The following is a 108,016-nucleotide window of genomic DNA, read 5'->3' on the forward strand; positions in this document are numbered from 1 at the left end:
TCCATGCTCTGACTCAGCAGAAACACAGGTCTGGAGCCCCGAGCCTGGTGTGCCAGGGGCTGCCCAGCTGGCCTGGGCCCAGCCAGGCCACATGCCTGGCCAAGCTGGTGCTGAACATCTGCACAGAGTTCCCTGTGCCCCCCAACCCCACCCCCCCCAACTGGCCCTGGCCATTCTGGCTGTCTGGTCAGCAGGTGGTGGGACTTTCTGTCCCTCCCCTGGAGCCCTTGACTGAGCACTCGCTGGGTCTCCCTCAGCCCTTCCACTTGCTTAGGCCTCTGCTTCTTGGGAGAACCTTTCAGAGCCTGGCTGGGGGAACCTCAGTTTTTCTATCCAAAAAATGGAGCTCTCACACTGGATGCCTCATGCATCCCAGACTCCCTCCTCGGGAGTGCCCGAGACTAGGCCCCTCTGGAGGCAGAAATTGTCAGTCCGAGGCCGGACCTCCCCTGTGACCCCAGGCTAGCGACCTCTCTGTCTGGACACCCCAACACGCGATCCGAGCTCTGGACCGGGGAAAGCGGCCTCCCTGCTCGCTGCTTCTGGGCCCAGGCAGCAGTCAGCAGGCAGCTGGGCCGGCCTGGCCGGGCTCCAGAGGCGCGGAGCGGGTTAAAGTGTGCGCCAGGCCGGCCGGCGCGGGCGGGGGACCAGCCTGGTGGGAAGTGTGAGTTCCTCCCTGTCTGCCTGACAGCTATAAAGGCGGCCGCGCCACACAGCCCTGGGAACCCCCTCTCGTGGGTGCTCTTTGAAGTGGAGGAGGGCGGCAGCAAGGGGAGGAGGAGAAAGGGGAGAGGCAGAGCCCGCAGCTCTCCGCACGCCCAGCCGCCCCCTGCACCAAGCACCTGGCACCGCCTGCCCACAGCCGCTCAGCCCTTTCTCCAGGAGGACAACCTGCTGACCCGGGCCAGGTAGGTCGTCTCCACTCCGTCCGCCCCTTCCCTCCGCAGCCCTCCCCTGGCACAGTATGCAGCCCAGAGTCCCGGAGCATCCCCCAGCCCCCTCGGAGCCGTTATGTAACAGGAGGAGGGCCCGTGGGGAGGGGTGCAGACCCTCAGCACCGTGAGGGTGGCCCCTCAGCTCCCAGCCACGGGTGCCTGAAGCTCTCCTTTGCAGAGCAAACCTCTCCCGCTGGCCAGTGGCTGTTTTTGGACCCCAGGGAGAGCTGGATCCCGCGTGAGCTGGGCCTGGCCTGTAGCCAGCGGTGTCTGGAGCCTTAATGAAAACCAAGTGTGGGGCCGGCTCAGCACCTGTCTTCAGCCCGCAGGCAGGAGCTGGGGCACCAATTAGCCAATGGAACTGTGGAGGGGGCTCTGTGTTGGCCTGAGGCTGGTGGGGGGGTGCAGATGGAGACCTGCGGGGGAGGGGCGGCTGCTGGGGTATGGAGGGGTGGGCAGGCAGCTGGTGAGGTGGGGGTCTCAGGGACTCTGGCTCCAAACTCTAGGGTGCACTGCTCACTCGACCAGGGCAGAGCCATTCTTGGGGTGCGAGGATGTTGTTGGCATAGGCCCCAAGACTGCAGGTGCTTGAGCTGCAAGGAAGTGAAGGTTCAGAGGAAGAGAGATGGACTTCAGCGCTCCCGGCAGGGGTTGGGGGCCTTTCACACCTTCTTTCCCAGGAATTAGCCCGTTGTAGGGGATGAGTCCCTGAGTTTGCTCTGGAGCCTGGGGTCTAGATGACCACATTGCTGTGTGGCTTAGGGGAAGTTGGCTTCCCTCTCTGGGTTCCCGGCTATAGGCTTGGAGGTTTCTGAAACCCCTTCTCCAACTTGCTGGCAAGTGATATTTAGGACCTGAGACAAACCCTGGACAGAGGCCACTACAGGACTCTGTTCCTCCCTTTGGGGGCAGGGGTCCCTGCCGAAGAAGCAGATGGGAAGGCTGAGGGCCAGCAAGCTGCCCTTGATTTGGCCCCTGGCAGGGAGGTTGAGGAGCATTTTGGGCTAGGGTGCTGACTTGTTGAGGAGATAGCCCTGTGGCCCTGGGCCACCCACACTCCACACACCAGGGTCACAGATGCCTAGGCTCTGCCCAGCCTGAGGTCCCCAAGGGCCCCAGGCCCAGCCTCCCCAGGGGCAGGGGCAAGCTGTGGCCAGGGAAGGGAAGGGCCTGGTAGAGCCTGGGACATTCATGGACCCACCCCTCCAGCCGCCCCACACGGCCAGTGGGGAAGGTCATTCTCCCATGCAGCCAGCAAGCACTGAGCACGTGAAAATCCCAAGGTGCTCTTGCTTGGGCTGGGTCTACAGTCCAAGGCAATGGAGCAAGTCCAGGTCCTCAGGTCCTTCATCCAATGATGCAGCCTGGGCCCACAGCTCCCTCGGCTGCCCCTGGTTTTCTCCACGGGCGTTCTCCAGGGAGCTTGGGTATTCAGAGGCAATGCACAGCACCTGTCCCTGAGTGCCCTCAGATTGGGGTAGTGCAGGCATAGCACGCACACCACCACTATTGTGTCTCAAGCCCATGGCAGGCATCGCTAATCACTCACTGAGCCCTCCCAACAGGGCCACTGGGCAGCCACTACCAACTGATCCCAGATAACCTCATGGCCCTGGTCCTGGGTGGGCCCTGAGGGCTTTTCCCCAAAGCAGACCCTGGTTACCTGACAAAGAAGCTGGGCCTGGCCTGGGAGTGACAGTGGCCTTGCTTCCTAGGATGGACTGCAGACGGCAGCCTTCATGCTGGGCCTGGTCCCTGCTGGCTATGGCACTTATGGCTGGGGGTGTGGCGTCCACCGGGGCCACGGTGAGTGGGGAGCGTGGTTTCTGATCCAGATGGGCTGATGTTGGAGGGGCTGTGTGGCAGCTGTGGGGAACATACATATGGGTTCTGGAGAGCTTTCCCAAAGCCCCCCTCAGTTGCCAGGAACATGTGTTACAAGCTTGTCAGACCAGCCCCCGAGCCGCGGCCTCTGGTCACTCTGGAGCCCTGACCATTTGGCAGGACGGGGCCTGAGAGGCTGACTGTCTCCCTTCAGAGTGAAGTCCTGGGGTGAGACACATAGGGCTTATGTCCTGCAGAACCCATGCCAGGTCCTGGGCTGCTCAGGAAAAAGGAATCAGGACGGTTAGGTGTGTCCTCAGGACCTTGCCAAACTCTCAGGATGGTCCAGATCTCGAGATCTGGGGGGACCTGAGGCCCATACTCCCTGGGAATCCCCTCCGACACACCCCTATCCCCCGCCCCAAAATCTGAGCCCAGGCTGCCAAGTGACCCAGCCGGTGGCCATCCTGTCCAGGGCCCGGGGAAGGCGGCCGTCCTGCCTGGTGCTCCAGCCTTCTAACATCAGTGGGGCCTCTCACCCAGGATAACAGCCCTACATCCAACAGCCTGGAAGGGGGTGTGGACGCCACTGCCTACTGGTGGGGGGAGTGGACCAAGTGGACGGCCTGCTCGCGCAGCTGTGGAGCCGGGGTGACATCCCAGGAGCGGCACTGCCTGCAGCAGAGGTGCGGGGTTGAGCACAGGGCCCTGAGGGGCTGGCCGGAGGGGGGGGGCAGCCTGGACAGGACAGGGAGGCCCAGGAGGTGGGCAGCCGAGCCTTCAGCCAGGGGCAGCGGGTGATGGGTGGGCATCTCAGGCTGGGGTGGGGGGGAGTCTTCAGCACAGGCCAGGTGAGCAACTGTCAGGGACGTGGGTCCTGATAGGTTCCAGGCAACACGCGTCCTGGGGTTTATCCTGCACCAGGGCACTGGGGACAGGCCTTTCCTGTGAAACCAGGATCCATTTCTAAGGCTCTATCAGTGAGGGGTGAGGCCTAACCTGGCCCCCTCTCTTGAAGACCTGAATTGAATAAATACGGGGGAAAGCCTATGGTGTAGTAGCTGCTATCAGATAGACCTGGGTTCAAATCTTGCCTCTTGCTGGCTGTGTGACCTTGGGCAAGTCACTTAACCTCTCTGAGCATCCGTTTCCTTATCTGTGGGGTGGAGATCATGCTTGAGCCCACCTGACATTTCTGAGAGTACTGAGACAATGTGTGTATACACGTTAGCACAGGGCTGGTACATGGTAAATGTTATTATTAATTCTGTGTACTAAGACCCTGCGCTATGTGGTGGGATATAGAGGTGAATCAGACACCGTCCTTCCCCCGGGAAGGCACTGAGAAACACTCTCAAATTGCTTGAACCCTTGTGAGATGAGAAGGGCTCTGGAGAATGTGGGTTGAGTGGGGAGGAAGGACCCCACAGTCAGAGGAATTGGGGGAGGCTTGGGAGTCTACCCCAAAGGCCCTCCCAGAGCAGGAGCGGGGTCGGGGCCTACAGCTGGTGGCTCCGGGCACTAGCTCAGAGCCTATGTTTTCCCTTCTTCCAGGAGGACGTCTGTCACGGGCACCGGGAACAGGACCTGCACAGGCATGTCCAAGCGGTACCAGCTGTGTAGAGTGCAGGTGAGGCCCTGCCCAGCTGCGACCACGACCCTGCCCTTCCCGCCCCTACCCCCACCCCAGGCAGGTCTCAGGGTGTCTTCTTGGTGGCCTCTGGGCCCTCTGGACACTCTATCCCGGGCCTGCCCCCTGCGTCCTGTTGAACAGAAGGGTGGTGAGGGGTCCTGACCAGAGCGCACTTGCTGCATCAAATGAGATCTGTGGAGCCCACTGAGGGTTCCTGGCACGTGCAGGGACCAGAGACTCGCTTCTGCTGGGGGAGTTTGATGCTCGGCCCCAAGGTTTGGGTCTCTGGCCAAAGCCCCCTTTGCTCACAAGTCCTGCACCAGGAGCTCGCTGGGATAATGCCTGTCATCAGGTGTCTTGTCCCCACCTGTGAAACCCTGCAGCACAGCTGCAGTCACCCCTGCACTAGCTTCTGTGCTCAGGAGCCCTCAACCTCCAGCTTCTCTCTTAACCATTTGCTGGCACCAGGGTGGCTGGGGCTGGGCAGGAGGAGCCGACTCTGGCTTGGCCTCTGGGCAGCTCTCAGGGGGGCCAAATCCAGCGTGAACCTGAATTCTCGGGCATGGAGCAGACAGGCAGAGCTTGTTAGGGTCCCCGTGTGTGTCCTGGCATCTGTGTGTCTGTGTGAACACATGCAGGGAGTTAGGGGGCTGAAGGGAGCCAAGCGGCCACAGCTTCTGTGTTGGCTCCACGGGTCAGCTGCCCTCCTGGACCCTCTGAGCTCTGGAGGGCGACCCATTCAAGTTTGCGTTCCAGCCCCAGCATGACCAGCTGTCCCCCTCCCCCAGACCTCTCCCCTCGCCCCTGGACTCTTCCTCTATGAAGTCAAGCCCACCTTCAGTCAATGCTCTGAGTGCCACGTGCTGTGGCTACAGCTGGAGGATACAGGGCGATGGAGCCAGCGTGAGCGTAGCTAGAGGCTGAGAGGCTGGGAGAAGCCTGGGGTGGCGGCGAGATGAAAGGGCCCCGCCCAGAGCACCAGGACAGCCAGCACATTTGGGCGTCTGAGGGGTGGTAGCTGCCCTTCCGCTTGTCCTTGTCCTCGCTCCTTCCCCAGAGAGTGAGACTGGGAGACAGAACGGAGAGGCCACCCCTCCGGCTGTGGCCACTTCCTGCTCAGCCTGGACAAAAATGTCTTTGTCGGGCCGAGTTCCTCCTGGAGTCTCCCTCCCCGTCTTCTCACTTCCCAGGAGTGTCCGCCGGACGGGAGGAGCTTCCGTGAGGAGCAATGCATCTCCTTCAATTCCCATGTGTACAACGGGCGGACGCACCAGTGGAAGCCCCTGTACCCCGGTACCATGGCCCTGGGCCACCGAGGGGGGAACAGTGTGGGGGTGGCCCTTCCACATCCTGGAAAGACCCACATCTGATGGGTCACCTCCTGGGGACAATGGGAGGGAATATCCTCGTCCAGTGGGTGGGCAGGTGGGCAACTGAGGCCCAGACGGAGGGGTCTTGTTGAAGGTCACACATAGTTCAGGCAACAGTTTAAGTGAGCTGGCCTTTCCCATTCATGGGGTAAGTGCAGGGTGCCCAGGGCCACCAATGGGCTTAGACCTCCTGCAGAGCGGGAACTGCCCCACTCACAAGGAGGCAAAGGCTGGAACTCACAGGGCCGGGGCTGGGTCAGACAACCAGCAACTCAATTTCTGCCACCAGACCCTGGACAAGTCCCTTCTGCTCTCCAGGCCTCAGTTTTCCCATCTGTGCAATGGGGGAGTGCTGTCTCAATAAGAGGGAGAAGTCCCCGAATCTGGCCCCCCCCCGAGACCCTCTGTCTCCCCCCAGATGACTACGTCCACATCTCCAGCAAGCCATGTGACCTGCACTGCACCACGGTGGATGGCCAGCGGCAGCTCATGGTCCCCGCCCGCGATGGCACGTCCTGCAAGCTCACCGACCTTCGAGGGGTTTGCGTGTCTGGAAAATGTGAGGTTGTTAAACATTGTAGCACGAGTACCACTGGTCTCATTGCACTGACTGCCCACCTGTCCACCTGTGGCGGTGGCAGCCTCGGCGCCCTCCCAGCAGCCCTCTCCACCTCCCTTCCTGCAGCCCATCGGCTGTGACGGGGTGCTCTTCTCCACCCACACGCTGGACAAGTGCGGCGTCTGCCAGGGGGACGGTAGCAGCTGCACCCACGTGACAGGCAACTACCGCAAGGGGAACACCCACCTCGGTAAGAGCGCTGAACTCCCACAACCGGGGCCTGGGGGTGATCCTGTCTCCAAGCTGCTGAGTGCCACCGTGCAAGTTCCCGCCCCTCGTGGGCCAAGGTGGGCTGGCCAGGTGCTCTGTAAGGCCCCCTTTGGCTAGGAATAATGAACAGTTCTTTGCTGAGCTCCTACTGGACACCAGGTCCGAGTATGCACTTGGTTTAAATGTGGGACCTTTGCAACAATGCAGGGAGATATTAATGCCACACTTAACGAGGGGAAACTGAGGCACGAGTCTCAACCTCACTGCTGACAAGAGGTCTGAGCCTGGGCATGCGGATTCTGGGGCCCTCTGTTCTGCAGTCTGTGTTTTGGAGGGTGGAAGGGGTGCAGAGGCTCCTGCCAGCTCCAGGCTGCCTCTAGCCCAGAGCCGGCCCCTTCTTTCCCTGGGTAGCAACAGGTCCATTTTCACAGCTGCACCCATTTGGCCTCATGCTTACGTCGCTCCAGCTCTGGCCCAGCCCTGTGGGTGCTGGGCGGGGCAGGGGTCTGTGTATGTGACAGGACTTGGTTCTTTCAGAAGGTGTCACAACACTCACCATCGAACTGAACACATTTCTGGGTCTCAGTAAACACTTGTGGAGTTAAATGAGGTCATCACAGCCTGCAGATTAGGAGAGGCAGGGCAGCTTGGAAACCACTTAGCACTTGGGGAAAGTGAGGCCCAGAATGGGACTTGTTGGCCCAAGGTCCTCCAGTGAAGCCAGGTGAGTTTGGACTAGAACCAGCCCCATTAGGGCCACAGTGGACCTAGCTGTCGGGACTCTGGCCGTGTCCTGGATGTGGAGGGCACTGCCTCTATCCCCACAAGAAGGCTAATTTCAGGGTTAGTATCATGGATGTGGGACCCAGGGATGGGCATGAAGGACTGGAGAGGGACAGGGTGTCTTAATGGAGAGCCCAGGGCAGAGCAGCCAGACGGGGGTCTGAGTAATGCACGGTGGGCAGAGGCCGCTTTCTGTGGAGGCGTCACTATGGGAGGGGTGTGAGGAAAGGCACCTTGCATTTCCTCCCTTCCCTTCACAAACCTGCTTGCAGGACCTTCTGCCTGGGGCATGGAGGCAGCAGAGGCAGCCTTCAGGAAGTGCATCTCTTTCTGAACACCTACTGTGTGCCAGGCACCGTGGGCTGCAGGAAGCCTTATATAGACAAGGTTCATGCCCTCACAGAACTCTGTGTCGGGGGCTGGGGGCTGACACTTAATCCTGACTAACCGTACCAGGTGTTTACTCTGCACGGAGCCAAGTCTGGCATGAGTCTTCTCTCATGCACACCTCACACTATTTCTGCAAGGCAGGTGCTACCACTGTTGTCATTTTGCAGATGTGAAAACAGAGAGGGAAAGAAACTAGTCTAAGGACACACAGACAGAAGTGGCAGAGCTGGGTCTGAACCCAGACGGTCTGGCTCCCGGGTCTGTGGTCCTAACCACTGGCTCACACTCTTCCCTAATAAATGTGTGTGTTCTAAGCATGGTGAGGGCGCTGCAGGGTGCGAGAGCCAATGCTCAGGAATCTCGTGAGCTGGTTGCTAATTTAAAAATTAACACATATAAACCTACATTTAAATAAATGATACTAAGAGTCATCGCTTCCTAATCGAGTTACCTTTGTAACAATTGTACCTCTGCGTTGGGAATATGGAGCAGGGGAGCTAAGGTGCACCTCTTCCCGACTCTGTACCCAGTGACATTGCGTTGGGAGTGTTAACACCATAGAAATTGCCCAGCACTACAGATAAGATCTCCTGCCCTCCCACCTAAAGCACCAGTTGTTAACCATTGAGCTGTTGTTAACCATAACACTGCTGTCCGGGAGGGACAGCTCAGAGCCTTCAGTGACCTGGAAAGGTGGCAGGGCAGGCAGAGGAAGGGTGCATGCTGCTGGCCTGTCGGAGCAGCTCACCTGGATAGGCAGGTGTGCATGGGCTTTACCACTTCTCACGTGGGAACCTGTGACATGAGCATCAACCCAGCAAACCAGATTTCTGAGGGCCCCTCCCCCCATCTTCTTCTGGAAGACTTTTCTATTTCAGGGCTTAAAAAAAATCTGTCTTCCTTCTCCCCAGACCACCCTCTACCACCTGCTGGCAGCACTTCCCCCTTCCTCAGACTTCCCCCCCCCCCCCCCCCCCCCCCCCGCAGCCTCTCCACCTGGTTGGGGGCTTTGGTGACAAGCCCTGAGCTGACCTCGGCCTTTTTCATCCATATCTTTGAATGTAGAAAGCTTTAAAGTCAACATGACGTTGTGACAACATGGGTTTTTAAAATATAAATAATGACAATGCCCTTGGTGCCAGGCTATGTGCTATGCAGAATCTCCCAACAGGCCATTAACCCTGTGTACAGATGAGAAAACTGAGGCCTGAGGGCTCCAGCACCCTGCTCAGGGTCACCTCGCTGATACGTGGTAGAGCAGGACCAAATCTGTTTGAATGCAGCAGATGTAAGGCTTCTGTGGCCTGCAGTGTCCCTCGGAAGGGGCTGGGGCAGCTACCGACGAGCATCACCCACGGCTTGGTAGGAAGGGGTCAGGGAACCCAGCTAAGCCTGGGCCCCTGCCTGGGCAGTGGTCAACCCTCTGATGGCACAGGGAGTTTCAGCAGGGCCTTGGACTCACCTCTGGGGCCTGGGTGCAGCTAGACAGCCCCCCTAGCCCCCCAGGAGTGGAGGAGAGTAATGACCACCATACAGGATTCCCTTTCCAGTTGAGAGGCGATGGCCACAGCTGGACCTGCTTCTCACCACCATCCAATCTCCCCCAGGTTACTCTCTGGTGACCCACATCCCGGCAGGTGCCCGAGACATCCAGATTGTAGAGCGGAAGAAGTCTGCCGACGTCCTGGGTACGTATGTGGGGCCTGGGCGGCCGCCTCCCGTGAGCTCATGGTTTTGCATGGGGCAAAATGTGTGGGTGGAGAAGGGGTACTTCTCCACCCTGGATCCCTTCCTGCAGGAGAGGGATGGGCCCCGGAAGCCAGAACTCAACCTGGGTGTACGTGTGCGTGGGGTGGTCGTAGGGAAGCTGACACCTCCATGTGTGGAAGGACCTTGCACTCAGAGCTGCTTGACCACAGAGGGTGGGGTGACGTCAGATAGGGAGTTCCCTGTCCCTGGAGAGCCTGGCAAAAGCTGGAGGTACTGGAGGTGAGGTCCCTGCCTCTGGGGTAGAGAAGTGAGACTCAGGAGGCAAGAAGGTCAAGGCAGAGAGAGTGGAGGTACGTGGCCAGTCTGAGGCCATGGGCGGAAGTAGGATGTAAACTCAGGTCTGGGGTCCTTTGCGTTCTTGCCACTGGATGGTCTCTGGTTCCCACCTTGGTAAGGGTTCCCCAACTTGAGGATTGTGGAGTTATTTGCATAGCGGCCGAGGTGGCAAGGCCCCATTTGGTGACAATTCTAGTAAGGCGTTGGAGTGTTGGCCTGGCCATGTGCTTTGTCTGTATCCCTAGGAGGCCGCCTGAGGCCCTTCTGGCTGAGGCGGGCAGGTGCTGACACCTGTGAGCAGCTCTGTTCTTGGCTCTGTCCTGTACAAGATGGGCCGAGTACCCAGGAAGGGAAGCTGTCCCCAAAGCCTGGCTGGTCTCCCTGCATCTCTGGGCGGCCCTGTGGGAGCTCGGGCTGGCAGGTGAAGCCCACCCTTTTAAGTGGACATGGTGGAGGGGTTTGCTAAAGGTCTTCAAGGTAGACCCTGGCTGGGCTCTCAGCTCTTCAGGCTTGGTGCTCCTGCCTTCCTCCCTGGCAGGTCTGCCCCCTTAGTCCCCAGGCCCCAGCACCTGAGTGTGGTAGCCAGGTCTCTGCCAGGCCTGTTGCTCTGTCGCCCACTGGGAGAGTGGCGAGGCCAGGAAACGCCATGTTCCCAGAGTTGGCTGTAAAGCAATCGTTCTTGAAACAAACGCGTGGAACTATCAAGGGCAGCCTCCGATGGAGCCCTGGGAAAGCCGCAGGAAGGAAGGTCATTGCTGTCAGGAAACAGGTTTTGGACGCAGGCCGGGGGTTTAACCCTACGCACAGACCTGGGAGCCGGGCGAGACAGCCTGCCCCGCACGTGCCCCGCCGCGCACAGCTGGGACTCATTCACGTTATTTTATGACGTTGCTACGTTGAAGGTATTTTTCCAGCAGACGCGTCCGGCTTGTGCGTCCTGCCTGATAATCAGTTAACCGCCCGGCTCCCCTGCTTGTGCTGCAGCAGGCGCTTTGGAAGATGAGCTCTTCCCCTCCCTTGGGCCGGTTCCTGGAACTGGCTCTTAGAACACCCTGTGGAAGACACACTGTCCTAGCGTGCAGCCTGCCTCTTCACTCCGTCGTGTCCCCCAGCCCAAGGCTCCCCGAGCCTCTGCTCACGCTCCACAGCCCCAGAGAGGGCCGGCTGCCCCGAGCTATCCCACCAGTGCTGGGCAGTGGCTCCAGTCTCCCGGCCGGCAGGAGAAAGGCTGCTGGAGGTCCTTCTGTCTGGGCGTCATCAGGCTCGAGTCAGGCCCTGAGAGTGGCCGTCCTGAGGTTCTCCATTCCAAATGTCCACCTGCACCATGCCTCAGAGAGAGCGCCACTGAGAATGTGCCCGGGCCACCCTCGGCCACATCTGGGCAGTGGGGTGGCCAAACGGTCAGCCAGGTTGCACCAGCAGAGGCAGCTGAATGTCATGGCTGCCAGTGAGGGAATGGTGCTGATCAGCTCACGGTGGTCCAGAAGGGCCTGCGGGGGCCGCTGGGACAGTGCTCTGGGCCAGCCAGGCCAGGGCTGCAGCGTTGCTCAGTGTGGGCCCTGGAGGGGCATGGAGGTCCCCTCCCCATGTCCGGGTGGGACGCCGGGGGTGGCGAGTCGCCCAGGGTCACACGGTGAGTCTACAGCAGAGCCAGGCTGGGTGGCTCAGCCCCGCCCACCTGGCCGGCACCTGTTATCCCGCGCGAGCCCTCCCAGGCGCTGACCCTCCTGCTGCAGACCTGGGCGCTGAGGCCTGATGCCACTCGTCACCTGGCAGTCCCCACCCCCCTCAGAGGTGGCCAGAATGACAGGACCAAGGACCCCAGCCAGCTCTCTTCAGTTGTCTAGACAGTCCTTGTTTGGTTTAGGCTGATAGGAAAGTGTATTTGCATGTCCTTGGCAATCACCGCCCAGGGCCACAAGCTGGCCACAGGCAGAGCACCCCACTCCCCACGGCATGCAGTTTCCTGTCTTTGCAATATTTGGGGAGGGTCACAGGGTAGGTGGCCCTGGTCCCCTGAGCGTGTGCTGCTGCTGCTCCCTGCCCCCAGTCCGACCCATGTGACCGGGCGGCTCTGCCCTGTCAGCCCTCGCAGACGAAGCCGGCGCCTACTTCTTCAATGGCGACTTCAAGGTGGACAGCCCCAAGGACTTCAACATCGCAGGCACCGTGGTCAAGTACCGGCGGCCCATGGACGTCTACGAGACCGGTATCGAGTACATTGTGGCTCAGGGGCCCACCAACCAGGGCCTCAACGTCATGGTGCGTGCGCCTCGGCCAGCGACCCCATGCAGTGGCCCCCGTGTCCTCACACAAGGGAGCGTCCCCACTCAGCTGGGCGTGGGCCGCATTCTTTCACTCGCTTGTTCCCCCCCTGCTTTGCTCTCTCATACATTCACTCACTCAGATTTTGATGCCTTTACTCTGTCTCCCACTTACTCCTTAATTCACTTACCCATTCACTCGCTCACCCAACCATCCCCTCCCTCACCGTCTCACTTGTGTATTCATTCATCCATCCATCCATCCATCCATCCATCCATCCATCCACCCACCCATTCCTTTATTCATTCCTGCTGTCAGCCCCCTCGCCCCCACCCCGTGGATGGGCATCCAGGAGGTTCTGTGCAGATCGTTGGAACCTGCATGGGGAGATGAGCGCGGAAGGCTGGACGGGGGTACAGGGATGAAGGACCCACTCCCCACTCCACAGTTGGGGGCTTTACGCCTTCCATGTAGTTTCCTACCCCCACTGCATGGACTCTGGAGGGACCATGCAGTGCTGGCGGCCCATGGCCCTCCCCCTGACACTGTCCCCTAGGATGCTCACGGCTTCTGGGGTCGGGGCACAGGGTGTGAGAGAGGGCAGGAGAGAGTCTGGGCCTATTATGCCCAGCTTGTCGGGACTTTCCCAAGGCTCATGTCTGGAAATAGACACCATTGAGCTTGGTGTTCCAGCACCAAGAAAGTGTGGAGACTTGTCATGGAAAACAGGTGACGTCAAGATGGGCAGTTCTGATGTGCTTTGAGGCCTGTGGAGCTGAGGGATGTGGTGGGCACAGAGCCCACCCACCTGTGCTGTGTAGCTCTCCAAACCCCACCATGGCAGGTATTCATGTCCTCACTTTATGGATGAAGAAACCTGGGCCCAGAGACTAGGGACTTGCCCAGTCACAGAATCGTAAGTGACACGACTGGGCTTTGATCTCAGGTCAGCCAGGTGCCACAGCCAGTGGTTTGTTTAACGGTTAGGCTGGAGGGGTCTCCAGTTGGGGGTGCCACCCCCACTTTTCCACACTGCTTCTTGGTTGAAGAGTTTCCCCGGGTGACCCCAGAATCTAATGGGGGCCATGTATTTCTACGTCTTCCCTTGCAGCTGCCCCTGAGGCAGACTGGCCTCCAGGCTTCATTCACCCCCTGGCTGGAAGAGCTGTGTTGCAGGTCAGGGTCCCCAGGAAACGGACTCTGAAATGGAGGCCTGTGCGCAGGAGGGCTTTGGGGCGTGGTCTCAGGAGCAGCACAAGACGGGTGAGGGGTACAGGACTGAACAGAGGGAGCTGAGCGGTGAGGCAGGTGTGACAGCCTCAGCCTCAATGTTTCCCACCTGGATTTCTGGGGTTGCAGCGGCCCCTCAGAGTCATCTCAAATTGAGTTGAGGCAGGGGGTCATGGCTTAGTTACTGGAAGCCTTAGGGAAGGGTCAAGCCCTTGGGAGAGGCAGGTCCCTTTGACTGAGGAAAATTCCTGGGGAGGGACTCAGCTATGAATTGTCAGTGGCACCACCCGAGCCAGCTCACTGAAGGTGGGGTCTGGGGTGCCCTGTGGCCCCTGCTATGTCCACTCTGTGTACCACTTGTGCCCATTTGTTTTGTATCACGAGTTGACTTCGGCAGGAAGAGCTCCCCTAGAAGTCAGGTTGGTTTCTTTCCCGGGAGCCTTACAAGGGAAGGCTGGTGGGTTGAATGGCAGCTAGATGGGGGAGGGGGGGGATGCAGCTGAATCACGTCATTTCCTTCCTATTTTAGATTCCCCTTTCCCTTAGCTGGCACCTCTGCTAGTCCAGGCGGCCTACCTAGCCAGGTGTCCCAGTCCCCCTAACCTGAGGGGGCTGGGCTCCAGGCCCTTTTCAATTTAAGGCAGTTGCATTTATCCAGTTACTATCAAAATTGGGCAGAGGCTACCAAGAAATGTCGCAGTAGAACAGCAGGGAACCAAACATGTATCTGTCCCCAGGACCAAAGTGTCCCTTGGTGATCAGGATTGATTACCTGCCAAGATGGCGACCCACTTCCTGCTGTGCTCCTCTGGCACAAGGTGCCCAAATAGACCAGGTGGCAGTTGTGTTTCCCGTTGAATAAAACCCTTGCTGTGTCTCCTGGTGGAAGTGTTCTTGCTCTGGGAATCAGGACCTCTGGATCCACACACCCCTGACCCATCTGCAGGTTTGGGTCATGACTGCCCTGGCAGGTTCGTCTTTTGGTTCCTAGACCCATGCAGTCTACCCACTGGGGATGTAGCACCGTGTCACGGTGATTGAGTTAGAGTGTATTGTGTCATGGAGGATGCCGAGGCCCCATCCTCACGGGGGATTTGCTATCTGTGAGCTGCACCTTGGCTGCACCAGCCATCCATCTATCAGGCTGGTGGTTACCGGGTGGTACAGCCAATGATGGGACCAGCGGGTCTCACTGTCATGTGCCTGCCGTGGTACCTGCTTTGCTGTAAAGTGGGTCCCTTTGTCCAATGCCGTGTCATACAGTGTCCTGTGTCAGTGGGTCAAATGCTCTGTGAGCCCTTGGGAATTGGGGCTGGCTGAGGCCCTGTGGGCAGGGAAGACAAGCTCATATGAGAATAAGACAAATCACTTCCCCTTTAGGACAGAAGGGCTCTAATGTAATCAGCTTGCCTCAGATAGCTGACGGTCCCCTTGAGGGGCGGTGCTGTATCACAGGCTTAGTGTTGGTGCTGGAAGGCTGGGCTCTCGGTTGTGGAAGTAGCCAGGACAGACCTGGAGAGTGAGAACCCGTGCTCTTGGGCCCATGCCTAGTTTCCATCCATGCCACCATGGCTATCCCATTCGTCGACCCACTGTGCCATCAGTGAGGTGTCCACTGGCAAAGCCATCATAGCTGTTACTTGGTTGTTTCAAGCCCCTCCCTCCCCTGGTGGGTGCTCCCCAGTGCATATTGCAGCTGACACAAAGATCTTTGTGTTCTCGGCCTACCTCCTAGAGCCCTTCACACGTGCCTTCTCCAGACCCGCTCCCTCCCCACTGACAGTCTTTTCTATCCAGGCTCCTGACCAACCAGCCAAGCCATGTGCATTGCCCATGAGCCAGTATCTCCGTTCCTTAGGCCACCCCGCTTTCCGTACACATTGGATGGTCTATCACATGCATGGCCCGAAGGCATTGGGAAGATTTTCCTTCACTGCCGTTTTTCGAGGCCACCCCTGAATGGGGCTCTAGTGAAGCAGATTCCATTTTTGGCTTGCACCCCGCACCCCCATACCACGCTGACCCGTCTCTGAATCAAGTTTGGCCATGTTTTTTTCTCTCTGACATCATCATAGGATACCTTATGCAGCCACATCTGGGAGCTAAGAGAGAGATGCCTGCATAAGGGTCTTAGATGATGGGAATTTGGGTCACCTACTGCTGCAGCATTCTGTGTCCTCTGGCCCTGACTGTACCTAATCCTGGATGTGACACTTCTGTCCTATGGTGGGTTGCCGCTGGGCCCTCCGGACCATGTAACTCAGTGGAGTTGACAGGCCTCGTGTTCTAACGTTCAGCTCTGGATGCACAGGTGTCCTGCTGTCTTGTGGGCAAAGGCTTCCAGCTCTAGGAGGGCCTGGTAGCCTCCCAGAGAAGGGCGTGTTTTCAAATGCTGTATATTTATTTGTCGCAGGTGGTATGACCTTACTCCAGAACACCAGGGGTCTATGTTATCCTTTTCCTACTGGAGCTTGCCAGAAACTCCACATGACGTCTTTCCCCACCATAGATGTCTCTATCGCCGTAGGGTCAGCCAGGTACTAGGGCCCAAGTGGCAGGCTGCCCGCACCACACCTGGGCCTGCTGCACAGCCTTTTCCACTCAGGGCCCCACTCAAAGCTGGCAGCTTTTTATGTGACCCAGTCTCTGGATTGGACCAATATTCCTGGATGCAGAATATGCTGTGTCCAAAATTCTTCTTCATGATGGAGGGTATGACATGCAATAATTTGCCTGTTACTTTCAATGGGAGGTCCTGGCGTGCCCTAGACTACTGGACTCTGGAATTTTCACTGATGTGGGGGCCCTGATTCTTCACAGGGGTTAATCTCTGGTCCTCTGGAATACATGTGCTTACCAAAGCCTCCTGTGCCACTTCCTGCTCAGCCGGTCCACTAAACATGGTGTCATCAATGTAGAGGACTGATGTTCCGTTCTGTAGGACAGTCCGGACCCCTACTGTGAGACGACAGGGCCAAAGCTGTGAATGGAGGCTGCTGTCCAGCCATGTGAAAGAAGAGGGCTTCTGTGTAGAGAAGGGCGTGTTTGCCAGGTCAGGGGCCACATATGACCAACCTGAGGTCATGTAAATCTGCTCTAGAAAAGCTGCCACTGGGCGACTGCTCGGTTGAGTCTGTGGTAGTTCCCTCTCTTCTGCTCGGATCTGTCTTGTTTTAATCGGGGCCTCCTGCTGAATTAAATGAAGGGTGCGATGGGGTCGCCACCCTGCGTCCCTTAGGTCTTTAGGAGCGGCCTTCGTCTCTGTGTTTTCTCCCAGGATGCACTATTGTTTTTGATATACCCTCTTGGAGGGGGTTCTAGGTCAGGTTCACAGGCTTCCACTAGGTTCCCCACTATGGTAGCTCTTACCCCCCAGGTCAAGAAGCCAACAGGAGGGCTCCCAACTGCCAATTATGCACCTGGGGACGGAGTGAACCTTGGATCCAGTGGACGTGCTGTGAGCCAGACCTGAGCCACTGCTCGTCACCCACATGCTCTCACAGCGGCATGACGGGTCCCCGGTTAACAGTGACAACTCACACCCTCGTTCCAGAACATGTATCATTTATCTGCTGAGCAGTTAACCAAGTCAATGGCTATAGGGTCTTTGGGGAGGAACTGGAGGAATCATTACCATGTCAACTTGCTGTGAATCCTTGTTTCTGGGGACCCGGCTGTCCCATTATTTAGTGGAATCTGAGTCTGAAAACTGGCCCAGGAAATTGGGCGGAGATGGTGACTTTGATGGGGCAGCTGCTGTCCACTTTCTGAGTATCTCCCCTCGGTATTGTTTGATCTACAGATGAAGAAGCACCTTTTCTGGGCCTGTTGGTTTGTTCCTCAGGGGTCCTTTGGTTTATCAGCCGTGTCTAAAGTTTTCTGTGGGTCAGGTTCCCTGGGTACCATGTCAGCCTTGCTGCTTATTACAATACTTGAGTCCCTTTTCTGATTACTGTGGGGAATCTGATTCTAGAATAGCATCTCCCCCCATCAGCCCTGGCTTATGGGGACAACAAATCCTGCCCTCGGTGTGTCCCTCCAAGTGATGTGGACGCGTCCTCACTGTCACATTTCCTTTCACTCTGGTGAACAGAATGTCCTCCAGGCCTTCCCACAGAAAACAGTCCCCTGCTGGATTTTCCAGGCTTTTCCTCACTCTTCCATCACCTGCCATGGCAGTGCCAGCAGGTATCTTCCACTCAGTGTTGGCCTTGCTTTCTCCAGGCTTCCTAGAACCATCCTAGTGGCGTGTTGGCACTTCTCCCAGAGTCCTCACCTGTGTGCTGAGAGGCGCTGCTCTGCACAGAAACTGCCCTCGTTCCGGTTCATCTTGTGCTGTCTTTGAGCCAGCCCCTGACCCTCGGCTCCAGGCCCACAGCACCCTCCTACACCTCCGTCATGATTTGTCCCTTCTCTCCTGAGCAGCGTCAGTGCTCTCCTGACTGGTAGGGATGGGACTTAACCCAAGCCATCGGCCTGGAAGCCCAGGGAGAAGGCAGGGCAATGTCCTGAGAGAGGCCCATAGGGTTTGGAAGGCTGAGGTCTCTGTACCATCCTCAGGTAAGGGGCAGGTACTGGCTTTAACAGGGAGGAATGGCCCCTTTCCAGGCCTGGTAGATTCAGGGAAATCTGAGGTTTCAAATTTTATGTGTATGGACTTGGACCCCCACACTCCAAGTTTTAGGCCCCATTCCGCCAGGTCAAGTTTGGCAGGGTGGAGAAGCCAATCTTCTCTGGTTCTCTGGGACTTCTCCACCCGCCCCTGGCTGGAGGACATGTGAGTGTCCTTGTGTAACACCAGGAGGCCCTCTGGCTTGGCCTTTAGTTAGAGATTAGGTGTGATGTCACCTTCAGCTGTGTTTCTCCCCATCACGTTCCAGTCCCTTATTTCTTACTGGCCGCTCAATCCCCAGCCAACTCCCCAACACTTGAGACACGGCGCCCACTAGTGCATTGCCTTCCACTGTGTCCATCCCAGTTTACCGTCCGGGAGCCTCAGTGCTCCCTGCACGACCAGGATGGGCTGTCGTCACCCCTCCTGGCAGCTGATCCTGCTGCAAACTCCCGTTTGAGAGTCTACTTTCTAGGACTCCTGACCCTAAGTGACTTAGGTAGGAGTCCGTGGAGGAGACCCTGAGAATCCCCGTCGGGAGGGGAAGCAGGGCTGGCAGAGGGAGAGACTGGGCTGTGACACAGTCTCAACAGGGGCCTCAGCCTTCCCACACCCAGCTCGGCAGCTGGGACGGCCTCAGGGGCCTGGGCCACTCACCCCCATTTTGGATGCAGTGAGGTGTCCGGGGGAAGAGGGGTAGGAGCGGAATACCATCATTACTTAGGGTTTCTGGCGTGCGGTGGTAATATAACATGGTCAGGTTTTGGTGGCTTTGTGACTTCTAGAATGTTCTGTACACACAGTGTACCCCCTTACAGCCTGTACCCGGGCTGGGCAGCTCCCTCTGCCCCCTCCCTGCTGTGCCCCTGTTCTCCAGTTTTGGGATATGGGCTGGCCCTGGGAGAGCAGAGTTCTTGTGAAGGGCGTGTCCCTGGGAGGACTCAGCTATGGGCCACAGCGGGGACCACTCCTGGCATCCTGGGACAGGAGTGCTTCTGTCCTAAAGGGGCGTGGGCGATGGACTTGGTGGCCACTCTAGGCTTGTGCAGTGAGGAAGGGCCAGGTCCCACTTCTTCTCCTTCCCAGGTGTGGAACCAGAATGGCAAAAGCCCCTCCATCACTTTTGAGTACACGCTGCTGCAGCCACCGCACACCCACCGCATTCAGCCCGTCTACTACAGCTTCTCCGAGCCTGCCTCCGAGAGTGCAGAGAGCCAGGAGCTGGACGGGCCTGGGCTGCTGGGCTTCCTTCAGCACAACGGCTCCCTCTACGGCCAGGCCTCCTCAGAGCGGCTGGGCCTGGACAACCGGCTGTTTGGCCCTCTGAGCCCGGGGATAGAACACGGTCTGAGCAAGGGCCAGGAGACCAATGAGGTGTGCGAACAGGCCAGCGGAGGGGCCTGCGAGGGACCCCTGAGAGGCAAGGGCTTCCGAGGTAACCACCAGGAGGGCGGGGGTGGGGTGGGGCCTTCTAGGGGGCGGGGTTTTGGGCCAGGGCCCCGCAGTCCCCTGCAGCCTGCAGAAGAGGTTGACAAGAGATGCCGCTTATTGCAGGCCTACTGGGCAGGCGCAGTGCCAGGCCTTTATATACATCCTCTGACATGTGTTCTTTGGGTAGATAGTTGCCTCCACTTGACAGATGGAGAGACTGAGGGTTAGAGAGGGAGGACGTACCCACGGCACATAGTCGACCTTGGAGGAGCTGGGAGTCAAACCCAGGGGTGTCTGACCCCATAGTCCCTGCCCTCGCTCATTCAGTGGAGACAGACAGACAGACAGACCGACAGACAGAGAGTATACAAGGTGTTGCAAAAGCTCTGGAAGGGAATAACAGGCAGTCGAGGGGACACAGGGAGAACCTTGAGTTCTCAAGAGGGGAACCCCTGATCCAAGAGCTCAGCAACAGGTAAGGTCTAGCTGGTGAGGGCACTGAGGGGGTGGAGACGAGAGAGGCCCAGGGGGTTCAGCCTGGTGGGGCAGGGTCCAGAGGAAGCGGCAGGAGGTGCGGTTGGAGACGTGGCAGTGAGTCCAGAGTCAGGGTCCCGGGACCCACGCTGGCAGTTGGGCCCTGCTCCTGGGGGCCGTGGCTCATCATGGGTGGTCTGGACCACCACTCCTTCTAGGGGCAGAAGGTTGGCCAGACTTGGGAAGCCTCCCTTCACTACCTTGGTGGGGAGAATTTCCATGACCTTAGAGTCTTTAAATAGCAGACACTTTAGAGGTTGTATTTAGTGTCCTGGGGCTGCTGTAACAAATGGCCAGAGACTGTGACCACAGAAATGGATTCTCTCCCAGTTCTGGAGGCCAGAAGTTCAAAATCAAGTTTACAGCCAGTCGCGTTCCCTCTAGGGCTCTAGGAGAGGGCCCTTCCGGCCTCTCCCAGCTCCTGCTGGCCCCAGGTGGTCCTTGGCCTGTGCCTGCACCACTCCAGTCTCTGCCTCCGTCCTCACACACCTGCTCCTCTGTGCCCTCACCTCTTCTTACAAGGACAGCAGTCATTGGGTGGAGGGCCCACCCTACAGCCAGGATAACCTCACCGGAGATCCTTAACGGCATCTACAGAGACCCTCTTTCCAAATACACTTACATTCTGAGATTCTGGGTACACATGAGTGTAGGGAGACCCTCTTTAATCCACTGCAGAGGTCAAGCCGACTCCCCCACAAGAGATTGTCCAGGCCGGCTTGCAGGCCTCCACTTGGCCATCTGCATCCTCTCATAGGGAAGGGACGTACCTCTGGGAGCTTCCTGGTTCAGCTCTTCGCCTCCTGCCTCACTGAACCCCTCCCCCACCCCCAGGGCGGCCCTTGCCCCCCACGAGAGGGAGCGTTTGAAGTTGAGCCACCTGTCTCCCTTGTAGACGGCAACGCCACTGGGATGGCTCTCGCGGGGAACAAGGATGACCAGGAGGCCGGTGCCCACCTCACCTCCCAGGAACTGCTCTCCGCCAATGCCATCTCCGGCCAGCTCCTGGATGCAGGCTCGGACTCCAGGGAGCTCGCCCTCAACGAGACGGTCAACAGCATCTTTGCACAGGGCGCCCCACGGAGCTCCCTGGCCGAGAGCCTCCATGTCGACTACGAGGAGAACGAGAGGGCCGGTGCTGAGCTGCTCAATGGGTCCTACCTGGAGCTCAGCAGTGACAGGGTGACCAACACCTCCTCCGAGGCCCCGTTCCCCAACGCCAGTGCCAGCCTCCCCACCTCGGCCGGGAACAGGACACACAAGGCCAGGTAGGAGGCACTCCTCTGCCCTGTCCAGATGCCTCTGGGGCGGGGGCCGTGTAAGCAAGACCTCACTACGGGGTCACAGCCACTGCTGTCTGGCACCTCCCTCCTGCCTTGTGGAGCAGAACAGGAGGTCACAGGACTGGGTTTAAGTGTCTTCCCGACAAGGTAGTCCCACTGCTGAGCGTTCATGAGTGGATCCGATGTCGGCAGGGAGGAGGACGGGGGTGGGAGGGAGTTGGCCAGCAGTTCAGAGCGCTCGTCGTGACCAAGCTCGGAGCTCCGCATGCCACATGCATGGACACATACACTGGTCACGCCACATGCATGGACACATACACTGGTCACGCCACCTGTAGCGTTAGGGGCAGGTACTGGGACTCAGAGAAGGCGATTCGCAAACTTAGGATCACAGTCTGTGAGGGTCTGGGGTCTCTGGGTTCTCAGTCTCCACAGTCTTTGCCTGCATGGCTGCTGGGCGTGAGGTGGACGCTCCAGGCTGTCCCCCGAATGTGGGTGACTCAGCACAAACTTCACTGCAGGCCAGAGAGGAGATTGGCGAAGGGTCCAGTAGGTTCTGCAGCCAGCGACCACACCCCAGAATCAGGTATTAGGAACAAGGGCTTCTGTGGCGGGGGCTGGAGCTGCCTCTGGGATGGGCCGTGTGACAAGCCAACTGGGGTCAGGCTCCAGAGCCAAGGACACTCATGAGGACACTGGGGCAGTCACAGCTGGTTACAACTGGACAGTCACATCTAGGGACAGCTGGGGACATCTGGACAATGACAACTGGCAATGCTTAGACAGTCATAGCTGGAGACCAGGAGCCTCCCTGTCTAGTTGGGGAAGCTGGGAGCAGGGTACCCCCAGGCCTGCCACCATCCCTCCTAGAGGACAGTCTCTAATGACAAACCCCTTGGGCTCATGGCCACCCTGAAGTGTCCCTCCACCTTGAAGTTTCCCAAGAAACTCACAGGGCAGTGAGGCGGGCAGAAATGGCAGAGCCAGGCTCAGCAGCCTCTGGAGGGGTGGGAGGGGCGGGGCGGGCTGTGGAGGCAGGGATGGGCCACTGGGTTTTGTTTTGTCTTGTTCTCTGAGGACCCACCCAAACCCCTTGACTTTAAACAACAAACATGACGTGAACCCTAGCCAGGGCTGAGGATGTGGAGGTGGGTGTCCTTGGGAGCTCAGGGGACAGCCGCTCCCCGCCATGCACCCACGGGACGGGGCCTGTCCCTGACCTCCAGCTGTTTTCTGAGGCCCAGGCTCACATGAGGTACCCGGGGTTGGACGGTTTGAGGGCACATCTGGGCTCGGGGCAGGATTCTTTGCAAACATGGACATAGGGGAGCTCTGGAGCCTCCTGTGGCCGCCCTTCTTCCCACAGGGGCACACCCGCTCCCCGGCCTGGGGTCCAAAACCTTGCAGAGAGTGGGGGGGCCTCACAGGTATAAGGGACCCAGTGGCTGGAAGGGGGTGACAGGCTTTGCTTTTGGGGTCAGGGTCTGAATCTGAAAGGGGGGGCTTGTGGACAAAGGACTGGGGTTCAGAATCAGCCAGCTCTAGGCCGTGACCCGGCCAGTTACTTACAGCCTGAGCCTGGTTTCTGAAGTCCTGGCGGTGGGCTCGACTCGCCCCAGGGCTGCCCTCCCTGTGTGAGGCACCTAGCCTGCCGGGGGAGGACTCAGTAACAGCACAGTCAGTAACACAGCCAACCTCCAGGGTGAGGGAGGGACCCCCCCCCCCCCCACGGCTCATGACCTCGGTGCAGGAGAAGACCAGCTGTCTGAGGTCAGGGTCCCTCTCTGAATAGGTGATCAGGGTGGCCCCACTATTTAATGTGGCTCAAGGCGTGGAATATGTCTGTGGCGGTGGTGGCACGGTGAAAATCACAGAAAATAGTGTCTGGAGAACTGAGTCGCCATCTCAGCTCTGCCCCCATGAGCCTCAGACGCGGCTCCAACCCTCTCTGGGCCTCAGTTTCCCGATCACTAAGGGAAGAACTTATCAGAAGATGCCTCAGGGCCTATCAGCTCAGGTAGTCAAGGATTCCTAGGCCAGATCAGGCACAAGCTTTTGGGTCTTAAGTCACATTTTAGAGTCTTTCTTGCCCCATCCCAGTTGAATCTTACCCCACCCCCCTCAGCCCCACGGAGACACATGGGGTTTCCAGTGGGGACCCAGGAATCAATTCAATCAATCGTCAACCCTCAGACAGGCCCAGACGTGATGAGATGGGGTGGCTCCCCTCTGGCTGCCATCAAAGGACGCTGCCAGGCAGGGACCAAAGATGGTCTTTTGAGATAAAGAAGGGCTGAGGGAGGCGTGGGGAAACCACCAGGCCAAAATAGCCCCGTCTCTGCAAGTTGTCCAAACACAGGAAGTCGCGTCTGCTCCCCAGAGAGGCTGAAATCAAAGGGGCAGCCCAGAAAGGAAAGGTTATTTTCATCTTCTCAGGCTGGCCTCAAACAATCAAGGAAGGCCCCGTCACCAGATGCAGAGGTTGGGAACAAGCGTCCAAGACACAGAGATGCAGGGTCCCTCTCCCCGTCTGGAGGGGAAGAAAAGCAAGGGGTGCATGGTGGTTCCCTTATAAACAGGCACCGTCACTGCAAAGCCGCTGCTGCCTGCGGTTGTACGAACCTGTGCTGGAGGCCGCTGGGCAGAGGGCCCGGAGCCGCGTGATCTGCAGCCTGCCATGCCTGGGCGGCCGTCACCAGGTGGAGTCTAGCAGTTTTGACTCTCAAGGCTGCGGGGGGTACCATCTCCCTTGCAGCTGGAGGCGGTGAAGGGCTGGGGGTACAGAGATTTCCTGGGTGTTTTTCTCCTGGCGTTACTTCTAAGAACAGAACCTGGTAGGGTTGCCTTGCTGTGCAAATTCGTGCAGGGTTTTTCAAGGGTTGTATATGCTGTGTGTGACACGAGCTGGAGCTAGTAAGAGCCATGTGTAGGCAGCTCCTCCAGAAATACCTTTTGTGCTTAAAATCTGAAGGGTTATTTTGAACTGGGCCACTCTTCCTGGAGTCAGGAATGAGTCACCCTGCCTGCTGGCGGGAGAGTGTGTAATTAGATAAAGGTGGTGGCTTCGCCATGGGTGGGGTGGGGGGTCATGAGCTGGATCTCTTCATCTCTTTGGTTCTGGGGGAGAATTTAAAGCTGTTGAAAGGAGGGGCGAGGGACCCAATCAGTGGTTTGGTATTTTCCAAATCAACGGTTATGGGGTGATATTCTGGGTTCTTCCCTCCCCAGAGGCCTTGCTTACGGGACCTGGGTGCTCTCCTAGGTTTCCACGGGTCCTTTGCTGTCAGATGACAGGGTGTTGGGAAAGGGCCTTTTAAAATTTTGTCTCATTTTGAAGGAGTAGGGCGAGTTGAGGGTACTTTCCCTTTCTCTCAGAAACCATGAAAAGCCTGGGGCGGGCTCCTGGTTGTGAAGCCACCAGGTGAGGGGCCCAGCAGGCTTGAGTAGCTGTGACATCAGCCACCAGCTCATACCTGCCCTGCCCGACCACCCTCTGCATGCTTCTCCTTCCCCATCCCCTCCGGCCCCCGTCCCTGGGTTCATGCAGCCGCACCAGTACATTTATGAGTTCAGGTCTCCGGGAGGTGGTTTCCTGGTTCTCAGAGCACGATGTGCCTTTCAGGGAGATGTGCCTGCAAAAGTAAGTTGTAAGAGAGTTCTCGTCCACTTGTGAAGTTCCAGAAGTTGGAATCCAGAGCAGTGTCTGCATCACAGAATTAACTAGAAGGCCTTTTAGAATGTATGCCCTGCAACCCTCACCTCAGCCTGACAGCAGGTCCCAAGGAAGGGACGTGTGGACGTGCCCATAGCTGAGCCCTGTGAAATGAATGTAGCTCCTGTCCTCTTTAGCCAGCCCTCTGGGCCGGAAGGGAGGTGGAGCTGGGGACGGGGCCTGCTGCCGTGCCCAGCGGAAGAGGGAGGTCGAGGCCTGGGTGACGAGCCAGCAGCCAGGCCAGGGCACCATGTCCCCTTCTCTGGCTCTGTGGGCCCTGGAGCTGGGAGCCCAGAGACTGCCACTGCTGCAGCCACTTCCCTCGTCCCCTGCTGAGTCCCAACCAGGCCTGCAGGATGATATTGAGGTTGGGCCCAGCACACCAACTGGTTCAAAGACGCAAACAGTCCTAACAATAGTTGGCTCAGGCCGCCTGAGTTCCGGCCAAGAATCCTGGCTGGTCGCTGGCGGGGAAGCTGCGTGCCTTTCTCCTTGCACAGCAGCCATCGCAGGCAGACCTGGGCAGAGACGTCTGGAGGGGACGTAGCCACTCCCCCTGTCTGTGCTGAACTTTTCTATTTTGATAATTGGAGGCGAATGGATAATGTCCCCATTCAATCAGAATCCTGGCTGAAGGAGGCCGCAGGAGAGAATTCTGACACATTCTCAGTGCATGTGGTGCTTTCTGACACCCCTTCCCAGGGAAGGGCCGGGGGAGAAGAAATCCAGTCTCAGATGTTAGAAGGTGAGAAACCCACCTGTGTGGAGGGATCACGATGTTGGTGAGCCCCCAGTGCTTACCCGTCCCCCCTGCCCCTGAAGGAGCGTCAGCAGCAGTGTGCTCGGACTAAATAATTGAGACGGGAGACCACAGACATCCCTTGCACCCTAAACTGTGGCACCCTGTGGGTGCTCCATCCCTCTGCTCTGTCCTAGACGTGGCTGTTTGGACCCTAACAGGTGGGTTCAGCCTGGGGCGCAGGACAGGTGTGCTGTCACAGAAAAGCACAACCGCCCCCGTGGATGAGAACACATCCTCCGACGAAAATCCATGCCCGTCAGTGAGCGTTGTGGCTTCTCACCCCCTTCTCTGCTTGTCCTTGTTTTCAGGACCAGGCCCAAGGCACGCAAGCAAGGCGTGAGCCCGGCGGACATGTACCGGTGGAAGCTGTCATCCCACGAACCCTGCAGTGCCACCTGCACCACAGGTACTGGTCACAGCTGCAGGGCTGCAGGACCCACTTACCTGCTTGTAGCCCCAAGCTGCCTGCAGGGAGCCTGTCTGCTGATTCCTTTCCTGATCTGGGAGGTAGTGTGCCGGATGTAACAGGGGCTGGGGTGTCCTCCTGCTCCCGGCATGCTGGACCCCTGTCCTGGGCATTACGCGGGCCCCCAAACACTCTTCGTCCGTTGTCGTTCATATCATGTCTTGTTAGAGCAAACGTCCTTTCGGTTCAAAGTAAGAAATCTCAGGTGGTGAGGAGTTTACTTTTGTTTACACAAACATAGCAAGGGGGCAATAGACCCATGCAGTCTGGGGCCGATGGAATGGGTCAGGTTCTAGGACCTCATCAGGAGAGGAGGTAGGAGGGGGCGGAGACCCCTTGGTGGCGCCTGACAGGCAGACACGAGTGGTTAGTAAGTGTTGAGCTGGGACTTGGACCCATGTCTGTCTGCACACATGGCTGGCCACCACTGCACTGAGATGCTAGCTGCAGCCATCAGGGACTGGACTCCGTCTGCTGCCAGCCAGCTCTGGTTCCCTTCCCGGGGGCTGCTGCAAGGTCAGATGGCAGAGCCAGCACCAGCACCCTGGCAAATGTGGCATGGAGACCTGAGAGCCACCTTATCTATACTTCAGGCTTAATGGTTGGGTTTGGACAAACCTGGGGCTGCCACTCAAAATGTACAATGTCCCTGTCCCAGCCAGCACCTCCCCCCTGCCCCCATGGCCTGAACTTTGGATGCTTCTGCAGTCCCTGGACAATGAGGAGGATGAGGCAAGACACTGACCAGGCCCTGGGCAGCCGTGGTCTGGGCTTAGTCACGCCTCCCGCAGCCCTGCTTGGCATTTCAGGATATGGGCCCGAGAAAGCAGCTGGAGAGGTGACTCTGCAGGGCTCTGAACGGACCACAGGGCCTTATGTTCTGCTCACATTGCTCTCCCTCTCGGGCTGGGACCCAGGACCCTACCTTCCTGAGCAGGGCATAGGACCCACGGAGTTTGCCCCTGGCATTCTGGAGGGCCCAAGGCCAGCTTTGTGGGGCGTCGGTGGGCACTTGAGATGCACTATCTGCTCGACCACACCAAGTGCCCTTGGAAAAGTGCTTGATCTCTGCAAGCCTCAGTTTTCTACCTGTAAAGCAGACACGCACCTGTGCAAAGGTGGTTGGTTGTGGGGACAGAGGTGAAACGAGAAGTCGGGACCCTTGCCGCCACCTCCCACACACTGTGCCACATGTGATGTTCACATCAGTGGCTGCCTCCTCTCAAAACCCCATTTTGCAGGGCGCCGAGGCCAGGCTGGGGTGGTGGTCGGGATTACAAACCTTCTGTGTCACGTGCTATCTGTGAATGTTGAGCGGTGTCATGGGCACAGAGCTGGGGCCCCTCCCTGACCTGTGCTTTGCCAAGATCTCGTGTGAAGCGCTGTTAGGTCAGTGCGGCAGACCTGTGCCAAGCTCAGCAATAATAGGGTGTCTTCCTTCTTTTCCTTAAAGACGCGCTTGGGGGCGGTAGAAATGCAGGTGAATTGGTTTGGATTCTTCTTACCTTGAGTCTCAGGCAATGATTTCAAACTGTTCCTTGGTTCCCCCAGGGCACAGGGACGAGGGGAGTGGAGGCAGTGGACCCTGAGCCTTGCCCCTCCAGAGGCCCAGGTGCAGCGAGCCCCCCCCCCCCGTCGGTTTCATGGGTTGGGGCTCCCTGGTCACTCTTATAAAAGCAAGGGCTCCCTGTCTAAGAAGGTTTGCAAAACGCGGTGTTCAAGACTGAGTTAATGAAGAGGGGTCCAGAAAACTGGTGCTTTCATTCTCCTGGCGTCTCTGGTGGGTTCCCATGTGTGCGGATAGGCAAGCTGAGGCCTGGAGAGCCGGGCAGTACTCACGTCACCGCACCAGGGAGAGATGGAGCTGGGACTCGAATTCTAGTCTCTCCTGCCGGGCCTCTGGTTCATGAGGAGGAGTGAATGAACAAGCAGGCCCGTGGCGAGGGTCTGCAAGCGCCCAACCCCGGATGTCCCTGGGCCCCATGGCTGGTGTCTGAGGCCGGGCACATCCCCAGCAGACCTGGCCAGGAAGCCGGCCTCCTCCTGAGAGAGGGCTAAAGGCTGCACAGCCCAGTGCTGGCAAAGAGGGACCAGAGACTGCAGCCTGGCTCGTCCTTGACGGAAAAAAGAAAGAATCCCCATGTGGGCTGCTTCCCAGGCTGTTTCATTCCATCCAGGGCTGGGGCTTGGAGAGGCAGGAGCTGCTGGGAAGGGAGCGTGCGGGGGCTGGGGCTCTCCATGTAGGGGACGTTGAGGGCCGGCCACCCAGCGATGAGGGTGCCATGCTCTCCATCCTTCAGGAAGGTGGATCTCTCTCTCTCTCTCTCTCTCTCTCTCCCTCTCTCCCCCCCCCCCCGGTTCTCTCCACCCCCCGCTCCTCCCATATACACACACTATGGTAGCAGCAAAAACAAAACTTGCCCCCACCTAGGCCGTCACCAGGGGCCTAACAACCCTGAGTCATCCTGACCCCTTGGCAGGGACCCACCACCACTTAGTGAGTTGGCCTGTGTGCCAGCTGGGTGTCAGGCACAGGGGTGCCGGGGGGGAGGACAGAGGAAAACAGGGTGGAGATGGGTCAAGGAATTAAGAGAGTTGGCCCTTTACATCCCATCCTCTGATGGGATTTATAAAGTCCTGGGAGCCCATAAAAGGAAACACACAGAATATTGGAAAAAGAAGGTTCAAGAGGGAGTTTGCTGAAGACTGGGGCGTGCCACAGGAGGGCAGGGAGGGTCTAAAGACCTGATATAACACCTGGCAGGCTGGAAAGGGTTGGAATGGTTAGATTTTCAATATCCTTCCATCCATCCATCCATCCATCCATCCACCCACCCACCCACCCACCCACCAACCCACAGAGGTGGGTAGTTGTTTGTTGAATGAATGAAAATTAGTGACACCTGGCTGTATGGCCTCTGTAAGGGCCAACTTGCGTTTATTCAAAGATCAGGGGCTGTGACATATGAACTGGGTGTCCAGCCTGGGCTGGCTGGGGTGGGGGTGAGGTTACAAAGAGAAGAGGTCAGACACTGGGACGCGGGGGGAGAGAGAGTTCAGTCCTCACTGGGTTCTCCCCAGTTCTGTAAGCTGGTGATTGTCATTATCCCCAATTTAAACCAGGAAGCTGGGCTCTGAGCGGTCAGGTCACAGGGCCCGTCGGCTGGTCTCCAAGGTGCTCACGTGTGGCTCACAGGCCCTTCCCTTGTCCTGAACCCAGGGGTAATGTCAACCTACGCCATGTGTGTTCGCTATGACGGCATCGAGGTGGACGACAGCTACTGCGATGCCCTGACCCGTCCTGAGCCGGTTCAAGAGTTCTGTGCTGGGAGGGAGTGCCAGCCCAGGTACCTGCCACCCAGTGTCCCAGGCAGAGTTGGGGGAGGCAGCTGGGCTCTGCTTTGCCTCTGCCCAGAGGAGTTTGCATCCTGCTCCTCCAAGGGGCTTTGTGGGCGGGGCCAGTGGGAGGGGCCATACTGACCTGTCTGTCAGTCCTTCTGTGTCTTCCCATGCTTTGCAGTATAACCTGACGCTGTGCCTCGCACGCAGTAGGTGGCCAATTAATTCCTCCCACGGCAGATTGAGAAACCATTCTGAACATTACTCTGTCCTATGATGACACATTTGCCCCTAGGCCTACTTGGCGCCTAGGATGTTTATGAATTAAACGGATTATTCCAACAGTTCCAAGAGAACTGGCCGTACCTGGGAGGTGGGAGAAGGTCCTGTCTTTGTAGCCCGCAGGTCACAGATGGTCAGACATGGAGCCCTAACCATGTCCTCTTCCTCTTCACCGTCGTGGTGGGAGCTGGTGCAGCGGCCCCAGATGAGCCCGAGGGTGCCAGCCTCCCATCATTTGTCATTTGGGAGCAAACTTGCCTTGGAGGCCTCTCCCTGACACTGCTACGTGCCCCTTTTCTCCTGCCTTGCTCCCTCTGGGCCTCTGCTCCCTGCCCATTTGCTCCTTTCTTAGAAGCTGGGTGTGCGGCCCTGGGTCCCGCTGCTCCGCTCAAAATCCCCACAGCAGGGCTCAGGGATTTGGGGGGGGGGGTGATTCCAGTGTGAGCAAAGGAACAGGGCCAGGACCTGGCACCCCAGTGTCTGGAAGGCCAGGTGGGTGGGTGGGTGCTGAGGTGAGAGCAGGTGGAGGCGGCGTGGGCTCCTGGGCAGGGTGGCCAAGTGCACACTCGGGACAGCAGTTAAGGCATCTGTGCCCACCCACACCTAGGTGTTTCCTAGAGAACTCGGGGTCCCCACGGCAGCAGCCTCCACCGTGGGGGCCTCAGCAGCTCAGCCCTGGTGATTTTGGGCCACACAGGTGGGGGAGGGAGGAGTGGGCACATATTGTTGGGGGGGGTGGGGTTGCAGGGGGTCCTGGCGGCAGGAAGGGAGGTGGGGGTCGCTGAAGTCCGCCCCCCTCCCGAGGCAGGTGGGAGACGAGCAGCTGGAGCGAATGCTCACGCACCTGTGGTGAGGGCTACCAGTTCCGCATTGTGCGCTGCTGGAAGATGCTGTCGCCCGGCTTTGACAGCTCCGTGTACAGCGACCTGTGTGAGGCGGCTGAGGCCGTGAGGCCTGAGGAGCGCAAGACGTGCCGGAACCCGGCCTGCGGGCCGCAGTGGGAGATGTCAGAGTGGTCTGAGGTGAGCATGTACGCTGGCGAGCACGGAGGGGGCCTGGCGTGCATGAGGGCCGTCCTGACACTGGCCCTCGCCTGGCTCCTCACAGTGCACAGCCAAATGTGGGGAGCGCAGTGTGGTGACCAGGGACATTCGCTGCTCCGAGGATGAGAAGCTATGTGACCCCAACACCAGGCCCGTCGGGGAGAAAGACTGCACAGGCCCCCCCTGTGACCGCCAGTGGACTGTCTCCGACTGGGGGCCGGTGAGGAAGGGGCCCCTGGGGGCGTGCTTCAAAGGGTGGCCAGGGCACGAGGCCAGTGCTTCGTCCAGCTGTGCCTCAGTCTCCCCATTTTCCCAGAGTGAGGACGTGGGGGAAGAGCTGGGCCTTCTCCTTGTTATGATGAAGAATTGAGGCCTTTATCCCAAAACAGGTGGCTCGTATGGTGGTCCCCTTTTAAACTAACCCCTTTGCCCATCTCCCTGTGTCTCTGTCTCTGTCTCTCTTCTGGAAGAGAGACGCTCAGGTGCTCCCCGGGAACCCCTCTTGGTGCTGTGTGTACACATGACCTTTTAGGTGTGCTTTTTTCTGTGTGTTTTTCATCAAACATGCAATATTTCTGTAATTAGCACAGAAAATGTTATTTAAAAATGTGGTTACCATGGCAACAGCTCCCCACATTGCCCAGGGAGCTGTTCCTCTCTCTTGGGAATGACCTCAGGGGGACCTGGGAGAAGGCTCTGCTCTAACCTGGGTGTCCCCCTGCAGTGCAGTGGGAGCTGTGGCCAGGGCCGCATGATCAGACATGTGTACTGCAAGACCAGCGACGGACGGGTGGTGCCCGAGTCTCAGTGCCAGACGGAGACCAAGCCCCTGGCCATCCACCCCTGTGGGGACAAGAACTGCCCTGCCCACTGGCTGGCCCAGGACTGGGAGCGGGTGAGTGCTGCGAGCCCAGCGGCAGGGCCCTCTCTGACTGGGATAGCATTTGGCTGAGAGCCATGCGGCTGGAATGACAGATTGCTCAAAATGAGGGCTTAACTGCAAATTATGAGGGCACAATTCACTAAAAATTAATTTGAAATAGAAGAAGCCAAAAGAGTAGGAAAACCCCTTAAAACTTTCCAAATCTATTTAGGCAAACGCTCAAGGATGCATGCAGAATTAGTATTGCTCCCTCCCACGGTGCCCTCACCCCTACTCCCCATATACGGAAAACCAGAGCTGAGGACTTTGGGCTGTACTTGCTTTTGGCCCCCACCGGGTCCTCTGCAACTGTCTGTTCTCATGACCAAGATCATAGTCACCAACTTGCCTTGTCAGACGAATTGTTCTCAACCCAACTGCTTTCAACCACTTGTTTCAGGCAGATGGCTAGTGGCCAAATCATCCTGGGCCAAACTGTCATTAACCGTTTTGTTTCAGAACAGATGGTTTTCTGCTAAATGGCTCTTGATCAAATCTGTTTTGGGTCAAATGGTTATTGACCAAAGAGTTCTCCGCCAAGTTGCCATCCCTCTAATCGTTTCACCCAATTGCTACTGACCAAGCCATGGTCGCTGGCGTCGCCCTGGGCCCTGTGCTCCGGTCCTCCCGGCCTCTGGCCTCTGATCTTTGTCTGTCCCCTGGCCTCAGTGCAACACCACCTGTGGCCGAGGTGTAAAGAAGAGGCTGATCCTGTGCATGGAGTTGGCCAATGGGAAGCCGCAGACGCGCAGCGGCCCCGAGTGTGGGCTGGCCAAGAAGCCCCCGGAGGAGAGCACCTGCTTCGAAAGGCCGTGCTTCAAGTGGTACACCAGCCCGTGGTCTGAGGTGAGTGCCCGCTGGCCCCCTGTGAGGCGGCCTGAGGCCAGGCCTGTGGTCTGGTCCTGCCTCGGTACCTCCCTTCCTGCCCCAAATGCCCCTCATGTTTCCCTCCTTGGCCTCCATCAGGGCCTTCTGTCGCCGGAAAGCTTCTCAACTCTACCAAATCAGCTGGTGTGAGAGCCAGCTCCTCCAGGAAGCCTTCTCAGATCTCACCTCTGGGATCCCTGCAGGGCTCATCTTGGGTGTTTTTAGCCTGGGTCACTTTTGGCCTTTCATTGTAGCCTTTCCATTGTATGTTTGACAGGGCATGTGCCTGACGCGCATCATAGGGCTGCCTGAGCCCAGGTGGGCACTGGGGGCGTGCGGGGCTAAGTCAGACAGCCACCTAGCCCCAGAAGTCAGAGTCAAGGCAGGACGCAGGCTGAGGGATGCAGAGGCATGGAGGGACGTGTGCATCGGGGGCACAGGGAAGCCAGAAGGCAGGGCAACAAGTCCTGGGCAGCCTGGCCCGTGTACAGTGCTGAGGGCGCCTCAGCGTCACACTGTTGGGGGGAAGGGAGCCGAGCAGTCTCCTCCCCCTGCAGCCAGGAACAAAGCCCTCACCTCCTGGGCAGTGAGGGGTCCCCTTTCCTCCTACCAACAGCCCCATGGGGAGGGGGCTCTCCTTCCCATTTCGGAGAGGAAGAAACTGAAATTCAGAGAGATGTCTGACCCATTTGGGTCCTGCAGCTACTTGGGAGTGTGGCAGATACCCCCTGTCCCAGGCGGGTGAGGAATCTGCAAAATGAAGGGGAACTCCAGGGCGTGGAGCAAGGTGCGTGGGCTGCCTGCAGAGATGCAGCAGCCGCGTTTCACAGATAGGACAGCAGACACCCCCGTTCTCTGGCTGAGAGAAAAGGTTGGTTTAACTTCTGCTTTCTCTTCTGACCCCTTCCCATGGGACTGCCTGGTGTGAATCCAGGCTCCGGGGGCTTGTTGGGCCCCAGCCTCACAGCTCGGGAGTCCTGTCTAGACAGTACTTTGAGTGAATCACACCATCTCCTCGCCTCCGTCTCCGCTGTCTCCTTAGCAACACTCTGGCTCGTTGCCCCGTCCCCTCCCCACCTAGTGGTGCCATAAACTTTCAAGAGGGGCAAGTGGGGACGTCCAGGTTAGTCTCTGAGCATCACTGGGGGGTGGAGATCAGGGGCCTAGGTGACAAGGCTGGCCATGGCCAGGCAGTATGACCAGTGTCGTGCCTCCGGCCAAGGGATGACATAGATGTCCCATGGGACTGGAAGCATAGGACATTCACTGTCACATTCCACAGTGTGTCTCAAACCCACACTTGAGGCTTCCATGTGGCCACCTGACGGGTGGTGCCACCTCCCAAAACTTAAGAGTTCAAGGTAAAGATTCTAAGTGTGAGATGGGGGTGAGTCAGGGGATTCAATGAATGCTTCCCTCACTCAGAGTGGGAGGGGCCAGGGCCTCCATCCCCACCCAGGCCCAGGGTTCTCACTGGAGGGACAGAGTGGCATCTGGGCTCAAACCCTGCCCCAGATGGGCCCTCTGCTCTCCCTACAGCACATGTGCTCATTCAAGAGGGCGGACACTCACACTGATTCATTCTGTGTTGCCAGAAAAGTACGGTCCCTGGGAGAAGGAGAAGGGCTGAGGGGGTGGGGGCTGTCCCAGGAGGCATGAGCCAGGAGGACCAGGACGGCCTAGTGGCTGTGGAGACCCAGGCAGGTCAGAGGGCCAGGGTGCCCCCGGGGTTGGCTGAGCACAGCTGGGAGGTGAAGGCGGGCAGGGTGGCAGGTGAGGCCTGATTGGGGCTCGGGGTCCCCAGGAGCCATGCTAAGATGTGCACATTGCAAAGAGCATCGGCCTCAGGGGATGGGGGCGCAGCTGTGGGGCAGGGACCAGGACCTACGTGGTACAGGCGCTGTGCTGGCTGCTTAGCCATGGAAGGGAGGAGAGCATGAAGGGGGCCCCAGAAGGACAGCCTGGGAGTGTTGGGGGAGGGGCACCCCATATAGCCCTGATGACGTTGGGAGGCTGAGGGGTGACTGGCATGACAGATGGTGTGTGTGGGGACCTCCGTCACTGCCCCTGTTTGAGGCTGCCCCTCCTGGAGATGGGGGCTCAGTAAGAGTTCATTCCTCCCAGCTGCCCCATCCATTCCCCAGGGACAGAGGAGCGGGTGCCAGGGCACATCCAGAGGCTCCTTGGGGCATCCACCCAAGGCTGACTGTCCTCTGCTCTCGTGGCTCCCAGACTGGGCCAACCCCCAGGCTGGGGGGCCACTGAGTGGGCGGCCCTGCCTGCGGAGACTAATCCTCCCTGAGCCTCTGCAAACAGAACCAGAGGTGGCCCTGGGGACCGAGGGCTCAGGTCCCAGATGGGCCTGGGTGATGTGGGGTCACCCACTGGGGGGGGGAGCGAGAGGGAGCCACCACCCGCAGGATGCTAGCAGGAGGATGGTGGGGTAACGGGTCAGCAGCTGTCTGTGGTGCTCTGGGTAGCTCAGCGGGGTTTTCCAAGGGGAACATCTGGACAGGGAGCCTCGGGGTGGGGGGAGTGGCTTTGGAGGATCCGTTTAACCGGTCCACAACAAACACAGCTTTTTACTGGAGTAGAACACCAGAGCTCTGCTTCAGCCCTGCCTGTGTGTCCTGAGAATTGCAGGACCCAGGAAAGCTTGGGGGGATAGTTGAAAGAGAAGAGGTTCAGTCCCTCACTGTGCAGACAGGGAAACTGAGGCAGCACTGGGTGGGGCTGAGTATCAGTCCCCTGACTGCCAGCCAGTGCCCCTTTCTCCCCTCGTCACCTCAAGCTCTCATGTGTCCTGTGTCAGTTGAGACTCAGCAGCTTGGTGAGACGGTGGGGTTCCCCTCCTGCCCCACCGGGTAGGGCTTTGCCACGTCCTCTCTCCCTCATCAGTGCACCAAGACCTGCGGGGTGGGTGTGAGGATGCGGGACGTGAAGTGCTACCAGGGGACGGACATTGTCCGCGGCTGTGACCCACTGGTGAAGCCCGTCGGCAGACAGGCCTGTGACCTGCAGCCCTGTCCCACGGAGCCCCCAGGTGAGCAGGGGTAGGCTGAGGGCTGGGCAGGAGCTTCCCAAGGAGGTGTGGGTGGGGCCAGGCCCTGAAGGCTGAGCAGACATCAGCCAGAGGACCAGGCGGGTTAGTGGTTATGGAGACTGGGGTAGACGGGAGAGCGAGGGACCCCCCTGGATTGGCCGGAGTTGAGGGTGGAAGTTGAGGGTGGAAAGGGTGGCAAGTGAGGCCTGACTGGGGCTTGGGGTCCCCTGGAGCCATACCAAGACCTGCATGTTGCAAAGAGCATCCTGCCTCAGAAGACAGGAGGGCAGCTGTGGGGCGAGGACTCAGCCAGGGCAGCCCAGTGCTGGGCACACAGGAGGCAGGGAGGCTGGGGGCTGGAGCAGGTCTCTGGCTCGGGCACCTGGGAGACGGACGAGGTGATGGGCTCTGCAGGGGGTACGGGGGCAGGTGATGAGCTCTGCTTTGGACGTACTGAGTAGAGGGGTCACCTGTGGGCCTCTCAGGGATACTCTGGGGGTGAGATCAGTGGCTCCTCCAAATCCAGGCCCCTGTCATCACCTTTCCCTGAGCACAGATCAAACCACTTGATGGGATCAGTGGACTCCCTGGGGAGGGATGGGGGCAGGAACCTGAGTGCCTGCAGTTGGGTGGGAGGCCCATTGCCCCTGACCCTGGGAAGGGGCACGTATGAGCCACCTGTGCACAGGCGCTCTGCCACCCAGGGCCACCATTGCGCAGACCTCGTTCCCTCAGTTGAGGAAAAGAGAGGTGGGTTGGGGTGGGGTGGAGGTCCTATCCTGATGCCCGTGCCTCACCCCCCCACCATGTTCCTTCCACAGACGACAGCTGCCAGGACCAGCCAGGTACCAACTGCGCCTTGGCCATCAAGGTGAACCTCTGTGGCCACTGGTACTACAGCAAGGCATGCTGTCGTTCCTGCAGGCCCCCCCACTCCTAGGCCTGGCCACCGGGGCCCTCAGAGACCTGAGCACCCTGCCCCCAGGGCCACCGCAGCTCCTGGGGCCCCTCCTCGGACACCCTTCCTGCAGGGCACCCCGGGCTGTGAAGACGGACACTGAGCCTCTGCTCTCCCCGGGAAGGAGAGGCCCTGGGTGCCAGTCGGCCTCTCCGGACAGAAACGCCCCTGCCGTGGGCAGTTGTTCTTAGAGCCTGAGGATGGTGTGTTTGTGGTTCCCACCCCCCCAGCACCCAGCCGCCCAAGGGGGTCCAGAGGCCAGAGCCCAGAGGTGGAGGTGACCGCCTCCCCTCCGTCCCCACAGCTGCCTCCATTCTCTGGGGGTGCTGAACCTTCTGCTTGGCCGTGGGAAGGTCCTCTCTGCCTCCAGGACCTGACGCTGGTGGAGGGGGGTGGGGCAGACAGGGAGATGCTGGTGCCGCCTCAGACAAGATCCTATTTCGCTGCGCTCCTCCCAGAGGAACGTTCATCTCCCAACTTAGCATCCGTTGCCTCCCTTATACGAAGCTGGCGTGCACGGAGGGACCACCGCACTTTACGCCTGGGAAGAGGCACTCTTTTTCACGGTATACCTGTAATGTCGTCTCCGTCAGTACTCCTCTGTATGGTAATAAAGTGGTCGTATTTATGGCGGCGTTGTGGGCTCTCAGTGGCTCTGGCAGGAGCGACAGGGCAGCTGGGCGGCTTTGAGAGCCAGCATGCAGCTGTCCAGCTTACCTACTCGGAAAGATGTGCTGAGGCTTCAGGTCTGGGGACAGGCCTGGGGCTGGGGCTGAGGGCCAGGCTGCAGCGGCTCCCTGAGGAAAGGACAGCAGGGTGGAGAAAGCAGACAGAGATGGAAGAGTGGGGAGCCTGCAGGGAAGGGTGTTCAGGGGGCGTCCAGATGCAGGTGCTGGAGTCAGAATTGAGTTCTTGAGCTTATCAACAGTGGGGACCTGGGGGTCGGGAGATCTGGAGACATGTGGGGGGACCTGGGGAATGCGTGGAGGGCCCTGGTGAAGCATAGGGAGCCTGGCAGGACCTGGGGGGAGCTTGGAGTGTCCTGGCAGGACATGGAGGGGGTCCTGGTGGGAACTCCATAACCTGAGCCTTGGGAGAAAAGCTCCCGCTTCAGGATGTGTTGGGCAGAGCAGAAGCGATGAGGCAGTTGGGTTGGGGACCCACAATGAATGCCCAGGAAATATCCTTCATTATTGTTTTAGGATAGGATAAAGGACTACTTAATCTGGACTTTGGGTGCAGGGACACAGGAGGGCTTCCTGGAGGAGGTGCTGTTTAGGCTGGTCCAGCATCAGGAATGGTTCTGCCAGATGAAAGGATGGGGAGGAGTGTGGGGAGGAGGAGACAGTCTGCACAGAGCCTCGAGAGAGAGACTGGGTGTGTCCAGGATGCTGAAAGCAACTTGGATGCTGCAGCAAAGGGAGGACCAGGTGTCCCCCTGAGGCAGGAATGCAAGACTGTGCAGTCGAGGGTTAGGGATAGGTAGCAGGATGGCAAGTGGCTGCTTCCTCAGGATGCAGGGCCAGCCTGTTCCCAAACGAGGACCAGAGCAGGGCCCTCCAGTGTTAGGACGGCATGACTGACATTGAAGCTGCATTGAGGACCGTGGGGTGGGCTCGTTCAAGGTCACCAGCTTGCTTCCAGTAGAGGCGAGTCCCCCAGCCTTGTGCCCTGGCATTGCCCCTGCTCTTCTCTCGCCCACTCCTCCCACCCCCGTCTCCTTCTCTCCTATGTCCGTCCGCCCCACCCTCCTTTCTGCCAACACTTATTGTGAGCTGACTGTATGCCAGGCTCTGTGCCCAGTGCTTTGTGAACACTGCCTCGCTTACACTTCCCAAAAGCTGTATTAGTATCATAACCACCCCTCTGTGTTGATGCTGAGACGGAGGCCCAGAGACCTCAGTCACTTGCCCCAGGTGACCCAGTCTGTCACCCACAACTGCTCTCCAAGAGCTCAGAGTTTAGGTCAGTGGTTCCCAGTCTTGGGAGATGGACACAGCCACCCTGGGAAACTCGAAAATGAATGTGGCTTGATGTGGCCGCCCCGTTGGGCAGAGCCCTGACCCCCTGGGCTGGACTGGAGAGGGAAGGCTGGCTCCACCTGGTACTGGGCTGGACACAGCCCTTCCCAGAAAGTTCCGGGGAGGAGTGTAGACTGGTCTGGAGTCCCAGGTGGACTGCGGATAGCAGCACGGTGGGCTGGAGGGGAGTTTTATTGGCTTCTGCTGTTCCCAGGGAGCAGGCAGCTTCCCGCAGGCCCCACGGTGGAGCTGAGTGAACTCACACGGACGGTGCGTCATTTCAATTTGATCTATGAATCTATACAGAGGATAGAGACCAGCGAAGGAAATAGGAAAATGGAACAGAACAGCCACAGGAAGTGCCAGCTCCTGACGCTCACCTCCCCGCCCGCCCCCACCCCCCACCCCTCACCCCTAAGCTAATGCATCAGAAACAAACTCAAGTTCACAAAAGAAGGGGAGGTGTGAGTGGAGCTTTGGGAAGCTTTGGGATGAATTCCATTAGCATGTCCAAACTGAGGCAGGAGGAGAAAGGAGGAAGAGGGAAAAACTGGAGACTGCTAAAAATAGTAAGCCTTCACTAACTCCACTCACGTCCAGTCCAGCCATCTCAGCTCCCTGGCACTTTCAAGTAAAAGCAACTCAGGCGGCTCATGGCTCACGGGGCTCACGGAGGGCCACTTGCCCTCAGAGCTTTGTCTTTTAGGAAGCCAGGTGGCTGGGGAGCTTGGTCCGTCTTCCTGGGCAGACAACGGCTAGCTTACCCTACCCTGGAGTGCCACGGCTGGGCCCAGAGGCAGAGAGAGCCCTGGAGAGGGCAGGGGGCTCTGGGGACCATGCTCTGGAGAGCGCATACTGCCTCTACCTGGGTCGGGAGCTGCATTCCCCACAGTGGGCACCCCTGGGTCTGGGGCATTTCTCCAGGGTGGCCATTGGGCATCATTTCCCCAGCCGGGTCGAGGGAGCCGAGAGTGGGCTCCCGGGGAGACCCCAGCCCCGCTGGGAGCTTGGTGGAGCATGGGCTCAGTTGAGGTCTTCACACAGAGCAGGAGCAGGGTAGGGGTGGCCAGGACCTTGCTCCCAGATCCTCCTGAGAAGCAGGTGGCGGGGGAGAGCCCGGGTCTGTCTCCCGTGGGGACCAGAGTTTGAAGGGCTCCCAGAGGCTGAGGCCTAGGATGGGAGGGCCTGTCTCAGGTCTCAGGGGAGTTAGTGGTCTTTTAGTCCCTGGTCCACGGCTCCGTCTACCTACCATGTCAGGGCTGAGGAACAGGCTGTGTATTTTAGTGTGGACACTCCCGAAGCAAGTGGCCTCTTCCTCCCTCATAGCAAAAAGCCAGTTGGGGCTGTACATCCCCAAGGCCCACCCACCCCTGAAACTGTCCCTTCTAGGGGGGTCTGCAGAGAGGCCAGTTCAACCTGTGTCTCAGCCGCCTGGCACTGAAGCCAGAGGTGTGTGTGTATGTGGGGGGCAGACAGAGCCCCCCCGTTCTGGTTGGCGGGACAGAATAATTGGTCCGAAATTGCCAGGGAAGCCTGGCTGCAGGGCCCCGAGCCTCGCTGTGGCCACCCTTCCTTGAACAGGTAGGTAGACTGAGGCCCACACGTGTAGGCCATGCAGCCACCATGTAGCTGGGGCTGAGATGGGAGCTACTTTCCATCACACCTGTAGTCACGGCAGGGTGGCGTCAGGAGCCCTGCCTTGCTCCGCAGTCCTCGCCTGTGCTGCATCACATCACGCCGCCTCCCCTCCAGCCCTGGCGACCCCCACCCCGGCCACACCTGCATTCATTGCTCCTTATCCCGACAGTGAGCCCTGGAGCTCCTGGAGGGCGGGGCCCAAGGCCCCCCAAGCCTGGGGCCCCCGTGATGACAGGGATTTGAAGAAGGCTGGGCGGAGCTCGGGTCCAGGCCTGGGGCCAGGCTGGCGTGCTGTGGGGACCCCCCCATGGTGGCTCAGACGTCGGTGCTGATGCTGCGGCTCCGTGAGAAGGCCTCCCGCATGGCCGAGAGGCGGTTAGGGTTCAGTGCCTGCAGGCCCCCAAAGGTCGCGGGCGGAAGCTCAGCGTCCTCCTGGCTGAAGCTCGTGTAGGTCACTCGCTGCCCGCCATTGGGCACGCCCTCGTCCTCGGGCCCCTGCAGGAGGAAGGCAGGCGGCTCGTAGTAGGAGCAGCTGCGGCAGAGGGCCCGGGCCTGCGGCGACTTCTGGCTGAAGGACGTGGAGGCAGCCGGGTAGAGGGCAGGCCCGTTGGTCAGTACGAGGTTGCGGTTGGCGTGCAGGGGGGGCAGGCTGGAGTGCACGGCGAAGTCGGGCTCCTCCTCGTCGTCGTCCTCGTCCTTCTTGCAGCAGTAGTACTGTGAGCAGAGGGCAGGTGACCCCGGGCTCCCACCTGCCGCCCACGACACCACCCACCCCGGGATGGGCCAGGCTCAGACCTGGTCCCGGTAACTGGCCCCTATGGGCAGCTCCCTCAGGGAGCTGACCGCTCTGCAGTGAGGGAGTCTCACAGCAACGGGAGGCAGGTGCAATTACCATCTCCATTTTGCAGGTGGGGAAACTGAGGCACAGAGGGGTCAGGCAGCCTGAAAGTGGCAGGGCTGGGGTTCAAGCCCAGGCAGTCTGGCCTCAGCCTAGTTCATGGGCACTGGGTTCTGCCTTGGCCTGCACGTGAGGCCTTCCCTCCTCTCAGGTAGACACGGGGCCTCAGCTGGCCCTAGTTTGTGGGAGGGGGGAAGGGAGAGCACAGGCGATGAGTAGCACAGCCCAAGTGCTCACCCCTGCTCTCCCCTTGACAGGTGTGTGCCGTTGACTGAGTCCCTTACCCTCTCTGAGCCTCCGTGTTTGGGAAGCCCTGGGCTAGGTAAGCCAGGCAGCTGTGGTGAGCCCGCACAGGTCAGTGAGCCCCCACAGGGCGGTTTGCTTTGCACCTTCTTCAAAGCCTGACTCTTCCCCCTGTGCCCCTCTTCCTGGGCCCCAGCTGTCATGAGGGGCTCCCGCCGCTGCCCCCGTACCTGCAGTCGGCAGTAGCACAGAACCGCGATGATGCAGAGCAGAATCACAGTCGCCAAGATGCCCCCGGTTATGACCACCGTCCCGGCTGTCATCCGCCCCCTTCTCCATCAACAGCCTGCAACACACAGCAGCAGTCTCACCGCATCATAGCTTCCTCACTGTAAAAGTCCCCCGTTCTAGTTTAGAAAGCTGAGGAAACACGTGGAAAGGGGAAAGGAACATCCCACAGGGCACACGCAGGAGGCAGGAGGGGTCTGGCCGCGCTGCCTCGCCCTCTCCCAGCTCCGGTTTCCATTCCACATCTGTGGAAGGTGATGCTGACAGCCCCCACCCTGGCTCCTGGGGGTTTGTGACAATTTCGTGAGCGTGTATTTCAGTGCTCAGCTTAGCACTTTCAGTGAATGGCGCCCTTCCAGCCTGGCTGTACAAGCGCGTGCATTTTAAACTTACCCAAATGCAGCCCAGCTGAACACATGGTTCTGTAACCTGCTTTTTCACCTAACAAAACCATCCTTATTTTTCCGTATCATTAAATTTTCTCATGCAACATAATTTCTAAGCCTATGCCATTGTATAACATAACTGATCCCTTCTCTTTAAAAATTTTAATTGGGGTAAAATGCACGTCACATAAAATTTGCCATCGTGACCATTTTTAAGTGTAAAGTTCAGTGGCATAAAGTACATTCACACTGTCGTGCGACCCATTTCCAGAACTTTTTCACCTTTCAAAACAAAACCAACTCCTTTTTGATATGTAGGCTGCTTACATTTAAAAATATCTTTGAAGCCAATGTTTTACTAAACATCTTCATAGCTAAGTAACTGGAGCCACTTGAATTACAGAATCCAGTCCAGTGACTTTTTCAGGGTAAATTCTTAGAAGTGGGATTGGTAGGTCTAAGGATGCACCCTTTGCAAGCTCTTTATTGTAGAAAATGTCACAGAAACGAAAGTCAAGAGAAGGAACAATGCTGTCGCCAGCTGCGCTCTTGTTAGCTTTTCCAGCCAGGTGCTGATAAACCAGTTCTCAGAAGGAAAGCATCCTGACTTGTACTATTTGCTGATGTGTGAGGTGTCACGATTCTCACCACGGCTGGTTCAAGTTACCAAGGTTAACAACTGACAGGCTTGCAGAATTCCTGGATGGTTAACACATTACCTGTCATAAACCAGTAGAAGCTGGCTTCTACACACACTGCCTCGGTTTCCCACCACTCATTTTTCTTTCTTTCTTTTTTTTTGCAGAGGGATGGTGTGGGGGTGGGGTAGGGGGCAGTTGAAATATTTTAAAGGAAAACCCAGAGCATATCATAAATACTTCAGTGCAAAATCTGACAGGTGAGGACTTTAAAAAAAAATACCCAGTCTGTGTTTAGCGTTCTCCAGTCCTCTCCAAAATGACTTTCTACAGTTGGTTTGTTTAAATCAGGGTCCCGCTGTGGTTGGCTCTTTTGACTGTAGAACAGTTCAGTTCCCACTCACTGTCCACCCCCTCCCCGCCCCGTGGTGTTTATAGAAGAAACTGGGTCATTCATCTTATAGAATTTTCCATGTACTAGAGCTGGCTGGGTTTCCTCCTGTGGCACTGAGCATGTTCTCCTATCACCGTTGCGTCCTCTGAATTGGCTTCCAGTCACATCACTCTCAGGGCCCCGGGACTGCTGTCACAGAGGCTGAGATTAAGCAGTGGGTGCAGCTGCTGTCAGCCCAATTCTTTTGTTGTAAAGCCCATCGACCTTCCACCTAAAGTTTTTAGCAGCCACTGGGGATCATTACCTGAGTCCATTGTTGCATGAGGGGTTGCGAATACTGCCTTTTCAAGTGCTATCATTTCTTCTGCATTTATTAGCTCCGGTTTTCTCGGAGGAGTTTTCCCGGCCCCCAGAGGTCATCTGGAGGCACAGTCCGCAGAGGGGACACCTGGACGCTCACTCCCTAACTTACCAATTTGCAGAATAAGTGAGTGCCCCGCGAGATCTGTGGTTTTCTAGCGTCACTGGGATCTCCTGGTTTTTCTGTATTTGATGTGTTTCAATCCACTGCAGCCATTACTCTTTTTGACGTTCAAAGGACCCCATTGGGACCGTGGGTTTTCAGTCCCCTCCAAGTTGGCACTTGTGTCATTCTGATGCGACCCCCTCACAAATCCTTGAGGACATTTTGCTTTTAGGCACAAGATGTCCCGCTCATCGTACCCCAGACCTGGGACCTATTGTTTCTCAGCGACACCCTGGATTGCTTAGTGGGAAGTGGTTTGCAGAGAACACAGTCTGAGCAGTAGACATGCTCCCTGCTCCTGGGCTGCCATTGGTTCTAGGGTTTTTCAGTGACCAGAGCTGCGGATACTTTTTTTTTTTTTTTTGCCAAAGGAAAATGAAACATGAGTTCATACTGATGTTTCCACTTAAAATGAGAGATTTCAGAGTTTTTATTTGTTAACAGTTGATGTCTATATGACTTTTACAGTACCAACCTTATTTTCTAATAACATACACTTCATTACTTATTTGCATGTCCCCATTATGTATCATAATTGAAAAATAACATTACCAGTGTTTTTACTAACAAGTCTACTGAATAGAAGTTGATTTTTGTTGTTGTCTTTATCCCCTTAGGGATGTATAGTAAAATTATTATTTCAAGGCCGGTTGAAATAATTCTTCATATGATTTTTTTCCCACCAACTCAATTACTTCTGTTCATTTAATCCAGTTAGTGTTCATTTTTTTAAAAAAAATTGGTTAAATTTTGATTGGTAGTTGTAGAAAATACTTGGTTCCAAAGTCAAGAGCATAAAACCAGGTGCATTCCGAGAGGGCTTGCGTACATCCCCGCCCCTCCCCCACTCTACCCAGAGGGAAGAGTTTTCTTTGATTCTGGGTTTATCCTTCCATTGCTTCATTCTACAAATATAAGCAAATACACATTTCCTTCCCCCTCTTAAGCGGAAGTGGCCTTCTATATATGTACTTTCTGCATTCCTTTGCTTCACCTCAAAGTCTGTCCCCACATGTAGCATATCTTCCCGGGTACACGGATACCCCAGGGGTCCCTGCAGAGCCTCACACGGAGCCTGCCCACTCTGTCCCCCAGCTGTATTGTGCGCAGGAGCCCGGCTCACTCGGCCAGGTCCCACTGGTGGGCATCTGCGCAGCTTTCCACTTTTTGTGGTTACGGGAATATGCAGTGAAGACCTTTTGGTGGGCATGTTTCTAAAGTTTTTGCTAAACCTGCCAAAGACTTGCTGGAATCTGGGCCAATTTTTCTTCTTCCAGGAATGTGTGAGAATAACTGACAGACGGGGTTTTCGTTCAGAGACTCCAGGTCTGGCAGTTGGTAGGTCCGGAGTGAAAGGCTGAGCCCCTGCGCTGGGGTGGGGGTGCTGGGAGAGGTCTGGGGCGTAGCGGTTCCCTGAAGACGTGTCTGCCAGGGCCAAGTGGCCTGGGAGGCAGCATGGCCAGTCAGGACGAGCGGGACCTCTGTATACAGATGGAGGGGACGTGGGCATGTACTGACATGGAGGGTCTTGCCCAGGCAAAGCTGGGTCCCGTAGCTCAGACCCCTGACAGACAGACGGACAGAAAGGCAGATCCAGATAGACCCAAAGCAATTAGACAAGGAGACACAGACTCACAGACAGCTCCAAATTCAGACAGGCGCAGACAGGCAGATCCAGACAGCCTGACCGACAGGCCGGAGTCAGGAAGACACAGTGCAGGCCACACAGACAGAGCAGGAGCCCGGGACCCCTGCATTCCTGGGCGGCCTGCCGGGCAGCTCTGACCTGCCCTGGCCCCTAGGGCGGCTGAGGCCAGCTGGCCCGCCAGCCATGCCGAGGGTGCAGGCCGACCGGGGCCTGATCCAGGGAGCTGGCTGTGCAGATGAGGCGGCCGGCGGGGGGACGCTGGGGCGGGCGGGGCCAAGCCTGCTGTCCAGATGCATTTCACGCTCTTCACTGAGGTGAGGCAAAGCAGAGGGGCAGCTGCCTGCAGAGCACCGGACCGGACTGCCTCACCCCCTACCTTCCAGCAGCGCTCAGGGGGCACCACACCCACCTCAGCCTGGCTCTGGAGTGGCCGGAAAGCTGGCAGCCCTCCCCAGTCTTCAGAGCGGCCGTGGGAGGGTACGATAGGCTTTGGGAGCCCAACTTTGCAGACGAGGGAACTGAGGCTCAGAGAAGGGCAGGGCCACTTCCAGTGATCCAGCCAAAGCCAGCAACCCATCAGGTCCCCACGCATCATCCCGGCAAGTGGGCCCCATCCCAGCTGAAAGTCACACGAGCCCACTACCTGCCATGGGGAATCCAGGGCCTCCCAGGGCCAGGGGCGTCACATTCCCATCGTCAGGTCCAGCGCTTGTCAGGCAGGCCCCCTCTCTGAGGCCTCACACCAACCTCACAGGGTGTGGGCCCCTCCTTTGAAGATGAGCAAACTGAGGCCAGGAGAGGGGACGTGCCCAGATCCCAGCACCAGTACACGGCAGGGGCAGGGGCAGGGCCGGTCTGCTATACATCACGGCTCTGGGCAGGCGTGTGTCCCACGCCCCCAACCGCCGAGCCCCACGTCTCTGCTGTGTCTCTCATGCCCTGCACTCCACGGTACCTTTGTAGGAGCACACTACTGCAGCTGACAGGTCTCGGGGTGCCAGCCCAGCACCCCCTCCTCTGTGTGTCCTGTCCCTGAGCCACACGCCTGGCAGCTGCATTTGTACCTTCTACTGCTACCGCTCTGACCACAGCTTGCTGAGGGGGGTGGTGACCGTGTGGCCCAGGCTGGGCCATCAGCTCTGTCTCCTGGGAAATGGAACTGGGACCTGGACACTGGCCAGTCCCTGCTGATCACTTGACCTTGGGGAGACACATGGGTGCTGAGCCCGCAGTCAGGGTGGCACTGCCAGCCCCGTTGTGGAGTGTCAGAGGAGCCGGTCCAGGAGGGAGAAAGGAAGGACACAGGTGCCCCGAGAAAGCAGGCAGTGGTCCTGACTCACGAGCTTCCGGTTCCCTCCCCAAATCTGCAGAGTGACTGTGTGAATACATCACCTTGAGTGCGTTTTTGCTATTTACACCCAAAAAGATGATCATGGTTCCACTTCATCGATGAGGGAACTCACTGAGCGTGGGAGAAATCTGAGGTCGTACAGGGATTCAAGTCTGTGCAGGGAATTTCAGCGCCTCCCCTGACACCCCAGCGGGACCCTGAGAATCTGCCTGGATCTGCCTCCAGGTAATGTAAGAACAGGGCTTCTCTGTGCCTCAGTCCCCTCCTCTGTAAAATGGAGGGAACGTCAAGGATTCACCAGACGGCAGGGGTGCTGTGCTCAGACTGCCCCTGTGAATATCTGTGTTCCTCTCTGGGTCTAAACCCTCAAGTCCCTGAGAGCGCTGGGAGAGGCCACACGGGACACACAGCCTCCTCCCAGGTCTGAGATACAGACGGCCCCTCGCTCCTGGCTCTGGGCTGGGGGGGCCTCCAGCGGCAGGCAGCCTGGCGGCGTGACGGGGAGGGTGCCGGCGCAGGCCAGGCGCCCAGGGCTGTCAGCAGCCACGGCTCCGACACCCGGGCCCCGTCCAGCTGGAGCATGTCAGCCTCGCTCTGCAGATACATGCACGCCCAGGGGCAACAACGTCCGCAACAGGCGCCGGTCCCGGGCAAGGCCTGGCCAGCAGACACTCGCACCACGGCCTGACATCAGTCCTCAGTTAACTCTGAACGGCCCCTGAGAGCAACATGGCCTCCCTGGGCCCCCCCTCCTGCCACCTCTCCGCCCTTGCTGTATCCCACCTCCAGGGTGCCCTTCCCTCTGCTTCTCCAGGGCCCACCCCACCATCAGGGCCCAGAGCATGCCCCCTCCTCCAGGAAGACTTCCTGGATTTCTTTAACACATACACAGGACCTCAAAGTGCCAGTGCTGGGAAAGACCATGTCTCACATCTCCAAGTGGGGTCGGGGGGCAGGGGGGAAGGCTGAGGCCAGTATAGGGGACAGGGAGGGGTGGCTCATTCGTGACCTCATACAGCAAGTTAGTGGACAAGCCGCGACCAGAGGCCCCTTTCCCCAACTCCCACACTTTGCTGCCCTCGCTGAGCCTTTCAGACCTCCTTCTTGTGCCTGTAGACTCTGCCCAGCTGGACACTGAGATGACAAGGGGTCTGTGTCCTGCTTAAGAGGGCGGGCAGGTGGGAGAACCTCCTGCCATACACTCACTGGTAACCCTGGGTCACAGGCCTCTCTCTGGGCCTCAGTTTCCTCATCTGTAATATGGGTATGGCAGGGTTTAGACAACCAATTCCTGCCAGGTCAGGACTTGAAGGACGTAAGTTTGTATCTTTCACCAGCCCTGCCTGTGAAGGGTCCGGGTGGTCAAGATACATGACAATATGAGGATCACGAATGTAAAACAATGCCAGTTGCTGGTCCAAGCAATAAATCAAGACAGCATCCCACAGGGTGGGCCGAGAAGGGAAGGGCTGCAAATGCTTGGATGCGTGCTTGCGTGGGAGCTTAGAGGGAAGCCAGGCTGAGAGTGGCTATGCTGAGTGACCGAGAGACCAAGGAAGCGAGCACTTTGAGGCTCAGGGATAGACAGGGTGGTATGGCTTTGCGGAGGCCAACGGGCTGCTTCCTGGAGGAGGAGGCTTCGGCGCTGTCCTGCAGGGACGGCCGTCTAACTGGCTGGGCTGAGAGAGGAAGGAGAGGGCTGTGGGTGGAGGGACAGCACAGGTAAAGGCTGGCCGGTAGAGAGATGCCGGGAGGCCCAGTGACAGCATGGTGGAGCCCGCCTGCGCACTGCCAGCCAAGACAATTTGGCAAGTATCTCGCTGAATTGCTAACGTGCCCCCTGGGACCATAAAGAGTTTTAAAGCTTTATAAACAGCTTTGCTTCCCTGTCCCCACCCCTGGTTTTTACAGGGACAGGCTGTGAGATTGGGCCTCTCTGTACACCCCACCCCACCGCTACGGTCTGTGAAGGAGTCCCCTTCTGATAGCCCTGCGTCTCCTGGGAGGGTGGGGGAGCCAGCCTCTTTATGAGCTCCAGGTGTCTCCTGTGGCATGAGGACCAAATGGCATGGTGCTGGGGGCGGGGAGCAGGAAACACCTGGCAGCAGAGCCAGACGCCAGCCCTCCACCTGCCTCCCCCCGCAGAGCCCCCTGCCCTGGCAGAAGACCCCTGCATGGCTCCATCTGGACCACGTATCCTACACGTAGTTTCAGACTCTTCCATTTTCCTCTGTTCCTCTTGCTCTATCCACTCCTCCCTGCCCTGAAGACCTTGAGGACCGAGTCTCCATGGTCCATTGTCCCCACCCCGTCAGTATCTTGCACAGTGCAGGGCACACAGCGATGCTTAATGAAAGCTGTTTACTGGAGATGCCCAAGGAGAAGCCAACCTCTGCACTGGCCGGGCCTCTGGCTCATCTACTGCCCCAGCAACTTCCAAACCCATGGTGCCCTCAATGCGGGTTTGGCTGCCCCATAAAACGCAGATGCCCAGACCTCAGTGGGTCTGAGTGGGCCCCTGAAATCTGTTTGCTTAACAAGCAGCCCTTCCAACCAAAGGATGGTGGTGCAGCTCACTTGCGGATGGGGAAACCAAGGCTGGGGAGCAGAGTGGTTAATATCCGTTTTCCAGGTTTGCTGCCTCCCATCAGCCCTTCCCCACCCCATGTCTAGTTGAGGGCTTACAGAGAGCCAGCATGCCTTTTCCTCCACAAACACATCTGTCTGGTTCTGAGCGCTCCTGCTACCTGGAAGCCCAAGGCCCCGCCGTGCGCAGGAGCGAGAGCCACGCAGAGTTCCTGTCTAGACCTGCTCCACATTTGTTCCTCATTTCACGCTCCACGGGCTCCCAGATTCCTGCACTTGGTCATAAATAGACGGGTAAGTGCTCAGCAGCGCTGCGGCTGGTCTCGATATTATCCAGAGCCTGGCTGGGGGTGGGGCGGCGGGAGCCGAGCCTGGGGACCGAGAGGCAGTTTCCACCGGCACCCGGAGCAGAGCGTCTGCCTCCAGGCTCCAGGCTCCAGGCTCAACCCAGCTTGGCTCAGCCCCGAGAGCACAGGGCTCCTCAGACCGTGGCCGACCAGGTGCCTGGGGGTGGGGCTGCGAGCCAGGCCTGTGGCTCCCTCAGGTCCCAGGCCAGAGAATGCCTAAACATGGGGATCAGTGCTGCCAGGTAGGCTGAGCGAGGCTGGGGCGCTCTTGTTCAGGAAACACCACAGATGCCCTGGGCCAGCCCCCTCTGTGACTTGGAGTCCTTGAGGGACCCCCAGAAAGCACACAGGGGCCGTGTCACTTTTTCCCGGCATTTCAGGGTTCCCGGACTTCTGGCAGCTCTCCCCAGGCCCCCGCTGAAGAGCCCCTGGGGTCAGCGCTGTGAGAGCAGGGCTTGCCTGTGGTTCACTGCTCTGTTCCCACTGCTCAGCCCAGCGCGGCACACAGTGGGTGAGTGGGGGTCTCTAAGCTCTTACAGAATGAACGGAGTTTCTTAGCTGGACCAGGGGACCGGGGGGAGGGGGAGGCGGCAGGCTGGGTGTGATGGGGAGCGGCAGGCCCTTCTCTCTCCAGGCCTCAGTTCAACGTCAGGGTTAATAAGAATAGTGGCAGCCACGGCACAGTGCTGGGGGCATCTACGTTCATCTCATCTTACCCCATGACACCCCAAGGGTGGCCTGACTTCCCCAGGGAAGGGCAGGGAGCTCCCCACCTGGACACACCCACACTCCCCAGGCCATGTGGGGAGTAGGGCTCAGATGCAACCTCTTTGCAAGATTATTCCACCCCCACACTCTAGGGGTAAACTGAGGCTGGAAGAGTGAAACAACCCACCCAGCAAGCTGAAACTCGATCGGATGGCGCCGTGTCTTTGGGCCCCTGCCCAACGCACCATGGATGTGGCTGGAGTTAATCAGCCCACAGCTCTGTGGGCTGGGAGGAGAGGATTCGGGGCAGACTCCAGGGCCTGGGTGGCCAGAAGGCCCTAGGCCATGGCCAGGAAACTGGAGGAAGTAGGGGTTTAGCCCACCTGGGCCGGCTGGGAGGCTCAGCTTCCCCGCTGCCTGGGGACAGCGGGCACCCCCAGCTGGGTGGCCTTCCTGGCCCCCTGACACAGTCCCAGGCAGCCACTCTCCCCAACCTCAGGAACTTCAGAGCGTGGCGGGAGGAGCCCCTCCTGGCCTCTGTCAAGGAGCTGTGCCAAAGCCACCTGGGGTCGCCCTGGTCCTCTGGGGCAGCAGGCAGTGCCTGAGAGGCCCCCAACCCCGGTTATGCCAGTGGGCAGCTCAGCCCATAGGGCTCTTTTGTGAGGCAAGCTGCCAGGCCGTTCATGCCCATCAGAACCTGCTCCAAAGTTAAAGCCCAAGTTGTCATTGCTGCTGTCAGGCCTGGAACCCCTGGCTCTGCTCACTGCCCTGCCTGCCCAGAGGAGTGGATGCTTGGGGTGTAGCTAGGTGTGTGGTCAAACGAGGCTGGATTCCCCAGCTCTGTGGAGGCCAGACAGCTGTGCCCCTCAGAGAGGGAGCCTGGCCCGGGCGACACCAGAAGTCTGCCAGAGTGAGTCTCAACTGCCCCTATGGGCCCCAAGGTGGTGGTGTGAGGGGGGGATGGGAGGAGGGCAAGGCACCCAGTTTCTGGCCACTGAGATCACAGTGTCTGGTCCTGGGGCCCCAGCAGACCCAGACCTCTCCTGTCTGACCTCCTTGTGGTCTGAAATAAATGTACACGTCTGTGCAAAAGTTCACAGTTCAGGGCAGACGGGTGGCTCAGTTGGTTAGAGGGCGAGCTCTGGGCAACGGGGCTCCCGGTTCGATTCCCACATGGGCCAGCGAGCTGCGCCCCCTGCAACTAGAATGAAGTCAATGAGCTGTGGCTCAGCTGGCCAGATGGCTCAGTTGGTTGGAGCACGGGCTCTCAACCACAAGGTTGCCGGTTCGACTCTTCGACTCCCGCAAGGGATGGTGGGCTGTGCTCCCTACAGCTAACAACGGCAACTGGACCTGGAGCTGAGTTGCGCCTTCCATAACTAAGATTGAAAAGACAATCACTTGACTTGGAAAAGTCCCGGAAGTACACACTGTTCCCCAATAAAGTCCTGTTCCCCTTCCCGAATAAAACTTAAAAAAAAAAAAGAAGCTCACAGTTCACACCCATCTCTCTGGCAGCCCCCCCCTCCCCCAACTACTGAGGTTGGTGACTCCAACACAGTCGAGAAATCCACTCTTCACACAGACCTTCACACAGAGGTTACTTGGGCAACGCCAAGACCGGGGGTTCCTCCCCTGCGCTCCTGCCCACGCTGCTCCACGGGGTGTCTGGACAGGCTGCTGCCTCCTTCAAACACCTGGGTGGCTCCCCAGTACCTCACAACAGTAGTAAGTGCATCATCCTGTCTGGAGCACCACCTGTGCCAGGCGGAGTGTGAACCCTCGCAATCTTTAATCCCTAGGAGAGACTGAGCGAGGGGGTATCATCACTTCATTTTACAGACAAGGAAGCAGAGCCAGAAGGCTGCACCTAGGGTCACACGGTCAGGGGTGGGGAGCAGGGGTGAACTTGGGCGTGCCACCCCAAAGCTGGCGGTGTCTGGTCTTTTCCTGCCCCCGCTGGCCTGCAGGTGGGAGGGACAGGGGGCCCCCATCAGACTATAAGCCCTGTGAAGGCAAGAACCTGGTTTGCCACGTTTCTGTGGTCCTCCCACCAGCAGGGGTCAGTACAGTGCAGGGACACAGGGGGCTGTGAAATAGGGGTGGAGTGAATTGAGTTGGAGTCTCTTTGGCAAGCCAGCACTGTGCAGGCCCTGAGAAGGAAGGGAAGGGTGGGCACCTTGCCCCCTGGCCCCCACCTCCCATACCTGCCTGCCCCTCAATGTCTCTTGGGCTGGTGGGGGCCAGGCCCAGTGCTGAAGGCCAGGCCAGCGTGGGGTCCCTGTCAGAAGGCAGGCAGAAGAGGTGTACCATTCAAGAACTTTCTGGGGCTGCAGTCTACAGGCCGCATGTCAGGAAACGGGTGGGAAGCTGGAGCTTGAGACCCCTGGGCGAGGCCCAGCTCAGCGACACACAGGGCTGGCTTTTTCTGTCCCCTAAAAAGAACAATGTGCAGAAATTGGGTTTTCAAAACCTTTCTGTTGCTTGACTTACATTTTTTTTTCTTTTTTTCTTTTCAACTTCCTTTTCCAAGAACTGAGCGCAGCTCCCAGTCCAGGCTCAGGGCCCGGAAAGCACACAGGAGGGAGTGCTGGGTCCAGATTCGTTTATTCAACACATACTGCGTCCCGAGCTAAGGGCGCTGCCCTCAGTATTTCACTTAATGCTCATAGGCATTCTCTGCATGGGCACCTGGAGTGTCCTCATGCAAAGACAGGAAACTGAGGCACTGAGAGGGGTGGCGCGAGGAGAAACACAGCCGGGATCCGATTCCAGGCCTTTGCCCATCACCATGACTCCGCATCTCGAGTTCACCGAAACCCTAAAGACATTCAGCAAAACCCCCGTGGCCCCTGAGCCTGGCAGAGAGGAGTACACGGAGGCTCAGGGCGACGGCGGAACGTGCTGTCCCAGGTGAGTCAAGGCCCGGCAGCCAGTGCAGGGCTGGGCCCCGGACCCCCTGGAGGGGGAGACAGAGGGTTTTCGGGGTGAGACATGACAATGGGGCCACGGTGGGTGGGTGTCTCTGCTGGACGTGTGACCCCTGAGTGCCGGCTGCTGCCCTGGCCTGAGGGACTAAGTGGCACGCGGGGTCCAGTGAAGGCCCCACAGCCATTCTGCATCTTCACCGTCTGAGGTGGTCCCACATGGGCGTCCAGGTGGCTCAGCCACTGCCACTTACACAGCAGCTCCCCACCGGCTCCCACGGCTGAGCTCTTCCCCGCCCATTGCCTGTCCCAGCATTCCCTGCTCGCTCCTTTGGCACTTGTTCATTACGTCCTAATGCTGGCAGATAATAGCAAAATAGTCCAGGGGCAGAAGGTGGAGAACAGGGCCTGACAACCAGAGGGTGGCTGCCAGCTGGAGGAAGGGCCCAGAGCTCCGTCCCTGTGGTCTGGGACTGTCCCCTCATGAGCCCCCTCCTGATAGCTGGAGATCTGTTGGAGTCACGCCTGGGCTAGGGACCCCCACCCCAACCCGAGATGAGGAGTGGGAGAGAGAAGGACTAATACAGAGGGGCGGTCCAATCCCATGCCCAGAAGCACCCCAGGAACAGCAGTGGGGGTCCAGAGAGCCCTGCGGAAACATGGGAGACACACGACCCCCACAGGCAGTGTGGCCGGGAACTCTGACCCCAAGGTATCGGGGGCCCCTGGGTGTCCCGGGGCTTACAGAGCAGCACCCTGAACACATGACCTGCGGGGCCAGGTGGAAAGAGGACTCTGGTCACCTTTCAGAAAGTAAATCTCCCAGCATCCTGAGTGAGGCACCAGTTCTGATGGCCTCACTCTGCCTTGCAGGCCTGGGTCTGCAGCAGGCAGGGCTCCCAGAAGGATGGGGCCCCGTTCTCAGGGCATCCTAGTCTGCCCCTGTCGTGCAGGGAGGCCTGCGGGGTCTCTGCTCCCGCTCCCCATACAAGAACGCAGGATATGGTGAGGCCAAAAAGGAACACCCACGGAGCCATAGGTAGGGGAGTCATACCACTACGGTCTCACTGGAGGCTGGGTTCACTGGACGTGCGACCTGCTGTCCGTTTTGTCTGCAACCCACCGACGATTCTCTTTCACTCTCCTCCACTCTCCTCGGCTCTCCTTCGTAGCCGCAGCAGTTATATTAGTGGCTAATGGCTCAATGGCTATAGCTGACGGCCAACCAGCCCCAGCTGATGGCCATCTACTACCCGAGCCAGCACCCCTCCACGTGAGGCCGAGAGCCTGTAAACTACTTTCTGGGGCTCTGCCCCCACAGCCCCCAAGGCCCTTCAAGTGCCCTTACCAGCCTGGCCACCTGGGTCTCCCTGCGGTGCCGTGCCTGTGTCTGCCCCCTCCCACACCTCTGCTAAGGAGCTCCGATGCCTCCTCCTCCAGGCAGCCCATGCTCATGCCAGCCCTGGTCTGCCTGGGAGTCAGACCGACTCAGGTATGAATCCAGGCTGCTCCCCTTCATGTCAGGGCCACCATGGGCGTTGGTCCCTTCATCTTTAAAACAGGATGTTCATACCAGTCTCCAGCCGTCCTTTCCACTCCCCCATTCCCCTTTCCAGAAGCATCTACTGATGCCAGCAGGGTGCCAAGCTCTGTGCTGCACTGAGGACATAGCAATGAATGGGCCCCCCTGGCCCTCAGGGAGCATGACTGCTGGCAGGCCAGATGCACACTGCTGGCCGAAAGCCGTAAACGCCGCACACATCTGGAGATGACGGAGCCTCACTGACCTCTCTCCTTGGTATTTCCATCTGGAAGTCCGTGATGTCCCTTCTCTCAGGCTGTGAGCTCTGCAGCAGGGCCCATTTGGCCATGCCCGCCCGCTGCCACCAGCCCAAGGCGCTCAGTACGAGTCTCTAAAGAGATGAGTGGTGAACCGTTCTGGGTGGGATGGGGGCTGGAGAGCTGGGGGCTGTTTCTATGAGTGTGGTAACAGGTGTTATTGCAATTATTTTTTAACAAAACACGATCATTCCGTGCAGACTGTGCTGCAGTGTATTTTCCTTTTCATGTCAGCACATGCAGAGGCATGGTTCTCCCCATCGCCGCCCAGCGGTCCACCCAAGCGTCCCTCCACCCAAGCATCCCTCCGGAACGCAGCTCTGAGCATGACTCCTGGTCGAGGCCTGGGACTCGCTGGTGTTCCCAGCCCTCCACACTTGTGCCTGATTCACTGTTCCAGCCTTGCATTTACTATGCCTGCAATGCTCTGCAAATAGGTCTGGCTAAGAGGTTTGTCCCCAGGCCTCCTAACCACACACTTTTCCTTGTCTTGCCTCTGGGCCTTTGCTGGTGGCATTCTATGGATCATGAACTCCCTCCCAGTTTTGCTTATTGAAATCCCTGGCTATCAGATGGCATGCTCCTTGAGCAAGCCTTTCCTGATCCCCAGCCTCTGGACACAGCTCCCTCTTCTGGGCTCTAGGAGCACTCGTTGTCCGTATTGTGCACATGGCATTTATAATTTATCAACAATTCTACAGCAAATATTCACTGAGTCCTACTGCATCCCAGGTTCTGCTCTGCGTCCCTGCCTTTGCAGGTTTCAGTCTTGTGGGGAACACAGATGGGGCATAAGGAGGGACCATGCAGGGTGCTTGTGCGGGGATGGCAGCTGGGAAAGGTGACCTTGAGAGACTGACCTGGATTCTGAGACCTGAAGGACAAGAAGGGGAGAATGGGAAAGAGCAGAGCACAGAGAAAACAATATATGCAAAGGCCCGGGCACAGGGAGGAAAAGGTGGGCCCCAGGACTAGACATAAGAGCAGGAGGAGCAAAGGGCACAGTGAGGTCAGCGGAGACATGGCTGCACAGCAGAGCCTGTTTGCACCTGAACAGCCTTCACGGAGCCCAGGTCCTGGTCTCCGCACCTGCTGCAGCTTGGTGCCCCTTCCTTCCTGAAACGCTTTCCAGATTGTTTGTCCTCACCTGTGGATGCACACGGAGTCTACCTGAGGTCAGAGAAAGAGCCACTGGGAAGCATTCTAGGGAGCAATACTCGAAGTTCACACAGGTTCAGGAGTAATTCCTGCTCCACTCATCACTCGTGGAGCACTGGGGAGAGTACTCTGAGCGCTGCTCTGGTTTGGCCTAACAAATCCCAACAGCTAGAGCTGAAAGAATCGACTGTTTCCAAATGACAACTGTGTGCCGGAACAAAGCCCACAAATATGTACAGGGGTCCAGCACCCAGCAGGTGAAATTCACAACGTCTGGCATTCAGTAGGAAGTTACTTGGCATGCAAAGGAGCAGAAACGCACAATCCCTAACAAAGAAAAAAAAATTATTCCATTGAAACTAACCCAGAAATGGCACAGATGACAGAATTAGGAGACAAGGACATTAAAATAGTTATTATAACTGTCGTCCACATGTTCCAAACACTAGAGGAAAAATTCAGGAGAAACATAGACGATGTTAAAAAGAACCAAATGAAATTTCTAGAGATAAAAAAGCGACAATGTCCAAGATGAAAAATACACTGGGTGAGATTAATATCAAATCAGGTATTGAAGAATAAGAGATAAATGAACTTAATTAAAGACGGCAACAGAAATGACTTAAAATGAAACAAGAAAACATAAATAAGTAAATAGAACTTCAGTGGGATGTGGGAAACTTCAAGTGGCCTAATATAGGTGTAATTGGAACCCCCAAAGAAAGAGGGATGCAGAAAAACTGTGTAGACGAAATACTGGCTGAAAATTTTCCAAATTGGATGAAAAATATAGACCCATGGGTCCAAAACATTCAACGAACCACAAACACACACACACACACACACACACACACACACACACCAAAAAAAAAAAAAAAAAAATGAAGAAAACAACACCAAGGAACATTATCATCAAATTGTTTAAAACCAGTGATAAAAGGAAAAAAACAACAACCCAAAAACAGAAAAAAGGGCACCTGACATGCAGAGGAACCAAGGTAAGAATGACAGCAGACTTTGTGTTGGAAACAATGAAAGCCAGGGGACAGTGGGACAGCATCTTTAAAGTACTGAAAACTACACCAACCTAGAATTTTCTATCCAGCAAAAAAATCTTTCCAAAATTAAGGTGAATTTAAAAAGCAGCCTTATTGTTTCCCCTTCTTGGCTATAAAGTCCTGGAGGGCAGCTCAGCTGTTTGCCAGGTACGCTGCTTGGAGCTGTCCCTGGCACATTCTTATTTTCTCCTTGGGTTTGGGTCCCCAGTGGCCCAAGCTCAGCAGTGGGCTGGGGAGCCAGCTGGGAAGTACTGTGCCCATGGGGGCCTGGGTGGAGTCCAGCTTGTCTTGGGGGAGGCCCAGGTCGAGTGGACAGTGGCCCTTCAGGGGCTTTCCCCACCGGGAACCCCAACTTCTTGGACCCAGGCCCTGCAGAATGCACACAGGGACTGGGAGTGGAAGGCATGGTCCTCATGACAACCTTGCACCTGTACTCACCTCACCTAACCCCACAGGAATGTGAAAGGAAAAGAGAAATCCATGTAATGTTTTTAAAAACAACAAACCAAAAACTGCCTATATTTTAGCTGTTTGCAAGGTAACGGGCAGTTTCCATGGCTATAGATGTAAGCTGCGTGTGCTGAGGTGAGGAGGTGGGGCTCTCCTTAACCCACGAGATTAGGGCACTTTCTGCCCAGGAACAAGGCGTCTGGCTACTGGACTAGAGGGAGGGAGGAAAACAAGAAAGGAAGGAGTGAGACAGCAAGAAATGTCAGCTGCCCCTCCCGACTGTCCCCCAGGCGTGATTTCAATGGCTATTTAGAATAACACCAGTGTCTTTACAACTGTCTACTATAAGCTGAGTTTTCAGGTACAGCATCTCCCCAGAGTGAGTTAGGGAGACAGGAGTCTTATTCACAGGTGGGCACCGAGGACCAGGGGCTGGGTTCACCAGGAAATAGCAGGTCGGTGAAGTGAAAATCCTGGCTGGTGGTCACCTTGTCCAGTCTCCAGGACTTCTGTCTGTGTCACCTCCTCAGGCTGCCCAGCACAAACTGGGACGCCCTGAATTCCTGCCCCAGCTGGAGACAGCCCAGGGCAGATGGAGGTGGGTCAGGACCAGCCCCGCTCTGTTGAATTCAGGCAGAGAGCTGTGTGTATGTGTGTATGCACACGAGCGTGTGTGTGCGTGTGTGTGTGTGTGTGTGTGTGTGTTGCTGATGGTGAATGAAGAGCAGGTGAGCAGGGGCAAAGGTAAGTCAAACAGCCTGAGGTCAGGGCAGCTCATTTAAAGCAGGTCCAGCTTCTGCTCTGGGGCTTTTAGGTAGGTCTGTAGTGGGGGTAGGGTTGGGGGGGCAGAGGGTGAAAGGATGGGCCGGCAGCCCGAGAACCCATGGAGCTTGTGGAGCAGAGGTCCAGCTAAGGTGGTGGGACCATGGACTCCCAGAACCTCAGCCCCAAAGAACATCCCAACGATGATTGCTTAGCATCTAAGACTCCCCCAAATCTCTTCTCTTAGGTCTGGAAGGCACTTTGGATGTAAATGGTTATCATGCGGGGTCTCAGCTCCCGCTCCCTGCATAAGAACGCCAGATATGATGAGGCCGAAAAGGAACACCCACAGAGCCATAGATAGGGGAGTCAGACCACTATATTCTCGCCGGCGGCTGGGTTGGGGACACAGGGAGCAGGAGCCACATGATCCGCAACCTGCCGCTCGCCCACTCTCTGCCAACCAGCCCCACTTGCTAACTAATCCGCACTTGCTAGCTCAGCCACGGCAGTTACATCAGTGGCTAACGGCTAACCGGTAACAGCTGATGGCCAACTAATCAGAGCTGACGGCCATCTACTACCTGAGCCAGCACCTTTCCATGTGAGGCTGAGAGCCTGGAAACTGCTCTCTGGGACTCTGTCCCCACAATGGTCTAATCACCTGCTCAATGAAACACTAATGGAACTGTTTCCTCTTGAAATCACAATTCAGTCACAACCGTCAACCTGAGTGGTGGGATCCCGAGTTTTCCCCTGGGAAGGCAGGAGGGTGTATCACACCTGGCTCTCAGCCAAATTCCAGGCTTTCTGCTCCTTCCTGGAGTCACCCCAAGGTCTCTCCCAAGTACAAACCACGAGGACCCCAAGGGGGGCCCCACCTGCCTGTGCACGCACCATCCTGGGGGCAGAGGCCTCAAAGGGCAGCTGTCAACCACTAGTCCAGCCCTCACCCCTCGCTCACGCACATTTCTTTCATTCATCTGACATAGTTGATGGAGCTCGATTGCCCGCCGGGCCTGCCCTGGGCACGGGGGCTGCTAATGGCACTGGGCCCTCTTCCCTCGCCTCTGCGCTCTCCGCCAGACTCCGCCCCTGCTGCTGACTGTCAGCTTCGGGGGCGACTTACCCTCCCGAGCAGTGTTTGGTGGCCCAGACGGCAGCAAGGACGCCGCCTGGAGACATTTGTTTTACATCAATTTTTCTTGAAAAAAATTGGACTCAGCCATTTTTAAGTGAGTGTAGGCGTGTTGTTGAAAGGGCCCATCGCGCAGATTAAATGATCTTTTCAAAACCAGTAGTCTCGTCAATGAAGGATGGCAGCAGGAAGCCTGGAGGCCTGGCCAAGAGCTGAGGCCTGGCCCAAGGAGACCGCCAGCCCTGGAGCTGCCCTCCGATGATGAAATTCCTACAGCTGGGGGAGGACGGGCGCTGCCCGGACAGACCCTGCCGCCCCCCATTGACCGCTGTGCAAATGGCCGTCCTCCTGCCACGCCAGCTGACTTCCTGTTCTGAACACTCCACGCTCCTTCCTTCCTGAGGAGGTTCTGAATGTTTGCACAGAGACCCGGATAGCAAAGCAGATACCGTTTGTGGCTCTTACTGTGGGTTGTCTCCGTCCAGGAAGAGGCTGGCTGAGGCCACTACACCCCCCGGGCAGAAGACGCTGGCCCTTAGAACGGCACACAAACTTCCAGCCCCCTGGCAAATATCTACCCTGTGGCCCTGCCTGAGTGCTTGGGGTGGGGTTGGGGGTGGGGCTGGAGGCGGGGCTCAGCGCTGAACAGGACCAACAAGTGCTGTCCTCAAGGGACTCCCTGTCCTGGGCTGCAGACGGAGACCAGTGGGGATGACTCAGAGCCCAGCGTTAACAGTGGCCTGAGAGTGTGTCATGCAGCTGACCTCCCAGAGAGGTGGCATGGGGTTAGGGACGCGTCCCTGAATGGCAATAGCCAGGAGAGAACTTTGAGGCAGAAAGCAGAGGAGGCAGGAGGACAGCAGGGAGGAAGGCCCTGGGAGTGTTCCAGAATGGGAAGGAAGCCTGCCTGCAGGGGCATGGCGAGGGACGAGGTTGGGGTGGGGGTGGCCAGGGTCTGCTCCAGGCAGGGGCATCTGGGCAGCACCAGGGAGCTGGTCCTATCCTCAGCTGGGACAGGTTTTAAGCAGGACATCGCCTGCCAGCTGCAGGGACCCTGAGTTCCAGCACAGGTGCCATCCCACAGGCCCTGCCACCCACTGTGCCCAGAGAGCCCAGACTCTAGCACCAGGTTCCCCTTGCCATGCTAGTACTGGGTATCCGGTCATCCCTGGATGATGACAAGTCCTCACCCTGCAGGAGGGTACAGCTGTCCTGTGTGTCCTGCAAACGAGGGCACAGAGAGGTTCAGGAACACGCCTAAGCTCACCAGCTGAGAGGAGTCTGAGTCGGGCTGAGCTGTGGGTTCCTTGTGTCTGTTCACAGCATCCGGCGGGTCTCCTGTCCTCCTGCCCCCGTGCCTCCTGCCCACCTTGCCCTCTCCTACCCTCACGTCTCAGGTTTGCCGACACAGATGACCCAAGAAGCAAAGGGCCCATGGCAAAAAGCAAGGGACAGGCCAGTGGCGAAAAAATCAACCCCAGAAGTGATTATTCAACACAACGTGTTGTAAAACCAAAATAATAATAAAATAAAATAAAAATAGAAATGTTTAGTAATTAGAGAGAATTCTCGTGTGGGAAGTTCCATGAAGGTAAAATTAAAGTTGACTACATTTTTAATTTTGTAAATGGGTTTGCATTGAGCCAGGAGCCTTCTGTATCATGAGTGTTTTCACCAAACACACTCTATATACCGGTAAGTAAATACCAGCAGCTCACAGGTTGACAATTAGCGACAAGCTGCTGTTTTTCTGGTGAAATATTAGACTCTTTTCACTGTCCTTCAAACCAGGATCGGGTCATCATATCCCAGACCCAGGCCTCTCAGAGCCATTGCTGGTTTTGCAATGTTTAAGGGCAGATCCTGACAGGAGAAGATGTGTGGTTTCGGGACCTAGATGTGGGTCCTTCTTGAAGCCAGTGGGTCTGCTGGGCTCCAGGAGCCATGGCAGGCGGGGGTGGAGGTCCCCCTGAGGAGAACAAGCATGTGGATGGTGCACGTGCCTTCGAACGGGACAAACAAGCATCTTTGCTTTGTCGTAGAGAAGTTCCCAAATGTATCGAAGGAGAGGGCACTTGCCAACGCCAAGTAGAAGAGTTTGGAAAACGGTGCAAACAAGACATTTTCAACATGGTGAGGCGAGGCCCTGGACACGTGTCCCCGATGAGCTAATGGTGGTCCTGGTGGCCTTCTCTGGGACCTTGCCGCTGGGTCCCATGCTTCCCTGTATCCCACGTCCCCACAGCCCCAGCCTTTCATTTCCTGCCTCATCATTCTTGGCAAAATAACTGGAGCTAACGCAAGGGGGATATGCTGGCAGGAACTTCAGACCCGTCTGGCGAGTCGAGACAGGGCCAGCAGGCGGGGTGGGGGCTCTGCAGTGGGTCCCTTGCTTGTCTGCAGCACCAGGGGCAGGGTGAGCCTTTATAAGCCTGGCAGAGGGACCACAGGATGAGAGTGGGGGCGACACATGGGGAAACCAACCTGAATCGCAGCACAGAATGAAGCTCAAAGCCAATGAGACCCCTGGGAAGGCCCTGCTGGGTCTCTCCCCATCCTCACAGACCAGAGAGGCAATGGTTGGGGCATCTTCAGGGGGCCACGGGTTATCAGCCAAAGTCAACCGGTGGCCCACATCTCAGCAGTGGCAGAAATGCCCCATCTCTCCACCATGCCTGCTCCTCTCCACTCCCTCCTCTTCCTTCAGGGCTTAGCTCAAGCTCCACCTCCAGGAAGCCTTCCCTGACTGTCACTGCCCGTGGCGTATCTATCTTCCTCCAAATCTGGGACACTTGCCACCTCGCACCCGTGTTTCAATCCTCCGAGAATGGCCCTTGCATTCTATCCACAAGCGCATGTCCACCCTCCCTGCCCCCTCTTCCCCCTGTGGGGGTCACACCATTGAACAAATCTATGAAAGCCACACAGCATACCTGAAAACCAGGCTGACCTACCTGCCTGGTTACTAACGTGGGTCAGGTAAACAAATGGGAGCATGGGTACTGACGTGGGGGGACAGCAAAATCTGCTGATCAAAGGACAAGGCAGGAACACAGGCAGAGGGCTGGTGGTGCTGGCGCGGCCCATACGTAAGAAATGACTGACAGCTCAGTGCTAGGGGGTGGGCACAGCAGGAAACCGGGGTTTCCACTTTGTGAACAACAAACAAAGCTGGATTGCTCGACTTTTCTTTTACAGTAAGCATGCATTTATTTTATTTACAAAAACCTTTTACTATATATTAACATTTCATATGTATGAATTAAAAATATTAGTAGTACGAAGGAGACAAAGCCCTGTCTGCTAGCTTTCTGCAGGCAGACCCGTTTTCCTGCTTTGGTGTAGGGCGTGTTTTCTAGAAGAGTGTGTCTCAAACGTCACTGAGCACAAGAATTACCTGGGAGCTTGTGAAAGCAGAAGGTCTGGCAGCGGCCTGAGAACCTGCATTTCCAGCAACTTGTCAGGGGTGCTGGTCTGCAGACCCCACCTGGAGTAGCTCTGTTCCAAACTTAAGCTCATATGATTTGTGCAACTAAAGATAGCAAATAACAATAAAGGACGACTCACCAGGGACCCAGGGCCTGAACCCAGGCCAGCTGCCAGGCAGGGCCAGCCTGGGAGTGTCACCCAGGACGGGCCACCTTTGCCACTGCTCTTGCAGACAGAAACCGTGGACCTGGCTGGCAAGCACTGAGATGCAGGTGGCAGTCAGGAAGCCAGGGTGGTCCCACAGTGTGGGCTGTGCCTGCTTGTCAGGGGCAGGCCCAAAGCCACTCTGTGGCTAAGCCAGGAAGGGAACACCAGCCCCGGGGCGGACCTGGCCTGGGAGAGTGGTTTTTTTTCTAAGGCTCAGCAGTGCACAGACTCCCGTCCCCAGTCATCCAGCTGAGGAGTAAGCTGGCACATCCCACGAGATGGATGGTATTATTGTCATTTCATGAATGAAAAACCTGAGGCCCAGAGAAGCTAAGTAACTTCACTGGGGACACACAGCTTAGACCTAGACATGGCTCTGAACGGCCCCAAAGGCTGTGCTCTCATTCCACTCGGCCACACTACCGACCTGTCCTCAGCAGCTAGGGAAGATGGTGGCCAAGGCCGCAGTCCTGGGAGCCTGGCTTGTTCTGGGACCTGTGCCACAGGCCTTGACCAGAATCCGCCTAGGCCTCCCAGCTGGCCCCCCCTTCTCCCACCTCTGCCACCTGGGAAAGCCAAGTACGGTGGTGCAGGGGACTGGCCAGGCCCGGCCAGGGCTCACTCCCATGAAAATCCCCTGAACTGGGCCGGGAGCTTGTTCAGATGACAGGCAGTCACGTTAGTCCGGTGAGATCGGCAGTTCTGACACTTGGTTGATGCAGGAACAGAAAGTTCTCCTTGAGGCCCACCTCCTCCCCGGGTGCATCCTCACCGCTTATGCTTGGCCCTTCCTGCGTGTCCAGCCATGTTCCTGTCTCCGGCCAGGAAGGGCGTCTGTGTGGGCTCCATGGAGGAGTGTCAGAGAAGCGGTATTTGTTCTGTCCTGGGCCATCTCCCATCACCCCACAGGTAGGGACCTCAGTTGTTTAGTGGTTCCTGCCCACTTCTCACTGGACACAGCAGCCTCCCTGCCTCCAGTCTCACCCTCCACACTGCAGCCTGAGCATGTTTTCTAAAGGCCAGATCTGGCTGACCTGCTGGGCAGGGCTTACAGGCCTTGACTGATCTGACAACCCCCCACCCCAGGCCCAGGGCCCTCACCAAGGTTGTTATTTAATCCTCCAAGGCCCCCAGGGAGGGAGGGGCCACAGTCCTTATTTCACAGCCCAGGAGCCAAAGGCCCAGTTTTCCATGGCTGGCAAGGAGCAACGCCGGGCTTGGAAGCCAAGCTCAGCCCGCGTTCTGGACTCTTGCGTAGCCCATTCTCCCCCAGGACAGGCCGGTTGGGTCCCTTAGGTTCCCCCTGCAGTGCCCTCCATCCTCAGGCAGCCCCAGTAAGGCCTGTGCGAGGCTTCACCAGTTGGAGCCCAGTCAGGAAGGGGCCTAGTCCCAAAGGAACGAAGGGCTCTGGCTGGGGACAAGAGCACCCGTACCCAGGAGCCTCTCTGCTCAGCAGTGGAAGGAGAGGAGCTGGCAACGCCGAAGACGCCAACCTTGTCAAATCCCCTGCGAAGCAAATCCTAAGGGACAGAGACCCCACAGGGAAAGCCAGCTCCAGGCGCAGCAGCAAAGCCAGGCTGAGAAGCCCCAGGCACATGGCCTCAGTGGAGCTGCCCCCGGGAACAGACGCTGGGCGTTCTCAGTTGCCCACCCTGTGCCTGTGGGGAAGCAGAAGTATGCCCATTTTTATACATGAGGAGTCCGAGTGGTTTGCCCAAGGGAGCCCGGAACCCACTCTCTCACCTACACAAATTGCCTTTTTACTGACGCACAGATGCGGACTGGCTCTGTCGGGGAGAGTGGCAGGGTCGGAGCTGCGCAGAGAACAGGACAAGGGCCGGCTGCCACTCTGCCTCGCCTCCTGCCCGGAGAGCCTCGAGTCAGCTGTAATTTACTGAGATGTAATAAATCTCTCCCGCTCGCTGGCCCCTCCCGAGCGCTGTAATTATTCCTTGCTGGATCCCGCTGCCATCACTCTGTGGAGCAGGCCCACGTGGCAGGAGCCCAGAGGCCTCTCGGCGGGAGTGGGTCCCAGTGCCATGAAACCTCCAGGCCAGCCAGGCTGAGTGGCTCACCCACACCAGCACCAGGAATCTGCAATTGAGAGCCAGCCTCCAAACATGCAAGACCAGAGTGATCGCCTGAGTGGGGAGTGGGGTTGGCAAGACTGGGGGCTTGGACTCAGGTCAGCCCTGAGATTTCAAAACCGCTCTGCACAGCCCTGACACTGCAGCTCCTCCCAGCCTCACCCCTCCATCAGGGCTTAGATGAACAGGGCAGTAATGGCCCATCAGGGACATAACATGATCTACCCCATCATTTCTCTGATGGGAGACAGGTCTAGAGAGGGAGAGTGACTTGTCCAAGGTCACCCAGAAAGGCAGACAGAACTGGGATAAGTCTTGGCTCCTTCAGCTGTGCCTACATTTCCCTGAGTGCCCTTGCTCACGTCCCACGATTGTGCTGGCATAAGCAATGTGTGTCTGGGGGCTCAAAGCCGTCCCCTCCCTGCTGGAGAGACAAGGATGGAGAAGCTGTGACAATTCCATGTGCCAGTGCTCCAAGTAGAGAGTGTCAGTGTGCTTCAGGGAGGCCAGCTGCTCCTCCCATAGCTCCCCACACCGACCCCCTGCATCTGGGGTCACTGAGGCTGGGAGATTCCGTGGGTCCTTCCCAGGCCCCCAAACCCTTCAGGAGGCCATTTCCAAGCTTTCCAAGTGAATCTGGACCAGTCAGCCCCGTTGGAAAGTCAGTTGATGGGGAGATGGAAACTCAGCAGGACTCAGAGCACAGGGTCACCCTGTTTTTTCCACCCCATCATGCAGGTACTCAACACACCACTGCCAAGTGCAGCATGAACAAAACTCCACGTTGCCTGAGCCCAGACTCAGGAGCGAGAGATTTTTCACAAGTTCCAGCACCCCAGCAGTTTAGAAAGCTTGTAGACAGTGCGCAAAGGATTCAAGTCAACCCCTCCTCCCAGCCCAGAAGCTGCTTGCACCCACCTGTGCAGGTAAGAAAAGCCCTGGTCACAGACTCCATCCTCAATGGCCCCGGGAGAAGGGAAGACGGAAGGATGGGCACGCATGATTTCCCAGCAAGCCTGAACTTTCTTGGGGCTGGATGTTCTCATTGGGCCTGAAACCCCTAAGAGCCTGGCCTGGACAGAGGGGAATGCTGAGGGGAAGGCTGGCAGGGCGACCCTCCTGGCTTTCCTGAGCTCCAGCTTCCTGGGGAACAATCAAGGGGGGACTGCTGGGGCTAAGGCTTCCTGGACGCTCCCTTATCCTTAAGAAAAGTCAGTGAAGTTGCCCCTGGAGAGTGTCGTCTTGGAGCCACAGGAACAGCCATGAGACATGAGGTGGTAGGACCTCTCGGGCCCACGTGGTCCCTGGCCTTGGGACTACAGGACGCCGAGTGGGGTGAGATGGCAGGGCCTGGAGTGTGGACGGGATATCCCTCCTGGATTTTTGGTGTTTAGAGAGTCTTTTCACTTCTGGCGGGAAGAACCAAATGACAGTCTGGGGCTCCCCTTCCCCGTTTAAGCAGAGATTTCAAACAGACAAACGCAGGCACAAGGTGGGTGGTGGGTGCAGAGGATGGCGTGTCGGAGGCCAGCTCTACCACTTACGTCTGTGACCTTGGACAAGTGACCAAACTTCCCTGAGCCTCAGTTTCCTCATCTGTCAAGTAGGGCCAATGCCCCCTTTCTCATGGGCATCCAGCCAACTGAATGAGTGATTACGCAGGTCCAGAGCCCAGCACAGCGTCTGGCAGAAGGCAAGTCTCAGTAAATGGTCCCAGCTCCTGGCAGCAGAGAGAATGAGGGCCAGGCTCCTCTCTGAAACTTTCCCTCCCCAATTTCCCTTGGCACAATGGGTGACCCTGCCTCTCCCTCAGGCCCTCGCTGCTCACCTGCGTCTCTGTCCACAGCCTCCTTGACAGGGCTGCACTTTGAGGAGGCCGGACATGGGACGGGTGACGCTGGCCAGGCACCTCTCAGTGCAACGCTGCCGGGACAGGCTGCTGTGGACGCCCCAAACGAGATGGGCACCCAGTCGGAGCTTCCCGCCTGCGACCTCTGCCCTCACCCCCGTGACTCGCGCGCCCGCTCGGGCCCTTACCTTGAACCATGGGAACGGCGGTGCCCCGGCCCGCCGAGGACTTGGACGCACGTGACGGGGCGGTCCGGTGTCCGTCTGAGGCAGCGCGCAGCTAGTAACGGCCACTCATACCCAGGCCACCGCTGCGGTGCCTGCTGGGGCCGGGCAGGCGGGCAAAGCGGGCGCTGGAGAGGCCCCGGAGGCCGGCGCGTGGCGACTGCGTGCCCAGGCGGGAGCCTCTTAGCTCCGGCTGCGGCCGCGGCTCGGGACCGCCAGGATGGCTCCCTGCGAGCGGCACGCGCGCGGCTCCAACCTAGTCCCGGGCGCGGGGCGCGCGCGCTGGCGGGGAGGAGCAGCGCGCCCGAGCCGGGCGGGGAGCGCGCGCCGGCGGCCCTGCGCGCGCCGTCGTCGGGGGCTGCGGGGAGAGGCCCCGGGAGCTGTCCCTGGTGCTGACGACTCGTCCGCTCTGGGCTGAGGCTGCGCGACCTCCCGCCCGCCTGGGGACTCCCCACCGCACCAGAACCCTGCGGGGCTCCGGTTGCTCTTTGCCTGCTTCCCTGGCGCTCCCAATTCCACAGCGTTGGGATTTGGAGTCAGGCTGAAGCTGCCGCTGCTTATCCACAGTGCGACCTTGGGGCAAGTCCCTCACTCGAGGAGTTTCTGGTTCTCACCTTCAAAATGGGCCGTAGCAGAGCCTGTAAGGTTGGTCTGAGAACGAAATTCAACGACATCCAGGAGCCTGGCCCACAAGGCGTGCTTACTAAATGCTCGCCTCTATCGTCATTTGCTTCCATTCTCTTGTTAGCAACCACAGAGCAAGTAGACAAAGGGCAGTGCTTGTTCTGCTCTGGGCTGGTGGGGGTTTAGGGCATGGCAGCTGCCTTGGGGGTCTCTCAGGGCATCCATGGGGAAGGGAGCAGACTGCTTCCTTGGGACCCCAAAGCGCAGAGTTAAGACTGGAAGTTAAAGCGAGGCAGATTCGCGCTGGGTACCAGGGAGAAGTTTTCAACGTAAGGTCCTTCCACCTGGAAGGAGTGACCCAGGATGCAGTGAGTGATCCCTGTCTCTGCAGAAACTCGAGAGCAGGCTGCAGCCACAGGGACCCTGGCCTGAGAGAGGTCTTGGATTTAAAAGGCTTTGAGCTAGAATATGCAAAGCACTAAGAACCGTGTCTGGTGCCTTGAAAGGGCTAATGAATGTTGGCGTTATTGACCCATAAAGTCTCTGTAAGAAGCCAGTTCATGGTAGGAAAACCCTTTTGCTTCACCCCCATTCTGGAGATGAGAATACTGAGGAAAGACAGAGGGGATGAAGTGACCTGCTTGGAGTGCATTCCCACCTTACAGGTGGGCTGGAGACAGAAGGGTAAGCAGCTTGCTCAGAGCCACACCAAAGGGCCAAGACGGTGAGGGCTTACAAGCCAAACACACAGACGCTAAGTGTCCAGCCAGCTGCCTCCCCCTGCTGGGTCCCCTAGCAAGGGTCAATGCCTAGTTCCCCAGAGTTATTCAAGTCATATTGACCCTGGCAAGTGCCTCATTCCTCATAACTAATGGCAAGAGCTGGTGCCTGCCTCCGTGTGTATCTCTGTCCCTTCCAAGCAGCATAATTAAACATCACCTGCCTCATTTCCTAAGGGACCAGTGACTGTGCTTGATTCATTAACTGTGTGCAGTCCCTGCTTCCACCAGGCACTTATCTCATGATAAGCATCACTCATTATGTGCTTAATATGTTCCAGACACAAGGCTGAACCTGTTGCCTTCATTATCTCATTGAGTCCGCTCAGCAATTGACGAGACAGGTGCTATTGTTATTGGAGTTTTGCAGGGGAAGATGTGGGCTTAAGAGCAGCATGCCAGAGTTGGTTGGACTGACTCCCAAACATGAGCTCCTAACACCCTCCTTCCATCCAGATTTTCCACATTCTCCCCAAGCTAGGAAAAAGGATGAAAACATTAATAGAAATTCCATATAAGGAGAGAGAGAGAGAGAGAGGGAGCCAACGTGAAATCCAGGAGAGAGATGCAAGCCAGCCAATCAGACCCTAGTAGTCAGCACAGAAATCCTTTAAATCAACATTTTCAGTCAAAATCCCCATTATGACAACTGAGCAACTTTTTTTAAATTTTAATTTCAGGATTGCTTAGATCCTGGCAAATGTGTGCCAAGAATTTTAAAAGGAGCATCAATGCCAAACCCTCTTTACCAACCAGTTTCAATGCCCTTCCAGTTCTTCTCCTGTCTGCTTCTCACTCACGCACTGTGGAATTTTGCAGCCGTGGGTCTGGGCAGTTGAAGACCCCCTGAAATACGACGGGGTTTCTTTCCTGTGCTGTGCAGGGAGGCGGGCTCCTGGCACTAATGATGATGCCATCTGAGCCCATTTCATTGAAACCGGGACTGAATATCCCCCCAGCATGTAAGGTAGAGGGCTTTCTTACCTTCCTTTTGTGGAGGGGTGAGTGGCTTAGCCTTGGGCCACACAGCCAGCAAGGAGGTGGCTGCACTGAATGGATTTTATTTGGTTAACGGTGCCTAGTGGTCACTACCAAAATCATTCTTTGCGTGATGGTTTTAAGCAAAACCCCCACTTCCAAAAATAAAAATAAGAGGAAAGTGAGGAGTCACTGGTCTGATTTTATAGAAACAACTCACCATCAGGTTTCCTTAAATAGCAAGTTCCCATGGTGCATGCAAAAAAAGATTCAAGTTACACACAGTTGTTCAGCGTGGCCGAAAACGGGCCTGGGGGAGGGAGGACGGCTCCACGCCTCCCCACGCGTGCCTTCCGTCACAACGTGCTTCTCAGTCACCTGGTCACTGCAGTCTACAGGGGCTACTGTGTCCCCATCGCAGCACCCGCCACAACGCAGGGTGTCATGGACATAACTCAAATCCAATAGATGGCCAAGTTGGTTGAAAAACCCCAACACATTGGAACATGTGTGACAGTTTACAAGGGTTGGTTTTTCACTCAGGGCGAATGGGGCATTAGTAGGAGCAGCTAATGCTATGAAGACAGGACCTTGATGTCCATATGTTTCTTGGGGGCAAGTGTGGGTAGCCCGCAGGGGAGGGACCGAGGCTTGACCAGTGTCTGTTTCTCTCTAGGGCTCTGCAACTGGATGTGCTCCCTACACACACACTGATGTACAGGAAAAGTAATACTGGTGATTATGGGGTCCACAACTGTCACAGCCACACCCCACACAGTCACATACACACTCAGGTGGAGGGAACCAGGATCTCAGGAGCAAAGGCTATTTCTCAGGACCCAGCGGCTGTTTCCCACCTGAGTCTCATCCAGCAGAGAGGCAGGGCAGCTCAGTGTTTGAGGAGCAGCTTCTTCCAGGATGGGAGAAGAAAGGCCGCGAGCCTTTCCAATTCTCTTTCTGGGAACTCTCAGGAGGGGTTCAGTTCACCATCTCCAGACGTGTCCAAGCAGCGCTGGCCATTCACTCACAGCAGAGACAAGCTGGCCCGGGGAGCCCTTCCAGTCTTGGACGTCCACAAGATCTCAGAAGAGAAGCTGATGGCCGGTCAGAGTGGGGACCCCTGCCTCCCGTTTCAGCTGCCTGGCGGAGTTCATGGCGCCAAAAGATGTGCGTCTTCCAAGTTCTTCTTTCCCCAAATTGTCACTGGGTCACCGCTGGTTCCACCAGCACCTGCTTATGGGAACTACCCATGCCTTCAGGCAATTAATAAATTAATCTTTGTTATTTCAATTGTTTCCTTTTCCCAGTCTGCACTCCTGAGGGGTTCTGCTGTTGACTGACTGGGCCCCATGGACATCAAATAATCCATCCAGGTCAAGCTCATTTAGAGAGTAGATAAATTATTATTTTGGTTTCTAATATTGCAAGACGAGCAGAATGTCTCACATCCCAGATCAAGGGCTTTCGGATTGGGTGTCTGTTGGACGTGACCAGGAGAGTAACAAGGCATGGAAGTGTGCGAGAGAGCGAGAGCGAGAGGATTGGACAACCGCACTCCCTCCCTGCAAGGGAATGGGAGTGGGTGTCCATGCCTGTGAGTGTTCGGGCGCACACGTGGTGTGTGAGGTGTTTCCATTGCCCTGGTTTGAAAAGACAGCCTCGTCTGCTGGAACAGACATCACTGGTGGTTTTTAATTACTGCAACATCTTAAAACGTCGTGACAGCTTGATACGTTCATTCTTTAGGACTCTTCCAGGGTGCTGGAGGAGGAGATGGCGCCAAGTGCGGAGCTCAGGTCAGTTAAGGGTCCCTCAGGGCTTCTGTGAGTCCTGCCAGGGTGGCGGAGAGGGAGGGGGCGGCTACAGATCCCTTTCCAGGATTTGTTTCTCTGGAGAAGTGTTCACAAAGCACTCATGATCTGACCTTCACTCTCCCAGCCAAGCCACTTCCCACAGCTTGAGCAAATCCAGGCCATTCATTCATTCATTCATTCATTCACATGCCACGCACTCTGGGTGCAGAGACAAAGGCAAAAGCCCCTGTTACGTGGGAGCTCAGGGGCAGGTGGGGTTTCCACGCTTGATGACACAGGGTCCCCTGAATGGGTGGAACTGGACCTGAGCAGGAGTTGACACCTCTTGCCTGCTTACTACCATTACGCTCTCTTCACAGCTGAGTGAAACGAGAAACTATTCTTTTATTGTACCCATTTTACAGTAAAGAAACTGAGACTTGGAGAAAGTGAATGGCGTGCCCGAGGCTACGCCATGGCCAGGGCCCATCTGACTCCAAAGTCCACTCTGAGCATGTCCTATGCTGCTGCGTGGCCTTCAGTCCATCCTGCCAAAAAGTAGGGGATAAAAATAAGAGATTGCTTACTGGCGTATGGAAACCTAAAATTAAAGCAATCTCTCCAAAGCCTGTCTGCTTCTATTAACCCAGGATGAAGCTGGAGTGCCCTCTGTGACTGACACTGGCAAACATCATGACAGGACAATAAGATGCTGTGGGAAGCTGGAACCCTCTCATTGCAACGGAGAAAGAGCAGTTCCTTCTCTCGGACAGTGTGCGAGGTGCCGTGCGCAGCTCTGCCGCCCAAGGAGCATATGACCCTCTCTGGGGCACAAAGAAGGAAAACACGGACTTGGCCCTTGTTCTCTTGTCAGAATCCATCACTGCCACCTACGCTGCTGCCCTGGCAGATTTGGACTGGGGGTGAGGAGGAGGGAGGGTTTAGGAGAGAAAGAGAGGGACGGCGGGGTTAAAAAACACTGGGGAAGCTGCAAGGAGCATGGCAGACCAAGGATGGGGCCAGTTACAGATGGAAGGGTACAGGGTGCGGTGAGGGGAGCCAAGGCTCCCTCCTGCCCTGGCCTTGCCCCTGCCTCCCCCACCCATCTGGATGGCCTGGGGTATCAGCTATATATGGGTCTGTACTCGGGCAAACAACTCCTGATGGCCCGAGGCAGTCTCCACATGGTAAAATGGGGAGATATGCATGGACACCGCAGCTGTTTGTTGAATGAATAAAGGAACTTGGTATTAGGAAGCATTTGCCTGAGGCTCACTGCTGGTCCTAGCCACCCAGACTAGGCGTGGTCAGAAGCAAAGCTTCCTTCTACTCCTGACATCCCACTCTGAGACCACGGGCCGCCATGCCTCTTCCTGCTGGACTGATGAGGGAACTAAGGCAGTGAGGGGCAGTGACTGGCCAGGAGGCAGAGTTAATGAGCCACTCTGGTGACTCCTGGCCCAGAGGCTTTCCCTCACCACTGGGCTCCCCAGGCAGGAAGGGCAGAGCGTGTTTGAACCCATCTACCCCGGGGACAGTTGGACCACTCAAGAACCATAACTGGAGCCTTCCCCCACCCCACTCCATCCCACACATGTCAGGACCTCTCACTCAGCCACAGATGCCAGCGAGCCCTCCCCTGCAGGAGCTCCTTGGCTGTCCCCTTCAACCACCAGGGTGGAGGGCAGCCTCAGCTGTCAGTGCAGGCTGGTCCTATCACCCCTCCCCAGGCCTTACCCCAGCCACATCCCAGGACTGGCCATTTCCATGCACAATGTTACTTCCATGCCTCTGGTCCAAGACACCCTTTCTGCCTGTCACCATCTGACGAACTCCTATGCACTCTTCAAGACCCAGCTCGAATGTTGCAGCCTCCAGGAAGTTGGGGGGTTCAAAGGTGTTTTCTGTGTTCACATAGTACTTTTATTAAAATTCTAATGTCACCTTTTCTGTCATTGTTTAACTCTATTTGAGCATGAGCACCTAAAACCGAGGTGCCGGGTCAGACTGACTCATTTATTGAGCACCTACTGTGTGCTGGGGTGCAGGGGTGAATAGGTCAGGCCCAGCGTTGCGCTCTCAGAACTGACGCTCTAATGGATCTGCTGCCACCTCCCATGCCCACCCAGGGTCTGGCCCACATTCTGGGCTGGCCAAACAAAGCCCCGTGCCGCTCTGGGCCAGGGTGGTGGGAAGACGGGGGCTTGGAGGTGGACAGAGTGGGGCTCCCTCTAACCCAGCTCCTTCTTACTAGGTGGGTGGACACAAGCCCTTCACTCGGCCTCTCCAAACCTCAGTCTCCCGGGTGCAGTTCTGAGCTATGCAGATCTGCTTAGCTCATAGCGAGAGGGTGAGGTGACCCTCAGGCTTGCCCAGGCTCAGCTGGCCCCGACCCAGCCTGGAGGCTCCATGAGCAGCAGGAGCTGGAGGAAAAGGCTGTGGCTTCCTTGGAAACAAAGCCTGGGCTGGGCTCCAAGTCACACCTCTCCCTCCCAGTGTTCCAGCCCGGGGCCTGGGTGCTGGTCTCTGGAGCCCAGTCCTGCCATCTCCATCCATCCTGAATGGATGGGTGGGTAGGGAGGGGCCTAGTCCAGACAGCCTCCTTGCCGCTGAGGGAGCCTGGAGGAGAGCTGGCATTCCGCCCTCAGCCCCCAGCCTGTGGCATGTGCTCACTTATCACCCCATGGACTCGGGGTGTACCCGTTCTGGGCCCGCCCAGCAGGTCTTCTCTCCTCCCCTGGGCTATGGAAAGTCCTTTGTGTTCTCAGTCTTTTCCTTGGCAACGCTCTGGCCCAGGAGAATGGGGGTGGGGAGCAGCTGGCACCCGAGGCTTTGGGGAGAACATCTGGAGGTGCATTAGCATGCTGCACTGAAATGGAGCGGCTATGTGTCTCCAAACCAGGGCTTGGAGGGCTTCCAGCCCAGGCCGGTCTCTATGCTACAGAATCCCAGCAGGAAACGTGGCAGCGAGAAGGTCCAGCCAGGGAACCTGCCCTCCACGTGCCCCCCACCGCCGTCCTTGGTCTCATCACTGACCCACTGTCACCCCGAAATGGGGTTGGCACATTACAGAAGGGAGACAGCTGTCTCTGTTGGTGGTTCCTGTCCCCACTTCACCTTCCATGCCCCCTTCTCAAAGCCTGGGGTGCAGGATGGCTCCTCCATTGGGGAAGGGACGCGCAGACCACTGTCCTTGTTACAAAACTACAATCACAGGGCCAGCCTGGTGGCTCAGGCTGTTAGAGCTCCATGCTCCTAACTCCGAAGGCTGCCGGTTCGATTCCCACATGGGCCAGTGGGCTCTCAACCACAAGGTTGCCAGTTCAATTCCTTGAGTCCCGCAAGGGATGGTGGGCTCCACCCCCTGCAACTAAGATTGAACACGGCACCTTGAGCTGAGCTGCCTCCCAGATGGCTCAGTTGGTTGGAGCGCATCCTCTCAACCACAAGGTTGCCGGTTCGACTCCCGCAAGGGATGGTGGGCAGCGCCCCCTGCAACTAACAACAGTAACTGGACCTGGAGCTGAGCTGCGCCCTCCACAACTAAGACTGAAAGGACAACAACTTGAAGCTGAATGGCACCCTCCACAACTAAGATTGACACACTGTTCCCTAATAAAGTCCTGTTCCCCTTCCCCAATAAAATCTTTAGAAAAAAAGAAAAAACTACAATCACCCAGGACACTGCTGCCTTCCCGATGCTCGCTGGCCTCTCCCCCTGCATCGTTTTCATTTGCTTTTGCTCTGTCTTGTTTTGATGAGAAGTTCAGGGCAGTTAGACCTGCACAAAGCAAATGGAACAGTGGCCTGTGTTTCACACGGGAGACTTGGCAGCTCTGAGACCCTGTCGGGTTTATGAGACAGATGTGCTCCCCTCGGAGGAGCTGGGAACCGGCCTCTGCTGCTACGAAGTCCTCCCTCCATTGTGGGCCCTCCCAGGGGGCTCCCACCCCGTGAGCTGGGGTCAGGGCTCAGGCTGGAGTGGGTCTTGCTTGGGCTGACTGTCAGTTCTCCCTCGTGAAACCTGGCACCAGGACCCCCACCCCTCCAGCCCCTTTTACGTGTGGTGGCGTGCAGCCTGTGAGAGTGGGCGAGAAAGCCATGTGCTAGAAGGGAATGGTGGCTGCTTCTCTACGGATGTCAACACAGGCTCCTGTGCCTTCCAGTCTCCCACGGGTGTGGCCAAGGGGGCCCCCACCAGAGGTGAGTGCAGGCTGAAGGGGAGAGTGGTAGGGGTGTCTATACCCTGGGCCCCACTCTGTAGGACCATGCCAGGTGGCGGTGTATCTCTCCATCCACGTCCCAGCTCCTCTGACCAGCTGTCTCCTCGTCCCTCCAGGCCTGCAAGTGGGAACCGCACCTGCTCCCTGCCCCTCACCTTGTGGCTTACCTCACAGTGCCCACTTTGTTAAACGGCCCCTGAGCATCCTAACCCACGTGACCTGTCATTCTCCCTCAGGGACCCTGCCTGATGTGTCCTCCTTCCAACCACGCTGAGCAGGGACCATCTCCCAGCGTCCTCACCAACACTGGATGTCGTCAATCTGTGCAATTTCTTCCGATTTGTCAGTGGAAAACTGTCTCCTTCGTTGACTCTGCCTGTGCCTGCTGAGGCTCAGATGCCTCTCCTGCATCTGCTCATATCATGTGCCCATTTTTTCCATTTCTGAGCCTTTGTGTCTTCCCGTCGATAGGTAGTCACTCTTTACATATTCCAGGTGTGAATCCTTCGTCTGTTTTAGGGGTTACACGTGTTTCTTCCCAGGTTGGTGTCCATCTTCACCTTGTTTGGGGTCTGCCCTCGTGCTGAGGCTGGCAGTTTTCATGCAGCAGATGTGACAGTCTTTCCCTTCTGGGCTTCTGAGAGGAGGATAAAAGTAGACAATATTTTTCTTACAATTTGTGCAGTTTTGATTTTTATGTTTAGTTTTTGACCCATCTAGGACTTTTGTCGGTATCAGTTAGAGGCCTACCTCTTTTTTCTTTCTGTTTTGTACATGAACATCTAGTCGTCACCCATTCATTCACTACTGAGGTGGAAATCGCATTCAATCATGAGTCACTTTCCATATGCACAGGGCTCTTTCCAGACCTTTGCTGTCCTGTCTCTCTACTTGCCTATCCCTTCTCAGGCAGGTGACAGACACACCTTTTACAGCAGTTACCTGGAAGGGCGAAACGCCTCTCAGTGTTCTTTTATCCTGCTGTCAAAATTTCCTTGAGTTGTTTCCTCATCGTAATGATCTGTATAATCCGCGTGTGAGGCTGTGAACCCTTTGGGGGCTTTAATCCAGATTGAGTTGAATTATAGAGTCCTTTGAAGAAACGACACCTGGGGAAGTAGAGCAGACTGCCCTTGGGTTCAAATCCCAGCTCTGCCAGTCCCTAGCTATGTCCCCTTGGAAAAGTTGCTTGTCCGCTCTGTGCCTCAGCTTCTTCACCTGTAAAACGGGCCAATTATTATTGCTCATAGGATTAATACTGCCCGTAGGATTGGGGTAAAAAATAAATGAGCTAATAGATGTAAAGCACCTATTAAAGATACGTAAAGCACACGAATATTTGCAATATCATTCTCCGTATTTTTCTCATGTTTGAAATATTTCATAATACAAAGATGACATTAGATCCCATTCCTGATAACAAAATTACCTGGACTTCACTTTGTGTTCTACTAGATTTTTATCTCCCCATCATTTGTTCTGTCCCCTGTCCTCTTCTTTCTTCGGGTAAGGTTTTTGTTTTGTTGGACTACACCCTTGGGTAACTCTTTCAGAAAGGGGGTGGTGGTAAAATTTCTGAGTCCTTGCAGGTTAGAGTGTTCTTATTTTGTGCTCAAACCAGAATGCTCGGTCTGGGATGGTAGATTTATAACATCTTCTTTCAGAATTTGGAAGGAGAGATCCATGTCTCCTGTCATTTTGTGTCATTACTAGGAAACCTGCCATCGATCCAGTTCATATTCCTCCCCTGGAAACCTGTCTCTCTCGCCCTTACTCCTTTTCACTCTTTGGCTCTCAGGTTCTTGCTCTCTCATTCTCCCTTGCTCTCCTTGGAAGCCCCTTCACTCTTCCTGGTGATCTGGAAACATGCCACCACGTGTCTGGAGTGGGCTGTGGTGACTTGCTCTGCTTGGCACTTGACGAATGAGGTCTTTGAGGCTGCAGGTGGTGTCTTTATGTGGCTCTGGGACATTTGGCCATTTTCTTCCCTCCAGCCTGTCTCCTGTACTTTGCAAAATCCATCAGATGGCTGTGGGCATTTGGGGCTACCCGCAAACCACCCCCTCTTCCCTTGTATTTCCCATCACTTTGCCCTTTAAGACAAATTCTTCGAGCAGCGCCTGGCCTGATCTTCCAGCTCACTCGCTTGCTCCTCAGATGTCTCCTTTTGGCTTTTCAGCCCTTCTATTTTAAATTCCCGAGCTCTCTAATTAGTTCTTTTATATAAAAGCCCATTCTTGCCTCGTGAACATGATAACCCCTCTTATCTCTATAAAGATAGTAATTATACTTATTTTTAAAGTCTCCCTCTGTTGATTCAATCAATGCTGCGTCCCTGGGTGTCAGAGTTTCTGTTTGTGAGGCGATGGCTCTCTGCTATGGGGTTGCTTTCCTTCCTGTGCTTGTTCACGTGGGCAGGGTGTCTGTTTCGCATCACACTCGCTGTTCAGTAAAGGTCCCTGCTGCTCTGCGTCTGTTTCTGAGCCTCTGATGGAAGATGAGGAGGTCCGTGCATGCAGAAGAGGTGGGTGGGAAATTGTTCCCTTAGCTTGGGGGTCCCTATCTTTCATCGATGTCAGAGTCCCCTGGTCACTGTCCTACGTGGTGACCACTCTCGGCTTTAATCTAGAGGCTCGAGGGCTTCTGCTGCCCAACACGGCAGGAAAGGAGTGAACAGTCACGTAGCTGGTTCTGATGCAACAGCCCAAGGAACCACCTGCCCACTGCCCACCTGCCCCTGCTCCCTAGCTCGTGGCTCTGAACGTGGGGGTCTCGAGGTGCTTCTGCAGTCCTCTCTGAGAACCTTCTGGAATGTGGTCTCTAATTTTGTTTCTTTGCATTTTTCTGTGCTTCCTACAGGATTCTGATCCCCTGAAAAGACTCTGTTTCATTTTTTTAAACCAATTCCGTTATGAATTTCTTTTCTTAAAACGTTTTTTTCTGTTACTCGGTTAGATTTGGTGGTGGGGTTTCCCATTTAACTGCTTGGTTTCCCATTTAACTGAAGCCTCAACATGTTACTAAACAGCCGTGAGGAGACCTGGACACCCAACGGGCCTTCTCCAGGGCAGGGGAGGCTTCCACAGGGCTGCATACCGACCAAGCACCAGTGACCAGGACAGCAGTGTCCCTTCATGCTGGAGGATACTCTGCATGAGACTAAAATTTGCACCTACGTGACGTCCTGAGACCACACAGCAGAAAGTAATCAAAGTGCTGGAACCACAAAAGTAACCGATGACTTGCAGGGCCCTTCTCTGAGCTAGGGACGGTGACATCTACTCCCGTGTGGGGATGCCGGCTTACCTGGAGTTGCCCTCTGCCCCTCAAGGTGTCCTCCTGAAGCTTCTGTTTCTCCAAATGTGGGGAAGATGGTTGGTTTGGGTTAGAAAGACTCCGTTCCACGCTGAGACAGAGAGGACCGCAGTCACGGTGTGTGGGGGGTATCACGTCAGTGGACTAGACAGGAGACTGGCCCCAGGGACACCACAAGATGTGCTCCTCTACAGGCCCCTGGAATGGGCCTGGACCCCTCAGCAGTGACCACAGTGGCCTCAGCATCCCATCATGCAGACCTGAATGAAACAGACCAGGGATGAAGCAGGCCTTTGGCCATGAACCCCAGCATAAAGCCAGCCCTATCAAGACACGCTGTCCCTCTAGATATTGACTAAGTGCCACGCAGAAGGATGTCCCCATCCACTCCCGCCCCAGCTCACGCCACCACCTCCTCACCTCCTACGTGTGGCAGATGGTCTCTGTCCCAGTCGGTTTAATTCGCCTTTTCCCCAGTGTGTTGTTGGGCAAGTCTGTCCATAACTTGATCAGCAGGGGGGACAATTGGATCAGGGCGTACAGATCACTGCCGCCTTCTTACTGTGTGAATGTCAGAGGCCCCTGGGCGTGGAGACCTGCTCGTTTCCCAAGTCTCATCTTTGCAAAGCAGATGGTGAGCCCTGGGCTTTATTTGATTTGTGTGTATGGATGTGATGCCTCTGATTACACCTGGAGGGCAGCTGCCTGGTCCAATAGTGAATCTGGCCCGTCAACAAGGTGGAAACGTACTCGCCTGTAAGAAACGATTTGTTCTGGGGAGGCAGTCTTGTCCTTCGTGGGGGATGAATGACCAGTGGCCAAATGCTCTCCTTGATGAAGGCCTTTAAACCTTGGACGTGACCTCCGTCAGGAAGCCCAAGTACCTTTGGCACCACAGTTCCACTTCCAAAGAATCCTGGGCACAAGTGTGCAAGGACAGACATGCATGGACATTCATTGCACCACTGTCCCTATGAGTTTAAATTAAAAAGCAAACAACCCAAGCATTTACCAACAGGGAGCAGGTTACTAAGTTAGAGTACAGTCACGCAGTGGGACATCAAGAGTTATCCAAGGAGCGAGGTAGAGCTGGGTGTGCCGATAATGAGTCCACGTCCAAAACGGTGTGGAGAGGCCGTGGGGAAGCAGTGTCCCGCGCACCATGGGAACAGTCACGGTTTCTGGAGAAATCAAACACAGAAGTACCACAGGATCTAGCAGTTCCACGTCTGGGAGCAAACCCAAGACAATTGAAAACAAGGACTTCAGCAGATATCTGTGCTCCCGCGTTCATAGCAGGATATTCACAACCCAAGCGTCCATCAACAGACGGGTGGATACACCAAACGGGGTCCCTCCACACAGTGGAATGTCACAGCCCTGAAAGGAGGGAGGTCCTGACACCCGCTACCACGTGGACGGACCCTGAGGACACTGTGCTCAGTGAACCGAGCCAGTCCCAGGACAAACCCTGCAGGACCCACTCACAGGGGGTCCCCAGAGGAGTCAGATTGAGAGACAGGAAGTAGATGTTGGGGGGGGATGGAGCTGGGTGGGGTGGGAGTGAGTGTTCAATGAGGACAGAGTGTCAGTTTGGGAAGATGAGAAAATCCTGGAAATGATGGAGGTGGTGGCCGCACGACAACGGAAATGCACCTAATGTCACTGAACTGTACACTTAAAAATGGTTAGTTTGGTAAATTTTGTTATGCAATAAACATAATAAACTCATAAATGATAAATAATGAATAAAATTTTAAAAATATTTTAAATACTGAAAAGAAATTCTGAAAGACTATGCACTGAGCTCTTAATAGTGGTTATTTTTTGAGGATGGGATTCTGGGGACGTTCACTTTCCGTGTCACACGTTTCGGGCACGTTCTCATTTTAATGGTAATACCATCCAGGCAGCCCTGAGGAGCCCCGTCCAAGTGGGGGCGCTGCCCCAAGCCCCCACCCCACCTGTGAGGGTGGTTCTCTCTCCCCCTGCGAGGTGAGGGAACAAGGCACAGAGAGGGCAAGGAATGTGCCCTGGTCTTTCCGCCTCTGTCACTCTCACAGGGGAAGAGCCATGAGCTGCTGGTGACAATGATCTAAATGTCAGGGGACAGCGCTCCCTTGCCGTGTCCCCAGCACTATCAGATGCAGACACAGCTGCTCTGTGTCATCTGTGCCCCAAGTGGGACCTCAGATGGCGTTTGGCACCGAGGTCAGGAGGGAGCCGCGCTGGCTGGCCAGGCGCTGCCTTGGAGCATCTGTGGGGCCTGCTCTCCAAAGCCACCCTGCCCCAAAGCGGGCATGGGGGTGGGTGGGCTCGGGGCTGCTCCCACCTTGGGGCTCAAGTCACCTTCTCTTGGCTGCAGCTTAAGGAGTGGGGACAAGTCACAGGATCTTGGGCTGGGTGGCACCAGCCTGGTCCACGACACTCGGCAGCTGCTGGCAGCAGTTGTTGGTATCACTTGCAGTATGGCAGCCCCGAGCTTTAGGGGGTGGGGCGGTGTGGCCCCTGAGCTGCAGCAGGGGTCTGGGGGCTGCTCATCAGAGGAGCAGCTCAGCCAGTCGACCGCGGCTTGCGGTCCGCGTGCTCCGAGGCCGTCGTGTGGGCAGCAGGCCAGGCTTCCTCTCCTACTCCTCCCCTGCAGGCTCACCCCACACTCCCCCTCCAGGTTTACCACCCACTGTGTATGTGGCCTTGTCTGTTGCTGAGAGTCTGGAGGTCCTCACCTGGGAAATGGTGGTGGTTGTGGCCTCTGAGAGGACTATGAGTGGGGGGGCTACGCGGCCAGATGCTGGAGAGCACCCCGTGACGTGTGCATCGTCACGTCAGAGCTGGGTGGGCGGGACCTGCGCAGAGGGGTCATGCTGGACTCAGGGCCAGGACCACCCCAGAGCGACAGCTGTCATCTGACTGGACTGGCCGGCTCTGGGCCAACAGTGGGTGGACTGATTTCTGGGTGACATGCATGCTGTCCTGTGAGCCGACTGGGCTTCTCGTCTCGTCTGAGTTTGGGCCCCAAGAAGCGGTGGCTCAGGCTGCCGGAGGGCAGGTCGGAGGCGAGAGGGACAGCCTCGTGTGCTGGAAGCAGTAGCCAGAGCGGACCACACGGGGCCCAGGCCCCCCTGCTGATGTCCCAGCTGAGTCTATGGAGGACAGAACCAGTCACTGAGCGCTGACCCTGATGTGCACGGCTCCCATTCTACAGATGGGGAAAGTGAGGTACGGAGCTCCAGGCCTCTCTGGGGTGGTGTGTAGTCTGGGGCTACTGCCTGATGACCGGCCATTTTTCTGGCAAAGCTAAAGACACAAAAATCGAGCAATGGCACCCCAAACCCAGGAAAGAGGATGTTTCCTCGTCCTTACAGAGGCAACAGAGCAGGACTGAGAGGACGCTTCTTTGTAAGATTCCTTGGACCCGAGCCCTGGGTGTGTGGGTGTGTATACATGTGTTCTGAGGATGTGCCTGGGGGGAGGCCTTTGGAATTCCGTCCGCCCTCCATCCCCCTTCACTGACCCCATCCTACAGAAGGGACTGAGGCCATGCCCAGGGCCCTGAGGTCAGTGACAGTGGGGGCCTCACAGCCAGGCTGCTCTGCATCATGCCGGGTGGCCTGGCCACCCGAGGAGCTGACTGGGTGCTCCAACATCCACCTTGGGCCCTGAATCTGCTGAGGTGTGTTCTCACAAGTTGTCACTCCCGGGCCCACGATGCCAGCCTCTCCTGGGCTCAGCATCCTCTCGTCCTTGGCAATCAGCTCTGAGGCCAGTGTGGGCCCTGGCCCTACAGCCAGTCAGGGAGCCAGTGGGGGAGGAGCTGAGATGCCCAGGGTGCCCTGGGCTCCTGTGTGCCCCGGCCTCGTGCAGTGGCCACCCCATCGGTGCCCTGGGCCTTGGGTGTGTCTTTCTAATCTCAGGACCACCTGCACTGGTGAGCAGACACTGGAGGGAGTGGGTGCAGCCTCATCCTTGGGAGAACCTGCTCTGGGTGAGGAGAATACCAGGGAGGGTGTGTTTCTTAAACCTTTATGTCACAACCAACCATGCTCAGGACATGGGTGGATGTGAGGGAACTTCCCTGAGCTCCCCAGGAAGACATGTCACCCGGAGGTGGGTCTCCATCTCTCAATAGCCCCCAGTCAGTCCCTCACAGCCCATTTTCCTGCGTCCATCAGGTGAATGCTGGATTTTTCCTGCCACAAGGAGTACCCTAGATAGAGAGGGCACTGCTGCAGTTGCCCTGTGGTCACTGGGGAGCTCTCTGGCTTAGGTCACTGACCAGGCTTCAGCACCCCCCACCTGCTCCAGTCCAGGGGGTGGGGAGTCAGTGGAGCTGGCCTCACGTGGCGAAAGCAGTGGGGGATTACAGTGTGCAAAGGATGACAGCTCCAGAGAGATGCGGAAAAGCAAAGGGCTTATTAAAACGCTGAAATTGGTTCCAAATGAGGTCAGCCGTCGAAGTGCCTTGGAGGAGAGCCAGGCACTGAGCCGTGAACAGTGTTTATTTCCTGACGGGGTGGTGATGACGCATCCGGGTACCACCCCCACCCTGCCTTTGGAGTGCAACTTGCACCAGAGCAGAGCTGGGGGGAGGGGGCCAGAGCACCCCCACCCCGAGGGCACACAAGGAGGGCTGGCTGGCTCAGCACTTGTAGTGTCCAGAGGGCGCCTGGGACAGGCAGGTGTCTCACTGGATGTGACCAGAGCAGGATAGCTGAGCGCTGCTTCCGTACCCCAGGTCAGATTGCTTGTTTTTAAAATCCATTAATGCACATTGTGCCAAGGCCATCGATTGGACTAAGACTCTCCCACCCGGCCGAGGGGGAGACTCCGTGGCTTTTCTTCCTGGTTGCAGTTTTCACCCGAGCGTCCCTTCCTCCTGACTCCAGTGGAATTTCCCTGACCTTGACCACCTCCGAGAGCAGCATCCACTGCACCCCAGCTAAGAGCCCCCTTGACCTCAGGCACGTGCTTGACCTCTCTGAGGCTCCACCTCCTGGCGCCTGAGGAAAGTCACAGACCCGGGAACCCAAGGCCAACGGGGGAGAAATGAAACAGCAGGTGAAGGGCTGGATGTGGCCATACTTCCCATCTCCTGTTAATTACTAGTATTCCGGAATGATTTCTGAAGTCAGCGGAGTCAGTTTTGTGAGATGCGAGTGGAAAGCAGCGTTCCAGCCCAGTTCTGACCTGCAGAGTGTCTTTTGAATCCTGTTAAAAATAAACGTGGATTACGTAGCACTCTGCTGGCTCCTGAGAGCCGCACAGGCCCCCTCCTCGGTGCTCTGAGCGACTGCTGACCCCGTACCCAGAGGGGAGTGGAGGCCAGGGGCGGGCTCAGCTGCCAGAGGTCAGCTGCATCAGGGCTCCGGACCCCCACCCTGGCCCGTGCTCCCAGGCCTCACTGCCTCTTTCGCTCCCCAGAACTACTGGGCTGAGGGAGCCAGGGGACAAACTATTGTCATCTAACTGCTCTGGTTCCACATGGGGCGAGGATCTGGGTGCAAAAGTGTCCTCGAATGGCCAGATGGGACCTAGCAGGATTCGAACCGAGTGCTGACACCCCCAGAAGGTACATAATGAAGGGGGATCTCACTAGATGCCTGTCTTGTAGCCAGAGCCACCGAGGAAGGCTTTGCACCTGCTGGCTTTTGTCGCCATGTGCACCAGCAGCTCGGGTACACACCCAGGGAGAGGCTCTGTCTCGGCCCTTCTCCTGGCTGCTCCTTGGTCCTGGGGCAGGGACGGGGTTGCATGTCCAGGGTGCAGCTTGACCTCAAATGCCAGATGCCTGCTTGTAGCACAGATGAGGAGGTTCTGGAAAGAATCTGGAGAATGAGGGCGGCTCCCTTTCGGGTGAGGCCTTGGAAGCCTGGCCTCCGCTTTCCCAAGGCCTGGACCAGTCTGATCCGGTGGCTTTGCTTAGAAGCCTTTGGGGTGGATCCTGCAGCCCGCCCCCCTGGGCTCCCCCAACCATCAGAACACTGTCCTTCCACGTCCTACCTAAGCCCCTTTCATCCTCCCGGGCTGCAATTTCTCACTAGTGCCAGCCCCACAGGAACTGCTTCTGTGGCCCATGATCTTTCCACATCTTCCCCAGGCCCAGGATGGCGCCCCGTGGGGCCACACCCCCTCTCATTCGTTCATTCCTTCATTCACTCATTCCACCACACTTTGTCTCCCTCCAGTTCTGTGTCACTGTGCTGGGAATGGGGCCCAGCGATGGACGGGGCGGACAGCCCCTGGCCCGGGGAAAGCAGCCATTTTGGTGTCAGTTCCATGACAGCGAGTGACATACCCTATAACCCAGTGGTTTATGCGTTTAGCTCTCACTTGCTTGGCCCTGTGTGTCTGGGTAAACACGTGTCATGCAGGGTCCAGCTCCCGCTCCCCACACAAGAACACAAGATATCGTGAGGCCAAAAAGGAACACCCACACAGCCATAGATAGGGGAGTCATACCACTATAGTCTCACTGGCATCTGGGTTGGAGACACAGGAAGCAGGAGCAACACGATCCGCAACCTGCCATCTGCTTCTCTGCCAACCAACTCACCAACATAGCCCTGGCAGTTATATCAATGGCTAATGGCTCACTGGTAACAGCTGATGGCCAACTAGTCACAGCTGATGGCCATCTACTACCCGAGCCAGCACCTTTCCACGTGAGGCCGAGAGCCTGGAAACTGCTCTCTGGGGCTCTGTCCCCACAGCATGACCCTCCCTATGCAGTCGAGGGGGAGGGTCCCCAGGGCCTTTTGTTTCATCTTTCTTTCTGCCTGGTTTGGCTTTGCAGGACTGCCTGACCTCTGGGAGGCAGAGAGCACCACCCACCAGGGCCCAGGGAGGGCTGGAACTTTCTCCAAATTTCATATGCATGCAAAGACACCGTCATTCCTTCCTAAGGAACAGAGTTCAGCGCAAAACCAGAGTCCAGTGCAGCCTACTCAAGGCCCATCTTTTGGACTATTCGAGGACTTAAAGTTGGGCACCAGCTGGTGACATGGGCACCAGTGGGTTCTTGGTTTCTCCAAAGAGAGAAGGAACAGGAAGAAGAAGGAGGAAATGAGGGAGGGAGGGGGCCGAGTTCAGAGCAGGCAGCAATCATGGAAAACTTCCTGGAAGTGGCAGCACGTGTTGAGTCCACTGCACAGAGAAAGATGGGCGTGAGCTTAGGTGTGGTGAGACTGACACTCGAGGCTCTCAGCACTGTGAGACTGTGGGAAGGCCCTGTGGTGTGTGGAGAAATGGTGTGATGGGCTGGCTGGCCTGGGAGGGTTCAAATTCAGGCTGGGTCCATTCTTGGCTAGAGGAGGTCATGGTTTGGGAGCTTTGGAGACAGGGAAGCAGGCCTGTCACGTGCACCCCTTTCCTCACGTCTGTCGCCCACCAGCAAGGCGCCGTACACTGTACCCCTCAGCAAGGCATCGCCGAGTCTACTCCCCAGAAATGCGCCCTGCAGTGTTCACCCCCAGCTCTGTGTACCCACTGTGCTATCTGCCCCCGCCCTCCAGCAGTGTACCCACTCCTTCTGGAGCAGCCGTGGCACCAGCTGGAGCCTGTGGGGAAATAGAGAAGAGACAAAAGTGGGAACAGCAGGCTGTGGAGAGTGTCTAAACACAGGGCCTATTTAGGGGATTGTCTTGTATTTTTAGTTTGAAATTGGCCCACCCGCCAGCATTGTAGAAATGGCTCCCTGGGCCGGGCCCAGAGCCGTGCGCTTTCATTGCTCACTCGTCACCTTGGAGATAACCAAGGTCTCAGTCTGCCCATCCACGGATGGGACAGCATGAGGCTCATCTCGTCAGCTGCAGGGGGACAGGTCAGGAGAGCCTGCATGGTGGTCAGCCCAGTGCCTGGCCGGAGGGCGTCTGAAAGGCCTTCTGGCTGCAGGAAGGAGCCACTTCCCGGACAGCTCTTCAGAGACCGTTCAGAGGGGACAAACTCGGCCAGTCTGCTTCAATTCCCACTGATACTGTCCATGCGGCATTAGTGCCAATTAGGAGAGCAAGGGAGGCAAAGCATTTGGCCTGAGGCTCAAGCTGGTGGGAGGGTCACTGGGACAATTCGATTCCCCACCAGACAAATGTGATTACCGGTGCAGCCTGGGCCCACCCTCTCGGAGGGCCAGGGATATAAATGGCCAGGTGGGGCGGCCACGCTCACCCAGCCATGCAGATCCCCCGGCCCAGCGTGCGCGAGGCTGCCTCCATGTATGGCACAGCCGTGGCCGTCTTCCTGGTCATCCTGGTGGCCGCACTACAGGGTTCCGTCCCCGCCGAGAGCCCCTTCCCCTACCACATCCCCCTGGACCCTGAGGGGACCCTGGAGCTCTCATGGAATGTCAGCTACGTGCAGGAGATAGTTCACTTCCAGCTCCTGGTGCGGGAGTTCAAGGCCGGGGTCCTGTTTGGGATGTCGGACCGCGGTGAGTTGGAGAATGCTGACCTGGTCGTGCTCTGGACCAATGGGGACAGCGCCTACTTTGGGGTAAGTCTTTCCTCCGGCCTCAGCTTGCCCCCCCAGCCCCCCAGCTGCCCTTCCTCTCACACCCACCATCCTGAGGAAACTCTTCTCTCGTTACTCTGTTCAGGTTTACTCTGATCTTAGACAAGCCTATGTCCCAAGCCTGGGTGTCTTGGAGATGCCAATTCGAGGACAAAATGGGAAACAGATGTCTTCCCTGGTCCTTGACTACACACCGCAAGCAACAGGGGTGCCCAAGGAGCATAAACATAGGAAGGGCACACACGCCACATACACACACACTACTCCATGGATGTGCCCCCCCCCCTGAGTGCAGAGCCCACAGTCTCCACTCGCTCAAATGACGTCCAGGGCACCCACACCCTCCCACGCAGGCCTAGTGGTTGCGTGTGACTAAGTACAGCAGCCAGCGTGCACACCAGGCCAGGACGCAGCTCTGGCAGGACAAGTGCTTGCACACGCGGATGAACTGAGCAGGTGCAGACACCCCCCGGCCCCCAGGGGTGGAACAAACCCACAGGGCTGACCTCTTGACTCCTTGCCTTCCAATTTTATCCTGTTCTTGCCATAAAGGATGGAGAAAGGGGGATTTTCCTTTCAAACTAGAGGGACTCTGGGGCCACGACAAGCTGAAGGGGGGTCCCAGGATGGGGGCCCCACACCTGCCCTGAGCCACCCCAGCCCCACGCCTTCCTCCCCAGATGGGCCTGGCATCAGGATCTCTCTGGGCATGAACCCCAACTCTCCATAAAAAGACACAGAAAGATTAAACACTTTTTAAAGTTAGATGGCACCTTCTTCACCTGGGACGTGGGGAACCCACTGGAACACGGAGTCAGGAGAGGTGAGGCTGACTTGGCAGCCAGCTCCCAACGCCCAGCTTCCATGCCCTCATCAGCAGAGTGAGGGGAGTGATCTCTCGCCACTTCTTCGGGGTTTTGTGAGTTGACACAAGAGCTGACACTGGCTGATATTTCCGGAACCCAACTGTGCCCCACCCGATCCCCTGCGAACTCTGCAGGCGGGTGCTTTGCCCATGTCACAGGAGAGGCAGGAGGCTGGGTGAGCTGCAGCATCTGCATGGGGTCACCCAGGTAGGACAGGCGGGAGCTGGCTGGTTGGGGCGCAGATCTGGCCCCCAGGCTGCCCTGCCTCCCACACAAGGACGCTCAGTGGCTCAGGGGGTCACGGCCAAGACAGCCCCGGGCAGCCCCCGTTCGGAGACGTCTGTTCGGAGCAGCAGGGCCCCTGTCAGAGTACCGCTCCTCCTGGGGCTGCTTTTCCCGGCTGCCAAGAGAGCCGAGGCGACTTCACCCTCCTGCACACTGCAAGATTCATTTGCTCAACAAATTCCTATGCCAACAAATGTCAGACTTGTTTTTCCTCCTTCAACAATATGTTCAACAAATACATTCTAGCATTCCAGCTCGAGTATCACAACGGACTTTCTGCCTCCCTTTAAAATTAGTCCTGCAAACCAGCAGTGGCCCCAGCAGGAGCCTTTCTGTGCTGCGTTTCTCTAGGGAAAATTTTGCAAAATCTTGTGCAGGTTTCTTTTTTTCTCAAGGAAATGTAGAAGATAGGCTTTAGCCTTGGAAGCAGGGTTACAAAAAAGTCTTAAGGCCAAGGACCCGTGGGGTTCCTGAGTCAGAACAGAAGCCTGCCCGCTGGGGAAGCCTCGCCCCACGCCAGCCTCCGCCCCAGGCCTTCTTTCCCGACACTGGCCTGAACCCTTCTTGTGCAAGGGAAGCAGCTGGGGGTAAACAAGGGCAGGGGTCAGCCAGACCTGCCAGCTGCCAACATCCTGGGAAAATGCAGCAGGTCTGTTTCCTCCCTGGGCCTCAGTTTACCCTCTGCAAGCAAGACTAGGACCAGGGTGAAGGAAGCAAGACACCTAGGGCGCCATGTTTAAGGTGGCACTCACTCTCAGGGCTGCACGAGTGCACAGTGGGCCCCTGACAGTGAGCGCCACCTTAAACACTGTGCCTGGTTTCTCTGTGGGCTCCCCCAGACCAGCCCCATCTCTCTGTCTCTTCTCTGTCTTGTCTCTAAGTCTCCCCCCTCCGAGGCTCCATGCGCCACCATGATCCCTCCCTCCGCAGACCAAGGGGAGCAGTGTTTGTCTAAGGCCCCTCCACCCCTCCGTTCCCAATCATGGCACCTTCTCAGCAATACAGATTCCCGGGTCCCACCCAGAGGTCTGGGAATCTTCAAGGCTAACCAGTCCTGGGGGCCCTGGCTGGCGTTTGAGAGCCCTACTTCATGGTCCCAGAGGAAGTGAGAGCAGTTCTGCTGTCTCCAGGCAGACACGGAAAGTGGGAGTGAGTGCCCACCCTCTGGCCCCCGGCCCTGGACCCACAGGCTCAGTGTGTCCTGTCTTACAGAGCTGCATGGAGGGCGGACAACTTGTGCTCTGCCCTCCGTCTGGGCGTCTGGTGCTCTGGGCCTGTGCTCGTCTCTGCAGGACGCCTGGAGCGACGCGAGTGGGCAGATCCACCTGGACTCGCAGCAGGATTACCAGCTGCTGCGGGCACAGCGGACCCCGGAAGGCCTGTGCCTGCTCTTCAAAAGGCCCTTTAGCACCTGCGACCCCCGGGACTACCTGATCGAGGTGGGTGGTAGCCGCGTCCCCGGGCTACCAGGGGCCAGTTGTGCACAGAGGGAAAGCCCAGGAGGGACCGGATGCAGCTGGGGGAGGGCAAGGCAGTGTGGAGACCAGCTCTGCTCTCAGCCTGTGATCTCCCAGGAACTGCTCTTAGTTGACACATAGCTGACACGTTTCTAGACGAGGGTCCTGCCCCAAAGCCTCTCAGCCTGGGAGCAGAGTGAGCTTGTTCCCTACTGTGTGTCTCCTCTTGGTCATCATCTGCAGGTGGAATTCTGAAAAGAGCCCAGGAGACCGAGTTTCCCACCCTGGCCCTGCTGCTAACTTGCTGTGCGGCCCAGGGCAGGTCCCATTCTCCTCTGGGCCTCCGTTTCCCTGTCTGTAAATTGTGGAGGGGAACTAAATGATCTCTAAGGCCTGACCAGCTCTGCCTAGGCATTCACAGCCACAGTGGAGCCACAAAAACCCAGGCTTCTCACACTACTGCAAGACCCCCACTTAGGGAGAAACAACCCACCTTGCCCTTGGGGACAAAATCCTTTTAACCTTATGGTACAGCAGTGAGGTGCCAATGGAGGAAACTGAGGCCAGACAGGGGAAGGGTGTGCCCAGAGGCTCCTGGCAAGGTGGGGCTGAGCTGGCATCAGAAGAGGTGTCTGAGTCCTCGCCCTCCTGCCTCACCTTCCCCGAGGATGAGGCAAGGGCAGGCAAGGACGGTCTCCGAGAACTTTGCCCGGGGTCCGCCAGTGCCCATGTGCACTCAGCTCAGCCTCCAGGCCGGGTGTGGGGGAGGCGCCTGCCTGGAGCTCTGATGCCCTGTGCAGAGGGCAGCTTGGGGGCTCCCAGGTTTACGTGGCCATGAATTCGGAGAGCAATTAGCCACCACCACAAACACAAACACATACACACATCCACCAGCGCTCGGAAAACCCACATGTGGACACAGGGTTACCTGCATGGCAGCACCTTGAGAAAGCCAATCCAGCCCCCTTCCTCCCTGAGTGTCTAGAACTTTCTATGCCCACACTGTCCAATACCAATGGGGCTGGCGGTGGTCGTATTGGTCAGTGCAGCTCTGCATGTTCAGTGTCAGGCATGTCACCAGCAGACAAGAGTGGGCAGGGACCTGGCATCCCCTGGGTTACGGAACCCAACTCGGTGGTGCGAGCGGGCGAGCACCGGGCCCTGTGTTGGCTGCAGGATGGCACCGTCCACCTGGTGTATGGAATCCTGGAGCAGCCATTCCCGTCACTGGAGGCCATCAACACTTCGGTCCTGCAGACAGGGCTGCAAAGGGTGCAGCTGCTGAAGCCCAACATCTCCACCCCCACCCTGCCCTCGGACATGCTCACCATGGAGATCCGCGCCCCTGACGTCCTGGTCCCCGGCCAGGAGACCACCTACTGGTGCTACATCAGCGAACTTCCGGATGGCTTCGCCAGGCACCACATCGTCATGGTATGTAGTGGGTCCGGGGCCCAGGTCCTGTACCAGCTCTGCCTTCCACCTGGGGCCTCCGTGACACGTCTGGGTCCTGGAGAGCTGTCCATGGTCCTGGTTGAGCGAGGTGCCCTGCTATGACCTGAACCCTAGGCGCCCCTGAACTTCCTGCAGCCACAAGTCCCCTCTGGTCCCTGTTGCTCTGCTCACACCCCATCTCCCAGGGCTTCTGTACCCCGGCTTCCCAGCCTGGACCAAGCACAACTGATGTCTTGATTTCTGAGTCTTCCCTGGGCCTGGAATGGCTTTCATTGAACAGCAGCTCCACTCAGAACTCAATTGCTCTAAACACCGACCTGGAGATGGGATAGTAATGATAACAGCTGCTGAATGTCCACCACTTGCCTGACCTGGGGAGGGGAGGTCCCCCACTCCATCACCACAGTTGTGCTCAGGCAGCACTAGGTGTTATCATCCCTGTTCTGAGGGATGTGCAGCTGAGTCACACAGCAGGAAATGGCCGGCCTGACTGACGCTGCATCTGGTCCCTGGGCGCAGGCTCAGCCTCGGGGCAGCTCTTGTGTCCTTGTCCAGCCACTGCCATGTTCACACAAGGACAGCTGCCTTCCTCTCCCCACCTGATCAGGAAATGACTTGCTTGGTCCTCATTTCCTTGGCTCTGGAGCTCTTCATGGGCTTCTGGCAGATTCTGCCTGGTTCCATGTTGATGGCTCTACCCTCAGACTCCTGAGCCCCAGAAGCACTCCTGGAAATGGCCTTGCTTAACCCCTCCCCCCATTTTACAGATGGGCAAGCGGAGGCCCGTGCAGGGGAGCTGCTGGGCCAGAGGCTCCCAGTGGGGGTGAGCAGCCGGGTGGGCAGGTGTTCACTGCCCAGGCTCAGTGTGCCCTCCACCCTGCAGTATGAGCCCATCGTCACCAAGGGCAACGAGGCGCTCGTGCACCACATGGAGGTCTTCCAGTGTGCCGCCGAGTTCGAGAGCGTCCCCCGCTTCAGCGGGCCCTGTGACTCCAAGATGAAGCCTGACCGCCTCAACTACTGTCGCCACGTGCTGGCCGCCTGGGCCCTGGGCGCCAAGGTGCGTGCCCTGTGCTCCCGTGTCACCTCCCGGGCCTCCTTCAGTGTCTTTGGGGTCCCCCGTTCCTCCACACCTCTGTGTCCCCCACTTCTCTATTTGAAAGGTCCCACAAAGGGGCACTGGGGGTGCTCATGAGACCACCAGAGAGGGCCCACGTCCGAACACCCCCCCAGCTGTCTGTACGTTGCCTGCATTTCACCACTCGAGCCACGAAGGCTTTTCCAGCCTTTGTTACTTTTCTATAAAAATGCGAAAGCCCCACGAGCTGTGTTCTTCACGGTACTGATTTTGTGTCCCCACTGGACTTGGAGGGGTTTGTGCACAGAGTGCTCCTGGGCGGCTGGTGGCGGGGCCTCCCTGAGTGACGTCGTGGGGCTTCCTCAGCTTCCCCATGTCCAGAGGAGGCTGGGCAGGGCTGTCCAGGGTCTCGGGCGGTCGGCTGGCCCAGGGGCACCAGAGCCCCGACTCCCTGACTCCAAGTCCAATAAAAACAGCCACGTGGACTGGTGATGAGTTGCCTGTCAGCAGAATAACGTCATTCTAATTCAGCTGTCCCCCTAAACCCCCCTGCAGCTCAGGCCCCAAGAGTTGCATGGGTTTGCCCCAACTCCTGTCCAGGGACCCCATTGTGACACCCCGGCCTGTCTGCTGGGCTGTGGTACCTGACGCCTGGCATCCCTCCCTCCTGCTCCCTGCAGGCCTTCTACTACCCAGAGGAAGCTGGCCTTGCTTTTGGGGGTCCTGGGTCCTCCAGATTTCTCCGCCTGGAGGTTCATTACCACAACCCGCTGAAGATACAAGGTAGGGAGCTCCGAGAGCTGTTTTCCGGGTCCCTCCTCTGTCCTCCCCTCGGAAACGCTTCAACTCAGCCACGTCGAGTCGGGAGGATAATCGGGGTGTCTGTTCAGCGCTGGACTCCTCCCCAGCATCTAGCCTCCTTGTTATATGACCCACTGCGGCACGCACCCCTCTCGTGTCTCTCGTTCACCATCCATCCATCTCCCATGACTGCAGATGGCCCCTGGGCAGGGCCTTATCGGGCTGGCTCAGCACCCCCACACACCTCCTTCCTCAAACACCAGCTCCATGGACGTGGCACTGTCCCAGGTATCAGCCCCTGGGAAATGCAGGTAGAGGTTTCTGCCCATTTTGCAGATGAGGAAATTAAGGCCCAGAGTGAAGGGACCCCACCAGGGCCATGTAATGAGTAGGGATTCTGGGAGCCAGAGGTCTGGCTCTGGACTGTCTCCACAGTCTCCGTCATGCAGCCTTGCAATGACTCAGGCAAGGCTGGTCTGACTCCAAAGCTTCAAGGAATCACTTAGATGTTGGCTCAGTCTGAGGAAACGCGGCCCACCTCCTCCTCCCCACACTCTATCCTCACTTCGTGGCACCAGCCAGGGCAGGAAGCTAGTGTTCCATGTGCCACTTTCCTCGGAAGTCTAACTTCTGAGTCTGCTCAGACCAGGAGCCACCCCTCATCCCAGACTGGGTGACCTGCCAGCACCCAGGCATGGTGGCTCTGCCCTCTCAGAACAGACTGGGCCAGGACAGGGCAGCTGGTAGCATGGCAGGATGCAGGCCATTTCAGAGCCAGCATGGTCCCTGCCTAGCACCCACCTTCCCATGGCCTGACCGATGGAGGCACAGCTCCCAGGACTGTCCTCAGGGCAAGTTGTCCCCTGGCTCAACTGGGGATGAGCTTTCCTCCGGCTTCTCAAAACACATCACAACAGAGCAAACGTGTGCCTCGAGTGTGAGTGTGCAGATGGGATTCTCTCCCCACGTGTTTTTGTGTCAGGGTCGGCTCCTTTCCCTGACCCTCAGCAGTGACACGAGCAGTTGGAAAGTCTGACGTCACCCTGGACCCAGCGGGGCAGTGCTGGGATTGATTGGTGATGTCTGCCCAGGTGCAGGTTCTCAGGTTTCCTGTTTGAGTTTGTACCCAACTCACCACTCAATGGGCACAATCCTCAGGCCCCATGTGAAGCAGGGTAGCGATCTCGGTCCCCAGTTTACCATGCCAGACCTCAGGTCCAGCAAAGTGACTTGGCCTGCCAATCACCAGACAGAACTGAAAGGCCTGAGTCAACTGTTGGTTCCGGACTGCGTGTCCTGCCTGCAGTGTAGGGGACGGGCAAGCGAGCTGGGCCAGGCAGTGGGGGCTGCTGGGTCACCCTATGCCTGAAGGTGTACAACCAGAGTCAGTCTGTAGGATGGAGATGCCCGTTGATGCTGTATCAGAAACTGAAACTATTTTCCTGTTTCACCAGCATCTCCCACCGTATGTAGGCTTCTTCCCTCTCACTCTCTCTTTAAAAAAAAAAAAAAAAAAAAGACGCTTACTTTCACTTGTGTAACTGAGGAGCAGACATAGCCTGTGAGATAAGATTATCAGCTGCAGGCTGGGTCCCAGCCAGTCCCTCCCTAGCTGCATGACCCTGGGTGGGTGACCGTCCCCTGGCCATGTTTGCTCACCTCCCACAGCTCTATTGAGGCTAGAAAAGCTCATGCACGTAACAGTCCCACCTGGAGGTGGGTACCAGGCTGTGCACAACCCGTGGCTGCCAGGGCTTTCTTCCTGGCGGCATAACTGACACTTCGTGTTGCCGCTGGAATTATCTAGCACGGACAGAGAAAGGCATAAGTCAACTTGGGCCTGAGCCTCATACAGGATTTACTGCTCATTTAAAACCGGAAAGCAAATAGATTTTTCAAAACTCCATATGCGTCAGGGAAGTCTGTCTTTTCCTGCTTATCTGGTTGTATTTATGGACTCTTTGCTAAATATAAGGACACTCCTGTCACTTCACAAATCTGGAGATAGGCTGCTTTTCTATAAATATCAAAATTCCACAATTATTTCATTATTTAATCTCCATCTGAATTTGGACCAATTGCATCTCCCTTTTTATTGTTATCCACTGATGCTGTCAGCCCAGGGATATAGAGGCTGTCAGCTTGGCCATTGCAGGGGAGGGTGGAGTAGGGAGGGAGGGAGGCAGAGGCAAGAGGGGGTGTTCTTGGCTCCACCTCAGAGCAAATGGGCAGGGAGCCACTGGGCTCCCCAACAACACCCTGGGCTCCGATCCCAGTTCAGTCTTTTCCCAGACCTGCGATCTTGCGCAGGGTCTGAGCCTCAGTTTCCTCATCTGTAAATTGGGGACGATGACTCTTTGGTTACCCGGGCTCTCATACCCACCTCCCAGCTCCACTGTACACTCCAAGGAGTTGGGCCACGTCTGTGTCTCCCCCAAGTGATCAGCCCCTTAACCACCCGAAGTACTCAGGGCCTCATCACTGACCCACTCCAGGCAGGGGTAGGACAGGGGAAAGGCGACTGAAGGCCACATGGTTTGTGTGGCTGTGCCCGTGGGTGCCAGCATCCCTGGGCTTCTGACCCTCAGCTTCGTATGACCGCTCGGAGGCTAGAGGGCAGCTTCGTGGACTCTCCAATTAGCAACTGCAAGAAGAGCGGGCAGGTGTGGCTGGGCAGTGATGGGCAGAAGCACTGAATTCTCCTTGGCTTTGAGCTGAGGCCCAGAGATGGAGAGCAACTTGCCTGAGAGCACACAGCACACTGTTGGCCAAGTGGGGCCCAGACTGTGGGTGAGCCAGGAGGCTGAACCCTTAATGCTGTGCTTCTCCTGGGGTCCAGCTCCTGCTCAGGTTTTTCCTGAGATGTCTACTCAGTCAGCACACATGCTGGGGCTGCCTGGGTCCCGCAGGACAGTAGTCACAGGAGTGAAGTGGGAAATCTCAGAAAGGAGGCACCTTAAGCATTCCTGGTTGACTTCAGTGGACGGGTACACTCTCGCTTGCCCATCTTTGACGAGTGGGCCAATGGACACAGTTCCACGGCCTCCTCTTCGCCCAAACCTCACCGACGGGTCATGCTGCAGGCCCATCCCAGTGCAGAGTCCTTTGAACATGGGGGAAGACCGTCAAAGCCCTCGCCAAGCCTCTGAGGTGTGTGCGAGCTTCGCAAATCTACGGCAGACGTCTCACCCCACGTGACTCAGCACGATTTTGGTTACCTGCCTTTATCAAGTCTCCCCAAAGCCCTCAACTTAGTTTCCACAGAAACCACGGCTCTTTCTTGCCACATGGGGATTGCATGGTGTGCGTTCAGTGCGTCTGTGGCAGCCCCGGCAGTGTGTCTGCCTGGAACCAACAGGTGTGGGGACAAGGCAGTGGGCTCTTGGTACACACCGCAGGTGGGAGCAGGGTGGGTGACCGGTGTGGCCTCCTGGCTGAGGGCGGCTGGGGGTCGGTCTGCCGGGGTGGGGGAGAGGGAGGGCTTTTGCTCACCCGCTTACCATCTCCCAGGCCGGCGCGACTCCTCGGGCATCCGTCTGTACTACACGGCCACTCTGCGGCGTTTCAATGCGGGGATCATGGAGCTGGGCCTGGTGTACACGCCCGTGATGGCCGTCCCCCCGCAGGAGGTGGCCTTCGTCCTCACAGGCTACTGCACGGACAAGTGCACCCAGATGGTGAGTGGGGCTGCCTGGACCGCCGTGGTTCCCCTGCTAAGGCCCTACAGGGGGTGGCTAAGGAAGGGCAGCTGAGTGGCTTGGATTCCTCCACCCCTAAATCCCTCTGCCGCTTCACCAGGGCCCCTGTCCTCTCTGTGCACAGAGGAGCCTTCCGCGGGCCAGTGAGCACCTGCACCCCTCCCGCAATGGCCAGGCTCCCACTTGTCCACACCACGTGCCAGCACTTTCAGGGGCTGCATTTTCAAACACGCGCTCGTGCCGTGAGTAAGACAGACATGCACTCACCGCCAAATATGCAGGCAGGGCAGCTCACGATAAATCCCCCTGGCCCAGTACCTTCTCCCCGAGAGAACCACTCAGTGGCTCTTCCGTGTCCTTCCAGACTTCTCTCTTACATGTTTCTGCATGCCCTCACACGTGGCGTGTTCAGAAACAAACTGGTGGACTGTGTCCTGTGACTTGCCTTTTCATGGCTTCTTAGCACCGCGTAGCCTGGTTTCCACTGTGGACTTCACTGGGACAGACCAAGCAAGGCCAGTGAGGTGCCCAGGGCGTAAAATGCCAGGGAGCCCCGGTTCTTGGGACCATGGGATGGCAGGTCGGCGTTGAGACCCGGAGCACACAGTGGGGAGCCCAGCTTTCGGGGGAGTAGAATTGACCCCCAAACCCTGTGCCCTCGGGGTCCGCTTGCCTCACCCAACCCCGGCCTGTGCTAAACTGTTCCCTAGTCAGCGGTGCCCAGGACCCTGTCGACTTGTTCCAGAGGGGAAGAAGTTTGCAGGGAAGACCTGTGCACGTGGGAAAACATTCTTCAGCCCAATTCCTAGACGTGAAGTTACCCGCATAGGGGCTGGAGCTTTAATTTGAATTAATTTGGCAAAATGCTCCCCCCGAAGCCCGTTCCCACGCAGTACGAGAGGGTGCCCAGTTCCCAGACTTTCCCACCCACTATGTTATCAGTATTTTAAATATTTTCTCAGTTACTGGGGAGAGGAACATTGCACTGCCATTCAGCGTGAATCTCTCCGACTGTCTGTAGAGTTGGAAGATGTCTTCATCTGTTGGCCATTTGTTCTTTTCTGTGACTATCTGTTTCTAACCTCGGTCCAGTGTTTCTTGCGGGTTGTTTGCCTTGCTATTGGTTCAAGTTCTTTCTATATTATGTGGCTGATATTTCAGCATCTGGTGTGAATGTTGGCTTCTCAGAAAGGCCTGCAAGGTAAGTGTCACCACCCCGTTCCACAGACAAGGAGACTGAGGCTTGCCAGGTCTCAGTGCCAGCAGTAAGACTGTCCGCCTTCCAAGCGGTGCCACCGCAGCGGACAGTTTCGTGGTGTGGCTTACAGTGGGTCTGCCTTCTCGTGGGCTCCCTGAACTTCCAGGTCCTCTGACCACTAGGCAAGCAGAGTGTCCTCAAGCTGAAGGGTGACAGCTGTCAGACTATGCAGGACACATTTGGTCCTGCAGTACATCAGCTCCTTTGTTCTGAGACAAGAGGTGAGAGATCGTAACCACACCCAGCATCTGATATGTTCTCCCGTGGCCCCAGAGTTCCCATCAGTGACATATTTTGCTGTGTGAAAAACCCCCAGGCCTGAGCCTGGAGCTGGGGAGTGACCTCCTGGGAGCTCGCCACCGGGAGAGAGTGACCCCAGGCCAAGTTAGTGCCCATTGCAGGGACCCGGGTCAGCGTGCCTCTTGCCGGCCTGAGAATGCAAACCTGCCTTCTCTTACCAGAGTCTCCAAATACTTGACGGGAGGAAGATGAAAAGAACTGTTTTCTCTTCTTCCCCTTCCACAGCACGTTTTTTCAGACGTTGCATTTGTGTGGACTAGTCATTGAAGGGACTCCTCTCTGTTAGCAGATCACCGAGGGGCATACATTCTGTGTTCAGTCTGGCGTGCTCTAGATTTTTGTCCCGCTAGACAAGCCAAGGAAAAGTGTAGAGTTTCAGACCACAGCCCCCGGACAGCACATCCTCTCCACCCATCAGCGAATCTCTGGGCCAGCTGTTGGCCTCTGGAACCCAGGGCCCAGTGTGTTAGTACAGGGGCCCAGTTGGCACAAATGTGGCCGTAAGGTTTCCCAGGCAGCAAATCATTGCAAGGGGGCAAAAAGCTATCGCTAATGACAAGGGCAGGGACAGTAGCTGGTGGAGGGCAGGACGGAAAGCATCTAGGTGACGAGGTGACCTGCAGGAAGCACAGCAGTACAGGGGACGGCCTGCGCTGCTGCAGTGTAGACGAAACAGAGCAGAACGCGGGGGTGCACGGTCAGGGAGATAACAGAGTTGTTAAGAAAGCGCTGTGGCGTGTAATCCATTTTAGGAAACGTTCTATCTAAACAGAGTTAACACTAGGTTGGGGAAAACGTCCATCGTCTGGAAAATTCCCTCATGCCCTAACAGCAAAGCGAGGCGTCTGGATGGGAGGGCTGGCCTGCTTCTTCTGTGCTGCCAGCTGCCAGCTCTGGTGGCCAGTGCTACAGCTAGAATGCGAGGTGACTGACGACAGGGGAAGGCCACCCGGCGATCGTGCAGGGGAAGCGAGGTCCTGGTGAGGGGCAGCTGGGGCCTGCAACGCCGGATGGGACGACCCAGCACTGTGTCCACCAGACATGAGCCTGCAGAGCAAGGAGCCAGGCTGTGCTCACCTTGGCAGCCCTGCCCACAGTCGCTCACCTTACGGTCTTTGAATGAACACAGAATAAACTATCAGCCTCCGGGGGCACAAGACAGGCCTGAAAGGAAGCCACCCACACCTGAAGGAGCCTTTGGGCTCCAGGCCTGGTAGCTGCTAGGGAAGAGCTGGGTGATGTCGCTCTTAGGGGGCAGCTCGTTTCCGCTAAGTTTTCTAATGGGATTTAACTGATGGGGAGAAAGACGAGGCCCAGGAATGCAGTTTCTAGGGAAACAGACTCAGGCATTGCTGCCCCGTGGCCCATGGTCGGTGCCAGCAACCAGCGGAGCGCAGGCATCAGGGTTCCCCACATGGTCCAGCCCTGCCTCCCCCTGACCCCACAGGCCCTGCCTCCCTCGGGAATCCACATCTTCGCCTCTCAGCTCCACACACACCTGACGGGGAGGAAGGTGGTCACGGTGCTGGCCCGGGACGGCAGGGAGAGGGAGATTGTGAACAGGGACGACCACTACAGCCCTCACTTCCAGGTAGGGCCCCACCCCACCCCACATGGGCCTGTGTGACCTCTCTCCCAACAGCCATAGCAGCACCCCAGTGCCAGGTTTCCTTCTCCTGGGCCAGGTCTAGTTACCTGACAAGGTGCACAGTGACCCGCCCGTCCCCCTTGAGGGTTTAATCTAACGGAGGGACTCTGGTGGGTGGCTGATTGCGGGATTTGGGGGACCCAAGCAGACCAGTAACCTCTGTCTTAGAAACCATCTTGTTTGAATCCCTTCCTGGCAGAGGCCAAACAGCCAGTCCTAGCTTTGCCCAAGGGGCTGGGACAAACTTACACCCCAGAGGGCTGGGGAGGGAGCTGGAGTTGGGTCAGCAGCTCTCTGAAGCCCCCCCTTCTCCCCACACAGGAGATCCGCATGCTGAAGAAGGTTGTGTCTGTCCACCCGGTGAGTCCCTGGTCAGGGCTGGGGGTGCCGTCCCCAGAGGGCAGAGTCAGAAAGCGATGGCGGTGGGGATGGGTAGGGACCGTGCAAAGGGCTTCTACAACCATGTCCGTTCAGGGCAAGGGCTGGGCTGTCCCACGGTGAGACTCACCAGCACTTCACAGACAGGCCTCAAAGGGGTTGGGACCAGACTGCATTCCAAGTGACGTGCATCGGTGCATCCGCCCGCCTGGTCAGCTGACCACAAAGCCCGAGAGCTTTGGGGGAGAGATGAGGGCATGGCAGTCACCAGTGGGGCTTCCAGTCATGCAGAAGGGGAACCCTAGGCCAGGTGGGGCTTTCCTAAGTTCACTGAGGGCTAAGACATGACCAACCAGTCCGCATGACCATGGTCCGTGTATTAAGGGACCTCAGAAGCTGATGAGTAGTCCCTCCCTGGGGACTCAACTTGTAGTCGTCACAGCTGGGCTCCTCAGGAATGATTGATGGAACAGGCCTAGAGCACCTGTTCCCCAGGTGGGCAGGTGCTGACGGGTGTCTGCTGGTTTGGTTCTGCAGGGAGACGTGCTCATCACTTCCTGCACATACAACACAGGAGACAGGAAGCTGGCCACCGTGGTAAGTCACCCCGGCTTCCCTGTCGCCTGCCGGGGCCCCGGGGCTTCTGGCTCAGGACTGTCCACACTTTCCTGAGGACAAGTCTTAATTCCTCACCTTGTGTGTAGGCTGCTGGAGGGTAGGGGGGCGCCTCCCTCGTTCACTCACTAGACCAGCAGTTCTCACAGCGTGGCTGGAGAGCGCAGAGCTCCGCGTGGCACCATTTGATTGATGAATGAATGAGTGAATGAATGAATGAATGAATGAATGAATGCACTGAACAAATGGAAGTGCTAAAGCTGACGATCGTGTCTGCGTGTGCAGGGCCGGTGCTGAGCGTCCTCTTCTCCATCTCCCAGGGCGGCTTTGGTATCCTAGAGGAGATGTGTGTCAACTACGTGCACTACTATCCCCAGACACAGCTGGAGCTCTGCAAGAGTGCCGTGGACACGGGCTTCCTGCAGAAGTATTTCCACCTCGTGAACAGGTGATGGCTCCGGGGAGTGTGACTACTTGTGCTCTCTGTCCCCCGGCATGGCAGGGGAGCCCTAATAAAGAAACTCCCAGGCTCCGTTAGGCAGCTGGGTGGAAGTGAGGGATGCAGGGCAGGTTCTCAGAGCTGGATGAGCATGCGTGTGGCGACCGTACCTCCACCGTCCCCAGAGGAGCCTGTGGCAGGCATCACTAGTCGATCCCCCGCACGCGTCTCCTGCCAAGTTTAGACTTGGCCTGAGAAGCACCCTCAACCCAGCCCTGGGCGGCCATTCCCAGGTAGCACGAGAGATGAAGCCGCCTGGCCATCTCGGGTGTGGAGGCAGGGCCAAGACACCTGTTAGGAAGCTCAGTGGAGGCAGCGGGCTGAGGGCCCCTCTGGGGACCCCACCCCGTCTGCAGGCAGGTGTCACCTGTGCCCTGCTGGGCTCCTCTTCCATCTGGGCTGTTCCTTGCCCCTGCCAGGTTCAACAGTGAGGAAGTCTGCACCTGCCCTCAGGCCTCCGTGCCGGAGCAGTTTGCCTCTGTCCCCTGGAACTCCTTCAACCGCGACGTCCTCAAGGCCCTGTATGGCTTTGCCCCCATCTCCATGCACTGCAACAAGTCCTCGGCCGTCCGCTTCCAGGTGTGCCTCCCGGTGGGTGTGTCGGGGGCACACACAGTGGGGCTGGTGGGCAACCCTCAGCCACACCCTCAGCCCTTGCTGGGTGCCCAGTGGCAACGCCTGCAGCTGCCCACGCCTCTGTGCCCACATCAGCCCAGCTTCCGCAGACGCCCAGTGTGAGGTGACAGGGCTCCCCTCCGAGGAGCTGGCAGGAAGCACTCACACAAAACGGTCAGAGAAATCAGCTAGTGACAGACAGGCCCAGACAGACAGACTGCCCGCAGAGGGAGAAGCCCATAGCACCCACATGGGCAGGCAGCTACCTTCTCCTGGGCACCTCGATCTTGGTGGTATGAGCAGGGTGCCAGCAACCTCCCCGGAGCCTAAAAATAAAGCGCGGGGGAGGGGCAGGTGAGAAACCAAACAGCCTGAAACTGGGAACTGGTTTGCCTCCTTATCTGAGACACACAGGGATTCAAAGGCAGCTCATTTATCCCCCAGGAGCTGCCTGTGGGAGGCAGGGCGGCTGAGGCAGACAGTGAAGGCTCTGCAAATCCAGGAGGCAGATTTCCTGGGAGCGTTCAGGAGCTGGATTAATTGCTAACTCAAACATTTCCAGCCCCAAGGGAAAGGCTGATCCTGGCTCCTCTGAGAGTAGCGTGGGGTGGGCACCTGACGTGGTTGCAAACATGGCGTTTGACTCAGCCTGTGGGAAGACATGACTAAAACCTCATCCTGTACCGAGACTTTGACTGCTTTGTTTGGGTGAAGACTGAAGTGAGGGTGGGCAGGGAGGTGGACGGGCCAGGGTGACCTCCAGGTAAGGACACCCAAGTAGCCACCGGGGAGCAGGGGCGGGTAAGTTTGATTTGGGACAAGGTGAGTTTGAGGGCAAGAACCCAAGAGGCCATCGGGAAAAGTGGCTGGGGAGGGAGCACCCCGTTTTGCCCCTCCAGCCTCAGTTTACCTCCTGGTCCTTCCTTGCAGGGTGAATGGAGTCTGCAGCCCCTGCCGGAGATCGTCTCCAAGCTGGAAGAGCCCGCCCCTCGGTGCCCAGCCAGCTGGGGTCAGAGCTCCGGTGGGCCCACCATGGTCAGCATTGGTGGGGGCAAAGGTTGAATGGGGACCGTCTCCTTGCTCCCCCTTCCATGCCGTTCCTGTGGGCTCATGCCAGCTCTGTGCACCCAAACTCTCTGAAGACCCCCATGATACAGGTCTGTGTGCCCAGGACAAAAGGGCTGGCCGATGCCCTTTCCTGAGATCATGGCCCATTCCAGCATTCTCCCCTTGCATGGCCAAGAAGATCCTGAGAGAGCTCCCAGTTTACCCACCAGGACTGCGTGGACCAAGACCCCCTCCACAGCCTTTGGACGAAGTGAAAGGATAACCCAGCTCGGTGGTCTAGAGTCCAGTGTCCCAAAAGCCCTGCTTGTCTCGCTAGGAGGGGCCAGTCCTCCAGGGACAAGCCACGCCTGGCTGTGGGCAGACTCACCCCGCCTCCCCAGCCCCAATTGATGGAGAATTGTGCTGCTGTGTGCTGGGTCACACACTAAACATTTCCCTGCAGAGTGGCTCGTTCGTCACTGTGGGTGGCTTCCCTGCCCATGGAGGCAGGACAAGCCATTTAGCTGGTTAGAGACTTGCCTGGGAAATTGCTCTGTTGCAAGGTAAATAGATATTTTCACCCACCTAAAGGGAAACCCTCCCAACAACTCTCGCCACCACCAAAGATGAGAGAGCAAAGATCCAGGAGAGCATTAGGGTGCCAGCTCAGGGGAAGTGGAGTTAGTAGCCCAGGTTCCTCTGTCCTCCATGGAACAAGCAGTTAACAGCCCCAGGCATCGGACCCGCATTAGAAACCCATGCCGCCTTGTAGTGCACGTGTGACTTAGGCAGACCATTTCACCCCCTGCCCCTCAGTTTTCTCCTCTGTAAAATGGGGCCAGTGTGATGCTGGCTAGCGAGACGGTAAAGCCCCCACACAGGGCAGCCCCCAGTGAAAGCTAACAGGGTGGCCTTGCTCCCACGAGAGAAAGCCTTGTCTGAGCATCCTCCCTGAGCTGGAGTGGGAACGTGCCTCAAACTTCCTGGTCAGTCTCCACCTTCCTCCCCTCTGAGCTGCCTCCCATTTAAGGCCAAGTTCGGCTCTCTGGTGGTTTCTGCAGGGAGTAACAGAGGAGGCTGTGTTCAGCCAGTTCAGCAAAAACGCTGCACAGCCTCTAGGGGAGAGAGAGGGTGATGGATGGGCCTTCGCGTTTCCCCCCGCCCCTTTACACCCCAACAGACGTCAGCTAAGTGGCTGCTTCTCCTTCTGCGAACCACTTCATTACAGATGGGAACAAACGGGCCCATACGCTCTGCACTGCATCATATAAATCATGGCTTCCCGCACCGTAAGTCACAGGACGCGATCGCTGTCAAATGCCAGGTCCAGGCAGAGGCTGGAGAGCCGGCCGGCCCTCCGTCATTTTTATAGCCTTGGATGACAGCTGGAGGAGAGGCCCCTCCCAGGCTTAGGAGGGTGGCCTGGAGCATCCCAGCCTCTGGCCTTGGTCTTCTGGCCCAAGAAGACCCCTTCCCTCTGATCAAGTCGGTCTGCCAGGCCAGACAGGGGTCCTGGTCAGCCAGCACCCTGGGAGACGCTGCAGGCAAACCTGCCTCACACCACCGACCTCTTGCTGGCCATCACCATTTTGTCCCCAAACACCCAAGAGGCACTTGTGGCATTTCAGTCTCATCGACAGGAGAATCAAGATTCACAGAGGAGAAATGGCTTGCCCAGAGTCCCCTGGAGGAATAGTGGTGATTAGAAATCACACCCAGTTCCAGAAACTTCCACCATCCACAGTGAACCCCCCCCCACACACACACACTTTGCTCACGTTCACACTCTCAGGCTGGACCTTCTCTCCCTCCTGAGGGCAGCCTGTTGGCCTCCTACAGAGACCACTGCTTGAGCCCCGCCCCACACATCTCCTGGCTCCGACAGCGACTCCCTCCCTGGATTATTATACCCAATGCTGTTGATGAAGCTGCCACTACACACACTGTTTCTGTGATAACACTCTTAATAAACCCATGACATAGGGGCTGTTTCTGCTCCCACTGACAGATGGGGAAACTGAGGCTTAGGGACCTAAAGTTAGGTGCTGAGATTCCAGAGGGAGTCGTGGAGCCCAGAAGTAGCCTAATTGCGAAGTCTAATTGCAAAGTCTGGGCTGCCTACCTCCATTTCCTTACTTAGGAAGCAGACACGCTCCCTGGCCCTTGTGACAAGCGCACCTGAGGAAACACTTTATTACCTGAAAACTACTGTCAGGGTGAGGGACTACCTTGACTAAGCCCTCTCATGACTCTCCAGGCTCCCCAATCTTCTGACCAATTGGGGTGGTGGAAAGAGCCAGGTGGGGTCTGGGTTCCCATTCCTCCCTCTGCTGTGTGGTTCTGGGCAATTTGCTTTCCCTCTCTGGACCTCCATCTCCTCATCTGTCCATTGAGGAGAAGGTTCCCCAGCTTCCTGGGAACAGGACGAGATCCATCAGCTATGAGTCCCAGGCCGAAATGTCTACGCAGGATCAATATGGAGAGGGCCGGGGAGTTGGGGGTGGAGGGCTCCCGGGCTCCAGGGTCCAGCCAGAGCAGGGGTGTCTGCCTGAGCTGGTGCCTGGATGCGCCAGGGTCGTGCTGTCCAGTGGCCATTAGCCTCGAGTGGCTATTTAAGCTTAGTTTTAAATGAATGAAAATGAAACATTCAGATTCTTGGCCACACCTGCCATATTTCAAACTCTCCGTAGCTACGTGGGGTCCACGGCCACTGCACTGGATACCGCGGATGTACAGCATTTGCATAATGGGCAGTGCTGGCCAGGGCCGTGCGTCCAGACAGCACCAGCTTAGCCGAGTTCCACGGATCCTTGGCGCTGAGCGCCTCCCCGCCCCCACCCCAAACAGGCTGCAGTGGGCCCGACTCTGGCTGGCTCTGGACAGAGCACCTGGACCACCCCAGGGGTGCAGGGTTTCCACGGGGCCATTTTGGGCAGACCAGTCTTCCTGGCTAAGGATGGTCCCTCCTGCTGTGGAAAGTTGGGCCTCCTTGCCCCACCCCCACTCCTGCAAAGTGTCAGTAGTGCCTCATTGTGACCACCAGAAATACCTCCGTGGGACTCAAATACTCCCATGGGGACAGATACTCTTCACCTCCCCCAATTGCCAAAGGATGGCTGAGTCCCTGGCCCCCACTCCTCCATCCTGTTGTGCAGATGGAGAAACTGAGTCCAGGGGTTCCTGGGTGCTCCTCTGGGTGCTCCCACCTTCCCCTGCGCTATTACAGCCAAAAGTAAACCTTCTCGTTATAGCAGTGTACCCCCACTTAGTGCCTTTCTACTATGCACCCTGCGCCTGGTGGGGCCATGGCCCTTCTAACATGCACTGAAACTGTGAACAGTGACCCTGGGACACGCACGGCCCTGTTTTCTCGTCTCTCTCATGTCCTCTCCCCGTACTCCACCCACCTCACCCACATTCTCCACGTTTCCTGTATTTTCAGGGAGTTCTTGGATGGAAGGCAACACACTGTGTCCAGTGAAGCCCAAACCAGAAACTGTTTTCATGGGAAAGTCCTAACAGGGACTTGGGGAGCCTTCACTAGAAGATTCTGGACTTAGAACTGTGCTTCTGAACTTCAGTGGGGCTGGGTCATGGCCCCAATATGAGTGGGTCTAGAAGCTGCCCTCAAGCACATTTGCTCATAAACAGAGGTCTGAACCCAGGATGGGCCCAGGACCATCACAGTTGCCCCAAGCTGGTTCCACGGTCCCCTAGTTCCTCTGGTCCTGGCTTTTACTCCCCCCAGCCCCTCTCCTTCGTTCAGTCTGAAATACTTATTACATAGGAAAGAAAGGCACACAGTTGGTAGATGGCCGCGAGGGCTAAATAGATCAGGAGAGGGAGATGGGGTGTATGGGGTGGCCGTTAGAGACAGCCTCGCTAAGAAAGTGACATTAGTTAAAATCCTGAAGAAGGTGGGGGAGTGAGCCCCCTGGGAATCTGGGGAGGGCCTTCTGGCAGAAGGAACAGCCGTGCAAAGGCCCTGAGCGGGGTGAGATTGAGGAACGGGAGGAGGCCAGCATGGCTGAGCAGAGTGGGGGAGGGGAGGAAAAGTAAGAGCAGTAACCATGCGTGAGGCGTGACACATGAGAGGAGAGAGGGACAGCCTCACACAGCCTGCCTTCCACCCAGGACTCCCCAAAGCACTCAGCTGGTGGCCCAGACGCACCAGCTCCCGGCCTGCACTGTGGGCACACTGCGTCCTCCCACCCCTTGATCTGCGCCAGGAGACATGAGCTTCTGTTCACGACCTTCACCCTCTGCCCCCTCCTCAGTCAGAGATCAGAGCTGTGCCTTCCGCATCTGAGAGATGTATCTGCTGTTCTGGAGGGGGAGGAGGCAGATATCTAGGGTCCCCTGGTGGCAGTTGCCAAGAGATGCCTCCAGTGACTGGAGTG

At 57.2% G+C, this 108,016-nt stretch overlaps 3 protein-coding genes and 1 long non-coding RNA gene across 4 annotated transcripts; 2 read left to right on the plus strand and 2 right to left on the minus strand.

The window, feature by feature from the left end:
- Nucleotides 1-688: 688 nt before the first annotated feature.
- ADAMTSL2 (ADAMTS like 2) lies at nt 689-37,227 on the plus strand. Its single transcript, XM_074331321.1, has 19 exons — nt 689-908; nt 2,651-2,741; nt 3,303-3,445; nt 4,314-4,389; nt 5,583-5,685; nt 6,181-6,326; nt 6,448-6,571; nt 9,372-9,452; nt 11,897-12,072; nt 19,004-19,352; nt 20,778-21,150; nt 25,988-26,085; nt 29,366-29,492; nt 30,575-30,788; nt 30,874-31,029; nt 31,534-31,704; nt 32,401-32,577; nt 35,497-35,641; nt 36,463-37,227. Exons 2-19 carry the CDS (start codon nt 2,652-2,654, stop codon nt 36,579-36,581), a joined length of 2,868 nt encoding a protein of 955 aa, XP_074187422.1. The 5' UTR covers nt 689-908; nt 2,651; the 3' UTR covers nt 36,582-37,227.
- A 1,668-nt stretch (nt 37,228-38,895) lies between these two features.
- FAM163B (family with sequence similarity 163 member B) lies at nt 38,896-67,657 on the minus strand. The gene is made up of 3 exons (XM_019728957.2): nt 67,364-67,657; nt 41,630-41,745; nt 38,896-40,972 (listed from the first exon to the last, which is right to left on the minus strand). The coding sequence occupies exons 2-3, from the start codon at nt 41,720-41,722 to the stop codon at nt 40,574-40,576; spliced, it is 492 nt and encodes a 163-aa protein (XP_019584516.2). The 5' UTR covers nt 41,723-41,745; nt 67,364-67,657; the 3' UTR covers nt 38,896-40,573.
- Nucleotides 67,658-86,874: 19,217 nt separating this feature from the next.
- On the plus strand, nt 86,875-104,613 carry DBH (dopamine beta-hydroxylase). The gene is made up of 12 exons (XM_019728961.2): nt 86,875-87,598; nt 90,060-90,206; nt 91,401-91,658; nt 92,563-92,739; nt 93,438-93,540; nt 97,069-97,235; nt 100,262-100,405; nt 100,784-100,822; nt 101,378-101,437; nt 101,776-101,903; nt 102,374-102,533; nt 103,500-104,613. Exons 1-12 carry the CDS (start codon nt 87,248-87,250, stop codon nt 103,629-103,631), a joined length of 1,866 nt encoding a protein of 621 aa, XP_019584520.2. The 5' UTR covers nt 86,875-87,247; the 3' UTR covers nt 103,632-104,613.
- LOC141571205 (uncharacterized) lies at nt 95,709-101,781 on the minus strand. The gene is made up of 3 exons (XR_012495995.1): nt 101,534-101,781; nt 97,051-101,397; nt 95,709-96,661 (listed from the first exon to the last, which is right to left on the minus strand). It is a non-coding gene; the product is annotated as an uncharacterized LOC141571205 (long non-coding RNA).
- Nucleotides 104,614-108,016: the final 3,403 nt, after the last annotated feature.

The sequence above is a fragment of the Rhinolophus sinicus genome, linkage group LG04 (genome assembly GCF_036562045.2).
Source record: "Rhinolophus sinicus isolate RSC01 linkage group LG04, ASM3656204v1, whole genome shotgun sequence".
Lineage (NCBI taxonomy): Eukaryota > Metazoa > Chordata > Mammalia > Chiroptera > Rhinolophidae > Rhinolophus > Rhinolophus sinicus.

What these genes read in the sequence shown, in the direction of transcription:
- FAM163B (XM_019728957.2), bottom strand. Translation starts at nt 41,722, where the DNA reads ATGACAGCCGGGACGGTGGTCATAACCGGGGGCATCTTGGCGACTGTG. An exon ending in TGTGCTACTGCCGACTGCAG is followed by an intron (nt 40,973 to 41,629) that starts GTACGGGGGCAG and finishes CTCTGCTCACAG; the next exon opens with TACTACTGCTGCAAGAAGGA.
- DBH (XM_019728961.2), top strand. Translation starts at nt 87,248, where the DNA reads ATGGCCAGGTGGGGCGGCCACGCTCACCCAGCCATGCAGATCCCCCGG. An exon ending in CAACCCGCTGAAGATACAAG is followed by an intron (nt 93,541 to 97,068) that starts GTAGGGAGCTCC and finishes ACCATCTCCCAG; the next exon opens with GCCGGCGCGACTCCTCGGGC. An exon ending in ACAGGAAGCTGGCCACCGTG is followed by an intron (nt 101,438 to 101,775) that starts GTAAGTCACCCC and finishes TCCATCTCCCAG; the next exon opens with GGCGGCTTTGGTATCCTAGA.
- ADAMTSL2 (XM_074331321.1), top strand. Translation starts at nt 2,652, where the DNA reads ATGGACTGCAGACGGCAGCCTTCATGCTGGGCCTGGTCCCTGCTGGCT. An exon ending in GCGTGTCTGGAAAATGTGAG is followed by an intron (nt 6,327 to 6,447) that starts GTTGTTAAACAT and finishes CCCTTCCTGCAG; the next exon opens with CCCATCGGCTGTGACGGGGT. An exon ending in GGGAGGGAGTGCCAGCCCAG is followed by an intron (nt 29,493 to 30,574) that starts GTACCTGCCACC and finishes CTCCCGAGGCAG; the next exon opens with GTGGGAGACGAGCAGCTGGA.